General features: G+C 44.7%; 7 protein-coding genes across 8 annotated transcripts; 2 read left to right on the forward strand and 5 right to left on the reverse strand.

Annotated features, from left to right (window-relative positions):
- Positions 1–428: 428 nt before the first annotated feature.
- On the reverse strand, positions 429–6,704 carry LOC146196920 (SREBP regulating gene protein). The gene is made up of 5 exons (XM_084598634.1): positions 6,406–6,704; positions 6,048–6,204; positions 4,421–4,572; positions 2,722–2,835; positions 429–718 (listed from the first exon to the last, which is right to left on the reverse strand). Exons 1-5 carry the CDS (start codon positions 6,505–6,507, stop codon positions 611–613), a joined length of 633 nt encoding a protein of 210 aa, XP_084454760.1. The 5' UTR covers positions 6,508–6,704; the 3' UTR covers positions 429–610.
- A 28-nt stretch (positions 6,705–6,732) lies between these two features.
- rad50 (DNA repair protein rad50) lies at positions 6,733–10,973 on the forward strand. The gene has a single exon (XM_084598626.1). It carries the CDS (start codon positions 6,881–6,883, stop codon positions 10,796–10,798), a length of 3,918 nt encoding a protein of 1,305 aa, XP_084454752.1. The 5' UTR covers positions 6,733–6,880; the 3' UTR covers positions 10,799–10,973.
- A 3,488-nt stretch (positions 10,974–14,461) lies between these two features.
- LOC146196922 (uncharacterized) lies at positions 14,462–40,354 on the reverse strand. 2 transcript variants are annotated; one of them, XM_084598638.1, is made up of 13 exons: positions 40,147–40,354; positions 39,523–39,598; positions 38,570–38,712; positions 36,739–36,893; positions 35,963–36,111; positions 34,997–35,101; positions 33,495–33,606; positions 32,454–32,641; positions 28,261–28,338; positions 23,499–23,737; positions 22,541–22,787; positions 20,293–20,386; positions 14,462–17,026 (listed from the first exon to the last, which is right to left on the reverse strand). In XM_084598638.1, exons 1-13 carry the CDS (start codon positions 40,171–40,173, stop codon positions 17,008–17,010), a joined length of 1,632 nt encoding a protein of 543 aa, XP_084454764.1. In that variant the 5' UTR covers positions 40,174–40,354; the 3' UTR covers positions 14,462–17,007. The 2 variants fall into 2 exon arrangements, with proteins under 2 accessions (XP_084454764.1, XP_084454762.1); XM_084598636.1 differs by having other exon boundaries at positions 22,541–22,790; positions 40,147–40,353.
- An 11,743-nt stretch (positions 40,355–52,097) lies between these two features.
- LOC146196923 (uncharacterized) lies at positions 52,098–87,856 on the forward strand. Its single transcript, XM_084598639.1, has 16 exons — positions 52,098–52,247; positions 57,977–58,137; positions 59,701–59,967; positions 62,758–62,866; positions 64,413–64,468; positions 70,033–70,125; positions 70,234–70,309; positions 71,223–71,284; positions 72,698–72,772; positions 73,238–73,328; positions 74,458–74,534; positions 76,340–76,414; positions 78,624–78,696; positions 81,556–81,644; positions 82,523–82,600; positions 87,373–87,856. Exons 1-16 carry the CDS (start codon positions 52,190–52,192, stop codon positions 87,499–87,501), a joined length of 1,569 nt encoding a protein of 522 aa, XP_084454765.1. The 5' UTR covers positions 52,098–52,189; the 3' UTR covers positions 87,502–87,856.
- A 3,041-nt stretch (positions 87,857–90,897) lies between these two features.
- LOC146196924 (ankyrin repeat and MYND domain-containing protein 2) lies at positions 90,898–94,352 on the reverse strand. The gene is made up of 2 exons (XM_084598640.1): positions 93,404–94,352; positions 90,898–92,525 (listed from the first exon to the last, which is right to left on the reverse strand). The coding sequence occupies exons 1-2, from the start codon at positions 94,325–94,327 to the stop codon at positions 92,130–92,132; spliced, it is 1,320 nt and encodes a 439-aa protein (XP_084454766.1). The 5' UTR covers positions 94,328–94,352; the 3' UTR covers positions 90,898–92,129.
- A 1,778-nt stretch (positions 94,353–96,130) lies between these two features.
- Positions 96,131–107,789, reverse strand: LOC146196925 (carbonic anhydrase 1-like). The gene is made up of 7 exons (XM_084597093.1): positions 107,717–107,789; positions 104,635–104,670; positions 103,903–104,082; positions 103,330–103,487; positions 102,838–102,927; positions 101,881–102,177; positions 96,131–96,247 (listed from the first exon to the last, which is right to left on the reverse strand). The coding sequence occupies exons 1-7, from the start codon at positions 107,787–107,789 to the stop codon at positions 96,131–96,133; spliced, it is 951 nt and encodes a 316-aa protein (XP_084453219.1).
- Positions 107,790–115,096: 7,307 nt separating this feature from the next.
- LOC146196926 (organic cation transporter protein-like) lies at positions 115,097–116,884 on the reverse strand. Its single transcript, XM_084597094.1, has one exon. The coding sequence runs from the start codon at positions 116,882–116,884 to the stop codon at positions 115,097–115,099; it is 1,788 nt and encodes a 595-aa protein (XP_084453220.1).
- Between the last annotated feature and the right edge of the window lie 26,843 nt (positions 116,885–143,727).

Here is a 143,727-nt window from a genome sequence, read left to right on the forward strand (position 1 = left end):
ACGCTTCATGAGGCTTCCCTCCTGCCGCGATGAAATGAATTGGCGCTAGCGTCATAAATGGGGGACATTGGGCTTCTATGGAAGTTTCCTGCTCTTGACTGGATCACGAAACAAGCCTATCAGCACAGGCGCGTAGCCTGAGGCAGGGGGTTCTGTGTGAGAACACCTCCCAAAGTTGTTTGAGCACTGCTTCCTCCTCCTTTCGACTCTTTTTCTGGTCAGTTTTCGTTCACTGACACTGTACAACATCTCCCAAAAAATATTTCTGGATACGTCACTGCCAAATATTTCTGGCAAGACCAACATAATGAGCAAATAAGTGGTGGAAATAGCAGTAGCTCAAGTGTAAATAACTCTCCGCATGACAACTAAAAGGCTACTTTCAATCTTTTGCATAGCCTTGTCTGGTGTACATCTTAGTACGCCAAATTGCCATCGAATCTACACGTCAAGGAATTAGTCGTGCTTCTTATTAGCAAAGCAAAGAACCTAATTAACCACCCCAGCTTGCAAGCTAAACAGGTGGGTTGTGGCCTTGCAAGCAACACATCAGCAATCAAGAAATACAGCAGAATGCAAGCTGTAATGACGCTGGTGCCTTGCAGTTCAGTCACTCCTTCATCAACTGACTTCGTGTTGCCAGTCGCTGACCAGGGGGCTCATCGGCATAGCAATGCTTGGCTTTAGGATCGCGATAGGAGTTTTCATGATGAACACTCTGCAGAAAGGAAAGAGAGAGATGTGCTCGTGTGACAAGAAATCAATCCCCTTTATTGGCCATGGTTCACTTTCATCTTCTACTTACTTCTCTTCTCAAATGCAATGTACTGCATGTCATCGAGAATATTCCACACACTTGTCTCTCAGGTTAACCAATAGATCAAACAGCATACTCTATCCCCCCCCTCCTCCCCACTTCCAGAGGTAGTCACGCTTCCATAACACAAAGGCAAGCAACGCTTTCTTTTGCACTGAATGAGTACCATTATTCATGCATTTAAATAAACCTCAAAGAAACCAGCTGGCAACATTGTTTCAAAACTTGCGCTTGTGATTGCTGACATGCAAAAGCAGCAGGTAATCAGTTTAAGTAAGCACCCCATTTCATTTCCTAGGCCACAATGTGATCCAGCTAAACTATCTTATTTTCAGAGATTTTACACAAATTCTGAAAGTGAAAACAACCACAGCTGTTTAGGATTCCTTACTATGGGCCCTGCAACCAATGCATGGTGGTGGACAACCGAATAAAGTGAAATTAAACACTATATGTACTAAAAAGGGGGGAAGGGGGGGGGGGGGGGGGGTAAAGAAGAGATGCAAGGTATAGTGCTGCACGGGCCGTAATTATTGAGCCCAGGCCCGGCTGCCTTTTGAGTTACCTGCCCGAGCCCGGCCCGTCTTCTCCGATACAATCATGACCCCAGCCTGCCAAGTGGGTGGGCCCGGCCAAAAAATGGGGAAAAGAAAAATCCACCTAAGCGCGCTTTACTAATGCAGATGTTCCTGTTATTTCAAACTTCCCTCAAAAGAGGCCTTCGTTTTTAGAACAGCAGCATGAAACTAACTGCTGTTCTGGTTGTGCTGGTTATTTATTATTACTATAATTATTATTTCTTCTTTATGTTCGAAGCAAGCACAGCGGCTTGCATTCCACAGATACGAATTTCCCAAAAGTAATGCTATCAAATAAGACTGTTTTAGTTCGGATATTGGTAGCTACAAATTTTTCAAGGATATGCGAAACCACTTCCGACTTCAAAATCAATTCGCTGCTACAGGTCACACGATCAAAGAAGCCTCCATAGCTGCTCCTTAGTCAGACGGCTGCTCAGTGCATTCCGGCGGCAAGGAAAGAGAGGAGGGGGGGCTTTTTAGAAATTCCAGTTTTTATTGATTAATTTACTGAAAGACGAAATTACAAGCGTCAAAACGCTTGCTGAAATGAAGTGCACCCAGCATTCCACTCATAGCCTCAGTGGGGGTCTGGCAAAAATTCTAATAATATAATGTATTTCTGGCTTATACGTGCCTACAGTTGCTGTATAAGTTCCCTGGTATTTTGGTATGAGCTTGAATTATTCTGCGAGTCAGCAACATGTATCAAAACCAACAACTTCGTTAATTTCAGCTGGTAATGTGGTCTCCTATTGCCAAAATATTAAATATAAAGCCCCTCAGTACCACGCAATGCATATGAACACCAATTGTCATCAAATTTGTTCAGACATCTTCGCTGGCCAACAACTAAGCAGCAGTACCTAAGGCGACTCGGTTCAAAAGGGCAGCTATTTAACTGTGGTAAGTGTAGAGGTTTTGGGCTCTGCATGTTCTTATGGCACAGTTGCTTTTTAAAGGCTTCAGTGCACATATCCATTTAGAGATCTGTGTCTGCCCCAGTATTGTCTTCGTAGGTGCTACTTCTCGTACTCATGAAATTTAACAGCCTATCATTAGATGCTTTATGGTCGTTTGATTAATGCATTTTTTTCTTCAATTCGCCTCCAAATGCACTCAGACGCTTACTGTCATGCCAACCCTGCCCGGCCCACGGGCCCGACCCAGGCTTTCGGGTAAGCCTCAGCCCGTGCAGTGCTCTAATGCAAGGTGACAGCAGTGCAGGAAAAGGTCCAGCAAATTTGGTGATACTTTACTCAATCCTTGAGGAAGTGAAATGGTTGAGGCAGTTTAGCTCATGTTGACAGAAAGAGTGGCACATACATTAGATGATGTCCTGCACTTTGTGAGGCACAATTCGAAATGGTCAGTGATCGATGCCACCAACATTTTGAAGGTGTCAGATGCTTTCCCTAGGATCTTCTGCAGCAGTGTAATCTGCATGAGAACGTCAAAGAATCTGTTAACAGCACAACATGCCAAGAGACAAAAGGAAACAAAAACATTGCATATTTAAATGATACACTGGAAGCAGCAAAATGGGGGCAAAAAGATTAACAAACAACTTGTCACCAAAAAACAAAATGACAAATAAAGACTAAAGATAGAAGCTAATATACAGGTATGGCCACCTAGTTGATTATATTGATTAGCATTCCACACTTTCCAATTTCTTCAGTTTTACATTTTTATAGAAAAAATGCTCTATATGAGAGACACTAAAAAAAAGATTGCTGGCTAAAAAAAATTAGGTATAATGTCAGCAGAAGACACTATATTATGGTTTTTGCCCTCTTTCGGCAGTTCCTTTTTTTGGCTACAACTTTGCATCAAGCGAGAAACCTAGCTGCAGCAAATCCATCAGAACAGAGTTCACGATGTGTAAGCATACTCTGCTACCATCAAATAAATACATGATAAAAGGTGGAAATTAATCAGAATGTACCTGAATATATATGCTCACGCAGAATACATTATTTAAGGCATTTAACATCACAAAGCAACTCAGGCTACGAGGGCTCCAGATATTATCGACCCCCTGGGTGTCCTTAGTGTGCGCTGACATCATACAGTGCATGGGCACCTTGTATTTTGATTTCATTTGGCATGGTCACCGCAGCCCGGGTCGAATTCAGGTTCTCTGGTCCAGAACTTGAGTGCCCAACCATTTAACTACCAGGACAGGGTCAGAATCTTTTTGTAGCTCATACTGATTATGGCCTAAAAAGTTATTACATAAAAGGTGCGCCATGTGAAATGAGTCCTAGTCTGTGCCACTCTTTTATAAGCTGTTAACGCTCATTTTAGATTGGTTCCTTGACACTGAAGACACACTACAATGCTCACAGAAGGACATACAACAGGTCAAGTTGCTTTGAATTATTTGTAACTCAAACAGTGCAAAAGACAAAGGTGCCAGCTCCTCATCCATTGTCGTTTATGCTGCCTAAACCATGAATGAATAATAATAAAAATTGGTTCACAGGAAAGGAAAGGCGCAATATCTGCCACACTTGTTTCTGCGGACACCTGAACCACACCATAAGGGAAGGGAGGAAGGTGGTAGGGAAAGAGGAAAGAGAGGTAGTGGAGAGCTACAGAGTAATTTAGACAACCTGGGGATCTCCACGAAAACGGTGGAGGTGGAGGATGAGGGCCCTACCAGGCTGGGACGGTCAACGCCACTTGCGGCAGGGGCTAGCCAGCCACGGAATTTCTATCTGTTGTAGGGCGTCATTGCGCCCGCCACCTCTTAGGTGGTGGATGAGGCTGTTGCGGCGCATGCGTCTTTCTCTCCCTCTTCTCTTTCTTCTCTACTTTCTCTCTTCTGTCTGCACGAGGCAGCGGAGGTGGCTAAGCTACAGAGCCAGTAGCAGGCCCGTGCATTTTCTTTTCCTTCTTCCTACAGCCACAACAACAACAACAAAACGGTGGAGGTGGCCACCACCTCCACCTCGTGGGGTATATAAATAAAGTATAAGGGGGCGCATTTCTCTTGAACAGACGACTGACAGTTGCACACCTTTTGCGGATGCATACAGCAGGAGATGCAGTACTCATAGATGCTGCAGCAACCGTTCGGCAGGCACGTGTCACAGCAGTACTGTCGAGCACTGGTCGCCTCAGCAATGCAACAGCCATTTGACGCAACCTCCGATCTCTGGCAGACGTAACCTAGAAGGCCGGAATCAATACTTCCTTTTCAGCAAAGTGACCAGAATTCTGCTCCCCACAATTCGAATTTGCAAACAGCGCCTGCAGAATGACTAGTGCTGGCTAGCTGTTACAGATGATTTGTTCATCTACCTTGAGGCTTCAGATGTTTAAGTATTTCTATACATTGTTTTACCAGCTCAGTACAGCATTACCAAAAAGGTAAGGGCGATCTGGGCCTATCAGGATTTCGCGTACAACAAAACTGTGTTCCCGCCATTTTCGCACACATTGGTCGATAGGCAGGTATGGACACAATCATGCAGTGCACATCATCCTGATTGTCCCATGTCGCCCTTACTTTCTTCAGTGCTGCAAATAGCTTGTGAAATGGAGTATAGGAAGTGGCTGCCTAAAGAAGGGATCACAATTTCCTGAAAGCATGTGTGCCCATGTTGAAATAATTTGAATTTACTAGCAGAATGAATGGAACACAACAAAACAAAAATGAAATGCTAACAACAACAAAAAAAGCAAACATATTAGCTCCTGTAGAGGAAATACAAGCAAACCTAATTAGTACCTCCAAAGAACAGCCTTTGCATCTTCAAAATTAGATTGATGCACACTATTACTCGATTTGCTGTTCACATTTCAACTGTCTTGCTGGTATTTCATTAATTGCTTACAACACATGCTCCCACAAGCATTAATTTTAAATGTGCACTTCTAGACATCACGAGCATTCCAAGTAGCAAAACAGTACAAGCAAGGTCATGACTGTGAGGTGTTACTTCTACAAGTGCAAAATTACAATGAAATATACTTGCAGCTTGGGGCACCAAACACTGCTTTAAATGTACGCACTGCTTCTGTTTTTTTTCTCCTGCCTTCAATTTCAGTTTTCACAACGACAGCTTCGAATTTATTCACATGACAAGCACTTCGTTTAAATCCTCACTCCGCATTAAGACCACTGGCATCCGATTTAAAAGTTGAATGGTTATAAAAAAGCAAGTGAAGCTTTTGTCGCAGTGGTTAATAATTGCACACTGTTAGCATTACAAGGCACAAAATCCTCTCTATATCAACATAATGCCTTGATTGAAGTAAGGAGGTACAAATACTGGGCTATCTAGAACAAATAATACAATAACGCGTGACACTGACAAATTACCAGCTTCAGCATAACGTTCAACTTCTTTCCCATTGCTCATGACGCTCGTAAAAGGACTCCAGAATGAAAAAAACAGAATGAACACAATGAGAGACATACAGTTTACACATAACATGAAACATACAGAGTCTATGAAAAATTCAAAGAAAATTAGCTTTAGGTGTTTACATGTAGCAGTACCGGCACTAGTTGTCACTACCACATTTTGAGGCGCCACATTCGAGACATATCAGTGTAAAATTTACGGCTTTTAGAACTTCCGACCTCTAAAGCAGGGCGTTGATCAGAAATGAGATCGTGACCGACGAGCTCCACTCACCTCGGTCATCCGCAACAAGTACTTTTCCTTGTACCGAATTTCTGCAACTAACAGCGGCACTTGAGTTGCCTTTCTCTTTGTCCAAATGCCATTTGAAGGAGCTCGGAGGAAGAGATATTTTTTCTAGAGTTTCGTTCGTTTCGACGCCTAGGGAATCCTGAAACCAAAATCACACGAGGAAATGAGGATCGCTCGCAACGTAGGCTTCATAATAGCTCCATCTAATCTCAGTGCAAAAAACACAAACACAAGAGGTGTTTCCTGTAGACTCTTTAGGTCTCTGCAAAGAAGAGAACAGCGCAGCACGGCGTTTGCACCGTTGGCCGATCGCACGAACAGGCAGCAGACCGTGACCCACCTCTGTTAGGAGCGACGATAAGCAATACAGCAGTGATACGCAGAAGATGACAGCAAGCACAATCCTCTTTTTCAGGAACCTTACAATGACTTTGGTCACCATTTAATCACGTCTCCGGTGACGACGACCACAACATAATTTTAAACGCAGCCGTTCGCTGCGTGCAAGTGCCGTGCATTGCTAGGAGACGGGTAGCGTCCCCATAGGTCCAGCCAGCCCCACGACTCGGCCTCGGAGGAATCGCGGTATATGTAATCGCGGAGAGCATTCGGCGATCTTTCGGACGGACGGCAGGCTCGGAATGGCTTACACTCGGCTTGTCAAAGCCTCAAAGACCGAAGTTACTCGACTCGGCTTGCTGACCAAACGCATGCCGCAACAAGCCGCTGCCACTGCGCGGGAATGTGCGTAGTGTATCGCCTGCTAGTAAGCAGGCAGCTTTGTCTACCAGTTATAATAATCAAATCGCTTCAGTATGTCGATGCTCGAGAAGCTGCAGATTCACGGTATCAGGAGCTTTGGCCCCAAAGACACCGACAAGCAAATGATGACGTTTTTCTCTCCACTGACGCTGATCTTAGGCTCCAACGGCACGGGCAAGACGACTATCATCGAGTGCCTCCGTAATGCGACCACGGGCGACTTTCCTCCAGGCCAAGGCAAGGTATTCATCCACGACCCTAAGCTCAACCGTGAAATCGAGGTAAACGCCCAGATCAAACTGAAGTTTATTGACGTCACAGGCTGCGCCAATGTGTTGACGCGAAGTTTCCTTTTGCGTCAAAATAAGGCTACGACTACATTCAAGACTGTGGACACCGCTCTGGTGCAGTACAACAAAGATGGTACGAAAACCACTGCCACACCAAGATGCTTTGATGTCGGCGCCACTGTCATCGAACTCCTGGGTGTGCCTCGTGCCATTCTAGAGAACGTCATATTTTGTCACCAGGGAGATTCCAACTGGCCGCTATCCGAGGGCCAAACGCTCAAGACGAAGTTTGACAACATATTCGCAGCCACTCAGTACCTTAAGGCTTTGGAGCAAATTCGCAAGCAGAAAATCGAGTACACGAACGGCGTGAAATTGTTGAAACAAGATCTGAAGTACCTCCGACAGAACAAGGAGAAAGCTGAGGAATACGAAGAAGAGGTGGCGAAAGCGGAGCAACAGCTTGCAGACTATGCTATAGCGACGCGTGGTATAGAAGAGGGTCTGGAACCGCTGTGTGAAGCATGGAAGACTCTTGAGGACAAGCAAGACCAAGAGCGAAGTCTCCAACAGAAACTTACTACTGAGGATGAGCAGCTGCGGTACACCGAGAATGAAGTGAAGCGCATCACCTCCAATCTGAGAGAAGTGTTCACTGGCTCGATGGAGCAGTTGAAGCAGCAGATACAGAACTTTGAGGAGCAGATGCTGGAGGACAAGGCATCTCTTGAGACAGAAAAGAAAGCTCTGCAAGAAGCATCCTTGAGGATAAACAAGAACAGTGATGAACACAAGAAACTCCTCCCCATTCTAGGGCAGCTCCAGAGTGAGCAAATAGCTGTCCAAGAGACTTCTCAGAAGGTGGAGGCCAAGTTGGAGCGATTGAATGATCGTTTGTCGCTGAATGTGGACATAAGTTCAGGCGGCTCTCTGAAAGACAAAGTAGCATCTGTCCTGGCAGGCCTCGAGGTGAAAAAGAAAGAAGCCCAAAGGCACTTCGATGATGCAAAGCAGGACAACGAAGAACGGGAAAAGGCTTTGCAGGGTGCTGTAGATTCTGTGCGAGATCAGAAGTCAAAGTGTGAGCAAAAAATGGACTCAGTTCGGAAAAACATAGATGAAAATGGAAAGGAAATTATGAGGATCCGCAAGGAGCTTCTTGATGCCAAAACATTCAGCTCACAGGTGCGGCAGTTGAACAGTGAGATACAAAGGTTCAAAGAACAGATAAGGGCTTTGGAAAGTGAGGACACTCGTGAGAGTCTAAAAGAGAAGATTGATGCTGACCAGCAGTTGAAGGATGAAATCGCAAGCAAGCTGGATAAGCTCAATGCCGACCTTGTCAATGCCCAAAGATTCAGCAAAGAACAGGCAGAGCTTGAGCGGATTAAACAGGACATCGAAGAAAAGACAACTGCTCTTTCAGCAATCATAACAGAGAACAAGGAGAAGTTTGTTGAGCTTCTTGGCAGTGTCCCGGCTTCAGACTACAGCAAGCGTGTGAAAGAAAAAATGGCGCAGATTGAATCCGATGTTAGCTGTCTGCGAAGCTCGATGAGCAATTTTCAGGCAAAGCAGAGCTCTTTAGAAGCGCAGCTGAAAATGTTGGCTGATGATTTAAGAAACAAGGAAAGTGAGCTGGAGAAGAGTCGGAAGAAGATCCTTGCAGTCTGTGGTTCTGAAAATTTGGATGGTAGTATTACTCAGCTGAATCAATACATTGAAAAGGCTCGCACAGAAACTGGAGAACTGACTGGGAGCCTGGCAATGTATCAAAGGTACATCGCATCCCTTAAAGCAAAACCATGTTGTCCTCTTTGCAAACGAGACTTTGCTGAGAGACAGTTGGCATCAAAACTCGTTTCCGACTTGGAGAGAAAAATCAGTCAGATCCCCTTGGAAGCAAAAAACATGTCTGATGACATTTCGCAGAAGGAAAACCTCTTCAATGCTATGCAGAGACTTAAAGGTGATGAAACAAAGATGGCTCAGTTAAAGACCCATGATGTTCCAAAGCTGAAGCAGAAGATCGAGAAACTGAAAGCTGAGCAAGCTTCTTTGGAGATTCAACGAAGCAAAGAGGAAGAGATTCTAGACAGCCGTCTTTTTGACTTGGCCATGGCTAACTCCTTGACGGGCGAAGCTGAGCATATAGACCGCCTGGAGCTTGATATTAATGCGCTGCGGCGCAACTTATCATCTAAATCACCTAGAGTTCAACAGCTTGGCTCTATGAAGTCTGTAGATAGCATTCTGTCAGAGATACAAGACTTGACTAGCCAAGCCAAAGCTTGTGATAAAAACCTGAACAGGATTCGTTCTCAGCAGGAGCAGTTTCACAGCTTGGACATGTCGCTTAAGGATGCAGAGAGTGCCAAGTTGAGACTCGAATCAAAGATGAAAGAAGAGTCAATTCTGCATGATCAGAAGGCCAAGCTAGAATCTGAAAGCCAGGCCTTGAAAGGCTCCTTGGAATCACTCAAGAGAGAGTTACAGGAGCATCTGCGTCAACTTGATAAAGCAATAAAAGCAAAAAGCAACGCAATGAGCGACTCGGAAAGTGTTCTAGACAGGTTGCGGTCGGAGGTTAGTCAGCGTGCTTTGGAAATGGAGGACCTTCGAAAACACTTTGACAAGATTCAAGAATACTATGCCAGTGGAAATCCCCAGATGCTGCAGGATGTGAAGAAGAAATTGGATGCACTGAAGGTGCTGGGCCAGGAACTGGAAACTGAGAAAGAAGAGAAAGCTGCGCTTGTGAGGCGCCTGGAGCAAGGCCTGTCACGTCATGAATTGAGGGAGCGTGAGCTCAAGGACAACCTACACTTGAAAGAGCTTCAAAAGAGGAAGTTACAGCATGCGGATAAGATTGCAGAGATTAAGGGAGAGATGAAGAGAGCTGGGTTGGTTGACCTAGAAGTGCAAAAGAGGAAAGTTGGCGAAAGAATCGAGAAGCTTAAAAGAGAACAGCGAATGATAGAGAGCAAGGAAGGTGAGCTCAGGGTGAAGATTGATGCTGCCAAGAAAGAGCTAAACAGCCACTTCAAGGATGCCGGAAAAAAGTACATGACAGCATTGAAAGAAATGCATGTGAAAGAGTTCATTGGCAGGGACCTTGACATGTACTACCGGGCAGTAAACTATGCTGTGCTCAAGTACCATGAGCAGAAAATGAAGGACATCAATCGGGTCATCAAGGAACTCTGGAGAGACACTTACTGTGGCGACGACATTGACTACATCCAAATAAAGACGGACACAGATGACAAGGGCATTGAGTCATCTAGGCGCACATATAACTACCGGGTTGTCATGATAAAAGGGAAAGTCGAGCAGGACATGCGTTGCCGCTGCAGCGCAGGACAGAAAGTGCTCGCGTCGCTCATCATTAGGCTCGCGCTTGCCGAGACTTTCTGCCAGAACTGTGGCATACTGGCTTTGGACGAACCGACCACAAACCTGGATCGGAGCAACATACACGGCCTTGCGCTGTCGCTTGCGAAGATTGTACAGGTGCGCATGAGCCAGCGCAATTTCCAGATGATTGTCATCACTCATGACGAAGAGTTCCTTCGCATCCTCAGTGAGCGTAACGGACTTGCCGAGTATTTCTACAAGGTCGAAAAGTCTGAAGATGGCTGCTCGAGACTGCAAAAGTGCCGGCTCAGCACGATCATGTAGCTTGTGCTTCTGCGAAGTTAGGCATTCAATGACATTTCAAGAGACTGTGATAAAGAGGTCACAACCTTGTTTCGTGTGTGCAGGAGCCTTAGAGGTGAAGGCACACTTGGCTGTTTTTATTTAGCAGACCAGATTGTACGTGTTTTGCGAGCATTAAATAGTTTCTTCCTTCTACTCCAGGTTGTAGTGTGGTTGGGATATGTATTCTGTTCATGCTACTAATTTTGACTCCCAAGTGATCCTGGCTTCCAGGGACACTGGTAAATGTTTTAGTGTGGTCTAATGTGAGGATATGTAATCATTTAACGGTTGTTAATGCTGCTGCACATAAAATACATTTTTAGGAACAGTGCTAGCTAGCTATGCAATACTTTTTGTTCCATCTTTGTTCCATCTGTAGCATGTTTGGATTTGCCTTTTCAAGTGCTTCAGCACTGAAGGTTGGAGCATGGGTAGGTGCGGACACAATGCTGATTGAATTAAAATTTCTGATAGTTGTGTGAAAAGTTTTGCACGCGCTTGGTCTCGTGCACACCAAGTGTTAGTGCAGTTAAGCTACATGTGCATGAAAGAATATGGTGCCCAGATCACTTTGACCGCTGGCAGTTACTGTTATCAGCAATGTAGTGTCAATATTCAACAGCCAATGGAGGTGGACTGCCTGTTCGAGCTGCAATAAGATGATTAATGTTCCCTCGTACATTTAGCAGTGCCATTTGGTACAGTTGAAGCTTTGTTATTAAAGGTGGGAGATAGGAGCTGAAAAACATTTTCAAAAACGTGTAAATTTTTTGTCCCTCCTCATCCCCTTTGTTTTTACAAATATAATGTAAACAGCTTATTTTTCATGTGTTCCAAATTTTGCGAATTCAGCTTCAGCCAAAAAGGGAGAGGACCTTTTCTTTGAGTAGTTTTGAGCTCACATGATGCACAAATTATTCATGGGATGTTATTTTTTTTTAATGAGTTTTATGCAATCCGTGATGTGCAAGTTCTTTCTAGTATACTGCTGTTGCAAACTATTTGCCTCGGTAGGGAAAAGATTCAAACAATTAGATTTTATTCTGAAGTGCAAAATTGCCATTCCTATGCAATACGCAAAAGCCGCCTTGAACATATAAGCTGAAGTGATGGATGACAAGATTGTCATATCCATGTGTGCCTCTACCATATACCTGAAGATTTGCTTCTGTAAAATTTTCTTTCTCTCAGGCATACATTAAAACATATTTGAACTGAACAGCATTTATAGGGCTTTTGCAAGTTGTACACAAGGTGAACTGTGAATAAACTGTAAAGCACTCAACAGGAATATGTTCCGAGCATACTCAAGGACGTATATTTATATCGGTGCCACTTAAGAGTTTAGAGGGGGGTCTTCTCTCTCAGTATTACTTTGGAAAACCAACCAATACACCCAATTGATACTTTTGTGTCAAGTTCTTTTCCCTCTGCAAGAGGCCTCTTTCTTGGCAATGCGATATTAGCAGTGCACATTCATGCAAAATCATCTTTTATACTGCACATTTTACTGCAGCATCAAATGACAGCACTTATAAGATTATAACGGCATGCAAGTCTAGTGCGAGAACTTTAAATCTTGCATTAAGTGCATTAAGTGATGGCCTCAATCAATTCCACTTCTTCCAGACACATCTGGACAGTGTTCCCTTGTCATGGCTGCAATGGACATCATGAAGTCTCACGAGTGGTGCCGTAAATGCTTTGCATTTGAAGTATCATGAGCTGTGACACTTATAGGGCATACATGTGGTCTGTAATTCACTGAAATACTACTGAGATTGGTGAATGATGCCAAAGGCTACTAATAATGAAACTTATGCACTATAAGTTCCGGCCGCAGTACTGCCCCAGTATATTTGCAAACCCATTACATTTACCTCAGTCTCACAGGAATTGTAATAGTTTGTGGTTAACTAATATAGTATTTAATTTCATGCCACCTATAGCACAGCACACTGAGGTATAAACTAAAGCCAGATTCTTGGCATTTCTTGGATGACACAAGTGTACTCGCATACAACAAGCACCAATTGGCCTCTTGTCCCGTGACCTACACCATCACAAAATCAACTCTACAGGCTACATATGCTGCTATTAGTGCCTTGCCTACCCTAAGAGTGAATGCTCGTATCTGAATTGTCCATAAATCACTCGCTCACCATCCTTCCTATTTCGGCTCTGCTCTCTCACCATATGCATTGCTGAGATACCTAGGCAACTTAACAGTCCAATGCTATGGCTACTTTAGGGGGCCTACCTCATCTAAGTCTCGTGCAGTGATCTAGCTACCTCAAATTCCAGGATAAACCCAAGGACACGAGATCAAATCCCAGGTGTGACAGCCGTTTTTTAAGGTTCGAGAAAGGCAAGGCGCTTGTGTACTGCGTGATGTCAGTACATGATAGAGAGCCCGGAGTGGTCGAAATTTCTGCAGCCCCCCACTATGTTGCCTCTCACAGCCTGAATAGCTTAGTGATGTTAAATCTTATAAATCAACCAACTAACGGAAACATGATAGCATCTGCATAATTCATGTATCAATTTACATGCACAACTCCAGATCTGACATGCATAATGAAGCCTTCTTGTGTTTGGCTTACTTTAATTCAACCACTAGATATAAAAATTTATTTTTGCAGCTGAAGATGGGCTGTCATGGATTAGCAGCAAGAGAAACCATGACTTTGGACGTCTCATTTACAAGACGGATATTGGGTCCAGCAAAACCAGTAGCAATATGCCTAAGAGGTACTCAATGCCACTTAGTGTGCATAGAGTTCAAGTGCGAAAAAACAATAGGTGGGAAAAAATATTGTGGGTAAGCAGTTGGAACAGCACTGCAGACACCTGTACCTGATGCCATTTCTAATTATCTATGCTCAATTTTGGGTGTGGTGTACTCGCTTTTATTTTAACCATACATTAAAGATGAGAATGACAAACATGAAATTTCAAGAAAGATCCCAGTCATAGATGAAAATTAAATGAAAGCGGCAATGAACAGAATTAATTTCTCGTTCCATTTCTGCTGAAAAGACATTGACATCCACCATTACTGTAGTGCTGGCTAGGCTCCCTTGCATTGCCTACTTAGAGTGGAATAGGAGTCTTTTATCACCTTTGGTTTTATCATTTTGTTGAAATTATTGAAATTGTAAATAATTTTTCAATTTATCTCATGCTTTCTACACTTGATGTAAAGCTTGAGCTCCTTAAACAAATTTTTATACATGATGAATCTCACGCGGATAAGAATAGCGCATCTTGACTATTTTTGTGTGTTGAACCATAAATGCACAACACGTTACTCATATTTTGTGAATTTGTGAAAGATTTTGTGAAATCTGTATTTATGGCTATGTCCAAGTTTTCCAGTTCTCTACGAAGAAAAATTAACATAATTTGGTGTCTGTATTCTGTAGAAACGGACCTGTCAAAAATATGCTTTGCATACTGCCATAATTTAAACAGACAATTAATTTAATTACTACAGAGATATGTATTACGCTCTTCTCTTATTGCAGAGAGCAATTCATGAATGTTAAAATGTAACAAGAATCCAGTTCAGAAAATTATTCCTGGAGACCTTGTGACAGCATGTGGTGTGGTGGCAAGAAAAAGTAAGAGGAAACAAGGAAAGAGGATTCATAACAAAGCTGAAAGTTTATTTGTAGCAAACCAAGACTTTGGGTCTAACTAAAGCTAATAGCCTTCATGCACAAAATTATGACAGTTCTCTTTTCCTAGTTTCCTTTAAGTTGACTGCAGGAAGTTTTCATCTGTATGGTTGCTCTAAGATGTGACCAGACAGTGCAGGCTCTTCTCCATGCATTTTTGGACCAACACTCTGGTTTGGTTCACATGTAGTTCCACGAGCAAAGCACCACAACACTCTGTTCCCCAGTGTTGAACCTTGAGGCAGCTTCTGCAAATTGCGACCTCAACGGTGTCCGGAGAGCCAAGCCTGCTATTCAGTACCAGTAACCTTAAACAGAGTTTTGAGCTTCCTCTCTCTAACAGTGTTAAAGCAGTCTCCTGACGGGGAACTGTGCTTCTCTGCAACATAGTCCTAAATTTCCCGTTGTAGAGATGCTTAGGTGAAGACTGTTTACCATGGCCCCTTCACCTTCTAGCAAAAGGCATGAAAAATGGTCCAGCCTTGTATCTGTATAGGTTACATGACAATAGGTGGAGTTTGTGAATTCATCAGTGTTGTCCTGGCATGCTTGCAAAGGACTCTTGTATGTATGCTTTTGTTAATAGACTAATGCATAAACCAAGTATGAACAAAATGCATATGGAGCAGTAACGATAGACTGCAAAAGGCATCATAATATGAGGCTGCCTTAGGGATATACAAACAAAAGACACAAGAAGTTTTCATCTGTAGATACAGGTAAACTGCAGGTTCTTTTCTCTTGAAATCTTTCTCCAAATTTACCTGGATTATATTAATTACAGATTACAGTTTATTTACAGCCGCCTACATATTGTGTTATGCTTCTCAGTCACCATGCAGTTTCTACTCTTAGTGCCCGAGTTCAAACTCTTTCCATTGTCTCTCTGCATCCACAGTCCCTCTTCCCCGAAGTCCTCCTTGCCAGGCTCTTTGCTGATCCTCCTTCCATTGTTTTTCCACATTCTTTTTCGAAGGCAAGAGTCCCAAGTGGTTGCTGGAAACTGGCAGCCATTGCAGACATCCGCCACTGCTCCCAAGCACAGACCATGGATAGCTCAGTTTGTCCACCACCACTGAGCCAGATGCATCACACATGTACATACACAAAAAGGCCGACGGTGCACTCTGTTGGTACTCTTGTTTGGTGGTTTGCTTTATGGGGTTTAACGTACCAAAGCGACTCAGGCTATGAGAGACGCCGTAGTGGACGACTCCAGAAATTTGAATCACCTGGGGTTTAACGTGCACTGACATCGCACACCACATGGGCACCTTGCTTTTCACCTCCAATGAAAAGCGGCTGCCGTGGCGCTGTTGCTTGGAGCAACACAACAGCGTACACGACCTATACTATCGTCTAGAAGTATATGCATGGAACTGAACAAGTGCAGTGCACAGGAAAAATCTATTGATTACACAATTCCTCCAAGGTCAGCACACTGAGAAGCCTTTGAAGTAATTACCGAGAAATTACAGACCAACCGATTCATGTTGATACTAGGGAGTGTTGTGAAGCATGAGATATACAGCCATTGTCACTAGATCGAAGCACTGTTGACACAATTTCACAAGTCTGCTTCTTGCAGATAAATGTTTATGAAATACTGATACTTCTCAAAAGACTAGCCAAGCAGGCATGTGCAATAATCCTGCGCTAAGAATTTATGCTCTGCAAGCGAAACAAGCAAAAAGGTGCCTAAGGAGGTTGAGTGAATGAGGGTACTGCCACCCTCAAACAACCAAATCTGAGAATGCCTAGTGTGCCTTATTGTTCCCTTCTGCAGAAAGAACAAAGACAGCAATGTAGTGCACGTGTTAGCATTATCTCCTGAAGCTGTAGACACTTGTCACCTACAACTTCCAACATAGCTTACGTGGTCCTGCACAATGTGGATGTGTACAGCTCGACTGCCGGTGGCTCGGAGCAAGTGTTTAACAAAGTGGACATAACACTGCACCCAAAGTTCTCATTATGAAAAAGGCAGCTGAGCAGACAACAATATGCAGAAAAAAGATACACACAGACAATGATAATGCCGTCTGTGTCTGTGATGCTGTGCGTGTCTTCTGTGTATCATCTGTGCAGCTGCCTTTTTCACCATTTGAGCATAGCTTAACAATGCACTGTACTACACAAATTTCTGCTTGTTATGTGGTAACAAACATTTAGGAAATCTGACCAATACACAAAGTGGATCCGCTGGATCGTTCTGTACCAGGTCTGAACATAGTAAAACAGTCACACGATAAAACGTTTAAAAAACTGACGGTTACCGTGCCTAAGCAATGAGACATTCTGAGAGAGCTGTTTGTATTGGCGAATGCGCCAAGTCCTTGTCACATAAAATGACACAGCAGCTAAAAGCTAGCAGTCTGCGTGGATGAGAGAAAATTGTGACTGGCACAATAGCATGGGTGTATAAAACTGTCTAAAATGTAATAAAAAGAAAGAAAAGTTATACCATAAATTAAAAGTTATGTACAATGCAGATAATCCCTGCACACTTCATGGGCGCCGGAGTTTCCTGAAAGAAAAAGAAAATAAAGCATGTCAATATACCAGGAAGTAACAAGAGCCCATAAACCGGGCGACAAAATATTTGGCTCCTGCATGTCAGTGACAGCTGAGTACAAATGCCATGACTACCCAGGAATTCTGCTTCCTGAAACTGCTTATGAAGAGCTAATTGTACGTACAGGGGAGGTAAAATTAAAAGTGATAAAAGCAAGGCATGCACCCGCTCTGCTGTTTGCAGTTCTTTTCATCATGGACAATCTTAGATAGTTCCTTTCAATACATTTTGTGTATTGGTATTAGGTATCGCGTGCTAACATGGGAGTATATAGGACTATCGGCATCAAAAATACATTTTTAGTGTACAGTGTATTTTAGCAACACTCTAAACTAAAAAAGCTAAATTTTGAGCCTGTTTTGAGTCGTATCTTGGACCAACGACACTCGCTCAGGCGATAGCACAAGTTGGGCGGCAGCTCGGCTTGTACTATATCGTCGTGCTCAGACTTCATTTTCTGAACTACCTTAAAAATCCTCGAGTCAATGTGGCTATGCCTGATAAAAGGTCAAATATAACACAGCGATGCACTCGTTTGCTCCTGTAGATATGCTTTTCTCATTTGCCTCGCCTATTGCACGCCCACATCGCGGTGCTCTTTTTGACTGACTCTTTCAGCAATGTTGTCACAAGTCCTTCAAATAAGGGAAGAGATTTTACTTTTTGTTGAATTCCTTGTAGCTTTTAACAAGGAATGCTCACTTCAAAAGTCTGTTATCATAGTACTGGCAAAATAACCGTTCGGTTCCCCAAGCATGCGGAGCTTGCACCGTTTAGCACAGTGCAAAGGCAGAGGCTGCCGGGAAGTAATGTATGAAACAAAAAGCAACTGAAAAAGTTCCTGGTTTATTAGTATGCAGCAAGTGCTCACAGATCAGTTCATACGAAAAACATCAGGTTAGAGAATTTTTCACTAAGCTGCTTACAGAAGCTATCGCTTCAGCACACTCAAGGCTGTGTAGTCTGAATCTGTGTAATCGGATTCGTTTAATCCCTTTCAGGCAAAAAATAATGAGGGTACTTAGAAATTTGTAAGAATTCAAAGCAAAAGCCTAGTTGGACGTTGTGTTAAATGTTTTATACCTTCTATTCACACTATGAAATCAAACTGTGTCAGTACACACTTTAATCACGACAGCACATACTTTCCGCATTCATGTGCAAACGGCAGTTACGAAGAGCGGGATCCTTGCCAGTTACTAGGAGCTTGTGTGTTGCCGCCCACAGTGATGGGGAATGAAGCTGTAAGCTCACGCAGCTACGTATACAAGGCAGGCGAGTGCGCTTCAGTCGCGCTGCTGCTGTTGACTATTGCCTCCTTCTCCCCAATGCAGTTCTTACCCTCTAGGCCCTCCGGCGTTCTTATGTCAGATATGAAAAATTATAGACTCATTCTCAGGAAGTCTGTGTTGATTAGTGGTTAGCTCTCTCGGTTGGGCGGACGTGAAAGGGTTACATAACCAGGAGTTACAACTACTTAACCCTTTCCAAGCCAGGTTTCGGATATTGCAATGACACCGTAACCTGTTTGGCACTGGGAAAGATGGGCAAGAAGCAAGTTCAGGTTTCTTATACTACGTATATTGCTGTGGAATATCTTCAAGAAACATTTGTGATTTTTCGTGAAAGCCATGCCTCTGCCCTGAAGTATATGTAGCCAAGAATCAGCTATTAGACAATTTTCGCAAGATAATCTTCACATGCAAGATGTATGACCTTCGAATTGTCAAAACGATTCTTCCAGCTTCAGTCAAACTGCTCTTATTTAAACCTATAGTCATGTGCAAACGACTCTCCCGTCATCATATATGGCAAATGTTCATATTAACTAACCTTCAGATACTGCACCAGCCTTCTTATATAAAAAAAGAAAAAGCTCTTCAGGTGGCACTCAGCACTAAAAAAGAAGTCAAGCATAACATTGCTTAACTAAACTGTTGCAGCTTGTCATGGTCGTATCAACACAATCCCTGCGTTGAACTAAAATGTTTTGCACCCACCCCACAAACTAACTATGTATGGGTCTCAGATGCCATGTTATTTGCTTTCGTCACTTTTAAATAGGCTCCAGTTTTAAAGCCAAGTTAAGGAATTTCCTCAAAGTTTAAAGGAGTATAGACACCAAATTTTGGTGGCCTTTTTCTTCTTGTGAATGATTTGTGAAACATCCCTGTATACAGATCAATAAGAGTTTGCCAACTATGAGCATTAAATGATTGTTAATCGAATCTTTTCTCTCCGGTTTCGGTTTCAGCAGCCGAGAGATGGCTGCGACATCCCAATGAAGTCCAGGTCACACATGACCTGAAAAAATAGTGATATAATCGCCGACTCCTCACTTGTTGCGATTCCTGTTGTTGAGCGTTGTAGTGAAATCAACTGACACAGGAACGATTATATCACTATTTTTTCAGCAGTCACGTTACCTAGACTTGAATTATAAATTATTCAGCAGTTGTAGGTGGATATTGCTTGGTGATCCGTGTACAGTAACATCTTATGCGTCATTGCAAAGGATAAAACATGAATCCAAATATTAGGTGTTATGTAATTACAGTGCCTTCTACATATTTTGAGACATTTTTTGTGCAATTCATTTGCAGGTAAGCATATGTACCGCAGACAACATTGATATGCATTATTTATTTTAGTATTGCACCGTATTGCATTCAGTATTGTTAATACTCGCACTGCTAACTTTGGTTACTCTACGTCCCAGCTTTTTCTTTCTTTTTGAGCTTGTCTGGCTGACTAATGTTGTCCAATTTTTGTTATTACAACTGCCTGCTTGTGTTTGTGTATAAGATTCCTTGTATCTGCCTGTAAGTTATCTGGTTTTGCCCTCGGTATTACTTGAGCCACTGCCATTGTGCCTGTACAAGCTCGTCAAGCTCATTGCAGCTTTTTCTCATGTCCGCTGCCTTCCTTTCTGGTTAAATAATAGTTTGAATTGAGGGCACGGGATTAAGTTAAACCACATGGGATTCCTTATTGTGCACAGGCATTGCACAGCAGACGACGGTTTTGCACCCGCCTCCATCGAAACACACCACTGCCATTGCTGCCAGGAAGGAAGCTACCAGCTTGGGATCAGCAGCCAAATGCCAAAGCCGGAGAGCCATCAAGGCAGGTTGTGCTGTCTGGGCCAGCTTCTCTGCACCTCTCACAATACAGACCATGCACCACGACAGCGGGCTTACATGGCCAAACAGACTTACGCATGCAGGCTGGGCTCCTTGTAGCTTTTGGCCTGTGCAGCCCTCCGAGAGGTACGACCACTTGAAGTTCGCGGGCCGCTGTCTTCATCTGCCGCTAAAATGGGAAAGAAAGAGAGAGAGAGAGAAAAAAAAACATCACATTGTTTTAGATTGAATATTAAGTACTTACTTCCACAGCATAGCGGAAAAGGCTTACAAGTCATTGCATATTCATACTCAAAGACAGAGCAAATACGAGGTAAGTTTTTGTCAAAGCTGGCTTGAGATCTCTATCACCCAGCAACTAGGAGTATGTCGACGACCTGAGAAGCGGAGAGTGCCTGCTAAAATGTGGGGAAATTAAACAACATTATAGACCTTTGCATTGGGTGAGGAGGATGCCAAAACGCCTCCTCATGGGTTCGGCTGCCGTCTCCACAGTGCTAGCGCTATGTGCACACATATGGAGACGCCCAGGGAGCCCTCGTTGCAAAGATGTATAGATTGGAATGCTTTAAAAATAAAATGTTTTAAAATTACAATGTTTTTCTTTTTTTGTGTCAATAGGGCTACTGTTATTCATGACGAGGCAGCAATAGGTGCGAAATTACGAGGCCATATATGAGCAACTTTGATAATTGCTTGCTTGGATGCATTGAGGCAAACCTCGATCAATGCGCTCCACACCTGAATGCGCCCATACTCAGCTGAGCGGAACATGCCTATCTTCTAATAATGATCGTGGCAACCCTGTGGGAGCATGTTGGGCATGTGGCGTGCGAGAAAGGATCTCGCAATGCAGTCACAACCTGCAACACACAGTGGGCACTTCTTAATCACCTGCTTGCTTGCAAAGGATCATCAGCGCATGCGGTACCCTTGCGCAAGAAAACGAGACACGCAAACACAACTATGCCACGATGCTGTCTGCCCGTCCCATCATGAGATTCCACTCTGTGAACTGATTGCAATCAACACTTGACGCAACGGTTCAAACACAAAAAAGATCTGAACTGAAATGATGGATTTACAATCGGAAGTACAAGCCCTTAGATCCCTTTTAGCAGAACTACGCCTCTATAATAATGTTAAGGATGAGGAAGAAGAAGCGGGCAGTGGCAAGGGCAGGAGCGCTCACGCTAGGCCCGCCACATTTCATTACAATCATCTCATAGTTATCGGTCATCTCTCTGTTCTCTGGCTTGCTGCCCCATAACAATATGCGATGGCTTTTGAAGTGAAAGCTTCACTATGTCACATATCAGCTAAGGCCAACCTGACGGGCCACTTGACCTTCAATGAGCCAAAGGTCACAGTATGGAATCACAGTGCTTTTTCACAAGTGCTACTCAAAAATTCCTCACGCTGCAGCGCCAACAAGAATCGTATTTTCGAAAACTTGATGTCTGATATGAATGCTACAATTTATGGTTATCCCTAACATGCAAACAAGAGTCTAACAGTAATAATTAAAAAGTTTACTACTTAATATTAGTTACCTAGCCTGCTAATAAACATATTTTAATTGTATGCTGATGCACATCGCCAACGTTAATGTTATGCTGAATAAAGTAGCCTTCTGATTGAAGCACCCTGTATACTTTCAGCAGACTTTCACTGTCAGTTTACTGAAGTAAGTACTGGAGCAGACAAAAGTGAACGGAGCATGCAATTTCCTTCTAAAATATTTCGCGCGTTGCATATTTGAAACTGGCAGTTGTGGTATGTGCAAACTGGTTGTAGACGCCAGTACCCTTTCACTTGGACAAATATTGTTTTCTTACCTCCAGTGCAGAAGGCGTAACTTTAATCTGAACGAAAAAGCGTGCTCTGTTTACTTATGTCCGCACCTGTACAGCGCTGCGACAAAAGCGACTTCATTTGCAAGATTTATTTTGTCAACAATATACGGAAAGGAAAGACACACTATTTGGCTTGCTTTCTGAGCAGTAATAGTAATAGTTTGGCTCATTCAAATGCAACCGGCACGGCTGTAACTGAATTCGTGTCCTCGTGCTTAACAGTGGCACACCATAGTCAATTGGGCTACAATGTGTTACAAGTATAGATGACGAGCAGATTGCAAAACACTATTGCATAGCGTGCAGCTTTAAGGACTGTCTACAAATGAATGTACTACACAGCTTGCAAAGCATGCTATTTCATGGACCATGGAGCAATCCTCGATACCTGAATACCACTGCCTGTGTGTCATGCACACCAGAGGTACAACAAGACTACGGTGGACAACTGGGAGAAGCCTACTCACAGGAGCCGGCAGAGATATCCATTGCCTCTGGATTCACCAGGGTACCACTTTGCCGAGGAGGTTCCAGTCCCGAAGATCTAGCTTTGCCATGCGATTTCTTGGGCACCGTGTGTTTGGAAAGCCGCGGGTTGCCATTGTCTGCTCTGAATGGCGCAGTGGTGCTTGCAGTGGAAGGAAGCGTGTCGCCCGTGCCTCCCTGTTGCGCTTCCTCTGCCGCTTTGGTCACGACAAAGGTCAAGCGGGGCGCCTTCTTGAGGTGACAAAGAAAAACAAAAAGCAGGAGAGATAAACAATGAAGCTTCTCGCATTCTGTTATGACAGAATGTTATGGCATGCAGCAGCGACCAGCAGCCACAACAATAAATGAAGTTATAGGCAATACGTTTCTTAATAATGAAAAAAAAAAAAAAAAAACCTAGGACAAAATTTAGTTGTGGTTTAGCTCTGGTTAACCCTAGTTGAATTGCGAAAGCAATGGCGGAAGCTTCTTTTGCCTGCTACATTATTCCCCTATCACGCCCTATCAGTGTAAGGTGCTACACTATTGGGGACACTTAAGCTTATCCTTTAAGAGTATGACGCGAGAGCGTAAGCTACCAGCCCACATACAAAGTCCCGCTTCAACCAAGTTGTATAGATGTGCCTGCGTGTCGTAGGGGTAACGGGAATGCAAACGGTTCCGCCAGGCTGATTCTGATATCACCCTCTCATATGAAAGGAGCGACCCGAGTTGGCAGCTGCTGCCCGTGGCATAGGGGTAACGTGAATTCAAATGTCATGGCAGGTTGGTTTTTTTATGAGGAGACCGTAGCTACACCTCTTCACGGCGTAGCTGCGGCCACCCAAGGTCTCGTTTTGGCTGTTGTAGTGTTGCTTTCGCAACAAAAAAAAGAAAAGATCAGGCAACTGCAACCTAAGAGTGTGAGCAAGGTGTGGGCATGAAACTACGGAAACTTACACTACTGCCTGCTGGTACTTGAGGCTTCATGCAGGACTTCTTGTGTGGTACTTTAGCCTTGTTTGGGCTACCCTTTTGTGCAGCAAGAGCGGCCTTCTTCTCGGGGGATGCTGCATCACTGTTTGGAGGTGGTGCCGTAGTGGCGGGTGGCTCCATGAATCCTATGTCAGCGTCCGAAAGCCTCAGCTCCATCAACCTGCCGCTCTTCCTGGTGACACGCGAACCAGACTGCTGTACATCTGAATGTTAGGAAGGAGAATGAAAAGCTGTAGACGACATTCCACTGCGCTTTTACCCGATTTCACACTTGCACACACTAACAACACTGAAATGCAATATCCACCGAAGGCACTGAAAGCCTGTTATGTTTATTTAGTGCTCGGCTTATGGTGGCCTGTTTCAATGCACTGATCTCATACACTGCTAAAAATTGAAGGTTTGGCTCAACGAACACTGCAAGTTTAGGCAGTTTCAACCTTGAAATGTCCAGCATACTCTCTGAAGTACCTAGTGTAAAAGCAGACAGTCTTCTTTTTGCAGAAGTACAGCCTCGTCCACTTCTAGCTATAACACTGTCACTGCTTTTAAAGCGCCATTGCATTCGACATGTCAATGCAGTAAAGCTAAGTGGCTGGCCATGCGAAGTACCACCTCCGTGTCCGTCTGTGCTTGTATAGATTTTCTTCGATATGCGCTCGCATCGAACGCAATGTTGCTTTGAAAGGAGTGACCTTGTTATAGCTAAAAGTGGATGACCCTGTACATGAGTTACAAACATAAGAAACGGCATTTTCCAACATGTGTAGTAAAGCAAGATGAAAGGTGCAGAAAAATCTCTGAAGAAAAAATCATGGAAAGGTAACCTTACAGAGAAATTGCTTAAACTGTGGCCAGAAAAAAAAAAAGAGAAAATGAGGGGATCATAAATACGAAGGGAGTCAGGAGCCACAGGCTTGGAAAGCATAGGAAATCTGCCTTTTGTGTTGATAAGTGCAGGATAATGATGAAGATAACAGAATACAAAGTAGAACAAAAAACAAACAGATGTCGCCGATGCGTACCTACATATCCATGCCCAATTTTATTCTTCTTAGACTTTCATAAATCACCAAATAAGCTAATTTTATTTAAGCTGCAACCATCTTTTCCTTAACTCTCCCAGCTTAGTGCATTTTCGCAATGAAGGGGCCCTTACTGATGAAATTGTGGACAGCCACAACTTTTATCAGATGTTTCCTGTGCTTGGTCATTACCAGGTGTTTAACTATCTATATTCATCCATGAGACTAACTGGATTGCTGTTTTGTTATCCAACATCCATATGCCATTAACGGAGCCAGGAGGTCTTTGAGAAGAGCAGTGTCTTAACATTCTTCAAAAATCGCACAACCAAAGACACCGTCATACTTGTAGCGGTGCTGCCATCAGCAGCACTGCTACAGGTAGAAACGGTTGTTGGCTTCTGCAGTAAACGTCACCGGGTTTAAACAGTTTATTCATTTCATTCTATTGAAAGCTATTTTAGTACTCTCAATTACAATTTTAACAACATCGATGCATCTTAGCTAATGACACATTCTGCATAAGACTTAGGTGGCACGGTAGACGTATTTATAAACAAGCACCATGTTTGTAAACAAAGATGCGCTGCGATCGGCAGAGACATGGGGTGTGGGCAAAAACGCAGTGTGCCTACACTGCGCCAAGCGACGCTACCTTCGAAACCAGTTCGCGTGTGCGAATATTCTGTTCCTATAGCTAGCGCACGAAATGACGACATCGATATGAATGATTGGAAGTGTATTTCCATATGAAGACTCTTTTGATGGGCTTTCTGCTGCTGCAAGCACCTTCACTCTAAAGAACACTTAATATTACCGGCAACTATAGGGAACTAGAGATCATATTTCTAGCTCACTGTACCTGCAACTTAAGTTACAGAATTTCATCAAATAAGAAGAGCTCAATCTTTTAGTTTTTGTAACATTCGCCTATAGTGTGCTGCCAACAGTTGTTTTATCCTGCTCGATAAAAAATTAGTTGTGGTTCAGCTCTGGTTAACCCTAGTTGCATTGCAAAAGCAACGGTGGAAGCTTCTTTTTCCTGCTACATTATTCCCCTATCATTCCCTATCAGTGTAAGGTGCTACATTATTGGGGACACTTAAGCGCATCCTTTAAGGGTATGACATGAGACCGTAAGCCACCAACCCACATATAAAGTCATGCTTCAACCAAGCCGTATGGACGTGCCTGTGTGTCGTAGAGGTAACGAGAATGCAAACGGTTTAGACAGGCTGATTCTGATATCACCCTTCCATATGAAAGGAGCAACCTGAGTTGGCAGCTCCTGTCCGTGGCATAGGGGTAATGTGAATTCAAATGTCATGGCAGGATGATTTTTTTTTATGAGGAGACCGTAGCTACGCCTCTTCATGTCGTAGCTGCGGCCACCCGAGGTCTCGCTCTGGCTGTCGTAGTATTGCTTTCGCAATAGATAGAAGTTTCACTTCTGTTTCATCGTGCAGACGAGTCAAGGTCATTCACAGGTTAATATATACATGAAGAATGCTCTATTTCGTCCTCTTTGCTCTATAGGAGAGCTGCACGACCACAAATGTAACATTCTCCATGATCGCTTACAGCAAAATTTAAAAGATTTGCCGATCTTTTTTAATATACTTGGAACATTTTTATTGTAATGCACGTCATCTTATTCTACTTATTTTGAACCTCTCTTAGCCGAATCCACTTTGGGGCATAAAACTGGGGACACGCACACACAGACACATATGCACACACACACAGACACACATGCACACAGACACACACACACACACTGCTTAAACATTTTGCTCAATCAGAGCTAGGTTGTACGTGGATATTTAATTTGTTCGTCAGGTTCTTAATGACCTTCAGAAGAATGAATCTGAGAAATAACGCTGAATGACTTTGCTGGGAACCTAACGAAGTTTACTCGCTTTCTAGGACCGATGATGAAGAGTCACTTGTTGAAACTCGCGAAAGTGAAAAACGGAGAAAAGCTACTTCAGACGCCTGGGCCTGTTTCAGCGACATATCGCGCTGGAGTGACCACTGAAGGGAACTGCTGTTACCTTTGCAGCAGTTTTTGTGTCCTTTTCTGTACAAACATACACGATGGCAGTACTGCAGGGAAATGGGATGTCACGCTGCGGGTTTCCTGCCTTCGATTAAGATACGCACATGGAATATTCAGTCAATAATTCTTATGAATTGATAGTATATACAACAAAATGTGCATGAGCTGCAGGCGTTTGTTATTACGCTCTTCATCATGTGGCTGAAAAGCAGCTGCGAAAATTCGGAGTTGTAAATGAACTGATCAAGTTTCAATGCAAAAGTGCAATGCAAGTTTGAAAAGGGTCTACTTGTCGCGGTCAACGCTGCTGCCCTTCGCTCTCATCATTATTCGACCGCAAGAAACATGTGAGAACAGGTGTTTTCTTTTTTGTGCCTCATGGCGCAACCAACCGCACCACAGCTAGCAGGAATATATTAGGAATTATGTTCAAAAACACAGCAAGCGCAACACATGCAATGCAGGCGTTCTGGGCTTTTGCCTACACCCCGAAAGTCCCAGCGCAGTCGTATCACCACTGACGTCCAAGGGCTGATGCTCGTATAGAGCTGCATGGAGTTGCTATACTAACTGTATGTCGTGTCTACGACGCCAGTGTTTGCAGACGCAGACTAGAGAAAACATGACTACCATATGGAAAAAATAAGTTTCAAATGGTTCCGCAGTGTTTCTCAGCTCCATTGTTGGGTATTCATTAATTTGAGGATGAGAGCTTTCGAATGAAGTGAAAAAACAATTGCCGATAAAGCCAGTAAACTGCCCCTTTAAATGACTCAAACTGCAGGAGACGATGCCGTGCTCCCGAGAACCTGGTCTTAACATGAAATCAAACTCTCAATATATTCACAGCCATGTTGCATTCATGCAAATTTGGTACTTCCACAAGATATCAATGGCAGTGAAGATGTGACAACAGAAAATAAATAACTGTCACCATGCACACACACATTCCCTTGAAACTCCTGTGTAAAAGTATGCAAGTCACACAGTAAATTACATTTCAATTCTGCCATGCACTCGATACATTAAACAGCATGCCGCTCAACTTTAACGAGAGACTGCTATATGCCTAGTGCGAAGGTAACAGGGCCTCTTTACGGTAGGCAGTTGCTCATTCTGAAAAACCCTTCCCTTCCACATGAATACGAAGCATTTAGGTGCAGATACATGTAGTGGGTGGTACACTTGCAGCACCTAGGAAGGTGGCACGTTGCTCCAAGGAAACTGAAAGATACACTCTTGCTTTAAGGTTAGTGATAAGCTGACCTACTGTGCCACCATTCGTTACAATATATCTAAATATGGAAGCGTTGTGCAATCCCCAGCAAATTTAATACAGCTGGGTTCGACTGTATCAAAAGAAAAGAATGGCAGTCAGATGTGACCGAGAGTGAAACACACACAATGCAGAACTGCCACAGGTAGACCAGTACTGTAAAAGCTAAGAACAAGGTCTTGAATTCAAATGAAGCTCGAAGCCCAGAACACAAGCTAGATCTACAAGCAGGGTCAAAGCGATCATACGACAACAGTTCTGTGCAATAAATTTCACGAAGGCGGCATTCCTGAGTGCAAACCCAATTGCTCAATGGTGACAGCATGTCATTTACATAGCAAATCGCACTTCTGCGAGAAAAATTACCCCGAGGTGGAGCAGCATCGCAGTTGGGAGCCGCAGCCACTGGTAGTGATGACCTCCTGGTGCTTCTCGCATTGCCCACTACAAATAGAAAGTAATGCACTGAGCATTATGCCAAAGATAACACCACACGAAAGGCAAAAGCTGGATTGCTAGGGCTAGACACCTAGCCAGATGGCTAAGTGCACAAAAGTGCCTGCGTGTCGTAGGGGTAACGGGAATGCAAACGGTGAAACGGTGCAAACGGTGAAAACGGGAGTTGTAAGTCAGCGCTTGTCTCTCGTGTGTCTCGTTGTTGCGCTGTTTTTTCACTAATGAGGTAACATTTGAATCACTGAAAGCAAGATAGGCTAGCTGACACCAAGCTATGTGGCACAGTCAGAGTTTCTTAAATGAGCGCTCAGAAACCAACCACTGCAGAAGCCTTGCCACAATGCAGCGCCCTCCCCCTCTTACAGTAGTACCTAATGTGTGCTGAAGGCCCCTTGTACAAAGAGTGCATGTTCTGCATCCCCATTTTACAAGCTGCAAAAATTCAATAAAATGTAAATCAAGCTCTTGAGCAGGGTACTATTTATGCTCTTTTTTTTGCCTTTTTTCTTGCCAAGCAGTACACAAGGACTGTAAGAGTGCATTCCACTGAGCAATAGGTATCCCATCAATCCCATCAAATTTCTTGCATTATAAGTTCACCGCAAGTAACATTTCAGTGACCTCTTAAGGATATTCTCCACAATACCAACTCAAAACTCAAAAGGGTACATGGAATGTCAGACACACTTCTGCCCCCAAGTGAATGAAAGGCAGCCATGCTTGCAATTCTGTACACAGCAGTGTTCAGCAAAGAGTTTCAACTTGTTTATAAGTAATTGCTTTAAAGATTATTCTAGTGGGTAGCAATTAAAAACAGTGTGCAGCAGCTTTCAGAAAAAAAAGAAACACAAGACAGCCAGTTTAGTGAGAAGCAAGTGTTTCTTCTCATTTCGAAGTCATGAGAGCTATACAAAAATTGGAAGCTTCTTTGAAAAGTGAAGAACTTCACTCTAGAGAAATGTATTTGTGAGTACGGAGGTGAATAGGCTTGAATGTCCACAATATCTTTGCAGTTTCTTTCAACCAGTGCTTTTGGGCTTTTATCATTTGTGTAGCTACATAGCAAAGCTTGAGTGCATAGATTACTGATAGAAACCACTATTTGTTTTAAAATTTCTTATGCTGTGCTCCATTGGCTTCAATTTGAGCGCTATACACGAGCCTGATCACGTGGGCGCAATTGTTTCCACTGTCAGATTGATGCAGCCATTTTTAACAGAGGTCAAATCAACATACTCGGGAATATTTCGCAGAGCTCCATGGTATGGATGCAGTCTTCTGTTTCACAAATCAGCTGTGGACAATGTTTGAAATGGAGAATTGCTAAAAAAACAAACATGCCCCATAGCTTGTTGCTTTGTCTGACCTCTAGCCAGTTCATGACCTTTCTAACAAAGATGTATCTATGCATAGGCCAACTAACTCTATTTATGTATATCCCAGGTGTCTATCGCAGAAATTTGGGCTCTCTTTCTCTCGAGTCGTTGCATTCAGCTCGAGTTCTTCACGCAGTGGCATAAGCAGAGATATCAATTTGTCGCTTTTGCTGTCTTCTTTGCTTGTTTTCATGTCGCATATAATGCGGATAGTTTGGAAACATGGCTAGTGGGGAGCGCCGACAGAAGGATCTTTAGTTTATTGCTGGTATATGGTTAAGTGCAAGGAGTATACCTGCCATTCTTCATTTAGTTCCCACCTGCTTCTTCCGCAGGGGGCCTCCCCCGGGAAGTCAGCATGACAGCCGGGTTACATGCAAAGTTTTTCTTCGACAATGTTCACGCAGTGGAAAGCACTGCGCTGACTCGACAATGAGTTGCAGATACATGGAGCGAGGAAGTGGCGGGCGCCGCCACGTATATTTAGACATGAAAGCGTGATCAGCAGGTGGAAATAACCGCAAGGCAAAGTGTGCGATAGCAGCGACACTGTCTCTTCTGTTAAAAATTGCGAAAGTGGTCATTCTGACACCATTCTGCTATTTGTAACAAGTGCACCTGGGCATCACAAAGATTTGCATGTTCCAATGAATGAAGCTGCATGCCTCTTAGTACTGTCAAGTCACACTCTTAAAAGCGGAGGTTAAGTGTCCTTCCATTTTTTTTTTAAAGCTAGGCTACCCGGTATCTTTAATCCCATGGGAACTGCTATTACTAGTAATCGATTACCAGACGTTCCTTGCATCGTTGCTGCACATTACCAGCTGGACTATACCCACTGTAGGGCGTAGGCCTTTCCCATATTATTCCAATTAACTCGGTCCTGAGCTAGCTGCATCACTTGAACCTTCGAACTTCTTAACCTCATCCAACCACCTAATTTTCTGCTGCCCCCTGCCATGTTTTCCTTTGCTTGGAATCCAGTTTGCTACCTTTAGCGACCATCGGTTATCCTTTCTTCGTATTGCATGTCCTGCTCGTATCCATTTCTTCTTATTCCACTGGAATGTCATTAACACGAGTTATTTCTCTGACCCATTCTGCATGCTTCCCATCTTAATGTTACACCTATCATTTTTTATTCTATAGCTCTCTACATTGTCCTCAACTTAATTAGGAACATTTTCGTTAGCCTCCATGTTTAGTACCGGTATGATGTAACTGTTACATAATTTTGTCTTGAGCGAAACAGGTAAGCTGCTAGTGATCTGCGAGTACTTGCCAAATGCGCTGCATCCCAACCTTATTTTCCTAGTTATTTCCCCTTCGTGGTCTGGATCTGCAGTTAATACTTGTCCTAAGTATACATATGTATTCAGCCAATAACTTCCAGTGCTTCGCTACCTATTGTAAACTGTTGTTCCTTTCAGAGCCTGCTGAACATTATCTTAGTCTTCCGCATATTAATTTTTAGGCCGACCTTTCAGCTTTTCCTGCCTAGGTCATTAATCTTTCTTTGCAACTCATCCCCTGAGTTATTCAGCAATGCAATGTCATCAGCAAATAGCAGATTACTGAGATATTCTCCATCAACCCTGATCCTTAACTGCTCCCATTCCAAGTCCCTGAATACTTCCTCTAAGCACGCTGTGAACAGCATTGGGGAGACTATCTTTTTGCCTAGCCCCTTATTTTATTGGAATCTTATTACTTTCTTAATAGAGAACTATGGTCGCTGCGCAGCTACTATAGATAACTTCCAGTATTTTCACACACGGCTCATCTACACCCCGATTTGGCAATGCCTGCATCAATGCTGTGGTTTCCACCGAGTCGTATGCTTCCTCGTAATCGACGAATGGGATGTATGTTGCTGCACAGTGGCACACAAGAGTTCAGTGGCATGATGCCATATGCATTTGGAATGCTATTGACACAGGTACCGACCATGCAGAACTAGCAGAACCAGGCATCCAGGCAGAGCAATCACTATGAAAACAGGCGTCAATTGAGCAGACTCACTCTTTCGCAGTGTCTGACTGCCTGTCTTGATGTCCCTTTGCTACAGAGTGGTAGCGCCCCCGCAAAGAATTACAGCGGAAACTCGCTTTTTCCAGCATGCCCTTCCCAAGACATTTAGGTGCAACACGACGGGTCACACCAAGTGCACCTCCATTGAGCATGAAGCCGACAGTCAAAAGATTTCTTCGTTCGCAGATTTGAAAGTTAGAGACATTCAGGTTTGGTTGGTTTGTGGGGTTTAATGCCCTGAAGCAACTCAGGCTGTGAGAGACTCTGTAGTGAAGGGATCCGGAAATTTTGACCACGGTTCTTTAATGTGCACTGACATCGCACAGAACACAGGAGTCACGCTTTTCACTTCCATCGAAAAGCAGCTGCCGCAGCTGGAATTCGATCCCACATCCTCAGGCACAGCAGTCGTGTGCCCTAACCACTGCAACACCGCAGCTGGGGAAGGAAATTCAGAATAATTACAGAACACAATTAAAATTTGATCAGAGGCGAAGAAAAAGTTGCAGAAAGTTTTGTAGCCAGCATACCCTACAGCCGTAAAGTGCTCAGTGGCAGTTAAATTGCATTAATTCCCCATTAAAAGGCTACAGAGGGCTAGGAAGAGTCTTTCATGTAAGCTAAACATGAATTACCTTTAACAAATCCACTGAAGGAAAAACAAAGAATTGGGAAAAGGAGGTGTGTAGCACAGACCTGCTTTCCTTGGCCAGGGCAGCAGAGGAATGTCGGACAGTCTCTGCCTGGACAGCAGTGGGCTGCCAGACACCTCTTGCGCGTAAAAAAAGCCGCTGCTATTGCTGCTGCTATCCTTGTCTGCATCGCTTGGTGTGCGCGGGATCTTGGGCCTGTAGCTGAATGCTGCACTGTACTCGTGCGCTGCACTAAATGGGGGACAAAAGGAACAAACTATCATGAGCAATCTTAAGCAAGAGATGCTACACATTCTATTGTAGTACCAGCATGCAATGAGCTGAAGTATCTGTCAAAGAAACGTACGCTTCATTTTTTACTTTGTTTAAGAGAACTACCACCTGGCCTGAAGGAATACATGTGTACCAGTACTGTCAAAATCTCAATGTCAGTAGGCATGCAGAAAGAAATCACTGTTGCTACAAGGCATGGGTCACTCTAAGTAGGAAACATTCTACAAATTATTCTGAGAAACACGTGAGAAAAGGTGGGGAAATTTGTGATCTTGCATCCCAGAAACAAATGAATACGGCCGCCAGTGCTTCATGGGAAACACTTAAAAGAATAAGACTCCTTAACCAATAGTTTTTATTTTTACTACGAAAGATGTGCGGAGGATGCTGGGGTGCAGACTGTGGAAGTCATGCAACATCGTGTAATGAGCATGAGGCATAAAGCTGTGCAAGGCAGGCAGCTGCACAGCGACAAATTTTACGTAGTTTAGCGCTTTACACAGAAGAGTGTCAACACTCGCCCTTTTGTCACAGAAGGAAATAACCTGCCTACTTAAATTGGAAAAAAAAAAAAAAAAAAGGAAGGATGCCGCCAAGGATGCCTGGCTATGCTTGAAAAATTTTTGCGAGCCAAAGTAACGCTACTGACTATGAGGCAACCAGTAGTAGCATGATCCAGGTTAATGTATTGTAGTCCCAAAGTCTCAGAACAGCTTCAATTTCACTCTCTTCTGAGAAACGGCAAGAATAAATTGGGACGACCACTTCTGCTAACCCTGCACACATGCATACGCGTGCACACATACCATACCTGGGGGCTTTGACCTTGTCAGCAGGTGGAAGAACAACAGCCGCAGCACAGACCACTTTCTTTTCCTGGCCTGTGACCTCAGTCAGCAGGTGTGATGCCTGCTCGTCAAAAACTGGGTCCCAGGACAAAACAGAAGCAAACAGAAGTAAATTGCTTAACATGCAAGATAAAACAAGAAGCACATAATACAATGCTCCGTTGTTCCCGTCATTTGTGAAAACCTGTGCAATTTACGTGATGGAATGAATTTTAAGGAATAATCTGTGCCACACACTGTACACCAACTCTGTGATTTCGAGTCGCGACGTCTTCATGCCTGCCACAAAAAATCTGCAGAGTATCAACAGTAATGTGGTATGCATGCCATAAGCGCAATTTCATCAGCCAGAATCTGTTTTGAATAAGAACATCTTTGGCGGACATCTGCCTGGTTGGGTTTTGAAACTGCCTCCAAGGAGGCGAGCGTCTTCAACGTGAAACCCAATTAGCTCTAGAGGTGACACGGTGGATCACTTTACATCCGGTTCACAGCGGCAACAGTGAATAGGATTCGGGAAGACTACCTTCCATGTACACCAGTGTACTCCGCCACATGTTGAGAAAGGGAAAACGAAGGCTGCTGGCTTGCATATCAGTCACCCTGAATGCAAGAACCGAGCTGGTTCTGAAACGTTGGGTGGAGAATAAATTTCTTGGCTGGTGTCAGTATTTCTCAACCTTCAGCTTCAACTGAATTACTGTTATTACTGAAGGCATGAAGGTATTATGCATTTATTACTTAGATATTTTTGTTTTGAAATTTTTAGCAGCTTATTTTATGTTATTCTCTATTGTACCGCTGTCATTGTCAAAACTACTTCATGAACGCGCAGTGCAGCGCGTTCATTAAGTCCACATGTGTTCAATGCTGATGAATGAGCCTTTGTAGCCTGTGGATAACATGCTTGTCTCGTGGATCAAGGGTGCTTGGTTCGATTCCACCCAGTCCAAATTAATCTAACAATTACTTTCCTTTGGTTGCAGTAAGCTTCAAGAGAAATCTGGCGGCAATTCGAATATTTCTGACTTGTGACATCAGTAAGGCCAAGAGGCCCTTTCAAATTTGGCGCCGGTTCCTGATTGGTCCCCGGGATTATAACATCGCAGTCATGCTTGATCAATCTGATGTTTCGGCAACACTGTCTGCACTCGACGACACCAGGTTCTACTGCACATGAGCTATACAAGGTTTTTGCTTTAAAAATCTTTGCACATGAGCGACGTGATCGGGAGTCCTTAGACACGTGGCTTTCTCTAAGGTGCAATCAGAAAAATGCCCTTTGTCCTGCAGTGCATGTTAATGGGCTGTTGATGATGACTTTCACCTGCACCCGGGCAGTTCAGCCTTCAAGAAAAAATGCAGCACAACACACAGTGAAATTGGAGAAAGAGTTACTGCAGATGACACAGCAAAGACTACATCATTTCTACACAGCACAGGAGAGAAAAGCAGAGAAACCTACCCTTAAATGATGGCACCTGCGGCTCATCGAAGATGCTGGGAGGCTCTTCCTCGAGGCTTTGTCTGTGACCTGACCTTGTGCTGCGACTTTTCTTCCGCACAGTGACTACACAAAACCAAACGAACAAATGAATATGTCACATACTTCGGAGCTGGACATCAGCAATGCTACAGGCTGCAGCACAAAGGTTTTGCTGACATCAACTGGTGTCCCAAGTGGTTCAAAACTGTCAGAAGCTTTGCGAGGTAACAGGGCACTTTTCGCTAGTTTAAGTGGTACAATGGTACATCAAAAGCCAAGGTACCTGGCCATTACAGGCAAAGAAACTGTCCGGTGGACACTCAAGCTGGGCTGCGAGGGAAGAGATGAAGGCAGAAGGGAGAAACTGCCACAGACTAGGAGTCACGGATTAATATCAACCGCTCGAGGTACTTCAATGTGCACCTACTTCTTGCACCGCACCAGCGTCGTCTACTGTCAGCTGCATTGAAATGCAACCACCACGGTCGTAGTTTGACCCAACGACTTCGTCTGATGTTTTTGGCATTTGCAGGTCAGCAAAAAGCTTGCTTATAAGCCTAAGAGGCAGAAGTTTACCACCACTATATATATTAATATGAGAGTTACGCTGCTTATGCAAGCAAGCAGGAGTGAAGCATCAGAGTGGAACATCTGAGAAAGCACTTCAGTCATTACAAGCCGTCGTTAGACATACTGGCAATTTGTAGTCATTACACGTCATCGGTAGTCCTTTTAGTCCTTACTACTCATTACTAAGCATTTTTAGTCATTTGTAATCAACTGTGTTCCAATGAACGCATCAAACTTCACCGGCGTTCTATAATTGGCTTACAGGAAAGGAAAGGCGCAGTATCTGTCACTCACTGACAAATCTCGTTGATACGCGATTTTCACTATTAGCCTAGAAAGGCTTTCATTTAAAAAGGCACTAGGAGAGAGCATTACTTTTGGAGCAAAGGTCTTCCTCGGGTGCCACCAAGGTAGTATCGAGGAATCCCCCTCGTGACCCATCCATGCTCTCGTCTTCTTCAGGGATCACAGTGAAGTTGCATTCGTTAGAGTCCTGCCTTCCTGGGGGGTGCAGAGAGCGCCTCCTGCAAGCAGTGCATGCTGGAGTTAAAATTCCCATTGCACACCTTCGCACTGAAAGCAATCAAAGTTGCGAGAGTGCCGTGAATGAACTGCTCTCGTTTGTGCTAACGCCAATCTTGCATGAAGTATATACCTAGTTTTATCTAGCCAATGCTAAGCCTTACAAGTCCTGTCAACCACCATATAAATTTGTCAACTTTCTGTTCTATAGTTCCATTATGAAAGGGAGCCATCCTTCCTGTGCCATTTCAAAGACGAAGTAGTTGCTTTGCAGATAGGTGTGACATTATACAGTGCTACAGAGTGCTATAAATTGTAAAGTCAGCAGACTGGCCCACAGGCATAGCACAGGGATCATTTACGAACACCTTATAGCAAAAGAAGAAGAAAAAAAAAAAGCATGCACGTGAGGCCTTCATGACACTGCTTTCATGCCATAAAACATAACTGCTAAGCAGCCATTAAGGAAACAGTACACAAAAACCTCCCCTGTGAAAAGTTTAAAACGAAAGCTGAAGATCGCATCCAAGAAATAGGCCAGACAAAGAGAGAATGTGACGACTTCAAATCCTAAAGAAAGCATTTCCTGACAAGTGCAAGGGGCAAAAAAAAAAAAAAAAAAAGAGCACCGGTTTTGGCTGTCTGAATCATCTGGGTCAGTGATGCCGATGAGAGTGATGTCGAGGCCAGGAGTCATTACGTCTTGCAGCAATCCGATGGCTCGTGCATGGTTGTTGACAGCAGTACGCATCTGCTGCACACCCATTTCCAGCCAGCTCTTGATCTGCAAGAGATTGAAAGAAAAAAAAAAAAATTTGCAGTCTAATCTGCGCTAAGCGCAAACTATCCCTCTACAAGAATGCATGGCTGCTGGCCACTTTGTTCGCAAGCACACGCACCAACCACTGCCAGTAACACACCTTTATTCGCTCTTTAGTATATTCATCTTATGCTGCTCAAAATGGTGACCCAGTGATTAACGTTAACTTGAAGCGAAACTCTCTGACCTCAGGTCAACCGGTTGTCCTCTGCGGGCAAGCAGTCAGGGATATGACCAGCCAAGACAAACAAAGCCTGGCAATGAAGGTTCGGCTCGAGCATATGCTAGGGATGGCACCAGACAAAATGTTGGCAAGCAACTGGCGTGAGCCAAGAAATGAAGGTGATTGCGATGCCGATTCGGTGCAGCAGAAGCTCTGGACTGCTGTTGCTTTGCCCTGGCACTAGTGGCGCCAAGTGATATTGCTTCACAAACCTCTCTGTCTTCTTTTATAACCTCTTAAAGGTAAGCTGCGGATATGACTAAGTTGCTTAAGCTGTCTCAACAATTCCAATTCCTCCGCAAGTTCTAAAATCCTGATAGGTGTACTTAATTTTCAGATGCTGTCAGACTGATATGTGGACAGAAGGGTTAGGACTGATAGATGGATAGAAACCCACGGACACGGCTAGGCAAAGATGTAGACTTGAATTGTGCACTATAATTAAGAAAAAAAGAACGGAAGATCACTTAATGTTTGTAAGGTTTAATATCCCACCGCAACATCGGCTATAACGAATGCCACAGTGAAGGGCTACAAAAATATTGATTGCTTCAAAACAGACATTGCAAAGTACACATGTGCCTGGCATTTCGCCTTCACTGAAAAAAAAAAAAAAAAAAAAAAAAAAAAAAAAGAGAAAAAAACCCACAGCTGTTGCCATTGGAATTGAACCTGCACCCTCAAAAGCATCAGTTGAGCACCTTAAAAGCCACCATGGCGGGGTGGAGGATCTCTTAAAAGGTAAAAACGGCATATTTTCTACTCTCAAGAATTTTACTGAAGCTTTCATGATATATTTTCTGCAGCCTTAAGATTTTGTTAGGCAAATTTCCATCCAGGTGGCATTTTGTTAAAGCAATAACTCTAAAATTTCCAATTTCATGTCCTTAATCAGGGTACCCTCTATGAGCTATGTTACATAAGTGATGCCAGAGTTTGCACACTCATCAATATTAGATCTGCATTTGCTGAAGGACAAAATTTAAAGATTGTTCGGGTCATTTTCAACAAATAATGATACAAGCTTCAGTAGCTAGTTTAGCCAATGAAAGTGAACATGGTAGGCATTGTGTCATTATCCAGGAATATCACAGATGGTCAAAACCCAGTTTCAGTTCTCTAGTTTTATCGAAATTGATTAAAATATTCTCAAGCAGTGTTTTACAAATTGCGTCCTGTGCCAGGTAAAGAGGACTAGGGAAAGTGATGCAGTTATCAACTCAAATATTCACAGAACTTTCAGCGTTGCTTCTTAAGAAATTAGGGAGATTAAAGATGAAACAAACTTTCCGAGTGCCATGTTTGTACCATATTACTACCACAATTTTGCATCAGGCAGGTGCCCAAGAAGAGCCACGAACATTTATTTGCCATGCCACTTGCTTGGACGGCAGCATCGAATTGCAGTGTTTCTCACCTGTGGCAAGGCCAGGTTGTCAATTTTTTGTTGCCGGGCACTGGCGTTCTCCAGTTCGACAATCTTGGTCTTGGCTGCCTCCAGTGCTTGTGCCAGTAACCTGTTCTTGCGAAGAACTGCCCGCAGCTTCCTTTTGTATCTCACTGTTTACAAAGAGGCAGAACATAAAGCAGTCCAAAATTAGGGCATTCTAGCCTAGAGTGTTTAAAAGTTCACAGTCTTCAGCTGTTGTATGTTAAATATTGCACCCGATACGAAACAGCTGCTCTTCACCCACTGCCCAATTTCAACTGCACATGTGAAAGCATGCAAAGCAAGAGAACTTGTTCAGGTACGGTGAAACCTAAGTGCAAAGTTTGGCAGACCTGAGCAGTTAAGTGAACAGCCCACAATAGATCTTCAAAAAGCTTCTCCCAACCCAACTGTGCCCAACCTCTGCATAGCAACAGACTCTGAAGCTGTGTTCACACACACAAAAAAAATAAAAAAATATAACAAAAAACCACGAAAGAACAGTGCATAAACAAATTGTATTTACACTGGACTAGTATAGAAAGAGCAGCCATATTAAATTCATGTATAACAGAAAACAAAATGAAAAAGGGCTGAGGGGAAGCTGCTATGCACTAGCTAGTTTTGGCAACAGTATTTGAAATGCAGGCTAGAGCACAGAGGTTGCCCATCAAAATTGTTCATTTTGCTTTGTGCGTTATATTTATCCTACCTCTTCGCGTGCCAATCACATCTGGAAGCAGAGGTTAGCACATCACCTTGTACTGTAATAAAATCAAACAGAATTGTGGTACGCAGAATAACATCTCACTGCCGGCAACTTCGAGCACTTTACCGAAATAGAGCACATTAACTCTCCGGCGCGAGGAGACTTTCAAAAGGGCAAGAAGCGCTGTCAACCTGCAGCAAGCAGTTTCATCATGTAAAAGTCGATAACTCACCGCATGCATCTGCCGCATTCGAAGAGGTAGATGTGTTGTTTCTGTTTGAGCGTCCATGCTTGACGTTGTATTTCACCTGGAAGTAACACCAAATGAATACTGCCTCAATGCACAAAATTGTTATGGCAGTTTAACTAATACGTGCTTACAATGGCACAAGTCACTTTTTTTTGTTGTCTGCTCAGTGAAAACTGGTAATACTGGCCTAACAGCCTCAATGCCCCATGTAAATTGTGCGAAGTTCAATGCAATGCAGTTTGACAAGCAGCCTGTACACTAAGGAGAGACACGGGACTAAGGGCAGCGAGCTGCCAACCTCTTCCTTAACTGTCACCGCTCCGTCTAGACTCGAAAGAGAAAAGGGGTACCCTGATGTTCACCAAGACACATGAGACGAACAGGAGGAACAAATCCAGCCGCTGTCTCGTGGTGTGTCGAGACTAATTTGAAGACGTTAACAAGCTAGCTGACGTCGTGAAAAACATCATGCTGGTTGTTTTGCTGCAGTCAAAAAGCAAGCAAGAAACACAGCACTATGCTGCTTTTAAGAAGGAAGTCTATTCATTTCGGTGTGCAGCGATGAGAACATTTTTCCAAGATCTCGCTAACGGCTGCAGAACTCACCGATGAGGACGTAGTGGCTGACGGCATCGTGGTCCGACGTGCAGCTGCGGCAGTGAGCAAACACGAATAAGAACCAGCGAGGGCAAAGACGCAGTACAAGCAAGCTACCGCACAAATAAGCTACAGCGCCAATGCATGCGGTAACATGAGGTTGGATTGCTGAAAACAGCGATAGCCTTCTTTTTAAACAAGACGCCTGCCCATTGTTGTGAGCACTGAATTGCTACACCGCTGCCCCGCGGCCCCGCTGCTGCCGCTCTGCTCTACCTCTACTAGCCGCAGACCTTTTGGTTTGAAATTATACCAGTCGCGAAACTCCGTTTCAAAAAGTGAAAAAATTTTGTATGCACTTTTTGGGTGCTTATGAATCGCCGCGCTATCTAGGAGCAGTTAATAAAATCTTTTTGCGTGTCGTCATAGCAAGGTCATAGGTCATAGCCATAGCCTCTTTTATACTCTGTGCCCGTCAACGCGCCACGCGATCAATAAAGCGGCGCCGTTGAGTAAAGTTGCGCGGCGCTGCCGCTTCCCTCGTTGAGGGCGCCACTGACGTAGGGTCGAGGCGCACGGTTACGAACGTCGGCGCGAGGCGGGAGCGCTGTTATTCGCTAGCGGGATAACTGTTGCTGAGCATGAATTGTGCATATTCAGCAAATTTACTTGTAAGGCAGACATCCACTAAGCATAGCAAGTGATCATGATACTTGTTAGGCAATAACACCAATACTATATGGCATATTATGTCAGGCAGTTTCAAGAAATTGCGTATGGCTCGAAAAACTGCATGACTGCTCCGCTAGCGCCCATAGTAATAGAGAAATTACAATGCTAGTCTACGCTGCAATAAAACAAAATTTAAAAAGAAAGGCATCGGCATTTATTTACACATTTCACAACAGCAAATGTGCTACAAGAGCACCATGTAGAAGTGGTGTGATGAATAGTTGCCGCAAGTAGGAAAAAATGTTCACGGTGACTGCTGTTACTGATAGCCCTTCAGAAGCTAGCTTGATTTACAGATGATTGGAACAACTGCATCGCAGTACGCCATTGAGATCTGCAAGGAGAACAATTTTGGTATCAGCTGTTACTTTCAATGATTCAGCGCGTCGTACAAACGTTTTTTTTTTAACTTGAAAAACAAGGAAAGACAAATATACGCGTTGCATCTTTCTGTTTCGATCACTCCAAAAATATCGTCACATAAGGCAAAAGTTTGTGTTTTTATTTTTTCACAGAATTGCCCAGAAAATGCACGTGCACATTCATTATTATTATTACCTTACTGACGCGTAATAAACGCACTTCTGGTGCTGTCATTATTTTTCACAGGCCTTAATGCGGTTGAGTACGAGTTTTGCGGTTTCCGATGCTAGAGAGGGACAGCGATTTAGTTTTTAGATAGGTTTTGTACGATTCGGTTTAACTCACTTTAAAGATTTCGTCTTCACAATGAGTAAATATTGAAGAAAACAAGCTGTCGGGCTAGTTGGTTTTCCATAGTTATAGCAGCGCGTAGCCGGACAAGGACGAAGACGGAGGAACACGAGGATCAGCGCCTCTGCGTCTTACGTGTTCCTCCGTCTTCGTCCTTGTCCGGCTATGCGCTGCTATAGCTAAGGTAAATATTGTGTTTCTATTTTATCAAAAAATTTCGTAATTAGCGTATACTGCAAAAAAAGAAAGCTTCGCAGGAGCACATCTAACACACTACGCAGACGAGCTAGGCAGGGAAGCAATTAGCATTGCAGTCTAGAAAGAACAGGTGCACATCTAACATTACTATTGTAGTATTGACGCTTAATAAACACAGTGTTTGGTGCTGTCACTATTTTTTACAAGCCTCAAAGCAGCTGAACACTACGCAGCGATCGCTGGTAGGACAAAGCAAAGCTGGCACTTACCAGTTGGTGCAATGCTGTATTTCTGCAGCACCCGAAGGCAGAGAAAAGTAGAAGCATGACCTTGCACACTGCAAAACAGTCCACGAAACAGCGAGAAAGCGGCAGCGCGTGGCTATCCGCACCGCTTTGCAACACGGCGCACCCCCACTCGCCTAACGAGGGTGACCCTACGTCAATAATGCAAACACGGGGGCCAGTTGATTGATCATTCTGTGGAATACTGCGCTACTTGATATACAGAGACAAATGGAAGACGACACACGAATGAAGCGCAAAAAAAAAGTGCGCTTCAGTCGTGTGTCGTCTTCCATTTGTCTCTGTATATCAAGTAGCGCAGTATTCCACAGAAGGACCCTACGTCGCTGTTGCCATCTCTCGGCAGCCAGCGGCGTAAGTCAACGGAGGAGGAGCGGCGGCGACGGCCGCGGAGCGCGGAGTTACCAGGCACAGAGTGTATAAAGGAGGCTATGTCATAGCTATTACAAGTTTTCAACTAATTTTACTTTCCATTGTGGTTGTGCATTTATCAACAACCTGAAAGTTTGCAATTTAGACGCAGTTTCCTTTAAAAGCTGCATTAATGCAACTTTTTAAAAATTTATCCTCTTTTCTCACTCTTGCAACGTTAACAGCGTATATAAATGAATTCACTTTCATCCAATCCATCCAATATTGAACGAGCCATGGACGCTGCAAGCCACTAGTTGCATGGTACTTGCTTCAGGGTGAATGGTAAAAAAGAAAAAAGAAAAAAGGAAACGAACCACGCAGAGCAAATGTCTACAAAATAATAAACATTTATTTGCTCGAAGAAGACAGCAGTGTTGTGCACAGTCTTTATTTGTAGACACAAAGAACTCAGGATGGCAATATTCTCCAACTCTATCACATTTCATACCATGCACACATTTCAAGTGTGATATTTTAATATTGCGAAAATCCAGAGAGAACAAGGCGAAAGAGTATGCACACATGTGGATGTATCAACATGTGTTCACATCACGGTGTTCACATCTTGACTAAGACAGAATACTGGCTGCTTTCATGTTATACACAGGGAAGCCCATTAAATCCGTCACACAGGACATTTTTGATCATCATCATCATCACTTTGTGGCAGGAAAGGAATGCTCTTTTGCCAATAAAAAAATCAGGAAAGGGGATTCAGGAGTGTTCATGCTTTTATTCTCTAATGATTCTAAAAAAATGTCACTTGTGCGGCTGCTCCGTTGAGGTTCTGAATGCAGACCAAGTATCAATATTTTCGCTGTCTTTTTTTTTTTTGCTGTACCACTCCTCAGATATATGGTTTTAAGACTGCCCTTTGCCTTGCGCCATAGGATATTGGAATAGCATAGATCTTCTCAACAAAAACTAAACCCTTAAATGGTGCTGCTTACCATATTTATGCATTCTCGGCATGCGCTTGTGGCAAATAAATGGTGCCATAATTATGGCTCGTTACCTCCTGCCCCATTTTATAAAACGCACATAAATACTTGTTTCCTTCATGTGTTTCTAAACCCGATTTCCTGTGGGTTCCCAGAGATTTCCGAGTATTTTTGCCAATGCAAATAAAAGTTCAGAAGTTCCTGCAGCTTCCAGAGGAATCTGTCATTTGAATCAGCTCCTGCTAGCCAAAAATGAAAAGGAGAACAGTATGTGGACCACAACGGCCCAAAGCAGTCTGTGGGTTCCCAGAGATTTCCGGGTATTTTTGCCAATGCAAATAAAAGTTCAGAAGTTCCTGCTGCTTCCAGAGGAATCTGTCATTTGAATCAGCTCCTGCTAGCCAAAAATGAAAAGGAGAACAGTATGTGGACCACAACGGCCCAAAGCAGTCTGTGGGTTCCCAGAGATTTCCGGGTATTTTTGCCAATGCAAATAAAAGTTCAGAAGTTCCTGCTGCTTCCAGAGGAATCTGTCATTTGAATCAGCTCCTGCTAGCCAAAAATGAAAAGGAGAACAGTATGTGGACCACAACGGCCCAAAGCAGTCTGTGGGTTCCCAGAGATTTCCGGGTATTTTTGCCAATGCAAATAAAAGTTCAGAAGTTCCTGCTGCTTCCAGAGGAATCTGTCATTTGAATCAGTTCCTGCTAGCCGAAAATGAAAAGGAGAATAGTATGTGGACCACAACGGCCCAAAGCAGTCTGTGGGTTCCCAGAGATTTCCGGGTATTTTTGCCAATGCAAATAAAAGTTCAGAAGTTCCTGCAGCTTCCAGAGGAATCTGTCATTTGAATCAGCTCCTGCTAGCCAAAAATGAAAAGGAGAACAGTATGTGGACCACAACGGCCCAAAGCAGTCTGTGGGTTCCCAGAGATTTCCGGGTATTTTTGCCAATGCAAATAAAGGTTCAGAAGTTCCTGCTGCTTCCAGAGGAATCTGTCATTTGAATCAGCTCCTGCTAGCCAAAAATGAAAAGGAGAACAGTATGTGGACCACAACGGCCCAAAGCAGTCTGTGGGTTCCCAGAGATTTCCGGGTATTTTTGCCAATGCAAATAAAAGTTCAGAAGTTCCTGCTGCTTCCAGAGGAATCTGTCATTTAAATCAGTTCCTGCTAGCCGAAAATGAAAAGGAGAATAGTATGTGGACCACAACGGCCCAAATCAGTCTGTGTGTTCCGAGACATTTCTGAGTAATTTTGCCAAGGCAAATAAATGTTCAGAAGTCCCTGCAGCTTCCAGAGGAATCTGTCATTTGAATCAGCTCCTGCTAGCCAAACATGAAAAGGAGAATAGTGTGGACCACAACGGCCCAAAGCAGTCTGTGGGCTGAGTGGTGCAACGAAACACTCAAGACTATAGTTTCAACCGCCAGCGATCACATCGACCACCTGTGATTCTTTAAAGGGCCACTGTCCAGGGAAGGCTCTTTTAAGCAAAGGAGCCCAGTGTTTCGATCAGGTACCGGAGATAGTCTGTGCAAAATGCTACAGGGACACGCGCGCCGCAAAGCATCGAAAATACAATTCAAAGCGCTCTCATGCTCTCCTTTGGGAAGCCAGCTTCCCCGTTTCCTGCGCTGGCCCGACGGGCCACAGCGATGACGTACGTACCGCGAACGATGTCCATTGGTGCGTCTCGCTGACTGACGGGAGAAGGATGGGTGTCTACCGCTCGCAGTGCGCTTTTCCCTCGCCACGGCCAGACTGAATCCAGCGGCGCCCGCTCCCTCGACCGTTTTTTTTTTTTTTCGTGCTCGCGGAGAGCCACGCCCCACCTAAAGTCCCTTGATAATTTGAAAGTAGCGACACTCTCCTCCGCGCCGCGCTTTCCTCCTCGATTCTCCTCGCGCGGCGGCGGCGAGCGCTGCGCACGACACGCTTTTTCCCCCTGACGCCCGCCGGCCGGCCGCAGCAGTGAGTGAAGCGCGAGCTTTTGGGCCAGGTCTGCGCTCCAGGAGTGCACAAAATTTTTGAAAAATTGCGAGAAAAGCATTGAGAATGCCTATAGTAAAGTTCATGAATTGATTGCTTTCTTCTTAGAACTGTTTGAATGGGGAATGCTGATAAACAAAGCTTTCAGGTGAGTTCTGTGCTACAGACACTTTTTAAGTCTTATGATAAGGTTTTACTTTGTGCACGTAATCTAGTACTGCCTCTGACTTTATGTTTGTTTTTTTTAGAGCGTGAAATCTGTCACCGCGGTAAAACTTCAGAAAACGATCCAGGCTGGTGCTTTGAGCTTCAAGATTAGAGAAGGTTAAAGCAGGACTTAGTCTATTTCGCTACTGTCAAGCTATCTCTCTTAGCATAGTATATGTCACGTGATCAACCATGAGATTGGATTATTGGTTAATTGTACATGTATTTCAATCAATTACTGGGCCAAATTAATTGATAGTTAGTAAATTGCAATTAAAATATAAATTTTAGCTGCAACACCGAACCGTATACCGTTGGAAAGCTTAGGCCAAGTGTAATGGCACTGTGCTAGTTAGCGATCCGCGATAATCTGCGTTCATTAGTTAATTTTGTATAAAATCAAATTTTGAGCTGTTCCTTGCTGCTTCGAGGCAAGGAACAGTTTTACCACGGCAGTCTTGATATGATGCTGATGGAGGAATTAAATAATTTTGTGAGTACGTGGCCCCTCACTGACTTCGCGTGTGGTTAAAAGACAGCAGGGTACACTGGGAGAAGTGGTGGGCCCTATTGCCGATACACTGAAGTTCTGGGGCAAGCATGCTGTGGTCTCATGCGCTGTGTAAAAGAGCTTGATTTCATTGAACGCAACAATCAAATAAAAAAATTACAAGGTGCACATAGGTCTTCAACGTGCGGAAATGAGAAAGCATATAACTGCCAATTCATTAACTATCGCTATCCTATCTATCACTATATCTACTAATGCCAGAGACCTATCGTAACTGTCACTATCCGCAACGAACACTATCACCTCACTATCCGGGCCTATTACTATAATTTACTATTATTATCCGTAACAGTCACCATCATTACCTATCACTATTCATAACCATCACTATTTAATCTGATGCCGTCCCATGACCCATTGATATACTTCAATTTTCATTGACTTACGTTGTCAGTCATATCTCTATTATCTCATAATATCTGACGAGACAACTATACATTGACTTTTAATTCTTATACTTTCTTGTTTTCTCATAAATGGAGGTGAGAAAAGAGCAAGCCACAGAAATAACTGACTACTATCAGCGCGAGGTTCATGTCTCTGTCGAGGAGGCTTCCTTTACTTCAGGACAGGTCGGTGAGAGAAAATTGATGGAACTGCGTTTGGTCTGTTTTTTTTTTTTTTCGAGTTCGTGTAATATTGGCGGCTCAAACTGGTCTTCAGTGAAATGTAGCTAGAACATAGAGCGATGAGATAATTACTCAGGCTAGGTGAAAAAAAAATCTTGCATATAATTGAAATGAGTAATATGTTACAGTGTTAAGAATTGTTGCTCGCAAAATGTTCCCCTATTTTTACATAATAACTATAATCATCATTGATTGTTTAAGTTTCGTAAATACAGAAAATTGATGCAATGATTCCGGCTGATTTGACATCGATGGGATAACTTTTCTCGCAATAAATGAATACGCGGAATCGCGCTTTTAGAGCTCCAGCTTTCAAAGCGAAGGTAACCTGCCAACGCCTTGTAGTCATGGTCAAAGTGAAGCGTGTGTGATCATATGAACACCTCCTGCACATTGGCCGTATCCCTGATAAAACGAACGCATATTTTTTAACCCACGCGTGCGTCGAAGCATGGCAAGACACATTCAAGAATTGAAAAAAAAAAAAATGCCATACGACCTAACTAATGCAGATTACCCGCAATTACTCGGGTTTACTTGCCAAAGAGTTTTTCAGGGCCAGCATTCAATGCTCCCGAGTAACCGACGCACACTACAAGTAAAAGCTGGAAAGGCTAGCTCCTCTACAAGGGCGAATTTTGATTTTTAGTGAAGGAGGCCAGGGATCCTAGCATAATCGCGACAAATGCAATCGAGAGACTGTAATTTTCCAGTTATTTCTGACAGCAAAAAGCAGATTATAGCGCCCTGTTTCTCACTGTACAGAAGTCGAAGCGTGTTAAATGATGGAGCCTTGGAGCCTCGCAGAATATTCAGCATGCTGCAGAGGACAACCTTATTTTTATGCAATGAACATGCTGCCGCCGCAAAAATATTGAGCAGCAAGCAGGAATAAAAAACGCAGCGTCAGGTGACGCGTTATTACGGGGAGTGAGAAAGGCACTCGACGTCGTAAACAACTCTGTTGTTTCTAGGAATAAACGTCTTTCGACTAATCTTGTGAATCCATTGACTCGTGCGCAAGCCGTCACGCTTGCCTTGAGATATCATGAATACCGCATAACCATATTCAGGTCGCTTGCTGCAGTTGTACGCGCAACAGCACGGCATAGAGCTTGCACGCTGCAATAAAAGCACAGCGCGCAATATTCGCTCGCAGAGACTGGGGGAAAAATGGCGCGAAGGAAAAATAAAACACAAGGAAAACGCCGGACGCGCGTCGGTTTCCAATGGCAACGGCAGGGAGACCAATCGTCGCTCAGGAAATCGGGCGGAGAGCCGGCCTTCAGCGAAGGGGCGCGCAAGGGGCGAGGAGGAAGCGAGGAGGTAGCGCGGCGGCGGCAAAGTTCAATCGTTGGCGTAACTTTCAAAGTATCAAGGGGCTTTAGCCCCACCTCCCGCCAGACGCGGAGGAGGAAGGGGAATTTGTCTTGCGGAGGCTAGACGACCTCGGCCAGGAGAGTGAAAAACCTTTGCGAGGGAACGGAAGGAGAGAAGCATGACAGAATCGGTTGATTGCGGTGGCTGTAACTGCGTTATTAGTTACTCTTTTCAAAAACATTTTGCGGCCTTGCGTTCTAGGGGCGAAGTCTCACAGTCACCGGGGAAGAAAATATTTTCGACCGGAGGGTGGACAGTGGGCCTTTAAGGTGCTATGATTGCATAGCACAGTTGTATTGTATTTCGTTTCTATCCAAAAGGGGCGGACCTGTCCGTGATTTGATCCCACAACCTTCGTCATATACAAAGCCGTTGAGCGGCAGCGGGAGCTAAGTTAGAAAAAAGGTTCAATTTAAATCAGCATTATCCTCCCTCGGGTTACTATAATGATGGGCTAGTGAACATTAAACAGTAAGATATATTTATTTGGTAAGCAACAGCACTATTTTTTGGTTACAAATCCTTAGAGGACCCATAGTTCCTATATCATGTGTGGTGGCATGATTGCATAAAGTGATATGTTTAATACAATTGCTCGGCTTAACTTGAACTTCAACTGCGAACCCACTTTAAATTACAAAATAGCATTCGGTTGACAGGTCAGCAACAAACCTCAGAAATGTTGAAGGAAATAGAAAAAAAGAAGGGGAGGGACAAGGGCTACTGTTGGAGAGGCTTTCCTTTGCTTCTTTGTTGGGAAGGGAACTGCCCCACATGTTCAAAAGAGCAAGTGTGAATTTGCCAAATCATTTCGCTTTTCATTAGGTCCCTACATTTCGCTACAGCCCTATAACCAAAACCTCAATCTCACAGAAAAAGAGCAATACAGTACTTGAGTTTACAGTGCATCGAACAGTATGTGTTCTTCTTCACTTCTTTGGACAGAATTTGGCACAGTCAGAGATGAATGTGTAGAGATATTTAAATACACCGCAAAAACATGTTTTTCTGTTTTCTGTGCACTGTTTTCTGTTTTCTGTCGATGCAGTGCACTGCATCGACAGAAAACTAGCCATAATTGCAAAATCCTCATACATCTCTAAAAGCAAAATAACTAAGGAAAAAGCAAAGAAAATGACCTTAACTTTCTGAAAAACAAAACAGACAAACAACAAAAGAGGACTGTTTAACTTAACACCGCTGATCGTATTCTCTGCTCATGCTACAACGCGGACCGCCAATAGTCCATGCTAAAGACGACCACGGACATTTGCGGCAGAGGCGAAATGACATCTAGCAATCACTCAGAAGAGCTGAGTCCTTCGCAAGGATCTCAGCCAAGAAGAAGTCAGAATATAAATACAAAAGCCAAGCTCTGCTTTCATGAAGTGAGTGGCATAGGCTGTGACGAGAAGAGTGCAGAGATAACGACAAAAATAATGAAATGACGAAAAAAGCTGTTAAGCTCGCCTTCGGTTGAAGAAACATTCAGTACAAATGAACGTAATCTGTAATGACTTGGTACCGCAATCTAATCACAAAGAGACCTCTTTTACCGAAAATGGCGATTTTATGTGGTATAGATAAAGATCGAGAACAAAACGCGAGTGTCTACATTACCGGACGATTTCTCGTGTGCGCTATTGTGCATTTTTGTCTCGAAGACTTTAAATAACTATCGAACCAGAGAACATAATCTCTGGCTCGTTTGCAATGAAACTACGAATGGAGCGTGCGCTTTGCGGTAACTTTTGCCGTGTAGTAAGTTCGACAAATGGTAGTTACTTGGTTTGGCCGCGCTTCGTGCAAACACATAATCGTCTTGCCAAGGACAAGGAACGGAAAACTGCGAACGCCGGGTAGCCGCCAAAGGGAGTTTAATTTCGTCAGGTGTTGTCTGCATGGGACTCACAAGCGATGCAGTGCTCACTTTGGTGCTTTCTTCCTGGTGCTTTTCTTTGCAAACAAAGGATGACACCACCGCTGCTTGACGGCACCTTGTAGTTGGAGTGTTATGGTTGTTCGATCTCGATGCTGACGATAATGCAGTTGCCTCCCGCGTGACCAAAACAGGTAAGTACTCGAGTGAAAGTTGCTACCAGCAAAACGTTATCAGGACGTGCAAGTTCCGTACGAGCACTTTCACAGCAAACGAAATAGTAGTTGAGGTGGGAAAATTTTTGAAAGTCTTCACAATAAATATTCACAGTACTGTACAATACATACGCCAACATATACTCTTTTAAGGCGACAGCCTGATGTGCCACACATAAAATTGCGGGCTGGACATTTAAGCTGTGTCTCTAAGGGTATGGCGCGAAAGCTTTAATGACTCCCGTCTACCATCTTGCCTTGCGGATTGTCGTTCGTTCTTTAATCTTTTAATTCGGGCCTCTATTATTTGACATATGCTCTTTATCATACAACCGTAAGCTACCACTTATGGGGAAAACCCCCCGACGTAGACATCCAGCCCAGCTTGGCCAAGCAGTAAGAACGCGCATGCTTGGCAGACTCAGAATGCAAGGGTCAAAGAGGACTCGGTTCGCCTTACCGCTTCATAAAAAAATGAAAAGCCTGAGTTGGGAGCTGTTGTCAGATAGGCCATGTCACATATGGTCTCGTGACGTCACACAACCCTACGACCAATCAGTGAACGGCCGCTGCCTGGCATACGATCTGCCGGAATCACGTTCGCAATGTTTCGTTCAAAACGCCGGCTCTGGAATAACGCTGTTGCATTAAAATGGTCCGTTCCAGGTTAGTCCGCCAGTTGAGAGGCGGAGGAGGAAAAACTTTAATTTCATATTTTGTTATCTTCCTGAGTGGAGCCTTCAGTCCAGGGCTCCATGTGCCGCCTCGATTCTGCAGGCCGGCCAAAGCAGGTCGCTGGTCTTGCGGGTTGGTGCTAATGAAGCGGTCTCAGGAAGGAATAAATGCGTCTCAGTCCATAATTCCATTTGGAACTGCGATTCTCAGCCCGCTCGATTTGCCGGCGTTGTTCGGTCGGCTCCGTGCTGAACAATGCATCTTCCCAAGAGGAGAGGGTGGGGTTAGTTATGGGTGGAGTGCCGCCAGGTGGTTTTGGGCAGGCTCAAACAGAATGAGTGTAGGTCGATGTTGTTGGCAGGTGGGGTATTTCTCTGGGTAGCGGGTGGGAAAAAACAAATGTTTGGGGTACAGATTCGTATACGTGTGAGTCTGCAGTTGGGGTATGTGCGGGGAGGAAGGGAGACCGCGCAGTAAAAGAACGAAAACAAAAACGAAATTGGTTATGGCGAGGTGGATAGGGCGAAGAAAGCGCAGACTTTGCCCTGCCCATGTCTTATTGCCTCCTTTGGACTGTGGAAATACTATCCGAACAAGGAGATGGGCATGATAAGAGTACAGTTGTGTCTTATGGTCTGTTACGGTATTGAAAAAAAAATGCTGAGGAGATTTGCGCAGGACTGTGCGATTTAGAGGCCACTGTAGGCAGACATAAAATGAGCTGATGTGTGACTACAAAAACGGGTAGCTGATTATGCAAGTTATAGGGCAGTTGTTATGACGAAGGCGCTGGTGATGCAACATTTGGACGAACCGCTGAACCTAAACCTATGCCTCAGTTCTTTCGTTTTTGCGTGTTAAAGAACGTACGGTAAATAAATAAATAAAAAAAAAACTAGCTGAACTCTGTCATATTGCAAAAACAACAACAACAACAATTAAAAAAAAGCTGTTTTATTGTTCTTCAAGAATTATCATAAACGCGGTGCACAGCGCAGCGCATGCCCCGCCATTTGCAATCGTTTCTGGGATATGAGAGAAAATCAGTAAAATTGGCTCTACATGTGCTCCTCGAGCTCGTCACTTAGACGGAGTGGAGCGTACGTTGACTGGCGGCATTTGGAGAGGCACGTCACTGCGCGTCTGCAAAGAGATCATTGTTAGCCTGAGAAAAGGGAGCACGGTCGAGTACAGATGCACAATGCGGGCAACTGTCGGAGGCAGCTTGGCAAGGGACGCTCGGATAACTGCTTTGTGTGGTAAGATGTTTGGCTCCTGTTGCTAACTTTTACAGAGGCCGGAAAGACACCAGATGGCTGATAATGCACCAAAGAAGGTGCAGCGATTGGAACAAGTTTTTTTTTTTCTTCTCAGGTGCATGCTTAACGGTGCTGCTGCATCGAAGGATATTAATAGTGCCGACTGGGTCATTTACGACAGATTGCCGTAGTTTAGTTAAAATGCCAAATTGATGCGTACAAAAGGGAGCGCAGAAGATAAAAAAATGTAGAGGTTCAGCTATAATTGAACCAAGTTTCACGAGCGTAAGTCATCAGCCACTGCTGCTACTATAGTGCCGCTTCGATCTTGGCTCGGTTCCGTGCTTGGTAAGCATCTTGGCAAAGGGCTAGTATGGCTTCTCGTTGATCGATTATCTCGGTCTTTCCACGCCGGCTGGTGGATTCGCCAAACACTACACTCATGGACCTCGTCCGCACTCGCTCATATAGCGTAAATGTATGGCGTAATTCATCATCATCAGCCGGACTATACCCACTGCAGAGTGAAGGCTGCTCCCATGCTCCTTCTATTAACCCGTTCCTGTGCTAGCTTCATACGCTTGACCCCTGCAAATTTCTTGACCTCCTCCGCCCACCTAACTTTCTGTCGCCTACTGCTACGTTTTCCTTCCGTTATGCTGGAATCCAATTTGTTACCCTTAGCAACCATCGGTTATCTCTCTTCGCACTACATGTCCTGCTCATGCCCATTTCTTCTTCTTAATTTCCACTAAAATGTCGGTAACTTGAGTTATTTCTCGGACCCACTCTGCACGCTTCCTATCTCCTAATGTTACCCCTACCATATTCCGTTCCATAGCTCTCTGCGTTCTCCTCAGCATAAGTAGAACCCTTTTGTTAGCCTCCACGTGCTAGCCCTATAGGTGAGTACCAGTAGGATCCAGCTGTTATACACTTTCCTTCTTTGAGTGATACCTGTAAGCTGTTATTCGTAACCTGCGAGTACTTTCCAAATGTCCTCATCCCAATCTTATTCTCTTACTTATTTCCCTTTCGTGGTCCGGTAAATAAATAAATAAATAAATAAATAAATAAATAAATAAATAAATAAATAAATAAATAAATAAATAAATAAATAAATAAATAAATAAATAAATAAATAAATAAATAAATAAATAGGCAAAGCAAAGATTTTCTTCTAAAAACGGCAATGCTTTTATTTCGCCTGCTTCAAAAACAGACGCTCGCAGCACTTTCGCGTGTGTCTGGAGATAGTTCAGTACCAGGCATTTATTAACTCAGCCTACTGTTATTGCAAGCTTACGGGTACGCACCTCACATGCGTGTATTTGACAGTTTTCAGTTTGCGTCCACAAACGTTGGCGTTTCGTGGCTGCAAGGGCAACCAGTGGAGGCAAAATGTGGGCATCCATGGTCGCTCCATAAGACCCTATTCACTATCAGGTTTAGCAGGCGGCGGTTGTGGCAACCATGTACTGCGGATACGCCATAATGTTGGGCGGTTCGAAACTAAAAAGCGTCTACCAGCGTCCTCCCTGCTGCGTGTCGCTGATTTGTCGAATACTTGAGACGCCGTTTGGAACGCCGTCCAACCATAGCTCGGATTTCACCGACGCCGTGTCATGATTCGCCGTAGGCCCTCTCTCTCTTTTTCTTTCCCCCTATCTCACGTTGCGTTTTGCGTTCCATGGTTGCCAGAAAGGCTGCAATGACGTCACCTGAATAAGCTCTATAGGTGAATGGCTAGAATCCGATTAGTGGAACAACTCACGTATGGCTATAGGCTGTGGGTATGTCTGCGAAGCAAACAGATGAAAGGTGGTAATTTTGCTTTTTCAATATGAAACACGCATGCAGTGTAGAGCAAGTATTGTTGGAGCAAGTTAGGCCCCGTTCTCCGAAAATTCGGCGTCGGCGGCCGGCGATGTGAGTGAAAAATGACGAGCATGGCGCTGGCATGCGGTATCTGCCAGTTGACATGTCCGAGAACTAACTGGACACAGGGTTGCCTGCGTTACGTTTGGCAGGAGCTGCCAACTCGGGCCTTTCCATTCACATGGGAGGGTGATTAAATATAATGTGCTATGAAACAGGTTCAGTTCAGTCGTTCAGTCGTGTCCGACTCTTCGTGACCCTATGGACCATGTCACGCCACGCTTTCCGGTCTCTCACTATCTTCCTAACATCACATAACTTCATCTGCAGTGCCTCGAGGACGCCATCTAACCATCGCGTTCTCTGCCTACCCCTTCTCCGGCGACCCTCAACCTTTCCCAACATCAAATCTTTCTCCAGCGACTCCTCTCTTCTCATCAGATGACCAAAGTAGCTGAGCTTTAACTTTAAAATTTGACCCTCCAATGAGCAGTCAGGGTTTATGGTCGACACAGCCACAAAAACATGTGGTGAGCTCCAAATGTGGTTAACATTACCGCCGTACCGAAATCTCTACAGCGATAAAATATACTCGCCGGGAAGCTCGCCGGACTCTCCCCGAGATTACGGTGGTGAACCAATGAATGCATCCTGTTATGACGTCACGTGCGGTGCATCAAGAAAAACATTGCTGACACACAGCATGACCTAAGTTCTAAAGAGAGAGGCAATCTTGCTAGTAATTTTAAGCGGGAGAAAGGTGCTACCCAGCATTTTTCTCCTAAACCTATACACCATCCCGCAGCCCCGAAAGTTGCGCTTCAGAGCCCTCTTTCGCAGAGCGATCAAGGTGGCTGGAACGAACCCACTGTTAATAGCAGGAGAATTTAACGCGGCACACCCGGATTGGGGGTACGCTATATAATCAAGACGCGAAAGACAGGCAGTTATGGGACAACTCACACGAGCTAGTGCTATAACCCTTCATACGGACCCCGACTGTCCGTCCAGGGCGGGGAAAAGCGTAAGCCAGACACCTCCCTACACCTAACCTTCCCTAAAAACGCAGTAGACTTGTACGGAACATAACTTCGGAAGCGAACACTTTATCCTGGCCTATACCCATAGAAAAAGCGTAAACTCGCGAGGGAACCGTCAACTAAAGTTTATGAAATGGGCTAACTTTCGAGAAATTAGAGAAACAAAAAAAAGAAAGACTGGGGCAAAATTAAGGATATCGAAGAATGTGTGGAAGTCCTCAAGAGACAAGTTGGAGAGGCAACGAAAACGCTAAGAGGCGACGACGCCTCAGAAATTGTAGACAGCAAACGGCTCCACATGTGGGAGGCAAAACACAGTATGGAACGTAGGCTTATAAAAAGCGAAAATGAAACGGCAGCCTTTACAGAAGGCTAGATAGACACAGGAAACAAATCGAAAATTACGCGAACAAAATTGGCGTGACAGGTGCGATGAAATGGAAGGCACAAAAGCGTTTCCAAGACATGGGGCCTGCTACGCCACCTACTAGATCCAACAAAGTCCAAAACCCAATCTGGCATTAGATTGGCTAAAGCTAGACACTCACGAATGAACAGATGCCGAATTTATGGATAAATATGAAACAAATGAGAAGGCATATGAAAAAATATATACAGGTACGGCAACTTGCTTTGCAAGCACGAGTCAAGTTCGGCGGTGCACAAAAATCGGCAAAGAGCCCGCACTGCCTGGACAGTGCGCGAAGAGACAAAATCTCTTTGTTATCCTTTAGACGCGGATGCTTCAGTCCCCACCTTCTAGGCCTCAGTGCCGGGGGCGGGGAGTAGGGGGCCTCCATTTCCGTTGGAGAATAAAAGTTGCTATCCATCCATCCATATTTCCATGAAGTTACGTGTGTGGATTTGGACGAAAGCCTGATGGAGAAGGTGGGATATTCTAAACATATCTTCTAAATTATCAGCTCGCTTGTGAGGTCTTGTAAACAGCATGAAATCTCAGTGGGCTGTATGCTCTACATAATGACCGAATTTTATAATGAACCTCAAACGCCATATTTCCGAAGCACTTTAACGTAATCGTTTGTGTTCTCGACGCTGTCTTATGTACAACTGATGTTAAACATTCTTTTCTGCCGTCCATAAGACCTAGTATAGTACACATTTTATTTTAACTCGATCTACGGATACCCAACAGAGTATATAGTATGCAGCATGAGTCTAATTTTCGATATCAAAGGAAAAACAAACATGCGCCTTAATGTCTACATAAAGATCCCTTGCTCTATTCAGCTGGTGATCAGATGCTGATAACAAATACCACGATTCACTCACACAGTAACCTGAGCGGCTTACCGCGAATGGAAACTTTCCAAGACGCCCCCGTCAACAGCAGCAAACGGGCTGGTTAGGAGGTAATTGATTCGAGAAAGAGCAGACAGCCTGCTTAGGGGTTGTTAAGTTTGATGAACGCTGCAGCACATGTGTCTCATACGCAAAGTTCATGTACCGGATATCTTTCTTGATGGCTCCACCCTGACGGCTTGAGGCAACGTTCCACGACAGGCTTATGCCACGTCGAGGTCGCCAACAATACTTCTAAAAAAAAAATTAAACCTCTCAGCGCAAAAAGACGCATCGGCTAACTCTTGACGATTAGGCTCTGCTTCGCTGTACTTTTCGTGTAGCCTTTATTGACTTACACTGAATTCGCTTTTATTTTATTTCGCGAAAGATAAGAAAATGCAGCTGCGGGGAGGACATGATGAAATAATTTTAAGGTTGGCTGTAATAATGGGAACACGTTGTTCAGGCAGTGAGACATATGAGCTCCACGAAAAGAAAAAAAGATTGACATTAGTCCAAGATTTAAAAAAATAATAATAATTCATGCTGGCGCAAAGGTCAGCATAACGTACGTGCACAATACTGCTGTGAGAAGTGTCTGAGAAGCATATCGGAAGAACCTGATCAAATGTGCGAAAGGAGCACTGTTCCATAGGACAAGTTAGTTGAACAGGCTAGTTGATGCTATATGGCTAGTTGGTGCTGATCTATTGTGGTTGACGACACCTGTTTGCGCCTGTTTTGGATATATAAGCAGTGTTTCGGCGGTTCTGGAAAAAATGTTTAAGTTCAGCGCCTGTGTCTTCGTCTTTTCTGTTGCTGTCCTCTGTCAATGTGTCAAAGCTCTGTCAACCGCAATGGAGATGTTCAATAGAAGCCAAATGCGTCACCATGTGCAAGAAAAGGAACACCGTTTAGAAATACATACAAGAAGAGTATCAGGCCGCCGATTCATATCTTATTCAGGTGTTGTGTGTTCATAGAGCAAGGATAAGCCTTCAAGCTTCTTAGGCTCGCACTGAGCGAACGCTTTTGTAGAGCTTGCAATGCAAGATAAAACTATTAATAAACAGGCTTTTCGAGCGCTGGGCTACTATGAATCAGGGTTTTGAAAGTTCGACGAACGTCGGGGACGGCTTAAAGATGCGTAAAGAGAGCAGCACACAAGCGCGTAATGTGATAAGTGTCCGTCTTATACAGAAGATAAATGCTAGCTAAGCGCAACGGCCGCAACATGTGTTTATTAGGGAAATTATCTGCCATCTATCTCGACATCATTAAGTGTCCCTCAAGCTAAATCCGCATAGAATCCGTCGTCCTCAGCCCCTACACCTTTCACTGCCCTGTTTGCAGCCATACCTGGGGCCAATTAAAAAAAAAAAAAAAAACACCCTGTGATTCTTCTATAAAGCTTAATTGAAACACGCCTTTATACGCTTTCAGGACCGACTGAAGGTCAGCAGGATGCACTCAATGCGACTTTCTATTTTCGATCACAATTTGCAGCCCTCTATGTGAGCGTGCTGGTAACATCCACCAGTACAGACGGGGAAGGAGTGGGAACTGAAAACCTTCAGGATGAGAACTCGAGCAACACTGAGAACCCGATCACATCGCCGGCAAATCCGGAGCAGTGTAAGATTTCTCGCATCGACGTCGGACAAAACGTAAGGTGGAAGTCGTCTTTCGTATGTCTTACCGTCACTCTCAATACAGGCAGCTTAGGCAGGTCTTTATTGTAGTAGAAATTCATCATGCAGTATAGATGCTTCAGTAAATGTTTACGTTGTCTAATGACCACTCTCATTTCATTACTGAATGCTTTAGTGTGACAGCCATTTCCTTTTTTTTTTTCTATTTAGGAAATCGCAGTTACAAATTGTGCATAGTGTAATGTCTTGCTTGTTTTTTTTTTATATGCTATCATACGAAATAAAGCTTCATACATGGCTGGGTAAAGAACATCTAGTACAAAACGGTACAAAATTCTGCTGCTTATCACGTCAAAACAACAAAACAGTACAGAGGTGGTATTGTCCGTAATTGGTGCGCTGATGAGAAATGATCTCATTCATGAACTTCATAAACAAACAAGCATCCCAAGATATTAGGCTATCAAATAAAACATCGGTCTCTAAACAAGCGGCAAAGGCGCTGACGAAGGAATGACGACGGACTTGAATTTTTCGCCGCATGCAACATGGTGTGCGTGTGTGCGTGCAAACTGATCATGTGTGAAACCTTGATTTCAGTGAAATTGCACAGAAGGGACAGATCAATTGAGTTTAATATAGTTATCCATATAAAATGTGTTTTTCCGAGGTTAAGCACTAAATTTCCATCGGCCATAGTTATCAAACAACACTAAATAAAAAAATATAAGCGGTGCTCTTTAGATAATGGCCAGTTAATTCGTTCAGATTATAAATCTACTGGCATGGGCCCGGCGGCTGACATTTCGTGCATTAGTAATGTTTTTCGAACACGCTATACCTCGTGGAATAAAGGCGGATAAACAGACGAACCTGAGACGAAGCTGATGACAATCCAGAGGGCTATGGAACGAAAAATGGTAGGGGTAACATTAAGAGATAGGAAGCGTGCAGAGTGGGTCAGAGAAATAACTCAAGTTACCGACATTTATAGCGGAAATTAAGAAGAAGAAATGGTCATGGGTGGGACATGTAGTGCGAAGAGAAGATAACCGATGGTCGCTTAGGGTAACAAACTGGATTCCAAGGTAAGGAAAGCGTAGCAGGGGACGGCAGAACGTTAGGTTGGCGGATGAGGTTAAGAAGTTCGCAGGGGTCAAGTGGATGCAGCTAGCACACAACCGGGTTAATTACTGGAGGAATATGGGAGAGGCCTTCGCCCTGCAGTGCGTATAGTCAGGCTGATGATGATGATGATGATGATGAAACAGACGAAAACGTATATATAAAGCCGAACAAATAGCACCATAGCGCGCAGCCACGTATTTACAGGTACTCTTACGACGGGGCGCATGTATTTCATCAGCGTGGAGGAATCGTCCAGGAAAAGCAGCTCTCAAGGTTGTAGAGCTGAAATGAGCGTGGGCTATCCCTCCTTCTTTGCTTTGAATCATTATCTTTTTTATGCTTTAATACGCGTCACAGTCAAATATAAAGTCACGTCGCGCCCAGGTTAAGAGCACGAACGATGTCCAGCCCCCTTTCTTCTGCGTATCGTTTTTTTTTTTTTATTCGAAGGTGGAGGTAGCAGAAAGATGTGCGTGCAACGCATCGCGCCCTCCGGATGGAGACGACTACGGAGGAGAATATTACGATTACGATAATGACGACAGCGACATGGATGTCTTCGTTCCGCGAAGCAACGACGAAGCAGACGCATCAGAACTCGCAGAAACAGACAAGGAATTTGTGAACGTCACTACGGGTGCTTCCACAAGTGAAAACGCGCCAACAGCGCTACCAAGCGGCGCGTCTGGCATGGTCCGAGACGGAACACCTTGCGTGGTAAGAACCGATCAGAACAAACAAAAGAAACCTTTTTCAGTTAATCATCGACACTTCTTAAAAGGGGCTCGGTCTTTTCAGGCCCCATTCATATCTTTGGGGCAGTAGCGAAATGTAGCCTCAACGACGCCCGGGCGTGCAAATTAGCGAGACCCTATAGGTTAGGGGAATAGGGATCGCGAGTGGAGTGCGAGTGCGCATGCCCAGAATGAAAGAGCTCTAGCTCATAGAGCATGGAGGAAGGAAGCAACCATTCCCAATGCATCGGAGAAAGTGTGGCGGAAGTGACGTCAAAATTTAGGGTTAGCCAAGCCGGGCCATTAGCAACGGCGACGCTGTTGCTATGAAAACTCGCTCGCGGCGCGGCCGCGCCGGCCTCAAAAGAATGACGTCAGGGCCTCTCCTAAGTTCTTTCCTTCCTCCATGCCATAGAGTCATTTTTAAACTCGCTATTTAAAAGACGGAAAATAAATGTACCCCAATAAGAGGACAAAAAAGCTGCGGATTAATTGATTTTGGAGTGTTTATCCAGAAATAGCGTATAGTGGTGTTCTCTGTCGAGTGCGGGAAGTCTGGAATAAGAATTCATTTGGGACATGAGAAAATTTGGTAGGTGCTTACTTTAGTCTTTTATGCATGCGGTTATTGGACGCTTGCTTTGCTTCTTTTTGCATGTATATGTGCACTCTTGTGCGTATGGCGCCAGCAGTCATTTTATTTCGTGTTGAAGTGTTGAGTGGTATGATCACAGAGAAAAGGGAAAGAATGCTGAACGCGAAGCGCTAGAAAGCAGAACACAGAAGAAAGTACTATCGAACTGTATTGCTAGCAGCTATTAGTCATTTAGTGCAGGAAGGGTAGCAATATATATGATTCCGGTCACAATCCAGGCGGGAATAAAAGAAAACACAATGAACCTCTCCCGCGCCATTTCTCTGCAAGAAACAACCGCAGCTAGGTCTCTTCAATAATAATAATAATAATAATAATAATAATAATAATAATAATAATAATAATAATAATAATAATAATAATAATAATAATAATAATAATAATAATAATAATAATAATAATAATAATAATAATAATAATAATAATAATAATAATAATAATAAAAAACCTGCTCGACGCATGTCATGAACCGACCCGCCACCAAACTTAGTTCTCAAGACCACTATCAACTACCAGAATTCACCGCGCTCTGTCAAGAGTAGTGTCCAGACCTACCGGTATACATGTAGTGTCGCATTTAGCCATAACTACCTGGGAAATCAGGTTTGAAAATTCGGAGGCTGTGTGCGGATGAAAGTCGATGGAGACGCTCTCTGGCCAGTTATACTCAATTCATAAAGTCTTAAATCAAAAAGCGAAGTCCTCCGCAATGCTTTTATGTTGAAAAATACGTCTCATAAGGTATGGCTAGTTGGCTATAGAAGAATATATGGAATATCGCCCGCAAGCTTAGTTGGTTAAAAAGCTGTAGAATTAGCCCAAAACAACAGCACTGAAATTGAGTGCTACGTTGTCCGCTTAAATAAGCTCAACTTTCACGACGATCATGGACTTGGCACGGAAACCGGACAGATATTAGACGTGTCAAACAGCCAACTATATTAATTGTTCTCAAGCCATTTACCAGCCTTTCGTAAGACATATTTCGTGTGGAGTAGACGTCGCGGTCGTAATAAAAGTTAGGCTGCTATCAGCCGTCATTCTTAATTCTCTACACACCTCTTTAACTATTTAATATTCGTGACGTTGTAGGGTAGAAGGATTACTTCTGTCATTCGGCCATATAGAGCATATTTAATGGACATATATATAATATATAATGCATGTAATGCATCTATAATGGACATAAGAATGCGTAGGTGTTAAAAGATGTTAGCCACCATAGGATCATCGATACCTCTTGCTATGGAGGCTCTATGCCTTCGGCGCACGATTACTAAACCGAGCGGCCCAGATATACGACTCCAGCCGGTGCGGCAGCGTTCAGGTGGAGGCGAAGCACAAAAGAAGCCCGCGTGCGGCGCGGTCTTACTGCACGTTAAGAACACCAGGGGGTAGAAATTCGACGGGGCCCTACACTAAGGCGTCCCTCATAGCCTGAGTCGCTTTAAGACGGTAAACCTCTTAAACAGACCCACCGAACTTTAATTACATCCAGTCAAGCTTCCCGTAAGCAGTGCCATTGAAATTATATATCTTGAACTGCACCAAAGCGGAAAAAGATTCGTCGGAGGTTTATGATAGAGTGTTTATCACAGCCAACCGATGAGTTTATGTAAAAATGCCACTTCTGGATTTGACTCAAAACCGAGAGGAATTGAATCCCAAAGCGAGACAGCCCTGTATTTTCAATGTCTTTTTCGACAAAATATGCCACTTTTGGGCACCAACAATGGAATTCGGCAACAGTACAGAAATATTGGGGGACACTTAAGCTCCGCTTTGAGGGGATTTTCTGAGATCGGCAGCTCCTGTCCACTCGACCATGCCACGTGCTCCCGTGACTTCACACAATCCGCTGACCAATCAGTGCACGCCGACCGTGTCACCTGACAACTACTACCTGTCAGAGCCATGCTCATGACATGCTGACAGAGCCGACACCATATTTTCTGGAGAACACGGCCTTTAAGCACCATCATGGTGACGCAGTATTAAAGGCATCGTCAACAACGAATTACTGCTCATATATGAAAATGGTATGGCTACGACACGCGAAAAAGAAAAAAAAAAAAAAAGAATGATCTCTGCTAATAACGTTTGCGTCTGAACTTACAGGTTTCGAAGGAGCGCTTCAGGCCAAAGATAGTCGCTGGAGTCTGCCGTCAAGGGCATTGCGACAAAAGCAATAGAACTACCTACATAATACCGACTACGAGGCGACCACGTGAGTAGAATATCTCACTTTATTTCCTCTTTTGCCTTGCAGGAGGCGGGAGGGGAGGGGGGGGGGGGGGGCCAGAGGCAGTTCCTTAGGCATGATCTCCGCCTGCTTCTCGATACTGAAGAGGAAATATGAAAAAAAAAAAAAAAGAAATAAAATCAAAAGAACTAAATGTCAAATCGTCCTCTTACGGCGCTGAACATTGGGATGCGCAGGGATTCTATGGCTCTATTCTTGCCGCAGAAGTGTTTGGGTGCACGCTGTAGGGGTCCCATCACTGCAGCAAGAAATTGTCTGTCTCGAGTGGTACGACTGTAGCTAATGCGTATGTGTCAGATAACAAAGGCACAAGTTAAGAGATTCGTTATTGGTTTGTTGGATAGGGTCTTATGTCACAAAGCGACTCAGACTTAGCAACGTTGTAGTGAAGGTCTCCGGAAGTTTCAACAACCATGTGTTCTTTAACGTACACTGACATCGCACAGTGCAGGGATACCACCTTCAGTGCACGTTAAAAAAGACCACAGCTGGGAAAAAATTCCGGAGTTCTCCCCTATACGGAGCCTCTCATGGCCTGAGTCGCTTTGTGACGTTAAACCCTATAAAACAATAACTAATCTCTCAATTTGTGTCTCTGTTATCTCACACATAACCATTAACACACAGTAGTAAGTTATTATCTTATGTGAAGTACCACCCGACATAAGCCCCGCTTAACCAAGCCGAGCAATTATCAAGCGAGCAGAGGATCTGCAAGGGAATCCGGAGACTGGAGCCATTAAAAAGGTTCACGCGAAAAATATATGAAGTAGCGACAACAGCAACAACAAAAAATGCGCTTGTGCTGCATTTTTCTTCCCGTGTCAGCACGTGCAGGACACGGTTTGAGAGCGCCAATATTCTTGGAAGTAGCGTTAATGTTAAGGCTCGGCTTTCCCTATAAACCAATCATATGAATACTATATCTGATCGCCGGGCTCACCCCCCTTCTGTGAGGATATATTGTTACACTGAAGGCCATCGTGAAATCGGGACGTGTGGGAACGTTATGGCACCGTGTCAGCAGTCAGTCGTCTCTGGCTCTGCGCGCGCACTCCTCACCTTTTCTTCTTCCCTAGCGCATAGCACTTCGTCGTCTTTGCGGCCCGTTACAATATGATTGAAAACTCGTAGCGTGATATGTGCACCTTCACTCTCTGTGCGTGATCGTATCTTTAACATATAGTTACTGCTTCACATCTGAATAAAAGACTTGTTATATAGTATGGCTAATCAGTCGTCATCAATGTGTCTCCTTTCTTCGTCCCTCACTAAAGTATTCGCGCCAAGTTCTTCATAACATATGAGACACAAATTAGCCCTCCTCAGTTGCCAGTTAGGTGTACCATCGGGGAAATATTGGGATGGAGCAATATTGGGATATTGATTACACACTCTAATATCGGGACAATGATTTGTGATAACTAGATAGTAGCTATAGAGTAGTTTGTGAGAGGCGTGGAAGCCCCGGTATGCATACTGATTTGCGTATTTAACATTATCTTTCCAGCGTACGATCCGTTTGCATATCACTGCAAAGTAAATACGACGTTCATAAACAGCAAGGTAAGAAATCGATTTTTGTTTCACCCGTTTTGCAGATGATACCAAATATCAGCCGTCTAAGAAATGAATTTGCCAAATAAAGTAAAAGTCACTCTAGGGCGCAGGACAAATGTCTATCACATGAGTAGCTTGGCATGACATATTAAATGCGAGCTGACTGCGCTGATGTATACCAAATACTGTAAGACTGCCATACTTCCCATGTCCATAAGAGAGAGAGAGAGAGAGAGAGAGAGAGAGAGAGAGAGAGAGAGAGAGAGAGAGAGAGAGAGAGAGAACTTTTAATGAGCATATAATCAGTAAAAATTCGCAGGAGCTGGGTGGTCGGTGCCCCTAGTCCAGGGCTCCGCTGGCAGCAGCTGACTTGCGGACTAGCTGGATAATCCAGGCTTGCTGGTCCAGGTTGTCGCTGGTCAGGGCCGCCTCCCACTGCTCGTGTGTCGGGCATGGCACTATTAACGTTGGGTCAGGTTTGTCCTGGCATTCCCAAGAGATGTGATAGAGTGTGGGGCTTGCACCGCACCAAGGACAGTAACTTGCGTATTTTGTTGGCTTATCTTATTTAAAATTTGAAGATTAGGGAATGTGTTTGTTTGTATTTTTCTCCAGTCTATAGCGTCCGAAGAAGGAAGTTGTTTGTGTGGTGGTGAGAAAATTCTTCTTTCTAACCGTAGGTGTTCCAGCCTGTCGCCGTAGGGTCCTAGGAGAGGGGTGAGGTAGGGATGGGGATCCGCCCGGTTTGTGAGAGCTCGGGCTAGATCATTCGCTACCTCATTTCCTTCTAGGCCTTCGTGTCCAGGTGTCCATGTAATTGTGTGCGTCTGGGAGATGGAACCTAATATTGCACACGCTCTTTTGCGAGGTTTTCCGGCCAGGTAGTCCCTGTAGGCTGGTTGGGAGTCCGTCACTACGTGTGATGACTTCTTTTGGTTGTCTTGTGTTTTTATGGTGATGGCTATTGCCAGTGATTCCGCTTCCGCAGGATCCTTGGCATAGATCGAAGCCTGAATAATTGGCCTCTTCTTGTGGTCAACTGCAGCTATTGTGAACTTGCCAGGTTCGCCGTAAGCCCCTATGTCCACGTAGACAACCTCCGCGTCTTTAGACAATTGTTTTTCCAATGATTTGACTCTGGCTTTCCTTCGACCCTTCTGTAACTCATGGTGCATGTGCTTGGGTATCGGGTTCACATAGATGTTGTTTCTTGTGGATGTCGGAATTTGGGATTTGATCTCAGAAGTTCTTAGTGCCTGCCATAGCCCTAGTTTTGACAGGATTTCCCTACCCGCCTGTGTTGTTGTTAGGCGTTGTTTCTGACTCTCTAGAGCTCCTCGAAGTTGTGCACTCCGAGTGCCCAAAGACGTTCCGTTGATGTTGTTGGCGGGAGGTTTAGGGCCGTTTTATAGGCTTCTCTTATGATAGTGTCAATGGCCCTTTTATCAGTGAATCTAATTCGTGATATGGGAGCCCGTAGGTAATCCTGCTAACGACTAGGGCTTGTACAAGGCGGAGGGTGTCCTCCTCCCTGATCCCTTTCCGGTGCCAGGTCACCCTTCTAATCATTCTGGAAATTTGGTTGACTGTGGTTTTGAGTGTTTTGATTGTATAATCCACTCTCAAATTGCTTTGCAACCACAGCCCCAAAACTCTGATCTTGTCCTTCTCTTGAATTATCTGGTCTCCTAGAGAGAGCTGAATTTCTCCTGGGGACTTGTAATTTCTTCTGTGTAGCCTGATAAGTTCGAATTTTTCTGGGGAGCATTGAAGACCGCTCTCCCCGGCAAATTCCTCGACTAGGTCTATAGCGGCTTGCAGAGCTTCTTCTTTTTGCGCCAAGGATCCCTGAGTAGCCCAGATGGTGATGTCGTCCGCGTATAAAGTAAAGCCAGTATCAGTGCGGGTCAACAGTTTTTTTGCTAAATTTATCATTGCTATGTTAAATAGCATTGGAGAGATTATAGAACCCTGCGGTGTACTTTTGTTCGGCATGGGTACTTTTGGTGATCGGATCTCTCCAATTCATATGGTGGCTGTGCGATCTGAGAGGAAAGCCTTCACGTATTTGAAGATTTTCTCCCCGCAGTTGATATTGTTTAATTCGTGCAATATGGTTTGGTGGCCAATGTTGTCGAATGCTCCTTTGAGATCTAGTGCCTGAAATTTTCGCCTTTTCGGGGTATGGTGTTGATGGCTTCTTCCCTAATCCGGATGAAAGCATCTTGCGTGCAGAGTCCCTTGCGGAAGCCCAGCATGCAGGAAGGAAAGATGTTGTTTTCGTTGATGTAATTTTGGAGCCCTGGGTGGACTACTTTTTCATAGAGTTTTCCCAGGCAAGAAGTGAAGGAGATAGGACGGAGACTCTCCACAGCCGGTGGCTTTCCAGCCTTTGGTATGGTGATGATATCCGCGTGTCTCCAAGCTGATGGGACCTGTCCCTTCTCCTACAGTTCTTCGTTGATGTACTTCGTTAGGTCTTGCAGATGTTCGGTGCTTAAGTTCCTAATCATAGCGTAGGTGACTTTGTCTCCTCCAGTGGCAGTGTTTCTTGTAAATGTACGGGCGGCTGAGTAGACCTCCGCCAGTGTTATGGGGGAGTCAAGGGAGGGGTTTGGTTGACCCGCATATGAAGTTTGGCAAGCCGGAGTAGGGTCTCCTATGTATTTCTTGTGCATGGCGGTGATCAACTCTGCATCTGTGCCCGGGTATTTATGGGCTATGGTGTGGAGGGTTCTTCTTGTGGCCGTTTTGGTTTTTGAGGTGTCTATCATGCTTCTTAATATTGACCCTGCTTTAGCCGTGCTTAGGGTACCTTTCAGCGAATTGAAGAAATCTGCCCAGTTTTGCTTGGAGAGCTTTATAGCATACTCTTGTGCTTCAGCCGTAACCTGTGCTATCTTCATTTTAGGTTTTCTATTTAATTTTTGCATTTTCCACCGTTTTAATAGACTTTTTCGGGCTTCCCATAAATGTAGGAGATGTCTGTCTACTTCTGGGGTTTTTGTCGTTTTTGCATGAGCATCCTTCAGGCTTTGAACCCAATCTTCAATTGTTGTGATGCCGTCGTGCGGCGGTCTAATTTGTCTGAACTTATCCCAGTCTGTTATTTTAGTAGAGCCAATGTTCCTTTCCATACGGGTTGTCATTAGGGATAAGCTAAGGATTTTGTGATCGCTGCCAAGTGTTTCTTCTAGATTGGTCCAGGTGCAATGTCTTATGTTTTTGGTGAAAGCTAGGTCTGGGCAGGTGTCTCTGCTTACACTGTTTCCTATTCTAGTGGGGGACATGGTGTCCGTCATAAGACAGAGATCCAGCTGTTCAGCCGCTTCCAACAACTTGGTTCCCTTCGGGGTGTCCTTGTGGTAGCCCCATGCCGTATGTACAGCGTTTAGGTCCCCCATAATAATAAGGGGGTTCGTTCCCGCTATGCGTGTGCATTCCAGTAAAAGTGGCTTGAAATCTTCCTGCGTGTTGCTTGGAGGACTGTAAAGGTTTAGGACAAACACACTCTGCTTTCTTCTTTTTTGAGAGATGATCTCGATGAGAACTTGATTAATTTCACAGAAGGGAAGGTCGTGCGGGATGACTGTTAGTGTGGGGGCCACTAGTGTAGCTATTTTAGGTGCCGTGTCATGGGTGTATGTGAGGTATCCTTTGAGGTATGTTGTGCATCCTGTTTCTTGGAGACAGATGACGTCCGGAGGTATCGGTTGATTTTGAATAAACATCTGCAGGGAGCTGCGTTTCCTCTTGAAGGAGCGACAGTTCCACTGCCAGAGCTCTAGGTGGTTTGGTTGCCGGTTAGAGGAGGCAGCCATCAGCGTTACTCGCCACTGACTCGCAGTCGCTGAGATCTGTCATGCCAGCGGACCTTCGGTGGGCTTTTAGTCGAGGGTCATCGGGGATTCCCGTGCGTTTTCGCACCCCCTGAGTTATTATTTGGATTTTCGAATTGAATTCTTCTTGAACTGCCGCAAATTAAGTTTGCGTGGCAATTTGTTGGTCTTGGAGTTGTTTGGTTAGTTGTGTCATGGTCTGCTGCATTTGATTAATCATTTGTTGCATTTGAGTAAGAATGCTTGGTGCGTTTTCTTGAGTGTGAAGTCCGAGAGTTTGCGTAAGCGGTTTCTGCCGTTGCGTTTGGAGTACACTCGCTTGTTGAGGTTGAGATGCGGAGGTGTTTACAGCATTTTGTACCGGTTGTGGCTCTATCGATACTATTGATGAGGGTTGGGGGGCAATTTGCTTCTGACCCATTTGTAGGAGTTGTTGTAGTTGTTGTTCCACCTTATTAAGGCGTTTCTGTTGTTCTGATAGTTTTATTTTCAGTTGTCTATTTTGCTCTTCGAGCCTTGTGCAATAGGACCATACCCGTTTAGAGCAGTGGGAGAGGCAACCTGAGCCCAGCTTACCCTTTTGCTGTCGTGCTCTAGCTTGTCTGGCGTCGCCCCTATCGCTTCTGGTGGTCCCTGCTGGTTGGGCCTAATCTGTTGTGTCTTCTGTTGGGAATAGTAGGCTGTCAAGTCCCGTCCCTTGGATCTCGATCGGGACTGGGGTCTCTGTTTCTCTGCCAGCTGCTGTTCCTCCTCCTCCGATGAAAACCAGCGGCGTTCCATCGGCTTGATCTGCTGATCTCTCCGGCTGACGTGCTGCTTGGGGGGCTTCTGTTGCTGATTGTTATTGCTTTGTTTAGCTTTGTTGTTGTAACGTCCGATATGTGCCCTGAGGCGCTGCTTGCAGGCCTTGTCTCCCGTTGGGTGGTTTCCCTGGCAGGCCACGCACTTGGCTTCACAGGTGTGGTTTTCCTCTGGTTCATGTAGGCCGCAGTTCCGACATACGTTGGCGTTGGGTGTTGGGCAGACATCCGCTCTGTGGCCTGCCTTGAGACAGTCTTGGCAGATCTGTTGGGTTGGTCGATATAGGTAACATGCCGTCTCTCCCCCGTAATAGATGACGTAGCGGGGGAGAATGGGGCCTATGAATGTTAGCACTGCCGTGTGAGACTTTCCCAACATTCGTGCTTGAACGATCTCGACCCCTTGTGTGCGTAGTGGGATGTTTGATAGAAGCTCCTCTGATGGTGTGTTTGGATCCACTCCATGAATAACTCCTCTGATGACGTCCTCAGGCGCCGCCAGGTAGACGTTGACTTCGTAAGCCTTGTTTTCCAAGGTCAGACTCTTGATGTGCCGTATGGCGTCCGCAGTCTCGTCGTAAGGAGTGCTGACTATGAGGATGTTCGATCCTGTGCGGGGTCTCACAATAAATTTGGAGAAGTCGCACAATGCCGGGTTGTTGCAGGCAGCCACGATGGCTGCTTTCCGCTTTCCGCGCAAGTGAAAATTCACACTGAGACCTATGATAATCACGCGAGCGTCCCTTTGCTGCGCATGTGCGAGACATGCAGCGGAGCCTCTCAGTCATCCTTGTGGCAACATGCTTAGCAGTCTTTTATTGCTCACACTTCCCAACCGGACGTGATGATGATGATTTCAACGACTTCAGATGTGACCCCTAGAAAATATTGTGAGGGAGTCAGCGTCTTGTGAAACGACTCTGTCGTGCAGCTTGAAGTGGCGCTGGAATGCGTGGCCATCTGTATCGAAGGGAACAACGGAACCTGGAACGAGACGAAGCTGGACGACGGAAGACTATGCGCAGTGAGTATTCCGGTGGTAAAACATGCCGTATGATTAACTGAAGCAGATGTGTGAAAAAACAGTTGACCACTTTATTGATTTTTTGGTAACATTTTCGCGACTGTCTAGCTCGACATGGGAAGAGGAAGAGGCGATTACGTCAGCAGAACCGGAGTATGTCGCAATGGATCCTGTGTCACCGCAGGTGCGTATGAGATATCACGACCAGTACGTTGCTGGCATAACTAGTGGTTTCATAAATAGCATGCACTGTTTAAGTAATACATAGAACACGAATAGTGTAGCTCTGCTGCCGAATCGAGCAGTATAAATACAAATAGGGTAAGTATCAAATGGTGTCACAAATACTCGCTACTTGTGTAATTGATCGTACTAAATGAATAGTCATGCGAAAGAGCCAAGTGCTAATGGCGGCGCTATATGGTAAGACTTTTATTGTGTTTTAGAGCTATAGCTGCTCCAAATACCGCTGAGCTACTCAAGGGGCTACGCAACATGATATAAGGACATTCGCTCTATGACCTATATATATATAGAAATGTTACCAATCTAGTGCCACATTTCAGTAGATGAGACGACGAACGAGACATACATATGAGTCATGGCCTCCGATATGGTGCCATCGAAACAGGGTTTGCTCGAGACAAGGACCGGGTCTCATCATGGGGGGTGGCACACGGCCGCAGTTGTCCACCAAAACATCGCAGTGAACAGTCAAATGTCCCTAGCTGATGAAAACATAATTCATGCGGAGGAGGTCACCATCGCACTAGCTGCCGCAGACCATGCAGGACTTGCGTGTCATCATCACCGATTCGATGGGACTTGCAGAAATATTGAACAGGGAGACATTCCTTTCTTTGCATATCACCTCTCAAAATAGCGACTACCTCTGAGCCCCAGCGTCTTGAACGATCGTGTGGGCTACTGCTCACATACAGGCCTCGAAGGCAACGAGACAACGCCCAGCAACTATCTCGCTAGAGTTGCTCGGTCTTGTCTATCGCAGCCCTTGATTACTGCACATACTTCTTTTTTTTTACATTCTATATTGACGACTGCACGAGAAACAAATAAAGAAGATCCCGTGGTTTCAGATTTCACACCGTGGACTCATCCGAACGGGTGTATAGAGGCAACTACGAGGAGAAACGGCCGGGTGAGTATAAACTAGACTTTTGGAGCAAGCTGTTACTGCGTGAGTTAAGTGACATTTGGCGGCTTCGTCGACTCGATTTATTTCATTGAGTTCCCCACAATGTAACCACAAGGTTATGTTACCGGTTTTTCGTTTTCGTTTACAAAGGCGACGACAACACAGAATGTGCTTCTTATGCTCAATTTTTCTTTTGGTTTCTGCACTGGAGTTTGTGTTTTTCCTACGATTGTGAAATGTGAAATGCTGGAATTGGAAATGCGTCAAAAACAACCACTACTGTAGAAACAATGCTTATAACCTCCGTTTGTACCTCAGGGCAATTGCCAGGTCTTGGTAGCAAGATTGGTTGGGAGCACTAGGACATTCTCATATAGAAAGCTAAAGGGTAGATTGTGAGCCGCAAAAAACTCGATATGCGGAGTAGCCGGTTTCCCAGAGGGTGTGCCTATTTAAGCACAAGATCATAGAACGTTTAATGGAGTAGAGCGTAATAGAAGGCTGCCACCTCCTGTTAAAGGTTTTAAGCGTGAAATGCTTTAGCTCCCTTTGTCGGCGACTTTGAGATGTCATCCAGTTAAAAACAATTCTTCGTAATCCGGGAACCGAAACGGGAGCGTCTGGGATACCGAAAAAGATGAACGAAATTTAACGACACGATTTCTCTGTCCTCGCACAAGACCTCCAGACAAACGCTAGGTGCTGTACAAACGAGTTACAAAAATCATTGTTGGAATCTCTTCCCGGAGTTTATAGAGATATCCTCAAGTAACGTACAGCCATGGCTGCACATTAAAAAGAAAAGAAACGCTGAATTTTAATTTGCCATTTTTAATAACGCCGTGCAAAAGGCAGATGCACGACACCATATATACTTAATTACTATCCGTCGGTTGTCAGGAGCCCTTGAAAGTCGCTCCAGGGTGAGAGGGGCGCGGAACAACGGTTTTCGCGCCGTCTCCAAAGACGGTGTAACTATCCAACGCCCGTAACTATTACATGCACACATCTACCTACTTTCGACTACGGGAGAGGCGGCAGCTCTTTTGTGAGGGGGTGCATTATCCGGGACAATTGGTAAAGTTGAAGTATGCGCGAGTAAATTAGCGGGGCAGGCTCCGCGACTCTTCTTGTTTAAGATGGCTTTCCACTATCGTCCGGAGGATATGTTCTTAATTTGTGGCTTAAATACACTCATTGCCCTGGAGTGACGCAAGTTCAGATATGCAGGTGAGGCGGGGTTTCGAGATGGGACGGGTGCGACGTAGAATGCGCGATAAGTGAGATATGTGCTCATGCCTATAGTCGTCAGAGGCAGTCGGCGAGTATTTCGCGTCCGGTCATCCGCACCACTTTGGTTCTTTGCCTTTTATTCAGGCCAGTCTTCATCTCGTTTTTTATTCTCTTGTTACTCAGGTCTTGGCGGTTAGGTGTACGGACTACTGCAACAACCAAACGACACAAAGACTAACGGACGGAACACCTTGCTTGGTAACTAAAGTACTTTTATTCCATACATATATATATATATTATGGTGAGGCTACAAAAAAAAAAAAAATAATATGCCTCTGCTCGTGCCACTAGGTATAACGGGCTTATTTTATTCCATGCACCATACAGCGGGGAAATTCTGGAATTACAAAAAAGGACAAGAAAACGAGAACAGCACGGAGAAAATTGTAAATGACAGTATCGTGGCTGCACCCCTTTAATAATCTTGGAGATACTTTTGGAATCTTGGAAACACCTTTGTTCGCAAATATCTCTTACAATACGTGTCGGAATGACAAAGCAGTGCAGTCTAAAAAATTTAAATCTACTTTAGCAGCCATTGATTTCCGAAATAATTTTCTGATTTCTCTTAAAATTACCACAGCCCCATCGCTATATATACGCTCCACTGAAGAAAGTTCGGGCGCACAGTGATTCCCTTCCTCGCTTTCCGTTGTTTGCAGCTCAATCATGAACGGAGGGTTAAAGTACCCCGCTACTTTCCCAGTCTTATTGTCGAGGGCATTTGCAAGAACGGAGAGTGCATCATAACTCGTAAGTGCAGCCCTTTCATCGTGGAGCATGTACCGAGTCACCGCATACGATTTCGAACAAATTAAAAAGGAAAGTTAAAGGAGGGCTCAAGGCAGCTCCTTCGAAATCTTTGTTTTTATTGATGTCAACTGCTCCCTTCGGCTATGATATGCTATGTTCGGAGTCAAAAGACGCATTTGTTGCTCAGAAACCTAAATTTAGACGTTCTCGCCACCATACTGAAACACGTGACGTCAAGACCAAAGCGGACATCGTGATCACCGTCTGGTGGCGGATGCCGGTGTTCCTGGACCCTGCAGTGGGATCCGCCACGTACTCTCAAAAAGGAAAAGGTTGACTATATATATAGTAGTTTTTAAAGCGAAAGTTTTATCAGCCTCATTGATTGAAAGAGCTGTCGGGGCGCTGCCCCTTTCACGAAAGCAATACCCAGCTGTTAATCGGCAGCAGTACAAAGATAGCGGGCATGTTGAAGGGGAAAGGTGAGATGCAGAGATGCAGGTGAGATGAGGTGACATGCCTGCGCAAGCATGCTTGCGCAGGCATGTGGGGTATCGGGTGTTCGACGAGCGAGCGGCGCATAACTGGGAGGAGTGGAACGATATGACTCAAACAAACATCCTAGTGGCCCACGCATCTCAACAGTCTCCCCCCCCCCCCCCCCCCCTCTCTTTTTTCTCCAGTCCGCCGCGTGTGAAGTTTTGAAAACGGTGTGCATTCTTAAATATTCAACGCTGAAATGTTTTCTTTTTTTTTTTTTTTACTTTTCTAATATGTCAAAATTCTTCCTTCGAAGAAGAGTAGAATATTTGTTTTTATAACGCCGTGTAATCGATCGATGCAGGCCAAGTTCAGAAGAGCCCCCGACTGCTGCCCATTTGAAGCTCTGTATAGAATCCGCAGTTAAACTGCTTGCTTTTAAAATTCCCATCTCGGCGCCAGGTGAAATTTGACATGGAATATTTGTTACGCTTTTTTTAACCATTAAACCCACAATAACACCTTTTATGATGCCCGGTAATAAGCTCCGTGTGGATTGAACTGAGCCAGAGATGTTCGCAGTCTTTTAGGGAAATTTTCGTGGTGAAGTACAAAATGTCCTTTCGCCGCCATATTGTTTTGTTTGCAGCACCTACTGTTCCTCTGATGATCGTAAACGTTCCAGAGGAAGGCTGCGTTCATTTCATTTCGTCCGTCAGTTATACGGTGAGTGTGCATACTCCCATAAGAAGCAATTACTCCTAATAGGGGAGTAATTGCTCAACACCCATATCAGCGCAACTGTGGCTGTGTGTTGATGTGGATGCTAATGCGCAATTACTCCCCTACTGAAATTTATTCCACATTGAGCGATTTCCTTGATTGCACACTCCCGTTTTATTCTACTTTCCTAAAAAGAAGACTGTTCCCGCTACAGGAGCATGCTGTATACGCACTCTACAGATGTCATATCACGAGGGCACATTAACTGCGGTCGTCCCTACCTGTGCTATTTATTTCAATTCTTTCGAGACGCTGAATTCACTGGCTGCCGCTCTAGAACTCACATCATTATGTGCAGCAGTTAATAAGCATTTCAAGTACGCGAGACCATATTATGGCATAAAAAGAGGCAGAAATATGGCGACTATAGGTGTGTATGGCTGCAGTGAATATTTGAAATTCTTCCCGGAAAGTTGAGCTGCATGACTATAAAAAGGTACGGGAGAAAACTAATGAGAAAGTTTTTCAAACGTCGGTGATCATGTGTGGTTCCTCAGCAGAAAATGATCAGGAATGAGGTACAAGTACGGAACGAAATACCCCATGAAGTAAATGACGGCAAAAGAAAAGTGTGCCAGGGCCGAACTGGGGTCAATTGAGCAGTTTCAGGCGAAAGCATACACAGCTGCCCCCAATTGAGCAACACGTGTCGGAAAAAATACGCACGTGAGTTCGCATCAAAATTGTGACGTCACCGTTCTTTGTGCAGCGTTCAGGGTGACGTCGTACCATTTCGCTTCCCATTTAGCATCGATCTGCTAGCCAAGTTGAAGGCGCACAGTTTATGATAGGGATTCCAACCGAAGGCATGCCGTTAACTACAAGTGCATGCAAGAGGGGAATATACTGCGGCCTTCTTTTCTGCTAAAAAAAAAAAGACCGACTATATATACGTTTAACGCTGCCAAACTGTGTTCCAGTCTCTTAATGCCAAATCATGCCAAAATATGGTTTTGCACGTCTTAATCGGTTTAAGCGGAGTTAAATCCCCAGCTAATTTTGCGTGATAGCGTATAGTACAGCTATGGTTAAGCCGAAAGGGAGCCGTTGCAGTGACGTCACATCGCACCAACCGTCGCCAAACATGTCGAAAAAAACACGCACGCTATCGAGTCAACCTATAGGCACTGCCTAAGCTTCTCCCAAGAACTGTTTCCTCACTTAAATTGTTCTGAAACTGATAAAAAGGTTTTACTTCGCTAAAAAAAAAAAAAAAAAATTCTAGCTCCTTCATTACTTTCAGTATAACTGCCAAATACTTAAGTAGCCTCGAGAATAAAATCACGATAATCTCAATTTACAGGGATACAAAGGCGAAAAACATTTATTCGAATCAAGTCCCCAGGGAGCCTTACGTCACAACTACGTCACAACGTTCGCAGGTTCAAACCAGCAGTTCGAATAAACCAGAAATTCGAATTAAGCGAGCTCGAATAAACGGGGTAGCTCACCCGTTAATAGAAACTATATATCGCCATGTGACATCACAGATCGGAACTTGGTTTTAGTACTGCTTGTAAGCAGCCACGTTATTTGCATCCTGACGGAGCAGTAACAATTTCTACGTTGTGATATAGACAAGCACGAGTAACGATCGAACGCATCACACGTGCGCGAGCGGAGAGTTTAACCTTTACCTTTGTGCGAAGGACACATGCGGCTGTCCGGACAGTATGGAGGCCATCCGGCGCATGAACTCTGATGTCTGCCCAACATCAGGACTGCTTTCAACGTCTTCTCTTTTTCAGGAGAAAGTCGAGGCGACATGCAGCCGGCTGTGTGGAAATAAATCCAAAAGCGTCAAGCGTGGCACCCATTGCGCTGTAAGTGGTGAAAAGAGGGCATGTTAGTGTGGTGGTGGCGATGGGGATGAAACGTTTGTGTGGAACAAGGTACAAGTTACATCGGTTGGGTCGGCTACCGATATTGGGTGGTGACCGGCAGCCCATGTCTGGAGGCGACTTTAGCCCACTCCACCAACCTCAATTGTGAGCTGGATAGGAGCTAGAGACCACGATCTGCCAACCCTTCTAGTCCTTGAGACCCAAGTGAGATGGTGGCTGCAACTCTTTACTTACGTACATATATGATGTGGTCGAATGTGGCTCTCGGAGAGAGCACTCGGCTTTGTCAGCAGCTGGGTGTAAGAAGATGAGCAAAGCAGGGGAGGGGAAAGTACGAGCCTGGACCTGCCTCCAGGTTGTTTGTTCTTTCGGGAAAAATATATGTGGCGGCGGGTAGACGAGTCGTTGTTCTGGTATAGTGGGGTGTGATGCCGTGGTATGTTACCAGCCTGTCCTTTGCACTGCCGTGGTCCTCGGTATGTCCCGCTCGGTTGACTGATGTACGCACAAGCGGTAGAATGGTCTGCTTCTTTCCCAGGACTGCCTGCATGGACCAGCACATAGGTGGTTTGAATTGGCCTGGGGCTGTAAAGCAAGAGGTGAAAATTTTGTGGGGGGTAGAATGCATATTTCCCCGCGCGAAATTTTGGACTGAGGAGTCACTCGAAATGAGTGTGACAGTGGAGGAGGAGATCGCCAGTGCAATGGTTGCTTCTTTGGCCTCGAGCGAGGTGCTTATTCTGATCGAGCGTGATGCTGTGTAGTGGATATTGTGTAATGACACACTAAGGATGTACGCCAAGTTGTGAGAGTATTCGGCAGCGTCCACACAGGCCGTGTCGGTGTTGTCTGGGTAAGGTTTATGTAAGGCTTTGGCTCGAGCTTCGCGTCGAGCCTGGTGGAGAACTGGATGCATGTTTTGGGGTAGGAGATGAATGGTGCAAGAGACACAAACGCGCTGCATGTTGAACATATGTGAATGAGGAATGCTCTTGGTGCTCTGATCGCGAAAGTGCTGGGCGACAAGGCAGTCCTAAGTCCGTGACAAAAAGAAGTTGGCTGAAGGCTTAGATTGGTTAAGACGAAGATTGCGAAAGCAGTACCCTTGGCTGCGCCTTGTTCGGCTAGTGGTGTCACAAACAGCGAGCGCCCTCTCTCGGCTGCGACACAGCGCCATGTATGGACTCGCCACCCATCCGATGGCGCGAGCTGGGGCCCCGTCTCTCGGTCTGGCGTGACGTCACACGGTCACGTGAAAATGGCGTGACGTCACCGCTGCGGCTCCTGTAAGTACTCACCGCCACCATCCGATGGCCCGAGCTGAGGCCCCGTCTCTCGGTCTGGCGTGACATCACACGGTCACGTGAAAGGTCATGTATGGAGGCGCCACGACACGCCAAAGGGTCGAAGTGCTAGCAGTATTGCTTTCGCAATAAAAAAATCACAACATAAACCGCCATTCAAACGAGGCCAAACAAAAAGTCGAACTTAAAGGGTACTGAGGCATGGACACGCGCAACTGTAGTCTGTCCGTGCCTGAGATATCCGTTTACTTATCTCCGCGTTTTTTCAGCATTTTAGCGATCAGGTATTCATCACGCTGTGATGTGGCATGCTGGATTGCGCGCACAACGTATGTGATATCTGCACAAGCGTTTCAAGTAAGGGACCACGCAAAAGCAATGCACCTGACGCGGTGGCAATAACCATGATATTGCGATTTGTTCAGGCCAGCTAAATTCAATTCAGTTCAGTTTATTAAAAAAAAAAAGATTACGTTTATCTGCAAGCCTATAGAGATATCTAGTCATTTAGAATTCTGTGAATCTCGTGAATCTCGCTGCCCATCCACCCTCTGTTGTGGGGAATAAATGATAGCAAAAGCTATTTCCATAAACAAAGAAACACCCGCTCGCTCACTCACCCAGAAAGGAAGGCTAGGAAATTATAAGGGGACTATTCAAGGGAGAGCTGGCTTTTGAATATAACCGCTCCTGGCACACAGAAAAGAAATAACGAAAGCGACCTTCTCGGTTCCGCTGAAGCAAGCTTCGCGAAAGTTTTGGCTGAAAGCGACGACCTTGTGCCTTTGCGCTTTTTTTTTCTTCTGAAGATTTCACAATAACTAGAGGATTTAATCTGAATGCTTGTCCTTTTACTAGCTGTGCCCGATTCTCTCCGCTTTCAGCTGAAGACGGCCGGCCGGTGGTCCAAGGTGAGCGAAGTCGGCCAATGCGTAGACACAGAGTGCCTGGATAAAGGTACGCATCACATTTACAAGTGGTGTACTACATGTTGAGTGACAAATTTATAGCATTTTTTTTCTGCACTTGAAATTGTGCAAGCGTAACACGGTCGATAGACTAAAGGAACGGGCATTACACATCAGGCTGCTGCGATCGTCTAATGGTTGTCTGGGTCAGGAGTGGCTTTTTTTGTTTTGTTTTTTTTTTTGTATTCTGTCCCGTGATCTGAGTCATGCGAAGAAAGTCGCTTCAAGCATTTGGTTTGGTTTGGTTTGTGGGGTTTAACGTCCCAAAGCAACTCAGGCTATGAGAGACGCCGTAGTGGAGGACTCCGGTAATTTCGACCACCTGGGGTTCTTTAACGTGCACTGACATCGCACAACACACGGGCGTCTTGCTTTTCGCCTCCATCGAAAAGCTGCCGCCGAGGCCGGGATTCGATCCCGCGTCCTTGGGAACAGTAGTCGAGCGCCGTAACCACTGCGCCACCCCGGCGGGGCGCTTCAAGCATCCATCCGCCTCATGTGAGTCAAGTGCAAGGTCCCATACCCAACGTGCTGCCGGTTACTCGTCGGTTTTTCAATCGATAAAAATGAGGACAAATACTTGGGGAGAATGTGTTTTTGATGCCGCATTGTTAGCGATGACTACCAAGCTGCCTTTGAGCCCTTAAGACAAAGTCATCATCAAGTAGGTCGCTTCGAGCCATAGTATTTCTTACGGCTGCTATAGGTTTTGCATATTTATCACGCCTGCACTTTTATTTATTATTTTGTTTATTTTTATTTATTACCACTGCACAGACCTATGTGCAGTGCTTTGGCGTCGCCAAAGGGAATATCATAAGGAATGTACCATATTGGCAATCGACATGAGGCTGCGTGTCACGCTATTTTGGTATTCTCCGAGGGTTCTGCTCTTGAAAGGGAATTGGTACGCATTTGTCACAAAACTCCTGGATGGAGCCGACCCCTTGAAAAGGCACTGAAAACTGAAAATCAAGTCAAAGTAAACGTTGAGTTAGATTATGTACGCAACCACTGAATGTCGCTGGAAAAGCTAGCGGCTATCTCAAAGCAATGTACCAGAAAAATATGACGGTCACGCTAATGCGATGTCGCAGAAACCATCGCAAGTGCTCTCCCTATCCTGTTCCGCCCAATCTACGCTACTCAAGTCCTTAAGTTTGCCACTCGATGAATCCGATTCGTAGCACGTTGTCTGTCTTTCGATTTCATGATCACTGTAATGAACAGTGACGACGCGATAACTCCCTCTGCAACGCAGCGATTCAGTTGTCATGACATTAAGTGTTTAGCCTTCGAAGTGGAAGCCACGCTTGTACAGGTGGACTCCTGTGACGTTTATCGCAAGTCCTCATACAGGCCTGAAAAATCATAGAAATTCACTATGGACAAAAACTGTCTTTAACAACTTCAGTTAAAAGAGCAGTAAAATTTCTGAGAGCACTGTGGTATCTGCAAAGCAGAAATGCGAAAGCCTAAGCGTTGCTGGTCCACACGGTGCATCGCATTTGCTCTCATTATCATTATCAACTAAATTAACCGTGATTATTATTGTTAATGTCATCATTGTCATTACCATTAATTGCAGCGTCATTGTCATTGCTACATATTCCTCACGTATACGTCATCCTCACGGTATACAGCGAGAATTATGATGCGCGTTTCACGATCCCAGGCGTGGCGCAGTTGGTTAAAGCACTCGGCTGGAGATTTTTTTACCATGGACGGTAAATTGTTTGATTTGTCATAAGTCTGAAACAATAGTTTACATCTTTCTGGAATGTTGGGATGCAGTATTTTAATGGAATACACGGCAGAGAACTCTAAAAAATGACCTCCCTTTAACGTCTTTCGGTATCCGTTTTTTTGCCAGTACATGAACCAGGTGCTGTGCCGTATGACTTGACCATGCTGGTCTGCATGCACAGTGTATGGAAGACGAGGATGGCGGTTCGTAATGAAGATGTGAATGTCAGACCTGCTAGGCAGTATTTCAATGAGCATATATTGTGTACAGTCGGGATGCGTTGAAATCGCTGAGTTTGTCCCCAGACTGGTTATCAACGTTGGCTCCCCTTAAACGATTTTAATTATAATACATGAGTTTTCGTGCAACATTGCTTTTATCTTTTATTACCAGTGTGTTTGTAAACTTATAAAACTGAAATGTGTCTTGTTTTCTGTCTTCGTGTTCTGTACGGATGTGGCAGGTAATAAAGAAAAAAAAAATCACGGGTGTGGCGCAGTTGGTTAAAGTGCTCGGCTGGAGATCCAAAGGATTGAGGTTCGATTCCCGGTGGAGACAGGATTTATTTGTTTATTTTTAACCATCTTCTTCACGGCATAGAAAATGAAAATTATGATCAGTATGGTTAGTTTTGGTTTCGGGTGATGACGTCAATTTATTGGCAGCTATAATTTGACCGGACGACGCCGACAGTATGAGCCACTAAAGGTTTTCGCCTTAATAAAGTTTTAATCGGCAGTCAACTGTTTATCCTACCAGGTTTCATGTCCAAGGTTTTAATATTCAGTTATTAAAGAGCAGACCAATAACACAAAAATATATGTTAGCACAAACAGCCGCCCAGAGTTCACAAAGAAACTGGTTACAAGGTAAACAGATCGCTTCATCACTGCAAGATAGGAGCCCATATGTTGCCTCTATAGTTTAATGATAACAGGATTATTTCTTCACTGCGACCTTTTTTTTTTTTTTTTTTTTCGTCATCTGCAGCCCATAATCTTTTTACGCGCTTGAGACGGCAGGTGCCTTTTAACAGAGACTGCGTTGTTCAGAATACACTCTGATATAAATTTCGTGCTACGGCTTATTTTCTCCCTTTAGTTCCCGACAGTCCACCGCTGCATGAGCCACTCAACCCTAACTCTTACAACTGCAGATCATCAAATTACATCACCGTGATAGAGCGCAAGGTAGGTACGGAAGGCGGTGCCTTCAGAGGGTGCCACAATAAATAAATAAATAAATAAATAAATAAATAAATAAATAAATAAATAAATAAATAAATAAATAAATAAATAAATAAATAAATAAATAAATAAATAAATAAATAAATAAATAAATAAATCAGAATAACATCTCAATGGTTGTTTCTTTAAAATAAGAGATTACTTCATATGAAGTTTGCCTAGACGTATACAGCCCATTGTTCTTCCGCGTTCAGTGCCGTCTATCATCTGTTTAGCTAACATTGACAGACTAAAAGATGACGAATCGCTCAATGTCGCGAGCAGGAGCGCTGTCGCCACGTTGAGTTATTCGACTTTTTGCCACATAATACGGTATTACTTGTGTCATGAATGAGCGTTGCTCTGCTTGCCTTTATGCGAGGACATGGTGAAATTAGCCGTGTCTTCTCAGTCGTCCGCATACCTTGGTAATTACGCTGTCCAAGAGGTGCTACTTAATTCCTGCTGCTCATCACTTTATTTGTGGAGGGAGTAACAATACTGATGCTGTGACATACATACCCTGTGCTGTTTGCTTGAAATAAAATCAATCAATCAATCAATCAATCAATTAATTAATCACTCGCTCAATCAATCAATCAATCAATTTAGCTCATGTGCACTGGGAATGACACTAGTACAGTATCGACTTTTGTTTCGTCTGCTATCGCGAGAGAGACTACGGATAACACGCGAAGGGACGAGGGAAGATGAATCCGCTTGCGTATTCTTCCCGTGAAAGTTGGGCCACACTGTGGGGATCAGAAGTCCTTGGTATGCTTGTAATGCAAGACAAGAACATTGTTCTTAACATTTTTCGTAAGTGCAAAATTCTTTTGCAGCTGATCGTGGTCAAATCCTGCCAAGTTGAATGCGGCTATGGCATCTTTGAGAACCGCAAGGATGGCGTTAGGTGCTTGGTAAGTAAATATTTTCAAACCTGTGAACCTGTGTGATATAATACGTGAACGCAACGTAAAACATCCGAAAATTAGTAGTACTGTCGAACTTCACTGCTGCTGATTATTACTTGTCATTGCTGGAGCACCTCGGGAAATGTCATACCCGAGGTGCACGGTTAGGGCGTTTGATTGCTGCACCTATAAGAACACGCGGATTCAGTATCTCGGTCGCTTTTAAAGGGAGGCGAAAAACAAGATGCCCATGTACTTTACAATGCAGTGCGCGTTAAAGACCCTCAGGTGGTTGAAATTTCCGGAGTTCTCCATTACGGCGTCTCTCATAAGCCGAGTCGTTTTTTGACTTGGGAGTGTCCAGAATCACGGAGAACAAAACCCTCAAGGGATTTCGTTATGAATTCAACAGAAACTTCGGTTAGCTTAAATGCCACAGCCTCGACAATAGACAGACCACTGCGACATCCAATCCAGGCAGCCGTTTTGCACACGTGACCACGTTCATCCTATTGATTCGACCATCGTCCAGTTTTATTGCGAAAGCAATACTACTCGCACTTTCAAGCCTTCGCGTGACCCGGCCACAGTAACGTCTTACCCACGTGACGCTGTGACGTCACATCCCACGTGACACACGGGCTGGCAGGAGCTGCCAACTTGGGCCTCTCGTTTCACATGGGGCGGTTATGTCAGAATCAGCCTGCTAGGACCCTGGCATTCACGTTACTCCTATATGCCACTAAGGCACGTTTATACGGCTTGGTTAAAGCGGGGCTTTATATGTAGGCTGAGGAAGAAGAAAAAGAGAAGAAGGAGTACGCTCCGTCACCGGCAGCTAATGCTTTCGCTCAATATTTGGTTCAGCAGCGTTGAACCCTTGTAATTTTTTCGTTAACCTTCAGTGTGTGACGTGCGCATTCTCCAAAGGACAGTTCTGTCATGAAGTGAACTGTTGGAACCACTTTGCTTCTGCGTTGTGAGGGGAAGCCAGCTGGAACGATTTTTCGCGCCGAAATCGCGCGGCCTCCTTTACATTATTCCTCCAAGGACCGTTTTTCAACGCGGTAAAGCAATTCCGGGTTGCAGAAAAATGTGGATGCAGGTATACAGTTTAACTCGAACCTATCGAACTTACAACTTACATAGATAAATCGATAACATAAAATTGACAATATAGGTAAGCGTGTTAGTAGCCTATAGGAATAAGAATACATTGTACCCACGCTATTGACGCGCTTTTCGCGCTTTTTGTGTACGCGATATTACCGGTAAACAACATTTAATTGTGCAACCCACTAGGGACGAAGGCCCCGCCACTGCTCAAACTATATGTGGCGTTTGTTATTAAACACCAAGACAGACTTGGAACAACAGACTCACAGCAAGCCTGCTGTGATTATACATGGTGTCACAGCTAATTTTAGCCGAGGGTTAAAAAAATAAATCATTTGAAGTCCTGTTCTGTATTACCGCTAGTGTCCCGTGGAACGTAATTTAGAGAGAAGGTTGGAAACTTTGTGATAAAGTTGTACGGTACATATGGCACCTGCCGTAGTCAAGGCGCTTGTAAAAGCAGACGAATGTAGGGAAATGAGGAGCTCATTATATGAGACACATAAAAAGGGAGCTAACAGCCAATGACACCAAGGGAAACATAGTAGATTTTTTGAATTGTGAATTTTCGTTGACTTCCTCTGGAACGGTGATGTGGGTTGACGATAAATAGGGGATAGTGACATATGGAGATAGAAAAGAAATTAACTGAAGTCTGCTCACAAAACAATAAAATATTTACAACACCTATAACAAGGTCGGGCAAAAGATGTATCTGGCTACCTCGGCCTAGCCGAAGATGCCGCGTACTACAACATAGCTCGGAACACTCGACTGGACCCATCGCGCTCAGTTATAATGTCTCGGGGCTCAACCTACTTTCGAGTCATAGCCAATTACAGCAAGTATGAACCCGATTAGTTACTTGCTGCCTCCCGCACCCTTTCAGCTTGCATACATGGAAGCAAAAAGAGCGACAAACAGTTAAAACAGATACAAATTGCATTGATCCGAGCGACCACGACTGGATTGCCAAATTTCAGGCTCTGCCCCATAATCTTTAATATGTACGCGGGCTCTTTTCTTACAAAGATAGGAAAAACAAACAAACAAACAAACAAACAAACAAACAAACAAACAAACAAACAAACAAACAAACAAACAAACAAACAAACAAACACAAGAACGTACATTTTCCTTTCGGCCCGTGTCGCTACGCGTCGACATCGCACCTACGGTTGTCAGTGCAAATTGGCGGTGTTGTTTCGACGCATCCTTCACGTACTTCCTTGGCGCTGTGCACTGCGATGAGTGGCCGTCGTCCTGGCCCGCTGGTTCTCCCAAAATCTGCCACGTCGATGAGCTCCTTCCCAGGGAGCGCGTTATTGCTGCCGAAACGACATGCAATGGGCCCCGTCCTATTGGGTGCATGCATCTCCTTTGTCACACTCGGGCCTAGTCGTTCCAGCCTCGACTCGTTACGCCTGTCTCTCCAATGGCCTTCGTCGATGACGTCCACCTTGCACCGCACGAATACCTCAGTGCCGACAGGCGCCTTTGTATATGTACACAGATGAAATCCCTACTACCGGTGGCTGACACTTAACAGTGTCCACCACGCTACCGCGTGCATATACTGATCTTTACATGCGTGTTAATAAATACAATATTATGGTGTTATTCTTGAGACAGTTAATCAATTAGGAACTGGAAGAAAAACCGTTGGCGAAGGGTGTCCTTCTCTTTCCATGTCTGGTTGCGTAAAATAATGCGCATGGGAGGAATTTGGGTAGCAGTTTATTTCAAGGTTTTGACAGTATGTAAATCCCGGATGTTGCTGTTTTAGAACCCTATCACCCAGACTTTGTCATATTCATTGATCTTCTGACCCACAATATAGAAGTTAATAGGGCCGATGACTTAGCCAATCCGAAAGAGAAAAGAGGGGCACGAAAAGTAAAGGTGTCCAAGGGCGCACAAAGTAAGGCCGAAAGAATTAAAGACGAAAAAAAGCCGGGCAGGACAGAAAGAAGGGCAAATACAGGGAAAGCAGATTAGTTGCCTTATAACAAGCTCATCGTTCGTTATATTCGTTTGCTGGTTAACCTTACGATCGCCTCGACTACGGTAGCCTTGACGATGTCATATGCAACGCGAGGAAATTATCGCAAACCTCCCAACAAGAGATCACATTCCACGATAAGTATGCACGCAGGATATTCTACGCCCGCCGCTGAGGGTCGCACTGCTGAGCACTCTGAAGAATAATTTACGCCCCGACATCAATATCGGAGAAAGTAGAAGATTGAACAGCAGTCGATGCAGATGAGTCGGCAGAGCACCGGACGAGAGCGCGTATGGAAAGCAGAATAAGGCTTGTGACATCAAGGTGATTTATGGTTCGCTTGCGAAGGGCGTGACGTCACAGACTAGATCAGCCTATCCGCATTTAGCGTCACGCCATCGGCTTCCTCGTACAGCGGGAAATCTATAACGCTGTCGCGTGAATAATCGGTCATTAAATTTCAGTTAGCATCCACATCATCGTTTGTGAAGCGTACCATGTTAAGTTACGTTGCCTAATCAGCATGAGCAATATGGCGAGATCAGGTATGAGAGACCGCCTTCAACCGCCTACCCTCTTCACCCTCTTCACAATTTTCCCAGCGTTGGCGCTGTAAGGAGGATGTTGAGTCTGCGCAGCCACGGCCGATGCCGTCCAGTCCGGCCGTACGCGGCGCAGTTCACCCATTTCCGCACGAAAGGAACGAAAATGGCCGTAATGGGAGAAGCGCCAATTCAAGAGGCGCGGCTCTCCGTTCCATAAATCAAATAAACGGCGATGTTGGAGTTCGGTATACTGCGCGACTTTTCAATACTTTTAAACAGGATTTTCACGCGGATGATCTGCAGTATTCGATATATTGATTAGTTCGATATATCCGGGGGGGGGGGGGGGGGCGTATTCGGTTTGTGCAGTGCCGGCCTTAGCAGTGTTTCGAACAGGGCGCCAATTAGGGTAAGGCTGGCCCTGGGTTTGTGAACCTAGATACTGCAAGGCTGCTCGGTGCGACCGTTTATCTAGGTTATCATGTCCGCAACGAAGTAACGACTATAACAAAGCTCTCCTCGGATTCGCTATAACAAAGTTGAACTGTATCACTACTGATCCCCCCCCCCCTCCCCCCTCTAAAAAAAAAAAGAAGAAGAGTTGCAGTAGAAAAATCATTTCACCGATGCTTGGCCTATAGTGCTTCGACCCAGACCATCTCTTTAGAGCAATATGAAATGTGCACCCCCGAGAAGTAAGTACTGGTTGATATAGGGAAGGTGGCGACGGTTCCAAGGGACCGACGTATTTTAGAATTGTTCGCAAAGGATTGTACCCTTTGGTTTGCGCTTATGGAGTTCGCGGAGCGATTGCTTCTGGTATACACAGGTAGATGCTGTGCCCTTGCAATGCAATCAGACGGCCACAGTTAACGCAGCATTTGCATTCCTTCAGATTTGCGCCCACTGTTACCACAGGTGTTACAATAGAGGCTGCCACCGAGGTATAGCAAAAATGCGGAAAGAAGACGCATGAGGGTGCGGTCGGAAAACGCTGTTAATAAATTCGTGCCAGAACACTCTTTCACGAGTGGAAACTCGTTAAAGAAACCGTGTTTGACGATATAAGTCGTGCTGCTAACTGTGAGCGTTTTTTCTTTTTTTCCCTGCAGCTGGAGTACAATTCTCGGAGGACGAAAGTGCAGCAAAATGGACCACATGGAACATACATAGTCGGCGTGTGTAAATCCGGCTACTGCACTCTCGGGAAGCACCCACTAAACGCAACGACTCAAGACTGAAAAGCGTGCAAGTGAACTAGGACGCAAATAAGATATAAATGGCGGGAAACGCAGCTGAGCCTTATATATTGCATGCGCGCGACGCATCTGAATTGATATGTCCAAGAAAAAGTGCTAACTGTTGAATCGATCATATATCACCCTCCGCAAGAAAGTTCGATTTAGGTGGTGTAGCAGCACGGATATCGGCGATTATAAACACGAACGGCGGTTTTGAAAAGCACTATTTGCACAACATCATAATTCACCCCTTGATCTTCATTAGTTTGAGCTGTATAAAATAAATTGCCCTGCCAGCACCGTCTTGCGACACAATGGGCTCAAACCAATAATAAAAAATAATAAAAAAGCTATGTGATCCTTGACCTCCAGTGGGAACGGAACCGACCCGGGTCGAGCACGGGCCATGCCTAACGTCGAGCCATGGGTGCCTGATCCCAGGCTTAAGCCGTGGGCCGGGCCAGGCACAGTTTCTAATAGCATTTGAGAAACTGTATGTGGCCAGGGCCTTGAGTTTCAATCTCGGGCTTGGTTATGAGGCCCATGCAGTGGCCCATCCTGAGGCATGTTCCTCCGTTGCCTCTGCTGCCTTGCGGGAGCGGAGCTGAGTGGTGTTGGCTGTGGCTGCTGTAGCTGCCGTCTCCTCCATCGTTGCTTTAGGGAAAACGACGGCCGCACGCGCAAGAAAAAAAAAAAAAAAAAAAAAGACGACGGAAGTAGGCAGGATAAATACAAATAATGAAATTTCAAAATCATATAATGAATGCGAAAGCATTAACAGTTACCGTCACTCTAAAACCTTTCCGCCGCAAACTGAGATCTGAACGAGTATATATCAACGGATCTCTTTGAACACAGTTACATTTTTTTTCTTTTTCGCATAGTATGGATGTAGCATGTCAAATAGAATGCCCGAAGGTTAGTTCTCAAAAGGCTTCTATTCTTCTCTATGTTTTATAACAAACATACCCTACTGTTTTTCCATGGCCGTCCCAACTACTCGATACGAGTGCAAGAGCAACTTTAAAAGCGAGATTTTGCTCGGCATGAAAAATTATACCATCACCATCAATGTTTCTAACAGCATTCTATGTTGCACAGTTGCCTCCAAATTAAAATTGAGTCTCAGAAAGGTGGAACTGGAGCTACGAAATTCCTTGATTGATCGAGGCAGTAATGAAGTCCCAGAGGTCATGTGACCGCGAAGGACAAATCACAGAGCCCTACCCACAGGAGTCATGGCACCAGACCATAGGGTCATTTCAGAAAAGCAACCTTTGCTTTTGACGTCAAAAGCACTTGAAACAGTGGTTTTGCAAATATTGCATACATTAGAAGTGCAGCCTCTTCATTTCATTATCGGTAGTTTTACGTCAGATACTATCTTGCACATTGGCAGAGCGAAGGGATCGTTTGTTTCAGTTGTGTGGCATAAAGTGAGCAAAAAACGACCTTCAGAAATGAGTGCTCCTACATGTAAACAGGCTGCCAGTGGTTTTACTAGAATTTCTGTGCTTGAATTTATAGAGACCTCTATACGGTGAAGCAAGACTAAACACTAGTTTCATCACTATCAAGTTAGTCTTTGCTTGACGGGCTTGAACACTGTGTGGTAAGAAGAGAGAACTGCCGCTATGATCAGCCCAAGTATGTGATTTTCCTTGCTTGGATGGAAGTTAACATGGTGTTTTTGGGAAGAAGTACAGTCTAGATGCCATGGCACTGAAGGGGAAGTTACAGAATGAGAGTGGGGTGCTCTTTAAGTGCCCGTATCACCCCTTAATACTGAACAGGAGAAATCCATAGGACCAAAGGTCATTCGAGTTATAAACTCCATACCTAAGTTACCCAGGCCAGACTGACAAAGAGCCCTTTAAATTTTCGTCTTTGTTTGTTGAATATTCCATTTCCTAAAGTGAAGGAATAGTGGGTAAAGAACTTTTCTGAGAAGCAGAAACAAACACATTGTTTTTTTTGGCACTTGTGAGTAAATTCAGATGTCCTTAAAATCTGGCCTGTGAAAACTTAGGGAAATCTCCCTTGCCACACTTCTAACCAGCAGACAAGTCCACAGCACGGTACTTCTACTTCACCACCAGCACAGCCAAGGTGGGCCAGTGGTTAGGGCGCTCAACTGCTGAAACCAGTAGTGCAGGTTTATTCTTAGCTATGGCAGCTGCTTTTCGATGGAGGCGAAAATCAAGGTGCATGTGCACTGTGCGGTGTCAGTGTGCATTAAAGAATTCCAGGTGATTATAATTCCCAGAGCTCTTGGCTATGGTGCTCCACATAACCAGAGTCTCTAAGACATCAAACTCTGTGAACCAACCAACCTTCATCTTCACTCTCTTCCACATAACTTTGCATGACCGCGAAACTAACTGTTGATGTGTACCACCTCTGTACCTGGCTTCTAATCTTAAAGAGACATCCGGCAAGTATAGGGTGCATTTCTCAAGGCAATGACGACTTGGCAGAGAAAGATGAGGAAACTTGTTCTTGAGTGCTACTTCCATTGTTTTATTAAAACATTTTGGGTGAAGAGCCTTAAGGTACTGTCAAAGTTCCTGTCTACTACAGAAATGTTATTTTTCAATTTCACCCTCCTGCTCAAGTATTCGGACAGCTAGTGGGATACTTTAGCCAAGTGCAATGCTATCCATAAGTACTTAGATTTAATGCACATACCAACTGCACACATTTTTGCCGTATCTCACTTCTTTCTTTTCTCCAGTGTGAAACTGTCAAATAGCAGCAGCGGTGAGAGGCAATATGAGTGCTATGATGTTTTAGTCAAAGCCCAGATAAATTTTCCAGATAAATTTAGGAGACATTTAAGCTCACAACAGCCTTAATGGGTTCAAACAGCTGCTTCCCCTGCCCACACAGACCTGAACACTGTTTCCTCTTTTGTAATCACTATCATTATGAAAAAGGTGACACAATTATACAACACATAAAGCCCTACTTTAATGAAGTGAAATAAATGCGTCTGTGTGGCTTAGATGTCACCAAAAGTCAGGGTTTGTATTCCTGACTGGATATCCCAATTTCCCTTTCAGTGCAATTAAATTACTTTATATACTTACATGTATAACAATGCGAGTGTGTGACCTTCAAGTCACTAGTATGCCCCTTGAAGGGATTCCTAGCTGATTGTGCATAAGTTGCCAGAGAAGCAGTAGACCAGATAGAAGATACACAAGGTCAGACTGCATTGAAGTTCAGACTGTGATTTAAATTTTCTGCTGTTCCCCTGCATCACAGTCCTACCACTCCTCTCTTCCCAGTTTTCAAACAAAGGGAAAAAGACAGCATTTCACCCTCAAGCTTGCATTTCGCTATGAACGTAAATACTGTACAGGCTTTTAAATGAAGTTGCCTAAGCAGTGCTGAAAACATTTTTAAGACATTTATTTTCAAAGTCTTTTCAAAATATGAACAAAGGATAAAAAGGCATTGCCTTCCTACCACATTGGTGCAACACACATTTGAGGGAGGGGAAACTCAATGTAGGTCTGGTGGAGAGGTAATTGCAGAACTCTAGCAGATCAGGGATACAAGGGTACTCCAGTGTTCAGTAAAGCATATCATCCCTGCAAAGACCGAGCACGCGCACAGACGATTGTGCGTGTGCACACAACATGCTTCTGCTCTGCTATGGCTGCTAATAATGATGCCTTCCAGAGTTTCGAGACGAGTGTGGACCTTGAACAGGTATAATGGCATACACAGTGGATGAATGGAGTTGGGAACTCCTGACTAGAACCGCTGGTCTTAACGGAAGTGAAATTCATCACACCTGGCAGACATGCACTCCTTTTGGGAATGCTGCAGTGTGCATATGTTTGTTTGCTGTGCAACATTGATGATGTGACCTTCAATTTCGAATCTTTAGCAAGGCATCTAAGAACCTCTGCTCACATGACAAAAAAAAAAAGAAAAAAAGAAAGACTTCCAAGCTTTAGGGAGCCGCAAGCTACTGATCCTCGCATATCCTGTTGGTTTGAGGCGAGGTTTAAGCCCCCTTTAGGCCTCTGAAGTGGACCTTGCATCTGCCTACAGTTGAATACAAGCCAGGAATGAATGCAGCAGCAAATGCACTTCAACACCCTCCCGCCATGGCATTGACAAGCTTTCCTGATGTGGTGGTTAATCCCTTAGCACAGAAAAGCAGCTGAAAGGCAGGTGCATCTGTGAAACGTGATTAACAGCAATGCCATGAGAACCTGTGGACTCCATTGACCGAAAGTCTAGAGGTATTTGCTGCTGTGCACTAGTTCCAACTACAGTGACTTTTTTTTTCTGTGCCATCTTTTTTTCATATAATGCCAGAATTAATGTGGAGGAGTAGCAAGTAAAAAAAAAAAGCCTATATTTGCTTAACCATATCTGTATGCTACAAAGCCTTCTTTGAACAATATAAACACAGCAGCCATAACATGCAGCAGTGTAGTACAACAATGTGTAACTAGGCAGGGTGCACTTATATATTATTGTACATGCAAATGCACTTCAAGGGGCACTGACCGGTGACACCACATAAATGCTTTCTACTTTCACAAAAAACCATGCGGAGGCATCCATGCCAACCTCACTTAGCCCTCTCTTGTCCTGTCAGTGACCACTCACGCAGTCTCTATGGGTGCAGCAGTGGTACATTTGCTGGGTTCCTGGGCCTCTGCAGAACTGTTGTCCCCCGACTCTTTTGACAACTTCTCGGCTGTCTGTTCTTTTGTATCCGAGGTTTGTTCTTCCTTCAGACTTTGTTTGCATTCCTCCTGGGCTGCCTTCTCTGCGAGGGCTTTCTTATATTCGGCAGCCAGGCGGGCACAGTGATGCTTGTGAGTAAACCAGTGTAGTTTCTGGCACGTGGCTTCGCAGTACTGAACAGACTTGCAGGCTGAGCAGCGCTTGTCGGCTTGGGGCTCCCCACAGGTTGTGCACGAGGCCCCCTGGTCATAGCCCTTCTGGCCACGCACAGCCTCTGCCAGAATGGAGATGGCACTGGGCTCATCGCCAACCTGCAGAAAGTTGCACACGCCGTGTCAGAGTGCAAAAACACTGTGACATGTAGAGGTGAAATGCACTAATTTTAACCATTCACAAACAGCTATCAATGTATCTTCTGCATCTTAACCTATCAACAGGCACTAAATCACTTGGACTCCTGATCACGAGGGGCTTGAGGGTGATGAGGCAGCAGATGACCTAGCTCAAGGATGTACGAACCGAGCAGGCAACCTTTAAGACTTCAACACTCATTCCTCCTACCTATGGTGAAAGGTTACTTCCTCTCTGAAAACTAGTCTTTCCTCCCCCTCTTCTGCCAATTGTGCGAGACGCCAGATATTGGCACAAACTACAATATGATGGTGTCTGCACTTGGTGCGGTGAGACTCCCAGCATATATGCTCCGGCGAAAAATGGCGTCAGTGGGAGATTCCCAACTCAATTTGCATCTCCAGAGGAAAATGGTGTCCCAGGCCAGACCTACAGTGGTGGACATTGAGATTCCACCCGCAGTGCTTCAAAATTTTTTATCCATATAAATGTCTTCAGCCAAAACAATGCTCCTCAGCCAAGTAGCTGCTTGTTTTTTCAGTGCTGCAAATTGCTACAGTATTTGCTACAGGCTCTTGCTCATTTAACGTGAAAACTATTAAGGAATGATTGGGAAGTGAGAAAACGGTAGTAAGCGTCAGCTGGCATACTGCGAAATGGAAAAGATGGCAGCTGCCAAAGCTGCTGAGCAATGCGAAAGTAATGCACTGAAAGTTGTAAGGTAGCCCCTAATTATTACTGCGGCCAAATTATACGACTTCAAAGCGGCAGCACTGCAACACCGCGCGCTTAAAGTGAACCGCAGATTTAGCGACAAAAATTGCGATCGCAATCTCACCTCCACGCCGGACAGCGTGTGCACCAGCTGCTGGAGGATGGTACACTCGTGGTAGGGGAACTCACGCACAGACTGCCGCAACAATTTCTCCAAGAGCACGGGGAAGTCGTCCTCGTCACGGCCTCGCAGCCAAGTCTTGATGAGCGGCTCGAGCAGGCCCAACGTCTTTTTGGCCGCCTGTCCCGCGGCAGAGTTGCTGCCGCCGGACACAGGAGCCGCGCGGTCGCGCAGAAACTTGCAGCAGGTTCTCAGCAGGAAGGCCAGGTGGTGAAACTTGAGCGCCAGCATCTCGTTGGGCTCCGCAGCCTTCATCTGCTTCTCGCAGAGTAGGTTGAGCACGCGCTCCACCTTGGCCGACTGGTCGAGGAGCTCGCGCTTCTCCTGCAGGTACAGGGCAACTCGAACAGGGTGTATGTTCGTGCGCACGATGAGTTGGTAGAGCGGGGACACCAGTGATGCCGGCAGCTTAGGCTCCTTATCGAGCCCCTGCGGCCGGGCGTAGTACTCCAGCTCCTCGCGAGGCAGAAAGTTGTTGATGATAGCCACCACGTCGTGATTGCTCACAAACGCGGCCATCTGAGCTGCTGTGCGGCCCAGCGAGTTGACGGCGGTGGTCGAGGCGCCATGCTCGAGCAGCAGGCTCACTACGTCGGCGCGGCCAGCCAGGCCGGCGAACATGAGAGCGGTGTAGCCGGAGTCATGGTAGTGTGAGTTGACGTCGGCGCCGCACTCAAGGAACAGCTTGCAGAGGTCGTAGTTGCCGCGGTAAGCGGCGTGCTGGAGGGGGGTCATGCCGTGCTCGTCCAGGCATTCGATACGTACCCGGTTGAGCAGCGTCCTAGCCTCAGACACATCGCCAGCCTGGATCGCTTTGTAAAGTTCTTTCTCCGCATCGGTGAGATCGCCTTTCGCCGGAGGAGCCATTTTGGAAAGTCTGCGCTGACGTGCCGGCGTCAGCACGGTGGCGCTAGCGTCGGAGCTCGCGCCGAGAACACTTTTTCTTTTTCAAATGTTTGGTTCGTGCTCCTGTACACGGGAATTCTTAATTCGACTTGCGTAGACTCGCATGTGTTATTTGCGCAGAAACAATGGGTATTGTGGAACCTGCACCGCAAATTCGAAACTGCCGCAGCCTCTATAATCTGGCCTCTCGGAGGCTATGGCGCGAATTACAAAATTTGGAAAGAGACTGCGTGGATAGCGCGCAGTTGTGTCAAAGTGTCTTGATAGGACTCTTTAAACACCTGTGATTGAATGAAATTTCTGACTTTTTTTTATAATTGTGTTGAAAAATATTGAAAAGACGGCGCGTCCCTTCCTGCATGCCCGCTAGTTGTGAATGGCTAAATTGAGCATTGGGGAGGGAGAGGAACCTCCAAAGTTCTGCACCAAATGCGGGATAATAGCCAATCAGGCTTATCTCATTTGGGAATTCCCCGATTCTTCCGGGCATATTGATGGAATCAGAGAGCAGAAAACCTGGGATGCCTTCCTCCGGAGCCGGGATCCGGAGCAGCAAGCTCGAGTAATCCGTCTGGCACGGGACGCTTTACGCTCTCCCTTGGAGGCCACCTAGGGTCTTCCTGATGAATCGGAGGGGCTTCTACATCAACGGTAATGAAATTATCTTGAACTTGAACTGCAGCGTTTGTAAAGTTAAGATATGAAATAAACGTGCTTCCAAACAATCATACCAACAGCCACTTGACTCTTCCACTAAGACCCAGTAACACTACTCCCGACAATAAAGTTTTCTCTCTCTCTCTCTCTTGAAATATGAAACACTATCTTAAGGGGCTGCAATATGAATTCAGTATGTGAACACCGGCAAGTTATACGCATGGAAAAATTATCTTTTCCCACCGATGACAAAAGATGAACTACAAGCCACGAGTTACATAGGAAACGAATTGCGCTGAAATAAAAATTGCTCTAATTAGTTGGGAATTAAGCTGCGCAGGCAAGTTGGTAAGGCTCGGTTAAAGCGGGGCTTTATAGCGTCTATGTGTTGCGTGGCCGTTCGCATAATCATTGTGAAATCGTGAGAGAGAAAACAGCGTCTGGGCCTGTGTTGGCAACAGGAACCGCTGTCGTGAGCCATTAATGTGATTGTGTCGCACCCTTAAGGGCTCAGCTTAAATGTCCCCCCCCCCCCCTTCACACACACACGCATTCCCTTTCTTCTTAATCACTTCATCACTTCTTCTATGTGCACTTGTGCGCTTGTGTCACATAAAGCTCTTTTTATGCTTTCTCCTTAAAATAATTAGTTTGTAAAGAAAGATAACTTTGCCTTACTATATACTCAGGGCTGGAATATATGCAGGTGGCCTCTCGTCACGCACAGCGTAGTGCGTATGCGCTGTACCATCAATTATAATGTGGATCGGACATAAGAATTTCAGTAATCGAGCACTTCTCTCTACTCGAAAAAGTCCGCTTGAAACCTTACGCGCGATGAAGGAAGTGCGCTGACAATCGTAGCAAAGTCAGAAAAACAGAATTCAAGTCACGCAAGGTGTAATCACTAAAATATGTTTATATTCACACCATAAAAATGCGATATTGATGACTGCTAACATTTAGGAGTTACGTTCGTACGGGTTACGTGGAGGCTACTATGACTGTAAATAGGTCACACATATATGTGACGTTAGGTAGTATTGAGCTGCCGATATATAACTGACGCGATGTGACAAGGCGCTGCTGACGGTCTCCTTGGCACTGTCAAAAAGGCGGAAAGGAAGAGGTGATCCTCCGGCCATTCAGGTTCTGTGGAGGCCGAAAGTTGTCCGAGAGCGAAGAGCCTCGCCTACGACCCCGTAGTCCGCGAAGACGCTGAACCTGCGGAGGTGTGAGGGAGGATAAGGGAAAGAGGTACAACACTGGGAAAGGCACGCTAGGGTTAGTAATAACCGAGAGCGCATCTTTCTGCCGCAGCGCAAAAAAATTAAGCGAAGCAGAGGACACGATAGAAGCATGCTGGCGCTGGCTGAAATGACAAGCAATTAAGGACCTACATTTCACAATATATTAGAAGTAAAAACAGAACAGCGTCTGAACTTGCCAACTTGAAATATTTATGAGAGCTTCGGCATATACAGTATGTCCGATATCAAGAGGAGAAACAACGTATCAGCTCAGCCGCGTTAAGACGACGACTGGAAGCTTTGTGCATCTAGTTCACTATACTGTGTCGCTGGTACAGTGTTGGCAGACTTCCAAGCAGTTCCGCAAGTCGTCTGTTGCAATGAGAAAAGAAAATAAACTCACAGAAAACTGCCATGTGTCTGCGAAAAGGGCCAAGAAGGTGGCCGTATTGTAAACGCGCCGTCATATTATTGGTTCTTGGGAAAACGCAGAAGAGAGAGGAAGGATTTATTTGTCAACGGTTTTGGGAAATTAGCTAAACGGTATAGTAAACCCAAAAGCGGAGCTACTACGTCGTAACATACAACTGAGGACCGCCACGCGTCAGCAGAGGAAAGTTATAATGGTGTAATATCTTTATTTTTTTATTACGCAAGCTTGCCATAAGGCATATTATAAAAACTCCTGTATATTATTTTCTGTAAGGAACTGGAGAAGGCTTCCGCTCTTATTGTTGTCGGTGAGTCATTTGGAGAAGTTCCCTTGTTGCGGTTAGTCCCACTTCCCGCAGAATCTGTGTCCTTGATTGGTGTAATATCTGCTGTTCCCATATCTAGGCAGCAGAGTAGACCGAGATGACTGTTATTTGTAAGTGGTTGTGGTAGTTGTTTGTAGGAAGGATAAATCATTCTGCCGACTGTCGCCTAATCAGGTCAAGAAATCAAAGTGTCATGTTCAGGCAGTGCGACACCGGTTTCTGAGTCAGATCCGAGCATTTTGTTTAAGCATTGATCATGCGACATTTATGTGCAATTTACACATTGTCATGTATAGGGTGTTTAGTGGGTCATATGACGAGTCGCATGAGCTGTCAGTGGAATGGTGGGTGCCGTGAAGGGTTTTATAACCGCGAGTGACGCGTTCCTTATAGTGGTTACGCGATGATGATATAATATAACGAGCTGACGTTATACCAAGAGTTGGCACTATCTCAAGTTTTTATTTATCTTGGGGCAACATAGAGTATTTGCCCATGAGGCAATACAAAAGGAGCTTGATCGACCTGCTGACTGGGTTTTGTACCGGTATGCGGGCGACAAACGGTTTGTAGCCCCGTGACTGCGCAATAATTATAATAAAAGTGAAAATGCCATTTGTACAACTTTAAAATGAAGCGCCAAAGCTACATAAGTCACTAATACTGTGGAACAGGCATAGGTAGGAAAATAAATGAAACAAGCGATGGACATTCCGAAGTTCATGAAAAAAATATCATGCACATAAAAAGATAAATAGGATTAAACAAGAAAAGAGCTGCGGCACCGACACGATGGAGACGAAGAAGAGGCAAGACTCGCACAAACGCGTTTGTGCGAACTTTATGTCCTAGCTTGGTAGCAATCGCTCGGTGGTGATGTAGATAAATGGGCAGCCTTTACACTGAACCAGAATCTTTGCTCTGCTCCGAGTTTACAGCGAGCTGTACCCAAGAAACTGAAAATCCTGTCATTTTAGGTGGACGCATTTAAGTTGAATCATCATAAATAAAAACACTCATTCATGGTTTTCAAATATCCTATTTCGTTGCACGCCTTAATGTGTAACCAGAAGCATAACAGGTCCCGCCGCGGGGGTGCAGTGGTTACGGCGCTCGACCACTGTGTCCAAGGATGCGGTATCGAACACTGGCCATGGCTCTCGCTTTCCAATGGAGGCGAAAAGCAAGGTGCCCGTGTGCCGTGTCATGTCAGTGCACGTTAAAGAACCCCAGGTGGTCGTAATTTCTGGAGGCCTCCACTACGGCGTCTCATAGCCTGAGTTATTTGGGGACGTTAAATATCACAAACCAAACCAAAGCATAACAAGTTCTATAAATATTGGCGTTAATTCAAAAACTTTCAAGTGTTAGCCTACGCGGAACATCGAAAAATAAAGTTTCAGTCATCCCGCTAGCCCGTATGCTTCACTTCACTTCACTTCACTTCACTTCACTTCACTTCACTTCACTTCACTTCACTTCACTTTAATACCTTAAAGACCCTCATTAGAGGGTATTACATAAGAGGTGGGGCGCACAGAAATGAAAAACAGAATTGGTAACATATATGTGTAAGTAAGTTATACAAATACAAGATTTTCACTGCGCAAGTACACGTGTGATTTGATCAAGAAATAAAGATGGACATGTGATAGCAGCAAGTTCTTGGGGAAGGCCGTTCTAGTCGTTGGCAGTCAGGGGGAAGAATGATGAAGAAAATGTAGTGGTGCGGGCACGAGGTCGGGACACTTGCTGCTGATGACCGGGGCGGAGGGAGATACGTGGTGGGGGTGCGCAGATGCAAGGTTCCTGTCGTAGCTCGGAGTAAAAAAACTTGTGAAACAAACATAAACTAGCAATGTAGCGACGATGAGCAAGGGTAGATAGGTTGGACTGTGATTTTAAGGATGATATGCTGATATCAAAAGAATACGATGAATGAATGAATCTAGTTGCTCGGTTTTGAACTGCTTCAATTGAATTACGCAGATATGCTTGTTTCGGAGACCAGATAGGAGATGCATATTATAATTTTGATCTAACTAGTGATTTGTATGCGAAGAGCTTGACATGCTGAGGTGCAGAGCGTAGGTGACGCTTTAAAAATCCTAGTGTTCTGTTAGCGGATGATATGATGTTTGAGATATGCGTATTCCACGTAAGAACCTGACAAAGATGAACACCAAGGTATTTGTACGATTGGACAATGTCGAGAGGAACGTTAGATATGCTGTAGCTGAACAGGAGGGGGTAATGGCGACGATGAAACGACATATATTTACATTTACTTGTGTTAAGTGTCATTAGCCATTCATTACACCAGTCTTTCACACGAGTTAAATTATTTTGAAAGGATTGTTGTTCGAAAGTGTTAGTGACTGTTCTGTAAATAACACAATCGTCAGCAAACATCCGAATATGGCAATCTAAGTTCTCAGGAAGGTCGTTAATATAAATTAGAAACAAAAGTGGCCCAAGGACGGATCCTTGGGGCACGCCCGAGGAGACTGGTAGGAGGTTAGACATTTGATTATTGACGATGACTGATTGGAAGCGGTGAGTTAAGAATTCTTTTATCCATGCTAGTATATTGGGATGCAAGTTTAGGCGAGAAAGTTTCAAAAATAAGTGGTTATGAGGTACCTTATCAAATGCCTTGGCGAAGTCGAGGAAAATAGCGTCAGTTTGGAGGTTAGCATCAAGGTTAGCATGTAAGTCATGAATGAAAAGTGCTAGTTGACTTTCACAGGAGTATCCTTTGCGAAATCCGTGCTGCGAAGAATGAAAAAAATTATTTGAATCCAGAAAGTTCATCGTTAAAGAGTAAATAACGTGTTCCATGAGTTAACATGGTATGCTGGTGAGTGATATGGGCCGATAATTAAGTGGTGAATCTTTGTTACCCGACTTGTGGACCGGAACGACCTTCCCCACTTTCCAGTCATGGGGTATGGTACCTGTAGAGAGAGACTGCGAGAAAAGCAAGCATAAAATCTTAGCAGAAGTATGATTAACATTTTTTAGAACCTTTGTGTTAATTTCGTCAAAGCCGGCGGATGATGACAATTTTAGTTTATCAATAAGACATGATATGCCGGCTTCCGAGAAAGTAACGGCAGGCATTGAAGTTCTTTGGTCATTTGCTGTCGTGAGGGGAGGCGGTTCTTGTTCTTTAGTGAATACAGATGCGAAAGCAGAATTAAAGATGTTAGCACACTCATCATCGGAAACAGCGCGTCCGGAATCATCAGTGAGGGTAACAGTGCGTATAGATTGCGGGTTTAAAAGCTGCCAGAATTTAGTAGGATTATCTTTAAGTATGTTGGGCAGGTCAATATGATAAAATGAGCGGTTGGCGTTTTTTACTGCAACCAGGTATGTCCTTTCAGTGGTGCAATATTTTTCCCATGCGCAGTCCTGTCCAGTCTGGTTGGCACTGCGGAACAAACGTTTCTTTTTGTTTTCTAATCTCCCCAGAGCCTTGGTGAACCATGGTTTCTGTTTGTTCGCGCGGAAGCTGCATTTGGGAACATATTTGTTAGTAAGTTCGTTCATTTTATCGGTAAACATCAACCAATTTTCGTGGATTGTTTGTTCTTGGAAAGAGCGCTGAAAAGTTGGGAAAAAAGCTTCCAGTTCCCTATTTATGGCTTCGTAGTTTCCTTTGTTATAAAGGGTGATTGTTTTTTTTTGGAAGTTTCTTTTGTTGTTAGAGTGAAGGAGAAGGACGCATGGATGACTTTGTGATCGCTAATTTCCCGAAGATAAGTAATGGAATTGAGGCTGTCAGGGTGGCTAGAAAGTATATGGTCAAGAATGTTAGCGGTATCTCCTGCGATGCGTGTAGGCTGGGTTACTAATTGAGTTAGATTAAAATTTAAGCACACATCCATGAATTCCCGTGATTCATCCTGTCTAAAAATAGGCTGATGAGGGTTATTCCAATCAATACCAGGATAGTTGAAATCTCCAAAAATTAAAACGTGTGCAAAGCTTTATGTGGCTGAAACCCACCCAACTCGCAGCTGGATGCCTCCGTATCTTTCACGATTTGTCTTGCAGATCACCTCTGTTCTTCTCATACTTGTTTTGCATTAGCAATCGACTGATGTTCTGCCTTCTTCACAATTTTACGGCCGTTGTCGACTCGACCTACTGTGGTGTGGTGGCCAGGTTCAACTCCGACTTGCTACAAGATATCAGTTGCTATGCCCCCTTTTCCATCACTGAAATGGTATACATCACAAAGTCCGAACAAGAGATTGGGCAAGCTCCCATGGACGTCTTTAGGAGTTCGGTCCCGAACACGGTGTAAGAAGTCTCCAGAAAAATCTCACTTTAAAACACTCGTCGGCATTTTGATGTCTCACCCTGCAGGCCTTGGTTACAAGAACATCTGAACAGAATTAGCCCTACACTGCCTTCACCTTGTTGAGACACATGCACGGCCAGATTTGAGTGGAGTTGAGAGGACTTGAGCGGCGGCATTCGGGAGGCTTCTGCCGATCATGCAATATTCTGTACCCAGTGTTTTCACTCAGCTGAATGCACATCAACGTTTACAACCAAGGAGGCACAGGCCATGCCTAGAGCTTCATCGGTTGAACTCAGTGAGAGCAGTTGAAAAAAAAAAAAAAAAAAAGAGATCTAAACTTTGGACGGAACGTGATAGATACATACTTCCTTTTGGAACATATTATTCAATGCCAAAAGGTGATGACGACATTAACAGCGAAAGCTCTAATTCTGCAAAAAATTATTTTCAAAGGTATCGGCATACTTTAGCCACCTGCCATCATAATATTCAAACACTTTTGTTCGCAGCCGCATCTCGCGCACATGGACGTACTAGGGTCTCGGAGACGAACGCGGTCCTGCTGAAGACGATCCAGTGGACGGGCTCCGTGCAGGGAGGTAATGTGAGAGACCCACGATACGTGAAAAAGTCTCCCCGGCCCACGGGTGGCATCAGATTGTCCAATGTCAACATGAATGCGCCCTTGCTCGAGCCTTGCGCACCGACCAGCAGACGTCGCACCATCCACGGCAGCAGGCGGCGCAGCGAGCGGCGCCGTCGCCTCTTGGGTTCCAATGAGCCGAGCATGGCGCGCAGTGCCTTCACAGAGTCGAAGTCGACGAACGTCAGCTACGTCGAATACATCGATGGAGGCAGAGGTGAGGTGGCGTCACAGCGAGCGTCACGTCTAGTACTAGGAACACGGCGAGAGCCTGCACGTGCTTAGTCCTAATCCGCTGATTGCCACATGCTCCAATTAGCATTGCGGATTCAAACTAGGCCTTCTGCTCCGTCATAGCACCCATTGCATCGCGTGTTAAAAATTCGATTACGCTTAAAAGGACAATTCCTAGAAATGTGCTCAACTAATGCCACAGTCACTGTCTAACCCCAATAAGCTCGGCAGGCAGGTGTTGACCTGGCAGCCGGCCAGTAATATCTGTTTAGATCGTTTCACAACGCCGCGCCGCTGTTCATTAATGGAAACCTGACACTTTCTTTGCTCGTAAATCCGTAAATTTGTTGTTGGTCGTAAATCCACCCTTCCTGATTTCGGCCACCGTGATGCTTAATGTCCTTTAGGCAACTGGGAGCTCACGTTCCGCCCTGCCCTGTTCTGCCTTTTCATTCAAGTGTGGGTGTCGACTCATTGTGCCATTTCATAGTGCCAGGACGCAGTGTCACCCCGGTTATATGTGCATTCACCCAGGCCTGATGAACAAACCATCCTTTACGCCTGCTTGCACAGAAAAAACAAGGTAGTAAGAGCGGGAAAAATGAAGAGCGCACCTGATAGAAGGTTGCAATGACGGCCACTCCGTCCTTCTGCTTTGGCGCGTCCTCGGGTGCGTACTTTTCATTCGTGTACACGAACTGTGACTGAAAACAAATAGAACGAAGACAGTAAATATATAAACATAAATAATGAAGAAAAAATAAAAAGTGAACTTCAAGTGTGCGCAGACGTTCGACTTCGTTTCTTTACACCTGGAAGATAATTACTCAGCAGGAAAAATCTCTGCGTTGAAAAACCGGTTCAGAGCGTTTGCGTCCAAACGATCAACTTAATGCACTTCGTCTTAATGCACTTCCGGTTGCCGGTTCTTTGAGAACACCTGGTCGGAGGAGTGCAGTGCGTGATAAGCTGCGTTCCGCGCATATGCGCACCCTGGGCTAAACTGTACGAGTCGCCATCCTTTTTTTACGAACATCGAATGGCAAATTCCGATCCCGCACGAGTCAGAATTGGACAAAGGCGAAAACGTCAATCAGAAACTGCACCTCCATGGGGTAGGCGATGCCGTCGATGCGGTGCTCGGAGCCCTGACCCGGGCCAGATCCCCAGTGGAAGAACGCGTGGCGAAACACGAAGGTGCCAGGCAGCCCACCGCCGCTCACAGTACGATTTGTTTTGTCCATCGGTGACGTCCGCAGAGTCACTGCGAAGTCGCATCCAAATCAGGCGAAAACAATGGCGGACGTTTTCTGAAGACAAGACACGCTTTATAGCTTTCGTGTTTTGTGAGATGCGCTCATATCATCCCAAATGCATATCCTGCAATACACGCTGCAGTACACGTTAGGCTTATTGTGTTGAGTACGATAGGCGGATTCGCTGATGTGCCAATAAACTTCATACTGTTTGCACTATAGTTGAAAGTTCGGGCAGAGAACCCAGCTATAGCCTTCGGGTACTGTGACACTGACGCGCACTTGTTGATATAACAATGGTGATAGCGCCATCTCGCATTTAACGAGTCTTTTCATATGTACTAGCAATTAAAGCAGCCCCCCCCTGCCCTTCCTTCTTGATAAAGAAGATGCAACCGAGCGGCCGCACCGAGAACCACTTACATACAAGGCCGTCGTTGGTGACTGTGAAGTAGTGGAGCGGCACGTTGTGCCCCCGGAACTGGAGCGGCTTCAACGCTATGTCCTGGGCCACATTGAACGTCTCGATGTTCACCGGCGACTGCTGCTGCCCGCCGCACGAGTTGTTCTCGATGCACGCCAGCCGGGACCACGACCATGGCTCTGCGGGGCACGTTGGAAAACGTTGACGTCATTTCTTTTTCCTCGTGCCCTTGGTCGAATGAAATATACGCTTGTAGAAGCTTAGATGAGAAAATTTTCTTGCGTGGAAAGTGTAAGGCATCACCGTTGTGGTCTGTTCGATCAGTAAATAAGCAGTGCATGATTTCGCTCACTAGTGGTGCTTCTCGTAGGCTTTGTTTTTCAGACATCCCTGTGCTCACCGTTTTGAAGACAAACAGCACGGCAGTGGAGTGGTCTAGACTAACGTGTATATGAACGGTAAGGAGCCGCACATTCTCTTTCTCGTTGTGGTGAGTTTCTTTTTGTGACAAAGGAAACAAACGTTTTATTGCCGTCATTAAAAGCTCTACACCGCCAAGTTAACTATTAGCGCCAGTTGAAAACTTATTTCGCGTCCATTCGTGTTTGCTTTCAATTTCTTTCAAAACATGATCATTTTCAGGCGTTCCAGCTCTTGAATAGTGCTGAATTAGAACAAACTGTACCAAGAGCTGATGCCATGCTAAGCACCTGCCCGAGCACTGAACTTACGGTCATTGTCGTAGCTCCAACAGCCCAAGCCCGACCCTGAGAGAATGGAATGGGAGAAAAGATGGTAAAAACCGGAGTGAAAGATGTAGGGGCCTGATACATTCAACAAAGGCACGCAGAATTACAAACGACGAAACGATCAACTTGTGCACTTTGTAACATCACGTAATAAGCCCCAAATGCCATTGAGAGAAAGAAAGCAAGCGAAGCGCATGCGCATGAGCTTCAAGGCGCAAAGCCAGCGCCTACGTCGCATAGTGCGATGGAAAGCAAAGGGAAGAATGCAAGAGAGATGAGTTGGGCTCAGGTATCCTGCAAATGTAAAAAAAAGAAAAGAAAATAACGGTCAAGGGTGGTTAGTGAGCCAATGACTACAGGCAGCAAAGCGAAGCGGAGTGAGAAGTGAGTCGACCATACATTATGCGGTGCGAAGCAGTTTTGTAATCCCGTCCGGGTTGGCTGGCCCTAGTGGGTGGTTAGCCTGCAAACAGAAAAAAAAAAATGAAGATAGTCTTGCTGGGTAGATAAAAACACACTGACGACTACCTTCTGCATCCCTAAAACACATTGTCATGACCCAGAGAAGAACACAATAAAATCCATTTATAAAAATAATAAATAAAAACAAGCATCGGATATAACAATGGACTTCCACATCATAGTCAGCTTTTCCATGTTTTCATATGGTAAAATAAACTGTTTATAACAATACTGCCGGAAAGAAGATCGGTTACCACAATTAAACCTGGCTACTCTGAGCCGATCTCAAAAGAGAAAAACACAGAAGTGCTACAACCACAGTAGTCAAACCATGCTCAGCGCAAAAGCCAGCGCATGGAGCTGATAGAGCTGACCGGTGGAGCGATTCGGGGCTGTGAAAGTGAAAACTGTACGTTAGCACGCGCGAACGTCTTGCGAGATGAGGACGCTTACATACCGTGGCAGCGCACGAGAGCAGAAAAAAACAAGAAAAAAAAAACTGACACCTTCTGAAGCTGGAGCAGTCCATTATTAGTGTTTCTGAAGTTGCACCTTTTGCACAAAATGAACAGGGGTGGCGGGGCTGATGCATCACTGCATAGACGCAACTCTATTAACACTTACGTGTACGCAGCTTGCGAGCATGTTTTTATTGTTCCTTTTCGCCGTCACTGTTTCCCTCGATCCTGGGTTTGCTTCTGCAAAGCGGGCATCATTCAGAATTGAAGCGAAGGTTCTCGAAGTTCCCAATGCTCTAATGATGATAGAGGCTTGTCAAAACGTGAACTCTTGCATGCTTACGATGATGTAGCGAAAAGTGAATTCCCCGGCGCAGCAATCTCAGCTGTCAGCTGCACTGAAAGCAACGAGGAACAGTAACCTATGCAAAAGAGGCCTTACAAACGATAAGAGTCCATCTGTGACTTCATTTTTGCTACCCGGTTATGTACAGCAGTTGGGTACATTGCACAGAGATGTTAATGAAATAGGTGGCATCAACCAGGGAAGGAGAGCTGTTACATTCTTTCCTGCATATAAATAGGGATTGTAAGCTACCTTACGTCATTAAATACCTCTCGAGTTTTTTTATTCCTTTTAAACATAACTTGGTTATATAAATTACTTGTTATAACAGTGATATTTACCTGGAATTTCAATAATATAAGTGATTTTAGTAGCGTAAGTATTGAAGGTATGACGTTCCGAAGCCGCAATTTGGCTACGATGAGATAAAGTAGTGGATGGCTGCAGATTACCTTCGGCCACCCTTGGGGTTGTTTCACGTGAAACCGCCTATGTGAATTACTTGATAATAATCATAGCCACCCCAGCCTGACTGCGTGTAAATTTGCTAATATCATCTGCCTACCTAAGTCTCTGCCGCCACTTCTCTGCGTCTCTTCACTTTAAACCACTCAGCCACCCTGTCGAACCGTAATTATCTCTCCGCGTTGCATGATCTGCTCGTGCCCCATGCCTATATTCACGCTCAAACTCACGCCCATTCCCATTTCTCTTAGTTCGAAAGAGGAAGCCTGCACCTTCGACCTTACCGGGCTAATAGGAGGAATATAGGAGAGACCTTCGCTTTGCAATTGGTATAGTCCGGCTGATGATGACTGCGACGATGATGACCAGTAAGGTCCCCAGTTAGAGACTTCACATGCGTCTGACCCTGAATTCCTTCCTACTTCTAACAAAAAGCGAAACGTAACGTGGCCTGCTTCTGTACATACTTCGCATTGGCCAGCTTAGTTAATTTTTTTTAATTAGTTCACAGGAAGGGAAAGACGCAGTATCTGTCACACTTGCTATGTGGACACCTGAACCGCGCCGTAAGGGAAGGGTGGAAGTTGGGAGTGAAAGTGGAAAGAGAGAAAGGGGAGCAGTAGTGGAGGGCTACGGGTAATTTCGACCACCTGGAGATCTTTAACGTGCGCTGACATCGCACAGCACACGGACGCCACTTCGTGTGCTGTGCGATGTCAGCGCACGTTAAATTGTTAAATTGGCCGAAATAATTTTTCTTTCCGGTAGAATAACACAATCTCCCATTTGGTCCCTAGTCAATTGTTTTCTTTTCCTGCACCTGAAAGTTGCACCTGTCATTTTGCTTTCCGTAGCTCGCTGTGCTGTCGTATGTTCTTCAGCCTTTTAGTCGCCAAGTTTCTTCACGTTGGCACAGGCAACATTCAACTGTTATGAATAGGTATGGACATATGCGAAAGGAGCCTAAAGTCGTTCCGCTCAAAATGGAGATGAAAAAAATGTTAGACAATTTTAAGCACGGTTAAACTAATGGTGTTGCGAAAGTGACGCGACGTTCCAGAATCCACTCTCAACGAGTTGCAGAAAGCATTGCTCACCCTGTAATCTTCGAAATTAGCCTTTTGTACATCTGGGAAGGCTGCGGCGAACGTTGGGTGCGTAGTAGCCGTGATCACCTTTGAATCATTCATGAACCACAGTCTATCAGTCCATCACACACGTTACACAAAGCTAAACAAGTTATCTTTAAAGTACACTGCCGTAGAAGTATGGCCAAGGCTAGTCAGTCCATCAACGCACATAGTGGCGCCGTCAGCTGCCCCTCCTTCCTAGCCTGGTCTCGCTTCCTCTGAGCCGCTAGTCTCTATGCCCGTGTAAAGAGGGTATTCGGGCGTTTCGGCGGCCATAGTTCCTTGACGCTTTCGAAGCTTTGTGGCCAGCTCCTCGGCAAAGTTGACTCGTCTTCGACATCGATGTACTCATGTTGATGTCGCCGCTTATCGTACTGGTTGTCTTACGTCAAGAATTTCGTTCAACGCTTGTAGAAAATGGCCCCGGAGTAGCTGACCATCCAAGGTGTGGTAACACACGGCTTCCTCTTTCTTGTCATTTTCCAACAATTGGTGGTTATGGCAATTAGAGAGACGCGGCTGGATAAGTGCTTTCGCACTAATAGTTATTGCGCGCCTTTAATGATCAAGCCTGTTTCTTTTCATTGATCTAATCGTACAGGAGGCTTCCGCGTGATTACTGAGTACGCGCTTATTGTTGTTGACCGAAAATTGTTCGCCTAATACATGCTACGCCTAGATTATTGCACTGCGGGAATGAATGCGTGCTGGCCCATGTTCTGTTGGCACAAAGTAAAAATTGGGAGGAGGTGTTGCATCAGACCTAATTAGAAATTATTTAACTAATCACTCCCAATACGTTGCAATAATTAATGCATGCTCGTCATTAATAAATGTAGGGTATGGAGTATCGCAAGGGTCAATCCTTGGACCGATATTGTTGATTTTTACATAAATGACGTATCCCGCATACCACGTTCACCAAAATGCATTATGCACGAGATGATACCAATATTCTTTTTTTTTTTTTTCAGGCAGATCACTCACTTCACTTCAGGACACAATGAATAGCTCCCTCAACTCACTATCCCTGTGGCAGGTTAAATATGAGCCAAATGAAATATGTAATCTTTGTACCAATAAATAAGCCCGTAAAACCGTCATATATTTCCGCAATAAGATGTTAAATCAGGTAACGACACAGAAATTTTTGGACGTGTGATTTCAAGATAACTTATCTTGGCACATTCATTTGAACTGTCTAGCAGGGGATTTGAGCCGAATAATTGGTTGTCCCTACAAGAAAAATGATCTCGCACACATCTGGTTGAAAAAAAAAAAGAAAAAAAGATGTCCCATCATCACCTTTGAAGGTTTCTACTAAAGAGTGCTAGCAATATCTTTTTTTTTCTTTTTCAGTTTGGTTGGCTTCACTTTCTTCAACGCGACAAATCGGCACTGTGCGACTAAGTGGCGTTCCTCTGCGGCCACTGGTTCGGCCGGCACGGCCCTCCAAAGAACGCCCCCCCCCTCCCCCTCCCATCCCATTACGGTTTCGAGGACGAAAAGTTGTCGGTGCGAATCCCTCACACAGGCTGGGTCTCAACTGGACTAGTAATTCTGTGCTCCATATTATAGCCAATCGTTTTGCACCACTCCGAACTCTCTTTGCGAAATTATTGACCCCAGTTTTGACAGCAATGATGGCACTAAGTGGCCCAATCTTGACACTCGTCTAGTAGCCATGAACACCATAGGGGTTAATCTGGCTCTGCGGCCGCGCGCGAGCGGGGTTGGCGGACGTCACCTGTGGGCCGCCATAAATATGTCAGAACGTTATCTGGTGGGTTTCCTTGGCGGTGTTGTGCCGGTGGGGTTATCACACAGTAGCCCACCGTCAACAGGGTTGTGCCAGTGGATCCCACCGCTGCCACCAATGTTGTGCCGGTGGGGTTATCACACAGTAGCCCACCGTCAACAGGGTTGTGCCAAGGAGTTGGTAACGCAGCGCTCGTCACTCAAGTTACACTGATCTGCCGGTGTGCCGCATCGCTCAGCGCTAACCGGCGCACGATCACGTTCGTCCGACAGCTGCGGCGCTTCGGATCGCGTGAGGTCCATGTTCGCACTAGGGTTGTTTTCGCCAATACAACTGAGCGCGTCAGTACACGAAACATGGCTCCTCTCTAGTCGCTCGCTGTCGACTTCACAGGTGTGGTTCTCGACAGCGTCCGCGTCATGGGTCTGCTTCAGCTGTTCAACACTCGTGGGCTGCGCAGTTTCCATGAGCGCCACTTCGTTTTTCCGCGAGTGATGATCTACGACAACGCTGATCTCGGACATTGCCAGTTTGTCGTCTCCCATCCTGACTACATCTCCGCCATGCTTGACAACTTCTGCTTTTGAGTTGTCAGGAGGTTGATTTACAGCCAGTTCCTCACTCTCGATTGGTGGAATGCCTACAGCCACGTGGGAATGCGTGCAGGACGGTGTCACTTCGGATTTCTCGCCGATGGAGTCGGCTCCAACCGTCTCAGCTGCCAGTGGCTCGACCAAGGTAACCCTAGACACTTCTGTTCGAGACTCGATCAGCTCGCTGCTGCAGTCGCTTTGCTCGGCCGCTTCCCCAAGCTGTGTCTCATTCTCCGGTGCAAGTACAATTTGCTCCGAGACTTCCTGACTGTCTAGCCATTCGGTTACATCGGCTTTCAATTGATACGCCAAATCGAAGTGCGTTTTGGTACAGTTTTTCTCACGCCGATACCTGTCCCCAAGCTCCATTGGTGACAGCCGATGTCTTTTCAGTAAAGACTCTTTCAGGTAATCGTAGTTTTTCAAGTCAACGTTTAACACGCGCTTGATTTCTTCCGACACCTCAGCGGAGAGAATAGCTACCAATTTTTGTGCCCAAGTATCTCGCTCGAAACGTTTACTTCTGCAGACATTCTCGAAGTCTGCCAAATACACTGCCATATCCTCGGCGATGAGGAACGGTGGTGGACAGTCTCGCGGTATTGAACCGTTACAATGAATGACATTAAAAGCTTTAATCTTTTCCACGCTCATTCTATGTGTTGAAACCTCCAGCTGCATCAGTTGCCATACGCGGGCGTCCTCTTTCTCGTGACGTTCCCTACGTTCACGCATCTCTTTCTCGTGACGTTCCCTGCGTTCACGCATCTCTTTCTCGAAACGTTCCCTACGTTCACGCATCTCTTTCTCGTGACGTTCTTTCTTCTCCTCTTTCTCGCGACGTTCATCGCGCTTTTGGCGTTCTAGCTTTTCACGCTCCTCGCGCTTTTGGAGTTCTAGCCTTTTGGCTTCCTCCTTCCCTTTTCTCTCTTGAATGTCATCCCAGGCCTCTGCGGCTTCCTCAACCGTCACGTCTTCTGCCTGCATGATCTTAAGGATTTCCTTTTTTGTTTTTGTTGAGCCCAAATCGATGCCCAACTCATCACAAATTTGGAGAAGTTCTTTGACCTTGTAACTCTCCATCTTTTACACCGGCCTCTTGTTGATTGCCTTTTTAGAATAGTGTACTATACGTTCGCTATCTCGCTCCTAGCAAGAGATGCGCAAGCCTTTCTCACACTGATTCCCTTCTCAGCATCCCCTGGTTTTCAAAACACTTCCTGTAGGCTTGAAACACGCAAGGTTAACACAATGCTACGCTCAGCCTTTCTCTAAGCTACCCTGTGTGTTAGAGAAGTCTGGCGTTTGAGGGAAACTTCAGGTACTCACCGCGCCGAGGTGCCTGACGCCGGTCAATCCCACCGCTGCCACCAATGTTGTGCCGGTGGGGTTATCACACAGTAGCCCACCGTCAACAGGGTTGTGCCAGTGGATCCTGCAACTGCCACCAATGTTGTGCCGGTGGGGTTATCACACAGTAGCCCACCGACAACAGGGTTGTGCCAAGGAGTTGGTAACGCAGCGCTCGTCACCCGTTTCGTGAACGAGGGCTGTCAGCTCCCTGGGCGGTAGCGATGAATCCGAGTCGGCGTTGGTGAGATGAAGAAAAGGCTTTATACACTATTTACAGGTAGTTAAACAAGGAGTTCGGCTCTGGGGCCGAAAGCTACCATAGCCGTACGCGACTGTTCTCGCGCAGCGACGGCCGGGGAGATTCCGCCGCGTCCGCACTGTCAGGGGGCGAACTGCTCCTGATGGACGCTAGTGACGAACTCACACTCGGAGTCTCGAACGGAAGCACTTGAGACTCCGTCGCCGAGAACCGTTGACGCTCAAAATGGTCCAATCCGACGGCAGCACTTTCGCAGGGCCAATGGGAGAGCTTGCTGCGCTCTCGCTTCAAATATGCCGCGGGGCGAGAAGGGGTTCACCGTCAGGGCCACGGCGCGCCGTGCTGTCTGGACGTTCAGCGCATGTTGAAACACGTTGCTTCTGTCCCTTTGGTACGGCTCGCCTCCAGTGCACTAGTGCTTTGCAAATAAGTATCCAGAGTTTGTGAAGGAGGCGTTCGCCGAAGAAGTTTGGCGTCCGGCTGAATTTCTGGGCGGCTTTGGCCAGGCACAACAGCGGTCACGTGGTGTGATGGCGTCATAGCTGTAGTGGTGCGCCACTGTGTGTGACCCACTGTGAGATGACGTCGAAGACTTGATGGCGAGTCATTATTGATCATGTGGTACACCAGTGCACCACCATGGTGGGCACCACATGACACCCATGGTGGACACCGTCTTGTTTTACTTGAGGGTGATCACTTGGTTACGATGACTTAGCCCTTATGCCCACATTGTTGAAGTAATTGATCACGTGGCCTGTAGCCATCTTGAATCGTTCTCGATGGACAGACAAAAATTGCACAACGTAAGTAGTAAGAGCTAACGCTCTTGTGTTGTACTACACCTTCATCTGCTCTCAATTGGCTTGCTTTGCACTGGTCTGGTGAACCAAAACGGCCCAATATTTTAAGAAGCTAGTTTTATTACAGAAAAAAAAGCACCCAGTATATTTGAAAACTGCCATAGAAAGCCTTATCTTCTTCCAACACATCCGTTCTTTTCAAAACATTTAATAATTAAAGCAACCCAGGTCTATTATTATAAGCTCTTTCAGTACACTAAGAACAAGCTATATAGAGCTTCAGATGCAGAGTCAACTTCACAGTATTCTCTTCGCAGAGGACTAAGGATGCCTGCCCCAAGAACAAACTACGACCGACAACATATAGACTACCATATACCGTTTTTGTTGAATCATATCAATGCGCTAGTAAAATTTAACAAACCTGTCACCAAATATTTTCTTAAATCCCTTTTGCTCAAGCATGGCATCGCAGTTGCATAGTTTATGCATTGTTTGTTCCCATTTTGTACCTAAAGTGCATGTATACTCTTTTATATTTTTTTGCGAGTGCTCTCTGCTGTCTCACTAAGGACTACACAATGTTGTATTAATATCGCCTATCGCGGTATGTTTCTTTGTTTTATTATTTGATGCTTGTTTATTGCAGAGCAATCAGTAATGTAATTTCAAATTAATCTTTACTCCGAATATGGATTTGGTTTTTTTCTCTCCAAAGTGTTCGCGAGTGACTAAGACTTATGTGATCAAGTTTCTGTATTTTCGAATAGTTTATGCTCTTCTTGAATGTTGAAACCGTACGTTCCTTAAGCTGCCTGCTGAACGTCTGAAAGCCTTTCAGAGTGAAAGCCTATGTCAGGCACTGTAGCCTTTTGCTTTTGCTCCTGCTTTCTCTAACAGAAAGAAAGAAAGAAAGAAAGAAAGAAAGAAAGAAGGAAAGAAAGAAAGAAAGAAAGAAAGAAAGAAAGAAAGAAAGAAAGAAAGAAAGAAAGAAAGAAAGAAAGAAAGAAAGAAAGAAAGAAAGAAAGAAAGAAAGAAAGAAAGAAAGAAAGAAAGAAAGAAAGAACAGACAAAACCGAGAAAGAAGCAGTTCGTAACATGCATGGTAGACTATACCCTCGGATATCACGTCAGCGGGGAAACTGTGCTGGCTGCAAATCGCTGTACACTCTCTAGAACAGGGAAACATGTGCGTAGCGATGCACATCACACACCTACATGCCTAGGTGGTAGAGTGTGTTTACGGCAGAATTGAAGAAAGCTTGCTCATACACATGTACTCAACGCGAGACACCCGAGCGACCGCGCGCGCCCAAAAGATGGCTTCTGGTGCCGAGAGTAGGAGCGCGCTAGCAACCTGCTTGCGATGGGAGAAAAAAAAACCTGGTCTATAGATTGCAGATGATGGCCCTATACACTTAAGCCTAGCAAGCTATTTCTCTTGGTTTGGGATGGTTTAACGTCCCAAAGCGACATCGGCTATGAGAGACTGCGTTGAAGGACCACAGGAATTTCGAGCACCAGGGATTCCTTAATGTGCAGCCATGTAGCACAGTTCATGGGCACCCCTTGCGTTTAGCCTCCATCGAAACGCAGGCATCGCATCCAAGGTCGAATCCGCGTCTTCGCAATCAGCAGTCTATAGCCCTCCCTAACCACTCATCCACCGAGACGGGGCAAATTAGGTAAGGTTTCAGCGCCATGGAGAAGTTCACATCACGACGGCGGAAGTCCTCAACTTGACTGAATTAGTTATGAAGCCCCTTCCTGTTATCTGTGGTGAACAGAGATGTTTTAAAGCATTTGGTTAGTGACGACGCCGTGATGTACTACGACGTCACAGGCCACGCAGGGTCATCTGAAATTCTTGAAGCGTGAATGGGGCACCGATTACTGATGTGGATGTAGCGTGACGAGCACAGGGCTCGATACCATGAAACACTTTTACCGCTGCATCTAGGTGGTGCTCATAGCGGTTATAGTTGCGGATAAAGTCAGCTATAGCTGGTAAAAGTTCCTTTAATACGCACTCGAAACCAGAGTTTTAATGTGATTTCCTTGCCGGCAGCCACAGCCTGAGAAGGGAATGCCATAAGCAACGGCGAATTGTTAGGAGTGGCTGCGTGTTGCACAGTCGAAGCACGCGAACAGAGGCACATAATTTATCCATCCTTTTCCGGTGTGACCAAACATAAAATAAAAACACGCTAGTATAATTTCCCTATGCCAAACTCCTGTTGCGAATAAATTGTACGAAAATAGATGATTGTCTCCTCTTTGACCCATTAGCTCCTGTATGCTATAAACAGTTACCGTGTCAAATATCCAATTTGTTTGCATAACTCGTAAGATTTGGACAGCTAAGCAAAATCCATATACCCCCCCCCCCCCCCCCCCCCCCCCCTGCCATAAGCTAAGCACGAGCACCACAGAAAAATTATTCGAAACATGCGTTTGTAGCATGTGCACCCCCCCCCCCCCCCCCCCCCCCAGTTGAGCTCACTACATAAAACAAGCTGGTACCCAAGAAAATGCAGTTCGCCCAATCAGAGTCAGGTAAATAAATTCTGATAATAATTGAAAGTCCGTTGACGCGATTACCATTAGTATGCGCACACCATTACGCGTGTCATGCAGTTACAAAGTTAATACATGCAGAAGTTGCTCCGAGGAAATTATATACAGTCTAAGCAGGTCTAGGCCCTGCATAATAACGAGCACAAAACATTAAACTAAGGGCAGTATACAAAGCCCGTCGATACAAGTCACGTCGAGGAAGCAGGCATGGCGTTTCGATTAGAATAACGGAGCATCAGCTAAGGGGAGTGGACGGCAGAGCCTTTCTTGCTTTGCTTTCGGTGATGTCGTTTGTGCATCGGCAACAAACTGCGTCGCATCAAGTCCATAAGGTCCTTGCGTTTATCCACCTCCGCCGTCACGACCACTCCGACACTAGTTTCCGGCAGGCGCATCACGACTCCAGTGGCAGCAAAGGCAGCCAAGGCAGCCACAGCGAAGCCCACATCTTCTCGGTGAGCGACTTTAAGTGATGACAAAAAGGTCGCGAGGACCGCTCCTATGCGACCACAGGTGTAAGCGCCGCAAAAGACGGCACTGCGGACGGGTGTGGGGAAGAGCTCGATGAGATACAGGAAGTTAACCGGAACCAGGACATTGGCCAATGACTTAGAGATAATCAAGATCCCATAGGAGACCTCAACGGGGCGAGCGTAGATGGAAATGGCGCAGAGCGAGGACAGACCACCCAGAAGCGCCGTCAGGCCAGTAAGGAGCTTGAGTCTTCCCATCGAGTTCAGGGCGATGTACATGGCCACGTAGCTCGGACCTAGGAGAACCGTTGACGTCAACCTGACCGCGGACTTTTGGAGGAAGGGCGTGCTAGTTGATATCAAGTAGTAGCCGAGCATTATAGCAAATGTCGAAAAGAATACACCACTTGCTCTTGTGCGAATAGGGCCGGACTCGATAACAACCTTGGGTGTCATCGGCGCGAACAGGATGATGCTCTCGCTTATATCGGAAATCATGGTATTTACCGTCTTCTGTGCATCGGCTTGTCGCAAACAATTAATTCTGGCTGCCGTCAGCATTACTGCTTCGGCCTCCTTCATCCGGCCTACGGACATGAGCCAAATCGGTGATTCGTGGATGACGAAATATGCCGACAGCAGCAAGAGCGTAGGCGACACGACAATCAGCCGCAGGAAAAACCAGTCGAGGTGCAGTGGCGTCAGTAGTAGAATGAATACGTTAGACGCCAGTGCACCCAGTGAGCAAGCGAAGCCAATGTAGAAGGTCCTGAATTCCAGTGGGATGACTTCGAACAGCAGTATGACGGAGATAAGGAATATCGTGCTGGAACAGGCCGAGCTGACGAACCTACTCGCTAAGTACAGCACAAAAGACTCCGAGACGCAGCCAGCGACCGTACTGAAGACAAGCGCCACTACTGCTACAACGATGACTGGCTTGCGACCAGATGTGTCGGCGAGGTAACCGGTGACCGGAACCAATAAGAGTGCGCCGCTCATGTAGACCGCGTCCGTCAGGGGCACAAGCCAGGTTCTGTGGCATACGAGGTCCCAGTAGCTGCGAACGGTTTTGTGCTCTTCCTTGTCATCATAGTCCCAGGAGTTGCAGCGCACTGTCGTGGAGTCGTTCGCGCGGCCGGGGTGCGCGTAGACCAAGCACCGGCTGTACCGACCAGCTTCGTTGACGGGTATTCCCGCGTTTTTCCAGAGGGCGACAGACAGGTCGGCGAAGCGCCCCGTGGGCTTGCACCAGTGGTCCACGGGATGAGCGATTAAGGCGAAGGCCTTGCTGTGGCACTGTAGAACCGCGAGAGCCACGATGCTGAAGGCAAAGATGAGCCTCTGAAAATTACCGTGGCCGCAGGCATTTGCGCCCTGCTGTAGCTGCTCGTTCTCCGCTTCGGCGGACCCGACTCTTGACAGGGTAGTGGTTCGAAGGGTGCCTGCGATTTCCGATTTGAACTTCCGCTCAGAGCTGCTCCTTTTTGGCGATTTAATTTTCTTCTTGGTGGTTTCAGGAAAGAACATGGCAAAACGGGGTGGCCCCTCCATCGGAACGCACTGCCGAGTGATTGTAGGAGAATCCTGCACACAGATCCTAAATCCCTGCGGCGTATTTCTTCTTCTTCTTCTTATGATGGTGATGATGACGCGTGTACTGATAACCACGCATAACGGTTGGCGACGAAATATTTCCCGACGAGTCTTATTACCACCACAAAAAGAAGCAATGAAATGAAAAAAAAAAAGTACAAATTAATTTTTATCTGGTTGTTATTTTGTAAGTGTCTTTAGGGTAGTCTGTATCAAGCATCAAGGGCAGGACTGATTGACAGATGGTCGAGGTCGTATTGGGAAGTATGATAATGAAAAATATTAGCTGGGGTTTCTTTCCGCTTCAGTATATTAAGACATGCGAAATGCATGAGTTTGCTTGGCGGTTTAGCATTGAGAAACTGGCACAGCAATTTCAGGGCGACAAATAATGCCGGTGGAAATTATTCCGCATGCCTTCAAGGCGCGGAATTAGAACGCCTATATGCGCGTTGCCATCAGGGGTAGCAGATATCCACATCACTGAAGCAGCAGGATGTGCATATCGGCCTTTCCGAGGTGGCCTAGGGTTAACACACTCGGCTACTAAAAAGGAGTACCGAGGTTTTAACCAAACCGCCCGCGGCTGCATATCGATGGAGGCTAAGGCGGCTTATGTTGCCGTATTCGTACCCTGCAGCCGATAAACGGTTTTGAACCATTATAATCCCAACCCGTATGTGTACGGATTGCATATGCAGTTTCCATTCCAATGCCCTCTTCCTCCTTCTTGCCGGCTATTATGAGCCTCACAAATTAGCCTCAATTTATGGCTGCATGGTGGTGCGCCAGTCACACCAACAAATTCTCTCTGTGTACTCACCTAAATTGCAGAGTTAACTCAGGCAAGCTTTGTTGTGTTTTGTTTATAAACACCGCTGCATTAGGATTGTTGCTTTTTATGCTTGTAAAAACTAGCGGTAATAAATATTTTGCGCCTATATTCACCACATCATGCATCTGTTTAATTTCGGCACATATATTATCACACATAAAGATAACTGGAGAAAAGGGATGATAGTTGGAGCACAAGTCCACTTCTTATAGTATATGGTGTTTATGGTCTCAAAAGCGGCATCGGCTATGCAGTACAATGCGGGAGGACAGGAATTCAAAATAGTTTATTTCACCCTGTAGTACGCACCTTTTAGCGTCTAGTGACGTGCATGGTCCAACTCTGAATGCAGTGGCAGAGTCGCCACAGATATATCTTTATTGAATTGGTAATGTGCACTGGAGGATATGTCTTATGACAGCGGCGAGGACTGGCATTCTCGCGATGACGCCCGTAGAAAGCCATGTTTCCTCTACTGCACTTTTTCAGAACCATGATATTTAAACACTCGAAGGAGGAACTAGTCGTACTTGAGGAGGAACCTTTTCTCCTACGCTAGTCCACAAGGTTCATTCTTGATCATGGAAAAGTGACCATGCCCATCCTTTCATAATAGGAAGGCTGGCGGCTCACGAGTATTTGTACATCTTTTCTTTGCCCAGAATTACCATAGCATTATAATGCCAGTAAAGCGAAACCGTTCAATCATAAACAATGTGCTGACCATATTACGACCATCTATAGCATGCAGACCTGAACGATAGTATCTATGTGCATGCATTATACCAGTGCTTAGGTTGTCTTTGAAACGTTCTGTCTAGTCCGAGTGCTATAAGAAACAAGTGCCTTCGTTGTGATGTCGGTCATTTCGAAACATAAATTTCTTTTAAACATGATGTAGTGGAGGACTCTGGAAATTCCGACTACCAATATTGAAATTTCGACCACGGGCACTTTCACTTTGCCTCCATTGAAAAGCGACCGTCGCGGCCGGGATCGAACCCTCTTCTTCGGGCTCAGTAGTGGAGCGCTCTAACAACTGAGTCAAGACTGGGCACAATAGAGTTTTGCTTATTCTTTTAACTTGAATAAATATTAACAGAGAATCCAGGGGGCTCTTACGGCTGGCGCAGCCAGAAGACGAGCATATTAAATTTAGAAACTCCTGATGTGTTTAAAAGCATCACGCATCCGTTTGAGCCAGAGTCATGGAATAAAAGGAAATGTTTACTTTAGTGCAGCTCAGGCAGATACTTAACAGCAAAAAGATGATACGTTTCGCTGTTTTTCGCGGAGACTCCTAACCGACGAATGGAAATACAAATCTGTATATGTATACTGCTGGCGGTCGTTTCTCTATTCCTGAAAGCAAACGGTAGCAGAAAGTCGAAGATCAAGTTTTGGTGACCGAGAACACATCTTTCTAACATCCTTCAGGCCACAGATCGCCAATTCGACTACATCTAACACCATCGAGAAAAATCAATACGCTACGCACAGCAGCAAATCAACGCGAGGCATGGACTCCTGTAACGGACGCCCGTCAGGGTCAGCTCCGACATCTTTAAAGGTTGTTGCTGTTGTGGCTGTAGGAAAAAGGAAAAGAAAATGCACAGGCCTGCTACTGGCTCTGTAGCTGAGCCACCTCCGCTGTCTCGTGCAGACAGAAGAGATTTTATTGATTTATTTATAGGAAGGGAAAGGCGCAGTAACTGTCTCACTTGTTTTCTGTGGACACCGCAACCGCACCGTAAGGGAAGGGAGGAAGGTGGGAGTGTAAGTGGAAAGAGAGAAAGAGGAGCCATAGTGGAGGGCTGCGGAGTAATTTCGACCACCTGGGGATCTTTAACGTGCGCTGACATCGCACAGCACACGGACGCCTCTTCGTTTCGCCTCCATCGAAACGCAGCCGCCGAGGTCGGGTTCGAACCCGGGCACTCCGGTACAGTAGTCGGGCGTCTTACCACTGCACCACCCCGGCGGGGCAGAGAGAAGAGAAAATAGAGAAGAAAGAATAGGAAGAGGGAGTGAAAGACGCATGCCGCAACAACAGCCGTCGTCCACCACCGAAACGGTGGCGGGTGTAATGACGACCTACAACAGATAAAAATTCGGTGGCAGGCTAGCCCCCGCCGCAAGCGCAGATGACCTGCCTGTCCTAACCCAATCAGGGGAGTACCAGGACTGTATCTCTAAAGATAGTACCAGGACTATCTTTAAAGGTACGGAACCCCATGTAATATCATGAGCGAGCGTGACATATAATGCGTCTTCTCTTTCCTTTAAACAAATTAGAAACATAACTGCTTTACTGCGTCTGCTTCTTTATGCAGTTTGGTGCGGCGTTCGAGGAAGCGACAAATGAAAGGTGCAGCACGGACGCCTGGATCGGACGCCCGCCGGGGTCAGCTAACGTATATGCACGAATCGCCCGGTGAAGTCGTCTGTCATGACCGGACGTATCGTCATGGCCGGATGTGATGTTATGATGACGCCAACTCCGGCTAATCGGTCATGGCTGACTACGCCGCAAGGTTATGATCTCACAATCTCGTTGTGTCCCGCGGAACCTCACGAAGAAGTTTGACACTTCTCGCAGACAAAAGCACGCTCGAACGGACGCTCATAACCTGTAAAGGCTATCCGATTAAAATTTGGAGTAGGGACGCAGCCCACGGCAGCATTCATTGGCAACAGAGAGCGCACCGCTTCGGTGGTGGACGACGCTGTTGAGACGCGCGTCTTTTCTCTCTTTTCTTTTTCTTCCTTGTCTATTTTCTCTTCTGTCCGCACGAGGCAGCGGAGGTGGCTCAGCTACAGAGCCAGTAGCAGGCCCGTGCATTTTCGTTTCCTTTTCCTACAACAACAACGTTAACGACAGGATTTAAGAACACTTTTCTATAGACACGTGCTCAACGCGCCATGAATGCGCGACCGGCATTCCCCGAGTCGGACGAGTCGATAGCAACCTGATGTCTAGAGTAGGAGCGCACAAGCTGCCTTCGTGTGAGGGTAAAATAACCAGGTCCATACACCAATTAGCGATTTACGTAGAGTTTACATACCCGGGTTCAATAAAGGCGGATGAGCTTCTCACTACAATCAATTCCAAATTCCCTAACACAGAGACAGTCGTCGCAGACTGTCTCAAACACTAGTCTGACCTTGATAGCCGCCTCCACCAGCATGAAGAGGCTATCACCCAAATTGATGCCTAATTCAATCGCCTGAATATTCACGTCTGTGTTCAGATCGAACACATCCTTAATTTGATCTACACCTTTCAGACGTCCCTGCAAACCATCACGGATTTTCTTCCCCCTCCCCCCCCAAAAACGCGATGGCTTGTCACAGCGCAATCAAATAAGTTGGCTTGAGGAGTCTCACAATGAGAGCATTTGGTTTTGTAATGGTCTGAGTGGATCAATCAATCAATCAATCAATCAATCAATCAATCAATCAATCAATCAATCAATCAATCAATCAATCAATCAATCAATCAATCAATCAATCAAATCAGATTTATTTTCCGACAAGGGTCGCCTGGGCTAAAAGCTGTACAAACAGCTTGACAGAGGCCCAGGAAACCGGTACACAACAGAGCAGGAGCAAACAGCAGATTCCAAAAGTTCGTTAACAATATAACCATGACATCAAAAGTATTATACAATGTATATCTCTGCAGCACGATATGAAAACATAAGGGTTAACACCCGACTCTTGCAAAAACTTCCAAAATCTTTTTGCACCCTCTATCGAAATGTACTTGCGTTTACCCTGGCCTTGTTACTGACGTTTTTAAAATTCATTTTCTAAACCACTTCCTGTTCATTTATGTCACTGCCTTTCTGCCTGAAAAAAAAAATATGTTTTCATAAAAGATCCCATCTCTCTCCGAACTAGCCGAGGATGAAAAAGAAAGTCCGAAAACCGACTACCCGGCAAATAACTAAACATTGATTTCAGCCTTAGTGAGAAAATTTAAGATTTTTTATGCAAGGTAAGCAACACCTCAGGCCGTAGGCCACATTTTTGGCTGCTTACGAAGTCCAAGGTTCTGCGTGGAACGTTTCGACTTGTCTATATTTAAATTTGAAAGAATGCTGGGAGTTAAGCGACATGTGGATTGTTAAGCCCATGTCAGTGGTGTCTCGTAGAAAATTTGTACCTCAACCTTTCCTTGGAGAAAAGCATTGGAAGGTGCAAGAAAGCGCGTGAGGGGGAGCCGAGAAGAGGCATGCATTAAAAGCAGTCTGGGAGCCTATGTGTAGCGCCGCCACCTGGATAAGCAGCCGCTTAAGGCGCGCGATTCATTTATGCTTTATGTACTGTAGTATATTCCGCGCAGTCAGTTGTGCAATTAAAACGGAGTTACATTTCACCGTGAAGTTGCGCGGGTCTCGTTGTGATTGTTGCTATAGATAGTACAGTGAAAGCTCCATTATTCGAACCTCTATAATTCGAATTTTCGGTTAATTCGAAATACACTAGCTGGTCCGGCCAAGCTTCATAGAGACCTGTGCACAAAAAAGCCCGTTAATTCGAACGCGAGTTAGTTCCGTAACGGATAATTCGAACTACGCGCCGCTGGGTTTCGCAGGCAAGGCGCTCAGCAAGTGGCAAAAAAAAAAAAAAAAAAAAAGAACACCGCCCCTTCCAAAGGAGCAGCATATTCAGAAGTTGCGCACGTCTACTAGGGTGACAGATGAAACCAGGTAAAACCAGCAGCTAAATACTCGTTAATTCTAGTCCTGCTAGTAATTCGGAAATATGGATAAGCAGTGTCGGCGCGGTCCCAGCCAACGCTTGATAGGCTGTGACTTCGCGCTAATTCTTTTTTTTTTTTTTTTGCGAGAGTCGTCCATTCTTTCACCCAACGGTCCTCAATGAGAGCACACTGTCAGCCGTGATCATGAAGTCCGCTTCTAGCATTGTTGGCGCTTCAAAAGGCATTTGCTTCTATCGCACCTCCCAATAATTGAGTTGCAGTAGAAAGCGCTTGCCCCAATCACTCATGGCATGATAAAGCGAACGTACTGAAAACGTGGCTTGCACAACAGAACAAGCACTGGCTCTCTTCCAAGTTCACTTCCCTCCTTGCTAGAGTCAACGTCAAAAGGTAAACACATCGTAATATTATTGCTGCGCAGCATCTCGGCGCACCGCCAGGAAATTCGTTGTTGAGCATGACAGGGCGCAAAACGAGGGGCACGCTAACGACTGACACCCTTTTTTCCAAATTCTTAGGCAAATTACGGGGGTGAGGGGGTTCATTATGCGAGTCTTGAGTGGGTTCGTTACGCGAGTGAATACCGATATTTACCGTAATGCAAATGGTTCTAGTCCCTTTTTTCAAGGCCATTCAATAGTTCGAACATTGAATTATTTGAAATTTTTTTCCCGGTCCAGTGAAGTTTGAATTACCGAGATTTTACTGTATTAGGTAGAATTGCAAATGGCGCACCCCCCCCCCCCCCCCCCAACCCCTTCTTTCCATGTCAAACATAAAGCAGTAAAAAGGATGCTTTTCTGCATAAACAGTATGTTTGTGGCGGTGCACGCTTTACAGAATGAATGAATGAATGAATGAAGTCTATTTGAATGAAGGAATGGCTCTCGGCCGCTGTTTGGGTTATTAATTAGGGGGTTAGGAAGGATGGGAGGGTGGCTTCTTCTTCACGGTTCTTCAAGCTGTTTCTCGTTGCCTGCCATGCTGCCTGTCTGCGCGCTGTAAGTCGAACTCTCTCACACCACTCGAAGCAGGCCGCTCTCATTGCCATAGGTGGCAATGGGATGTTGTAGTGCGCTGCTTGATAGAATGTGATCAGCTACGGTGGGCAAGCCATCGTTTGGAATATGTGTAATTTTGTATCTTCCTTTTGAAAACGATGCGCATTGCCATATAAGATGTTTTAGGTCTGCTGTGACTGTTCCTAAAAGTGGGTGCAGATGTTGTGTTTGAGTGTTGAGTGTCTGCCGAGAAACCACTTGTCAAGTATGTATAGTGTGTAGGCTGTGTTTATTATTACTTTGTTTAGAAGTATCTCTTGTGGTCGAATGAACCCTTTCGTGTTGCCAAACACCGGCGTTGATGTTGCTTCATATAACCAAAGCCTGCTGTCGTGTTTTATTTTGGTGCGTACATATTGCATCATTGCTCGGCCAGGGGAATCTTCAGTGAGCATTTTTTTGGTAGGGATTTAAGTCTATCGGGTTAGGCATGGAGTTGGGGTGTGGGGAGTTGTACCTGCCAGCAAGCCCACCCGCTAATACATGGCGTGTGATTTTGAATAGTACAGTTCTAGAAGAAAAAGGAGCGAAATGTGAAGAACAAAAAATAATAAAATACAGGGAATCTGTTTTGGGGCTTTTCATTCAATCCTGCCTCATGTTTATCTTATAAACAGCAAACGACCACATTTTACGGTCCTCCCTTACTGTCCTATTACCTTCGTGCCAACCAATCATAAGTGGAAGGGTGCTTTACTGCATAAACAGTTCGTTTGTGGCGGTGCATAATTTACAGGAGAAAGTTAAGGCATGTGATTTTAAATATTCAACAGCAGCAACAGGAGCTATTTTAAAGCCCTACCTCATTTTTTATCCAATAAAGAACAAACGTCCACGTTGTTCGGTCAGTTGTGACAGTGTAATAGGCATCGTCAGCAAGAATTCTGTCTGGGCGGTAATGTTCAAAAAGGAAGGTCGCGCCTCGTACAATGAAACTATAAATAGGCCATGCATATAATGCAAAGGCAGTCTTTCACCAGCATCAAGGATAACGTTTTCCTTTAAATTAAGAGTACAAAAACTTGTTTGATGCGATTTTTGTGTCGGGAGAGAAATCCTCAATTCCCTCAGCATATTTCACGAACCTAAATTGGACCTGAGCTGGCATCATCACAAGGCCGTATACCACCAAACAGCTAGATGTTCATAGAGCAAGAGAAAGTACTTAAAACATCGTTTGACCCCGAATTACCATATCCTGAGTGTTGAAAGACTGAAATGTTTTGATTTGGATCTCGGATAGTTACGTACAATGTTTTGCAGATGAAATAGTTAGACAGCTTGGTAAATAAGTTTAGAGCGTGAGTGCCTTGTTTGGTGCAGCCGAGATCACGTGATCGCCTCCATATTCCACACATTCCATTCTCAGCTTTTCGAGATTGGCACTGATTACGGACGGGGACTACGACACTATTTGCCCCAATTGCGACTGTGCAGTAACGGCCACATTGGCACTCACCCTTTGGGGATGTAGGGGAAGACCATCCCCTCGTACCTTAATGCCAGCTCCCTCCGTGGAAAGCTGGGACCAGCTTCTTACGTGCTCAGACAAGAAGACGCAGCTGGCGCTTGTCTCGTGGGCCCAGAGCGTTGCCCCCACCCCGGGGCCCCGCCAGGCCAACATGCCTTAATGATTACACTCTTTTGGCAATAAAAGCTGTTTCTCTCTCTCTCTCTCTCTCTCTCTCTCTCTCTCTCTCTCTCTCTATCTATCTATCTATCTATCTATCTATCTATCTATCTATCTATCTATCTATCTATCTATCTATCTATCTATCTATCTATCTATCTATCTATCTATCTATCTATCTATCTATCTATCTATCTATCTATCTATCTATCTATCTATCTATCTATCTATCTATCTATCTATCTATCTATCTATCTATCTATCTATCTATCTATCTATCTATCTATCTATCTATCTATCTATCTATCTATCTATCTATCTATCTATCTATCTATCTATCTATCTATCTATCTATCTATCTATCTATCTATCTATCTATCTATCTATCTATCTATCTATCTATCTATCTATCTATCTATCTATCTATCTATCTATCTATCTATCTATCTATCTATCTATCTATCTATCTATCTATCTATCTATCTATCTATCTATCTATCTATCTATCTATCTATCTATCTATCTATCTATCTATCTATCTATCTATCTATCTATCTATCTATCTATCTATCTATCTATCTATCTATCTATCTATCTATCTATCTATCTATCTATCTATCTATCTATCTATCTATCTATCTATCTATCTATCTATCTATCTATCTATCTATCTATCTATCTATCTATCTATCTATCTATCTATCTATCTATCTATCTATCTATCTATCTATCTATCTATCTATCTATCTATCTATCTATCTATCTATCTATCTATCTATCTATCTATCTATCTATCTATCTATCTATCTATCTATCTATCTATCTATCTATCTATCTATCTATCTATCTATCTATCTATCTATCTATCTATCTATCTATCTATCTATCTATCTATCTATCTATCTATCTATCTATCTATCTATCTATCTATCTATCTATCTATCTATCTATCTATCTATCTATCTATCTATCTATCTATCTATCTATCTATCTATCTATCTATCTATCTATCTATCTATCTATCTATCTATCTATCTATCTATCTATCTATCTATCTATCTATCTATCTATCTATCTATCTATCTATCTATCTATCTATCTATCTATCTATCTATCTATCTATCTATCTATCTATCTATCTATCTATCTATCTATCTATCTATCTATCTATCTATCTATCTATCTATCTATCTATCTATCTATCTATCTATCTATCTATCTATCTATCTATCTATCTATCTATCTATCTATCTATCTATCTATCTATCTATCTATCTATCTATCTATCTATCTATCTATCTATCTATCTATCTATCTATCTATCTATCTATCTATCTATCTATCTATCTATCTATCTATCTATCTCTCCATATAAAACAAGATGACCAACTACACAGAAATAAAATGAGTACGTGAGCTGGCAGAACAAGGCACTACTAAACAGCACTGGCGACAAGAAGACATGGTGGTGTCGACATTCCATGTTGACGGCATCAGCAACAAACAAGCCCTGCAGTTTGGTCGGAAAGTGAAATAATTTATGAACTCAGTGCTTATTACATTCCGCAAGCGGACAACAAACACGCATAAATCAGTACACGTCTTAGGTAAAGAAGAGTGGTTAGCCTAGTGATAATTTCTTGAAGGGTTGTAGCGCTGAAACCGAGTACGTACAGAAAAATAGGCAGTACAAGCGCATCCTGTCTCTCTGTCTGTGTGCTGTATGCTTTAGCGCTAGATTCATTCATTTAAACAATGGTTAGCATATAAATGAAATGGTTGTGTTTTGAGAGAATCTAAGAGAGAGAGATTTCAATTTCAATTTCAATTTCTTATTTTTTAAAATCAATGCATCCTGGAAATGAGCCAAGGGCTAAAAGCTGTCTCGTCAGCTTGACTAGGTCCATGACCCCCTGTACAAGGCAGTCGTGGTATTATACAGCATATCAAATACCCGAAAATTATTATATAGACATAGACATGTTAAAAAATAGTTTGGAATATCGGTACTAGATAAGTAAAAAATACACATCACTGTATCAACTAAGCAAGGAAGTAAATAGAATAATATAAAAACAAAAACAGATACATACATGTTGAAAGAAAAACCCTTAGAAATCAAGCACATATCAAAAGCAATACATCTGCTCATTCAGTTCTTTTCCAGAAAAATACATTTGCAATTCTTTAACGCCATAACTAGACACACATTTATGCTTATTCAGAATAAATACCAGGTTATGCTGCAATGACTGATGTTAGTAGTTGTTTCGAACCTTAGTAGGAACCGTACTTCATCACTGCGTCTGGATAGTGTGCCATGTCTTCTTCTTTTTAAAGATGCTAGATTCGTCAAAAGATTTTGAAAAGCTGAACAGGAAAAGTAGAAGGAGCGGAGAAGACGATGCGGCTACAAATATTCAGCTCGAATTATATTGTAGCTTATGAAGGCACTTCGCGTGGGAGAGAGGTATTCTAAGTTAGCAATATGTCGCACGATCCTCTTTTGAGGCACAAGTATCTTTACCATGTTTCTTTTTGTAGTCGTAGCCCAGACTAGGCTAAAGTAGTTAATATGTGAAGCAAACAGTGCATAGTAAATTTGGATTTTGGCTTGTGTTGGAAGAAGTTGTCGCCAACGAGATAAGGCTCCCGTTACTGTGGCTAGATTATTTACCAACCTCCTCTAAATGTTTATCCCAAGTTAAATTGGCAGAAAACGTGATCCCAAGAACTTTATGTTCATTCGCTATTTGAACTTCTTGGTCTTGAATATCTGGCAGCAAGGCTTGCTTGTACTATTTTACTTTTAGCTCTGAATGTGACTATTTTCGTCTTCTTAGGATTTTTACTATTACAGTTCAAATTCGACCAGAGATACAATTTTTCAGGTATCTGATTGCATTTGAGAATTAACTCATCAACGTTAGGACCTGAAATTAATATGCTTCTGTCATCTGCATATATGACGAATTTTATGGTTAGATCAATGTTCACAATACATTAATGTATACATTAAAAAGCAAAGGCCCTAACACGCTGCCTTGAGGAACTCCGTTTGGCGCTAATAAAAAAAGACAATTGCTCGCCATCTACGTACACTGATTGCTTTCTGTTGTTTAAATAAGACGTTGTTAGAGCTAGGGGTGTGCCGCGGATTCCACATCGGGAAAGCTTGTAAGTTAGTATATTATGGTTGAGACAGTCAAACGCCTTACTGAAACCGATAACCAAGCCTATAGTAAAAAGATTATCTTCAATATTTTGCAAAATGATTTCATTAAGGGTTAGTAAGGCAGTTTCTGTTGATCGGCCTTTACGGAATCCAAATTGTTCGTCACATATATTCTTAGCTACAAATAATTTAGATATCCGAGAGAAAATAACCTTTTTTTCTACTATTCGACATCGCCTTTAACCGTAAACGAGGCACTTTGTAGATATTTAGTATCAAGTCTGCTTCACGTTAAGCAAAATCCAGACAATGAATGGTTTTCGTGTAATCATTCTCAACAATAATCGCCTAAGTGGAAACAAGCACGTTTACAAGGTCAAGCTACGAGGTTTGCCACAAGCGCAATCTTACCGAAGCTTTTCACAGATATTTGTAACTGATATGGAGCAAGTGATGCGTTTATTACTGGGGAACATAAAGCGTAAATAAAGGGGTTGGGGAGGATGTGGAGGGCATTTGCAGAGGCAGTGACTCTGTACACAGGGCCTTTCTTCTACTCCTTCCTATCTTTCTTGCCAGAGAATTAAGTAGACAGTAGGCTGTGAATATCTTTGAGCTAGCTTATTCTCCTCCAGCCAGCCTGCAAGGTGCATTCATAATGCCGTGACTTGCTTTTCAGAATATTGCAACTGCATATGTAGCCACTACGAGGAAAACATTTCAATTTTCAGCGGAGTTTCTTTTCTAGCGTTATTTAAGCAAAATACAGGCCACGAGATTTGCGCACCGATTCCAATGTAGGAGGCCGTGGTCGAACTCCACCCTCCACGAGTTTTGTTTCATTGAATTTGATCAGCTATGTTCGAGACTTCACTAAAAGCTGGGAACCTACAGGAATGGAGGAGCAGAACACCTTTATGAGCTTGGCTTTGTACGTGTTAATGTTTGTACTTCTGGCAAGGGAATAAATGTGGAACAATAAATGAAACAATAAAGAGAACATTACGACTGATTTTTTATTTTTTTTTTTTTACAATACTTAGAGTTGCGCATTGCATTATATGCCCGACGCTGTCCACTATTTTAGGTTTTTCGTTGGTACCCTTGTATCCCCACATTTTGTAAATAACTCCGACCGTTATGCGGCGTTTGCTCTCGTACTAAAGCGCAGACGCACGAAGGGGAAATGAAATTTCAAGCTGATAGTCTACCACGAAGCTTCGCCATGGTCACTGGATATCGCAGCAATTTTCTATTTTCTTTACCTTTTATTATTTTTATTGCCGCCTTATCATACTGTACTTCCCACAAAAAATAACGAAAAGAAGTTGTCTAGCCTCTTGAAAAAAGACTCGTTGCGCCACGTAGCGGCATGTTCCGGAATTAAATTCAGGCATAGAATCTCGTCCATCGTCACAAGCTATATACATTAAAGTTAACGCCATACAAAATTCTACAAACACCCGAAATCAGAAAACGTGACTACACAGCACATGCGAAAAAAAAATTAACCCCGTGTTGCCGGAACGTAACTCATGGGCAGATGCCGATCGTACGGATAGTAAGATGCGCTCGTATTACCTGTATTCAAACCAATCGATTTTCACCATCTCTTGATGACGCTGACATTCTTCGCATTCCGTGCTACGAATAAGTTTAGCATGGTTTCGGATAGGTTTTTTTTTTCTTTCGTTGCAAGTCAACACTGGATATGCACACGACAGTACACGCATCTCAAGAAGTTGTTGTGTCACGAAGGCCTCTGCGCACAACTTCGTGTAAATCGCTCAGAAAAGGCGAACAAGTAGCAATAGCAGTAGAACTAGAGCAGTTTGGATTTGCCGTAATTGAGCGCCGGCGAAATATTTTCAACCTTCACTAAGAAACTCTGTTTTGCTAGTATAAGTCTGTAGCGACTACTGGACAGGATTGGTAATCTCGCAGTGAATACGCCCACCTGCTCAGACCTGAGAGCAGCGAAAATTGCTGCATATGTCACCATCTCTGTGAACTACAGTGAAATAACAAGTGGAACAATTGGGATCCTTTTATTCTGGCCACTCAATATTTGTACGTACATGTTGTGCGTAGTCTATCGCTACTTCTTTATGAACAACACCAGAAAACGTTAAGCACAAGGCACCCAAATGCATATAGTTCAGGCAATAGTCGCCTAATATAGGGTACTTGAATACAAGATTTTGCACGCGGCGGCCTGCAATGCGCCAATGTAAAACTTGAGATACAACGTGTACGGTCTGGGAATAGTGTTCAATACTTTTACGCACAGTATATTTCATGTCTCTAAGCACAATCCGTGCCAGTTCCAGTGCCAGTGTTCGTTCTGCGTCGTTGGCACTGCGCGTTGATGCACCGCGCCACATATCGGCTTGCGCCGCAGATTGCATTTGTTTCTTGCAGAACTCAGCGACATAGATAAAAAAAAAAAGGGTTAACGAGTTGAAGCGCACGCGAGATGTGCGCGCTCGGGTTTAGGAAGAGTAAAAGCAGAAATGTGAGAATGAAAGGTAGTCCGGGCGATCAGGTAGCAAAAAAAAAAAAGAATAAATAAACGCAGCACACTAGTGAGGCAGCGCTTGTGCAGCGTCAAAATTCGGTGCTGTCAAAGGCTTCCATGTAATAAACTGTGGAGTTGGCCAATAGAGCGGCACTCCAGGGGATGAGGCGGGAACCGTAGATGTTCACGGATATGATGGAGCTGGCCACGGAGATCACCTTGGCTAGCATGCCTATCATCGCCTGCGAGGAAAGAAGAAAACGAGAGAGAAACAATAACTAAATAAAAATTAAATAAAAATCTCGTACGTTTTTTTTGGCCTCACTGACTGTTGGCTTCTTTCCTTCATGTATCTCTACGAGCCCCTCATTTCCCCTTAAATTTTCTGCTTAATAACTTGCGAGGATCTCGGTTCTGACAGTCATGGAAGCTATAGGCAGCGTAAGAGGGTTCTAGGACAGCTTTCGACACCCCTCTTGAGCCCGTTACACGTGAAGCTGGCGGTAACACAGGACGTTTGACGTTGACCGCTATGGATGAGAATGGCGCTGGTGAACACTCTCAAGGTTCGTTTACAGGCAACGTTAAGACCCTAAAAAGTAGCAGGTTAGACAGCCGTCGACGTAGCTCAGTTGGTAAGACGCGATACTCGGAGGTCGTGGGTTCGGTTCTTACCATCGGCTCGTTGTTTTTTCTTTTACTTTGTATTCAAATATCATTCACATTAAACTGATTACATTACTGATTGAAGTCAATACCAAAGTAAAAATTAAGAAAAAGGTTATATCCCCAACGCTTTCATTAGCCTCGCCGACTGTTATTTCAAACACACACACACACACACACACACACACACACACACACACACACACACACACACACACACACACACACACACACACACACACACACACACACACACACACACACACACACACACACACACACACACACACACACACACACACACACACACACACACACACACACACACACACACACACACACACACACACACACATATATATATATATATATATATATATATATATATATAGAGAGAGAGAGAGAGAGAGAGAGAGAGAGAGGAAATGAGGGGCTCGTTATGATACAAGAAAGGAAAGCACAGGAGATTTTGCTTAAAATTATATGTTATTAACGTGAGTTAGTGCTGTAATCGTTTTAGGGAGAAAGATAATTAAATCTAAAGCGCAAAGTAGACGGAAAAACAACGCACAGATGGTGGGAACCGAACCAAAGACATCCGACTATCGCGTCCGGTGGTCAGGAGTCCGGGCTTCTTTCCTTCGTATATGTCCTAGGGGCCATGAGGGTATCGGAAATAAATATTTTTACGTGGTAGGAACGTTCACAGGTAGTTCCAGCACAGCACTGCACATGCCTCGGGCGTACTGGACGTCAAAGCACAGACCGCTGCCAAGAATTCGGGCTTGACATGGCGCCAGCGCGCCGGTACAAGCCGCGATCACCAGCTGGACGAGCTTGACCTAGCCGTAATAAACGATCTCTCCCAACAGTAATGATGGGCCTTTGGTGCACTAATATTGTGCTGCTCATGCATGAACAAGGGCGGCTGCAGTGTGGCTATAGCCACAGCGAAAGCGATAATTCGTTTTGCTGGTAGTAGGCATATGGACCTGTGGCTCACGCCACATGCCAGCCCAGTGCATGCTGGTGAACAGCACTGGTTAAAAGATAAATCGTCAAAGACGGTGAAAGAAAAAAAAAAGGCGCCCGGATATTTTTGATTGTGCTTCAGAGAAGCAACGCTCGGCCAGGAGCATGCATTTGCGCGGTCACGCGAGAGGACACGAACATCTTTCTCTACCTAACACAGGAGTAATCATGCGAGTGAAAGAGGTTGTTCTGAACAGCCTTCGGCGTGGGCGAGGCTGCGTTGTATCGCTCGGAATGCTAAATCATGTCATAGGAAAGGTCACGAGAGGACATTTAAGTTAGTTCTTGTGTTTAGCTCTCGACAATTAATCTTCACTTTGGCCCTAACAGCGCTACAGAGGGTCCTAAATGGCGCGGTATGATGTCGGTGGGGGGGGGGGGGGGGGGGGGGGCAGCATGCGGATGAGCTTCAGCCACTTAATTAGGGCTTGAAAACATGAAGATTCAGCGGCTTTATTTATTGACCGTTTTCGCTCATAAAAATCAAGCCCCATAATACTATGAACAAATAATAAACCCCTTATTCTTTTAGATCTGCTAGATAAGTGATTTCGCCTGAAGCGTATTGCACGCCTATTTAAACAAAATATAACCTTTCAGGAGTATACCCACTATCTACGAGTAAAAAGTGCTTCAAAATCATAAATATAGAAAGCGTCTACCTATATATAACCTATCCTTGTGCCGAAAAGATAGGAATATCGCTATCTGAATAGAAGACGCTTCACGCGGTCAACTCATAAACATTGCTACCGCTACAGTCAGGATTTAATAAAGAATGCATTGCTCCAAGCTCTCAACAGTCAAGTAAGATGCTTAGAACGTTCTAAAATTGTGAAGGGGAAAACCTAGTTATACGTTTCATTAAATGTTTCCGATTTTTTATTCACACTTTGTGAAATAAAGCTCTCTAAGTGCACACTTCTACCCCCTGAAGCAGTTGCTTGGATCATAGAACTAGATGTTATAGAACATGCTCAAAACTTTCCAAGCAAGCGGAGGGTAAGGCATGGCTGGACGCTTCGTTAAACGTTTCACATTTGTTATTCAGACTCAGTGACACAAAACCTTCACAGTAAACATTTCAATCACCACAGCACATATCTTCCACATCCAGTTTCCGACGCCGGTTACGACCAGCGGCATCTCGAGCTGTTGTAGCCTTTTCAGCCATAGCCTACTTCTTCAGTCTTCCCAGTCTGCTATTGAGGCCTAGCGCATCGTCGCCTATAGCAACGTGGGATGAAGCCCTGAGCCGGCGCGGCGACGTATACATATGGCTGGGGAGCACGCTGCAAGCGTGCTGCCGCCGTTGGCGATGCGCTGCGATTGCTGATTTTCTATATAAAAAGGCGTGGCTGACAAAATCAGTAAAACGCGTTGCTGGGCTAGTTGGTGCATTGCATGAAGAAAGACTAACCAGCCAAGAACACACAGAGGAAAAACCGACACAGAAAGAAAGAGGCTAGCCTCTTCCTTTCTGTGTCGTTTTTTCCTGTGTGTGTTCTTGGCTGGTTAGTCTTTCTTCATGGCTGACAAAAGTACTCAGGAAAAGCGGGCAAACATATCATTGAGGTTACCATATGCAAATCGTGAAAACAGCTGCTGCGCCGTAAGGAAACGCTGGCATGCAGTTTTGTTAAATAGCGTGGTCTCTCCGCTTTTTCTCAGTACTGTACCTCCAGCGGTGAAGACCTCTCGCGCCACCACTGACATCTTGCTCCTCTTCCCCAGAGCCGCTGTTTTCCTTTCCCTAAACGGCCTCTGGCGTTATTGCCCTAGGCGAGGAGGATTATGGACTTGTTCTCAGAAAGTCGGATTAAAGCATGGTCAGCACGCTCGCCTGCGGTACGGAAAGATGGCGGTTGGGTCCTGACGTGGTACGATTCACTTACTCTTATTTGCTTATTCCCGCAGTCACTTGATCACGTGACTGGGACCACTTATCGTGGACACATTTTGCGGGAAGGCTCTGCGGATAAGTTCCGGCGTCAGAGTTTACGTCTAGTGAGACTTCAAAAGCGCCCCTTACGACTTGCAGCATAGGTACCTCGATGACCTCGTTCGCCACGATCATGGGCAGGTGGATGGGCAGGATCATGTTGGTACAGGAGCCCACAGTCGCCGGCACCACGTAGGCCACGGGTGGAACATTGGTCTCTTCGGCCTGCCAGCGGAATCCGAGAAAGGGACGTGGATGAGGGACTTGCAAGGTAGCGACCATGCTTTGCGAAATACGTTGCGAACGGCCCGTGATTCAAGCGATGCCACGTAATACACTGTGCCTCGAGCCATTATAATGCTTTCCTCTCTCTTCGGTCCCGTCTAGATACGTTAGAAACTCGCCCAATCAGCCATTCTTCTATAGATACGTGCGTCAGAGCAGTTCCTGACAAGAAATAGGTGACTGTAACTGTAGAGTCAAATGTCGATAATTTGATGGAATCATTCTGTTAACGTGAAATGAACGTTCAGCTGAAGAGGGACACGCACGCAGAGCAAATATGGCGACCAACAGATGGTTGTTAGCCAGCGTTGTCTTTTGTGTGTTCCCTTCGTGAGATACATGTTTGTTTATTGCTTAAGCTGAAACAATTCCCGCTACATATGCGAACAAGATCAGTTTCAATGTATTCAATAATCTGAACAAGCATGGAACTTAAAACGATGAGCAGTTCGAATTAAGGGCAAGTCATGATAGGGAGATGACGCCCCCTGGTCGGCTGTGAACGAGGCAGAAGTTGAACCCACGGTGAAGGCAGCCATCATGAACATTATACAGAACGCATTGTCCGCTTTCTTATTCTATCGTACGACTGATAGTTGCGTTGTTTGACGTTAGAGCTACCGGCCCTGACTTCAATTAAAGTGGCAACATTAACATCACTTTTTCCCCTCAGCGAGCGGCTCATCCTACCCGATCAGTTAACATATATCCACTGCCCACAGCTGTAAACAGGACGAAGCAATGCTTCACTGTAAGTGTTACAAAATACAATTAACTTTTCATATGTTGGGATCAAATAATTAATGTCGATGTGGTTCGCATAATCTAGCCTTTACAAAAGCACACGAACGCGCAACATCTGTCGTGACGTAGGCGCGAGGAGTATCGTTAGCTGGCGGACATCCCGACGTAAGTCGGTGAAAGTTATGACCGATCGCGAAGCGTTGTACTCCTCGAAGAGTTCTGTGAACACAAACAACGCACTGACACCGGAGGAGAGGAACAGAAAGTAAGCTATTCCAAATGAAGATTGTTGTCCAGCAGCTTTGGGAATTCGTTCTCAGAAAATACCTAAAACCTTCACATCCATGCTAACAGATATATATATATATATATATATATATATATATATATATATATATATATATATATATATATATATATATATATATATATATATATATATATATATATATATATATAACGAGAACCCTCATTTCCCCTTCATTTATCTGCTTGTAGCTTACGGGGATCTCGGATCTGGCAGTCTTGAAGTCATAGGTAGCGTAAGAGGGTTCTGGCACAGCTTTCGCCCTCGCTCTTGATCACGTTCTACATGACGCTGGCGGTAACACATACGTTCCACGTCCGCCGCTATGGTTGAGGGTGGCGCTGGTGAACACTCTCAAGGTTCGTATGCAGACAACATTAATACCCGAGAAAGTAGCAGGGGGGACAGCGGCCGATGTAGCTCAGTTGGAAGAGCACCGGACTCGATATTCGGAGGTCGCGGGTTTGGTTCCCACCATCGGCACGTTGTGTTTTCTTCTACTTTGTATTTATCTTTCCCCTAAACAGATTACATTACTACTTTATGTGATCACCGAAGTAAAAATTTAAAAAAAAAAAGACAAAGTACAATCCCCAAGGCTTCCTTGGCCTCGCCGACTGCTGGCTTCTTTCATTCATATATATATATATATATATATATATATATATATATATATATATATATATAGTGCAGAAGAAATTAGTAGCGCTTAAACTGCGTCCACGTACGATCTCCATGACCAGCGGCACGATGTCGTCGCAGAGGTGGTTATTGTTGACGGCCTCCGCAAGCACGCTGCCAATGGTGCCGATGACCACCTGGTTCACCACCAGCGGGTTCTTGCCCCAGAACTCGCTGCCCAACGTTTTGAAGAAGGTGGGAAGCAGCTTGTTGTTCTGCATAGTTCCGCCACATCTCTCCGGTTAGCCCCCTATTGGCAGTCAAGCCATGGAAAAATTGGGCGGATGCTTTCATTGCTTCAGGTCTAGACAGTGCGAGCGCAGTAATCACTTTACAAATCACATCGTCGAGTAGGCCATCGCTATGTTTGAACAGAATATAATTCAATTCTTTTCTTTAATTATAAGCGAAAACCTTCGCACCCAGATGTGTGACGCGAGGCAGCCGAGCTATGGTCCTATTTGTCGGAGTGCAGCATATATTCTCTCATCATTGCTTCGGAGGAATGCAGGAGCGAGGACTCCTTTCCAGCCAATCATGAGAGTGCGTTAACAGTGCTCCTACGCGCCACGTCGTCTGCATGTCGTCTGATCGCTGTATGAAGATTTGGTTGCAAAATGGTACAAATAAAGGGTGCCTACGAACGAAACCATTAAAAACATCCAAAAGTTTTAGAATTGCGTTTCGAGTTACGCTGTACTCTTTGTTATACCCGCGTCTTTAGTTCATCGTACCCAAAATAAGCCTCGGTGGAAAGTTATACATAGTGGCGTCCTCTGGTTTTTCGAAACGAAACTTTTTTAACCACGGACAAATATTCTTCTTTATGCCTGAGAGAGGCAAATCTTGATTCGAAATTAAAAAAAAAAATAATGAAAAAATTTAACGCACATGGGTGTTGCTGTAGGTAAGAGGAGGACGAAGGTACGCCCGATGCGCCGTTTAAATCCAATAACATACCGAAAAAAAAAATAAAAAGCAACAAGGACGAGATAACCCTGAAGCGAGACGGCCTGCTTCGAAACGCGCAGCACTGTTTGCAAAGGGATTTCAGCACACGCAAAAATCACAAACAATATACTCGGAAAATAGCATATGTAACTCGAGTTTACGTTAAAGTTCGACTTGAAATATCTTTTCTCAAATTCACGTTTTTTTACGCCATATCCACATTTGGCCCCTCCGTCTTGGCACTACGTTACGCAGCGTCAGAACGTCGCCTCTGCACGCATCGTAGCTTTGGTGGTGCTGCAAGGAACCACTGAGGCAGGGTACCAGTTTTGTATATGCTTCCGCAAGGAACATATAAAGGATATAAAGTAAAACCTATGTCCTGTAGGGTCAGAGAAGCAGAACGCTATTAGAGGGGTGAGAGGGGGGGAGGGGGGGGGCATTCTAAGGAACGGAAAATCTAAATCCGACTCTCCTGTGGTTGACGCCTTCCTAGGCACAAGACCATAAGATAGTGCTCGCATAATGCTCATCCAGTACCTGGAGTTCCTCTAGGCGTCCAGAGCTGCACAGGTCCTGTTGGCATTTGTAACTCTCGTAGTCAGCGGGCATGATAAACACTGTTGCTTGAGCCGAAATTAACTGCCGCTTACTGATATTCAAGAGTCGTTGTTAATCTCTGGTTTCAAAACAAACCCCCCTTCACGAGAGCTTCACTCAATCCAAACTTCGTCCACCGATTCCGTGCTTGTGTTAGCATTGGTTTGGCCTTTCTGGACCTTGCAGAGCAACATTATGTTCCGTGTACTTGAAGTGACCTTATATTAGCCTGACACAGCAAACGCATATCAACAGTAAACAAAAAAGAAAAGGAAACCATCAGTGCAGAGTGGATTTAAACCCAACTATATCATGCTAAGCGAATACGGAACCACATTGCTGCAACGTTTTTGTACTGCACTCAAAATATACGATTCTAGTGAAAATATTGCACATAGCTATTACCGCAGATGATTTACTTTGCGTTTTTTTATTGTCACAACCTCGCGCTGTGCATTGCATGTTGTCTTCTTCAACCTCTCAGAACAAATCAATACCATGAGCTGATAAAGTACGTTCTTTCACATTCCTACCTCTGCTAAGACACTTCCAATATTGTTTTCTATGTGTGACCTGACCACCTGCAAGGAATGCCGCTCCAGGCACCTCGACGAAGGCGACACAGTCAGCACGGCAGTAGTCATCGCAGTTGTACAGCTCGGACGGAGTTGCATCGACATAAATTTTCGACTTCAGATACGCAAAACTATTGATGCGCGTCTCGCATGCGGATTAATTACAAGGATCTAATATATTGGACACAAGGGATGACAACAAGGGGCCAAGTATATCACCAATGCCATGCAGTTATTTACTAAGACGTCAGGGTGCACTGACAGCATTCTTTTCTATACAGTGTGTGAACAGGGTCCACAACTGAGTGAACCTTGTACCCCCCTGTTGCACTGCAGCCAATAATATGCGGCTCTTGGTGGCCCGCATCACTCGCGCGTTTGGTAGCCGGCACACCACGCTGCATTTCAGTTTCAACACACTAGCTTTAACCAGCCAACCAGATCTAAAGCATATAGTAAAGGTTTCCTTTCAAGCTCATGGAAAATGATTACTGGAATATATCATGACAAACTTCAAATGAACATATTCTCTATTGCAATATCTTGCTCGTGCGTGCATTACACCATGCACCATGGTGTAATGCACTTTAATTACACCATGGTTTGGCCTATTTTCTACCACCAGGACACCGGCATTGCTTCAGCCATGAAAAGTAGTTAGTTTTTATCCATATTTTGTTTATTTCTTTAACAGGAAGTCCGCGTGGGCCAGCAACTTTAGTATGCCTAAAACCTTGACCCAGGTATAGAAGGCATGTGTGTCGTGACGAAGGATGACGTACCCGGAAGACACTGGTGGAGAGCTGGACGGTGCAGTGGATGACGATAACGGTCCACGGCACGTCTTGGGACATTTCAGACCAGACAATCAGGCGATGCTTTCGTTCGAAGAAGCCACCGCACTTCGTGGGAATAACACTGAAGACGATCAGGAGTACGGCGAGAAAGGACAGCATGTGCTTGCTGCAAACAGGAAGGTTGCTTACAACGGGGGAGATAGAATTTATCATTGTCTTATCATTGCACACCGATTATAGCTGGACAATATTTTGATATAATAGAATTTTGATCACATACTACTATTTTTTGATGGTACATGGTTAGTTTTTGCCGACAAATTCAAACCCAATGCACAACGGAGCGTGTATGACATAAGGTGTCATCAAGATGGAGAGTGTATGGACTTCCTATTAGTACTACATGTACTTGAACGTCTTTATCTCATTTATCCTTTCATACGATTAGCACATCAACTAAGTAACTATATAGCAATTCTAATCGTTCGATAGGCTACTTGAGTCCCTATTTCTCAAACGCTCCTTCTTTCCTTAAACATCAACTTTACAAAACATTTACGTGTCCCAAAATTGAATATTCAGGCTGTGTACGGGATCCCGGTCTTGATTTTATTCTAACCTCAATCGAAGCTATTCAGAATCAATCTGCTTGTTACATACTCGGTACATACCACCATACCGCCAGCATAACAAAAACAGAAAGCACCTTACCTTCCAGCTCTCTCAGTGAGAAGACAAATCATCGACTATGCTTTCTACACAAAATACACCATCACCGTGCACATGACGGCAATTTGTTTCAGAACCCCTTTTACACGTCCGTCCCGTCATATAGATCATCGTCATAAAAGTGGACCTTTGACATGACGCACAATTTTTTTTACAATTCATTTCTCTCACCTTCAATTAGTTATTGAAACCAACTTCTTGAGGCGCCAGTGCCTATAACGGATATCAACTTGTTTACAAGTACTCTTACTGCTCATTACGGTGTTATCTTTCGATTTGTATCCTTAAATGTACCGGGTCATCCACTCCTAGCTATAACACGGTCACTGATTTCAAAGCAACTTTGCATACGACACGGACGCTTATCGAAGAAAAGTCATACAAGCACAGAAGGGCGCGGAGGTGGTGCTTCACATGGGCTGTCACTCAGCTTTATGGTTTGGTCGGGTAGAACGCAATGACGCTTTTAAGGTAGTCATCGTGTTATAGCTAAAAGTGGACGAGGCTGTACGTCCGTACTTTTCTATTACACCTTAATCTTGTTATGCCTTCCACTCCCCTCTGTAACGTCTGACCCGCACTCTCAGTGTATAAAATTATTTATAAAATGAATTATTTGATAAATAATAAACCCCAGGCAGCCAATATATTCCGCAACTCTCCACTATAGCCGCGCTCATTACCCCTGTCCCTTTGGGCTTTTGTGTTCCAAACCACAAACCAAACGAAAAGCGTCAAAATGTGTCACCAGAAAAAGGAGTGCACATCTATAAGTGCTGTAGTATCGTGCGCGGATGTTGGGGTGAAATGTTGTAGTCAATTATTGTTTTCTTTTACACATTTTAAGTCATTATTTAGGACAAAAATACTTATTGAGCTCGTAGCTAAACTGTCGTAATCATCAATAGTAAAATTAAATGAAATAAAGAAAAAACAAGAATAAAAATGTGACAGTTAACTTTCGCCTTTACATCATGTATGCCTGTAACTTTTTTTTAACAAGCATGGCAGGTGAAAAGCGAAAAGTGTACTTTAAGCCGTTCCGCTTTTAGAGAGGTAAGCGCTGTCTAAACGTGGTATAAGAGTGCGCGAACGGTATTTATGCGTCAGAGCCAGGTTAGCGGAATTTTCACTGACCGGCTGCTGTAGCCACAGAGGGGGCCCAGGAATACAAACACGAAGTAGCACATGAAGGCACAGGCCAGCAAAAGCTCGCCGCCCCTGTGAAAAAAAGAAAAGACGAAAGAAAAGCACAAATTTCTAAATCACTTTTCTGGAAACCATATTCAACCCTTCGTCACTTTTAAATACATTTCCGGGAAAAAAAGAGCAGAAGATACTATTCAGTTAATGTTTTTGTCCATCACCTTGCTACTCCAACATTGGTTGCTACCAAATGTTTCTGCAAGTGTAAAAGCTATAGAGGAATATAATTATGCGTCATGTTCATGACAAGCTAAGTATCAATGCGAGGGACCAAGGCCGAAAATGCGATGAGTAAAACGAGTAAAACGAGTAAAACGAGTAAAAGATGGTCTCTAAAGAGCAGCCCACATAGTGCATTGATTCACTGCAGTTTCATGCGAGCATCAATATTCTGACGTGCTTTTTACTAGATTTCTGATCCTTATTATTTAATGAGGAATTATTCATTATCCTTTTAATTTGGTATGACGTCATCATGGCGGCAGCGTCAGACGAAAGCAGGGAGCAGTCACAGAAATCACAACGAGCCCCGCCGTCGGCGGATAGCTATCGCCTCTCGATGTATACACCGGCTCACTGCTGGCTGTGTCATACAGCCAATAGGTGGTGTCCAATGTGAACGAGCCGCAAAGCACGCTGGGAAATTCCGACTTTCAGGTCTTACCTGCGAGGCGCGCGTCTGCTGCGCTGTGCTTGAAGCTCTGCATCGACAAGCTTCAATTCGACTCTTCACGCGTTTTATTAGCTCGAATGAAGTCATAGAAAATGTCATAATGATCTGCACACATGTTATGACCCTATTTAACGTTTCGTATTTGAAGAAAACGAGTGAAAAATCAGTGCAAATGCAGCCATTACAACGAGTGTCGTCTGTTCGCGCTTAAGTTTAGCATGCATCCTTCATTCGGCGAAAGTTCATTTTTCGTTGATGTTGTCATGCAGTCGCTACATATATATATACTAGAGTAAGCAATCTTTGGAGGTATTTCGCTAGCAGAAGCCGGGTAATTAGACTTCCGGCAGCCGCAGTTTAGTGATACGTAGGAGCGGACTGTCGCGCAAGTTGTAGCTGTGCCGGCAAAGAGTTGAAAGCATGCAAATACCATGAGGACATTGTGCACTTTTTTTTGCAGCCTTTAAAAGCTTTACCAGTTTATGCTGCACTGCCCGAGATCGTCAGAGCAGCTATGTTTTCTTGTTTTGCGGTGTACTGCAGCTATCTGCAAGCACGGCCGGTACACCGCGTTTTAGTTGCTCAGCTAAAATTGTGAAATGCGATTCTAACAGCGGTTGTGCTATTCCTTCAGAAGATCTAGATTTGCTTAAAGTGCGTCGAAACCCTAGAAGTATGCACAATCTGCGCTATTTTAAGTTATATGCTCTTGACAGCTCAATTGATTTTGTTTACATATGTTCTAGTTTTTTCTTTTTTTTTCTTCTGAACGCTGTAGGAGGTAGGTTGCCCAAGAACTGTATCATGGCGAACATCATACTGTCAATCAATGAAAAGATTAGGAGGATCACGAAGAAAATAATAAAAATCTCTCTCAAACATTTGATTTTGACTTGAGTTGTACGAAAATGCATGAAGTATAGCTCTGCTGTATTCATTTTGCATGCATCATATCCAAACAGGTATGCAGCCAAGGCTATATGGCCAAAAACCTCCAATAATTCTGGTTGATGGCCTGGGTCGGCTAGTAACGTAGCTATTCCGGCAGTCAGAGAGACATATATCAAATTCCCGACGCTGAATGCATGCGAGAAAACCCCACTCATAAACAAGATTAACTAGCATAGTGTGTGGAGCATTTTACGCCATTCACATACAACTGTGGAAGCTCTCCATGTCTGACATTCCCATGCCTGATTCTCCAATACTGATTGCTGCATTATGTCGGTCAAAAAAGGGAAGTACTAAAACAAAAGCTTTGTTTTAATGGCGTCTCTTGAAATCTCCAGAAACTTCAGGATGCGAAACCATTACTTTCTCCAATCAAAGCTGGGAAGAGCCGGTAACTATTTTGCTGTTGTGTACGTACTTTGTGCTTGGGGTCTGGTTGGACAGAAAAACTAGATTGTGTATTCATTCAGATGTTTCCAGTAGGCACATAGGCTGTTAATGCATATACATACTCAAATGTGGAAGTGTATAACTTCTGCACTATATACAATATGTTCAAGGTAAAGGAGTCAAGTACGAAAAGATAAAGTCAATTTGTCTTGTAGTTCTTCATAATAAATACATCAATTGGAAGCAAGATTATCAACGCTTAGCGCAACTATGCTACGGGCACCAAGATAAACAGTCAGGGACAAGAAAATAGCCAAAGGTAAA

This window comes from Amblyomma maculatum, chromosome 3 (assembly GCF_055883805.1).
Source record: "Amblyomma maculatum isolate TAMU_Amacu chromosome 3, ASM5588380v1, whole genome shotgun sequence".
Classification (NCBI taxonomy): Eukaryota; Metazoa; Arthropoda; class Arachnida; order Ixodida; family Ixodidae; genus Amblyomma; species Amblyomma maculatum.

Bases quoted from the DNA above. Each gene is read 5' to 3' on its own strand.
- LOC146196920 (XM_084598634.1), bottom strand. From the start codon at position 6,507: ATGGTGACCAAAGTCATTGTAAGGTTCCTGAAAAAGAGGATTGTGCTT. The intron at 4,573-6,047 runs GTGAGTGGAGCT...CCGGCCTTCTAG, and splicing joins ACTTGTTGCGGATGACCGAG to GTTACGTCTGCCAGAGATCG. The intron at 719-2,721 runs GTATGTGCCACT...TCCTTTCTGCAG, and splicing joins AGTGCAGGACATCATCTAAT to AGTGTTCATCATGAAAACTC.
- rad50 (XM_084598626.1), top strand. From the start codon at position 6,881: ATGTCGATGCTCGAGAAGCTGCAGATTCACGGTATCAGGAGCTTTGGC.
- LOC146196922 (XM_084598636.1), bottom strand. From the start codon at position 40,173: ATGCCGTCAGCCACTACGTCCTCATCG. The intron at 28,339-32,453 runs GTCTGTGCTACA...TTCTATTTGTAG, and splicing joins GCCCTGGCCAAGGAAAGCAG to TGGGCAATGCGAGAAGCACC. The intron at 20,387-22,540 runs GTGAGTAGGCTT...TTCCCATTTTAG, and splicing joins GGATATCTCTGCCGGCTCCT to CGGCAGATGAAGACAGCGGC.
- LOC146196923 (XM_084598639.1), top strand. From the start codon at position 52,190: ATGCGGGCAACTGTCGGAGGCAGCTTGGCAAGGGACGCTCGGATAACT. The intron at 64,469-70,032 runs GTAAGAAATCGA...TCTGTCGTGCAG, and splicing joins CGACGTTCATAAACAGCAAG to CTTGAAGTGGCGCTGGAATG. The intron at 70,126-70,233 runs GTGAGTATTCCG...GCGACTGTCTAG, and splicing joins ACGACGGAAGACTATGCGCA to CTCGACATGGGAAGAGGAAG.
- LOC146196924 (XM_084598640.1), bottom strand. From the start codon at position 94,327: ATGGCTCCTCCGGCGAAAGGCGATCTCACCGATGCGGAGAAAGAACTT. The intron at 92,526-93,403 runs GTGAGATTGCGA...AACTTTCTGCAG, and splicing joins ACACGCTGTCCGGCGTGGAG to GTTGGCGATGAGCCCAGTGC.
- LOC146196925 (XM_084597093.1), bottom strand. From the start codon at position 107,789: ATGGCCGCCGAAACGCCCGAATACCCTCTTTACACGGGCATAGAGACT. The intron at 104,671-107,716 runs GCTAGGAAGGAG...CCATTCTCTCAG, and splicing joins CTCAGAGGAAGCGAGACCAG to GGTCGGGCTTGGGCTGTTGG. The intron at 96,248-101,880 runs GTACGTCCATGT...ACACCTCCGCAG, and splicing joins CGTTCGTCTCCGAGACCCTA to GTTCAGCGTCTTCGCGGACT.
- LOC146196926 (XM_084597094.1), bottom strand. From the start codon at position 116,884: ATGGAGGGGCCACCCCGTTTTGCCATGTTCTTTCCTGAAACCACCAAG.